At 43.0% G+C, this 140809-nt stretch overlaps 4 protein-coding genes, 1 non-coding gene and 3 pseudogenes across 9 annotated transcripts; 4 read left to right on the top strand and 4 right to left on the bottom strand.

Moving 5' to 3' along the window:
• Positions 1-20942: 20942 nt before the first annotated feature.
• On the top strand, positions 20943-21867 carry LOC143269785 (pyrroline-5-carboxylate reductase 1, mitochondrial pseudogene; annotated as a pseudogene).
• A 1137-nt stretch (positions 21868-23004) lies between these two features.
• LOC143267040 (serum amyloid A-3 protein-like) lies at positions 23005-26347 on the bottom strand. The gene is made up of 4 exons (XM_076543709.1): positions 26236-26347; positions 25602-25696; positions 23619-23757; positions 23005-23268 (listed from the first exon to the last, which is right to left on the bottom strand). The coding sequence occupies exons 2-4, from the start codon at positions 25690-25692 to the stop codon at positions 23130-23132; spliced, it is 369 nt and encodes a 122-aa protein (XP_076399824.1). The 5' UTR covers positions 25693-25696; positions 26236-26347; the 3' UTR covers positions 23005-23129.
• A 9210-nt stretch (positions 26348-35557) lies between these two features.
• LOC102925685 (ATP synthase F(0) complex subunit k, mitochondrial pseudogene) lies at positions 35558-35950 on the bottom strand (annotated as a pseudogene).
• A 1250-nt stretch (positions 35951-37200) lies between these two features.
• LOC143266725 (serum amyloid A-4 protein-like) lies at positions 37201-41801 on the bottom strand (annotated as a pseudogene). The gene is made up of 4 exons (XR_013041965.1): positions 41659-41801; positions 41334-41428; positions 40191-40328; positions 37201-39841 (listed from the first exon to the last, which is right to left on the bottom strand). The product of XR_013041965.1 is annotated as a serum amyloid A-4 protein-like (transcript).
• Positions 41802-52180: 10379 nt separating this feature from the next.
• LOC143267044 (serum amyloid A-5 protein-like) lies at positions 52181-55112 on the top strand. Of its 2 annotated transcripts, none has more exons than XM_076543741.1 (4): positions 52181-52300; positions 52704-52795; positions 54228-54366; positions 54767-55112. In XM_076543741.1, the coding sequence occupies exons 2-4, from the start codon at positions 52705-52707 to the stop codon at positions 54903-54905; spliced, it is 369 nt and encodes a 122-aa protein (XP_076399856.1). In that variant the 5' UTR covers positions 52181-52300; position 52704; the 3' UTR covers positions 54906-55112. The 2 variants fall into 2 exon arrangements, with proteins under 2 accessions (XP_076399856.1, XP_076399851.1); XM_076543736.1 differs by having other exon boundaries at positions 52186-52300; positions 52701-52795.
• A 6432-nt stretch (positions 55113-61544) lies between these two features.
• On the bottom strand, positions 61545-104886 carry LOC143267041 (BLOC-2 complex member HPS5). Of its 2 annotated transcripts, none has more exons than XM_076543716.1 (23): positions 104480-104886; positions 100380-100559; positions 97407-97517; positions 97215-97279; positions 96354-96546; positions 94606-94739; positions 90904-91116; positions 90540-90611; positions 85023-85111; positions 83896-84074; positions 83111-83269; positions 81880-82066; positions 81094-81217; positions 78244-78393; positions 77664-77735; positions 76811-77388; positions 71101-71221; positions 70753-70908; positions 69704-69823; positions 68213-68326; positions 65392-65498; positions 63917-64187; positions 61545-62438 (listed from the first exon to the last, which is right to left on the bottom strand). In XM_076543716.1, exons 2-23 carry the CDS (start codon positions 100485-100487, stop codon positions 62378-62380), a joined length of 3384 nt encoding a protein of 1127 aa, XP_076399831.1. In that variant the 5' UTR covers positions 100488-100559; positions 104480-104886; the 3' UTR covers positions 61545-62377. The 2 variants fall into 2 exon arrangements, with proteins under 2 accessions (XP_076399831.1, XP_076399828.1); XM_076543713.1 differs by having other exon boundaries at positions 100380-100535.
• Positions 104887-105091: 205 nt separating this feature from the next.
• On the top strand, positions 105092-134491 carry Gtf2h1 (general transcription factor IIH subunit 1). 2 transcript variants are annotated; one of them, XM_076543725.1, is made up of 15 exons: positions 105092-105338; positions 112540-112708; positions 116694-116886; positions 117944-118106; positions 120114-120207; positions 121438-121587; positions 121715-121794; positions 124917-125044; positions 125156-125243; positions 126798-126886; positions 127793-127910; positions 129123-129213; positions 129667-129782; positions 131606-131698; positions 133528-134491. In XM_076543725.1, the coding sequence occupies exons 2-15, from the start codon at positions 112555-112557 to the stop codon at positions 133612-133614; spliced, it is 1644 nt and encodes a 547-aa protein (XP_076399840.1). In that variant the 5' UTR covers positions 105092-105338; positions 112540-112554; the 3' UTR covers positions 133615-134491. The 2 variants fall into 2 exon arrangements, 1 of the variants encoding a protein (XP_076399840.1); XR_013041970.1 differs by lacking the exon at positions 129667-129782 and having other exon boundaries at positions 105154-105338.
• On the top strand, positions 121890-121993 carry LOC143271234 (U6 spliceosomal RNA). Its single transcript, XR_013048456.1, has one exon. It is a non-coding gene; the product is annotated as a U6 spliceosomal RNA (small nuclear RNA).
• Positions 134492-140809: the final 6318 nt, after the last annotated feature.

The following is a 140809-nucleotide window of genomic DNA, read 5'->3' as shown; positions in this document are numbered from 1 at the left end:
GGCTACATAAGAAATGCTGATAAGATACCTTATCCTACTTTGTTCAAATGACAGCACCCAGGCTCTGAATTGTTCCTCCTATAACATATTTCCTATGGGCCACCTTCTCCAGACAGCATCTTCATTTAATTATGAGCAGAGCTGGTACTGACCAGTAATCTCCCCATATGAGGAAGGAATGATTATCCATCATTAATTTAGCTTTTCTCATTAATCCTACAAAAATGGGTTTATAATCATTGTTTCACAAATGGACACAAATCTCCAGATGATATAAAATTGCACCTAAACACAGACACAACCAATAGATAAGTAAAGACTGCATAGAATTCTGAAGTAATTGAGTGCAAAATTGTTATTTAGCTACTGCCTGTGTTCAGCCACACATGGTTCTAGAATCTCACATCTCAGAAAGCAGTGTACCATTGTAAAACTCTTGGGGGGCAGTAGGATCTGGATTCTATAAGAATGGCACCCCTCTTTCTAAGACATGGCTCCATAGGTGCTGATTGCACAGCTCTCGTTCTCTCAAGTATCTCACTCATCCTTGCCCCTGTCTCTATGGTGGAATTTCCTGTTACAATGCCTTTGACAGGTTAACCTCCTTGTCACCTGTTTTTTGCTCCATAAGGGATCAAACAGATTCCTCTACTGTGAGATGTTTTTCAAATGTCTCAGCTATAAATTAGCATCCAAGACTGCTCAGCTTTCCATAGAAATAGTGTTGGAGAATCTCACATTCTCCAAGTTCCAGTAGAGCTAACTAAGCACGAACCACAAAGTCACTAAAGGTAGTTTGTCAGGGAGGGGAGAGTGAGGTCAGAGGAACCTATTTCCTGAAGTTGGATGTACAACTGAGATTCATGCCTTCCTTTCCTTCCTTCTCTGTTTCATTTTTTTTTTTGTAACTTTTACATAAGATATAACATTCAATTTCACTAAAAACCACCTCCACATAAAATCACTTTCTCTAACTGTTCATTTTAATTGTAGGGAAAAGGAGTATTTGGTGAGTGTTTGAATGCTGATCTTTGATGTCATTTTCCCTGCCTCCACATATACATGACTAATGAATAAAACGGTTTTTCCATCTGCATGTCAGAACACTGAGTAAAATTATAGAAAAGTAATAGCCTCTTCTTTTATGAGAAAAAAATTTAAAAGCTGCAAAATTTTGAAAGACATTTTCATATGAAGAGCTGTCATGGAGCACAGGGTTGGAAAAAGGAAAATGGACTTCTGAGATGTGAGAATGAAATGAGGGATAATACAACTGTCAAAAAAGTCATGATGTTAAAAGGATTTGCAAAGAAAGAGAAAAGGTATGATAGAGAATGATAGTAGGAATTCTGAGTTGTTATGAGATAGAGTGGCATGCACTTTGAAGACATTGCAATATTAGAATACTATTTTATATGTAGAAAAAAAAGATCGAATTTCCTAATTTCAAACATGAAAATGCAGAACACAGGGAAATCTTGGCCAATGATAAATGATTTACGCAGAGGTTAAGCAATGTTGCTTTAGAAAAATTTACATGTTTGATTAACTATATAGATATGTAAATAAATGATTTGGTTTAAAGTTACCATAGAGCACCGTTTCACTGATAGTAGCAGAAAAAGGTATAAATTGCCTAATAGTGTACTTTGATACGTTATGAAAGGAATCAATAATAAAAGACACTTGTCTTTAAAATTCTTTTTCCAATACCAACACTGATTCTGGTGCACTTAGACTGGTAAATGGGGGCTGATTATAAGAAAAACATCGATCGAACAGAAAAGAAGGCCATTACCATATACACAAGCTTGCAATATCTCTGATTGAAGAGCTGGGCTTTCAATAATGGTTCACTAATGGTTTCATATTAAGGTGATTTCTGCCATTATCAGACAATCTGAAATCTCAGCTCTTTCTTCCTTCATTTTAAGGCTAGTGTGCAAAATGCAAAGGGACTTAATATTTGGCCTGAGGTAAGAACTTGGATTCTAGCTCTGGATCATGCCTGCTCTGCAATCTGGGTAAAGTAAATGCAGCTCCTAACTATTACTTTCTTATTTGTGTTTTGAAACATAGCTGTAGATACCTGACAAACTGATTGCAAAGATGAAGTGATTAAATGTGTCTATAACATTTGCCATGTGCAGATATCCACAGAAGCCCCTGTGAGTTCCTACACTCCCTCTAGCTGATCCTATTTCTCCTTCATTCATATTTTATGTATTCTAGTGACTTTAGGAATGGAATGTGTTTGTATTCCTCCATCAGCTCTGTTGTCTTCTTAGACCACTCTGTTTGAATGCACAGATCTTGAATTGTTGATCCACAATTAACTGATTGTGTGAAAGTTGGAAAATCACTTAATCTAAAAGTCTTTCATTTCCCCTGTTTGGAAGATCTTTTGAGTAGTCATGTGAATTTCTATTAAACCTCAAAGTTATTTCTCTCTTTTCATTTCTCCTTTTCTTGGGTGTTGTTGGTGTAATAGTAACAACTGCCAAATGCAAAAGGAACTCCGGGTTCTCCAGCAGCCAATTTGTCTTGACCACTATTTTATGTTTGTTTAATTAAACATCATGGCTTTAGGTGAACAAATCCAGTAAAAACATTTACATCTAAGATTGGTGAGGTCATAAACAAGAAAAAACAGCTGGATAAGTAAAGCTGAATGAGTACTGGGAGTACTTATGAGTCAAGCAAGAACTAATTAATCAAAATGTGTTTGAGCAAATTGAATAAAAAATATCTTGAGACCTTTTTAGTGGCTTATGATTTCAGCATACATTTTCAATATAAATCTTTTGTTAAAAATGTGAATTGCAAATATTTTTCCTGGCTGTGATGACATTTTTGTCTTCAGAGTAAATGTTAATGTGAGTCTTCTAATAGTAAGTGAATTCCAATTCATCAGTTTTCACTCTTGTTCAAGAGTAGTTTAAGGCAACTCTGAGTAGTATTTGATGAGCCCAAACATGCATAAACATCACTTTTTCTTTAAAATCCTCAGTTGTAGCATTTTTGCATATGTCTAACACTGCTGTTGGTGAGGCAGGGTACAATGCTCATGCTTACAGCTAATTTTTACAATCAGTTTTTTCTTCTTGAGTTAACTTGGTAATTTTTGAAAATCAATAGGCTTACTATGCTACTTATGTGTTGCATGTAATTTACTAAAAATTTTTACCAAGAATCTCTATTTAATTATTGTCCATTTACAGAAAACACAAAGTAATGCATAGAAACCTCATTTTTCATTCTTCCTCTCTCTCCACTTGGCCTACATGGTAACAATGCTACCTATATTTAGAAAAAATAGCCCCCAAAACAAGAAATGCTAAGAGCATTTTCAAAATGTGATACCTTTAACTCTTTGTGAGGGAGCTTACTTACAAACTGCAACTTACAAGTTGTAATTTACAAATGTTGTGATCCATGACCTGTTTTGTTTACCTAAAACAGCTTCTGAAATATCTTCTATCTAACCAAGAATAGGACATTGGGTTCAAGTAATCACAGAAGCATAAATCATAACATGTGGTCAATTTTTAACTATTTCTCATTGGAATTCTTACTGTTCTGACATACATAAAAGTGTATTCTGTAATTTTAAACTCCCCATGCTATTTCAGGAAGATCAATCATAAGCTTTATATTTCTTGACAATTTCATATTTTTACTAAGGTACCCAAGAGTTTCTGACATAATCTGTCTTCATTTAGTTTCTTGACACACACACACACACACAACAAGGAATTCTCAAGTTTTGTGTTTCATGCTGAAAACAGATTCCTGTGTCCCATCCCATATCTTTCCAAGTGGTAGCAGGAGCATGACAAGAGGTGTCACCTGAAATCCAGGGTCTTAAAACTCATTCTCATGTGCCGGTACCATTAAAAGATTCTTTGTTGTTATTAGTATTTTCTTCTGGCTTTAAACAAACCGAACATCAAATCTTTGTGAACTGGTCCATCTATTGGTCACTTGGCACATGAAATTCTTCTATGGCCCATAAAGTTCTTCTTTATGCCAAAGAGTCCAGATGGGATGCAGATCCAAGGGCTGTGAGGAGAGGAACTGAGAGCTAAGTGTTGCCTAAATAGATCAGGAGCTTCAAATCTGAATAGAGGAAGGCTGAATGTGCAATCTCTGTACATTCTCATCCTTGAACAAGTTATTTTTCACTGAACTACTATATTAAATATGAAATAAATTTGTGCAATTTAATTTTTAATATCTGCTATGCTTATTCATTAAAAAATTAAACATTAAAGAAATTATTTTAGCTTCTCCCATTGCACCAGGAGTGTGGTGAGGTGACCTCTCTGGGGTATTCAGTTATTGCTTCAAGTAAAAGTAGAGTTTCAAGTAACAAAGAGTCTTTATTTGGCCAAAAAGAAAGAGACTTAGGACTGAATAAGGAAAAGGGGAGAGAAGGAAAGAGAAAGAGAGAAGTGAAGGATGGTGGGGGAGAGGAAGCATGGGAGGAAGAAAAGATAAAGGGAGGAAGGGAGAAGAAAAAACCGAAGCTCTCAAAGGTAATGACAAAGTTAGTTTAGTCATGATTCACTCTAATGCATAAGACACAGCCATGTCTTACCTAATGGGCATTTGTGTACATGTTCTGGGCTAGAGCTGTTGAGGAGTGTAGTATGAATCTACAGAACTCAAAATGCTGCAAGGATTAGACTTTGAAATACACTCTTGAGTTAGTAATTTTATATAAAATTGTGCATATGTCACAAAACCTAAAGGCAAATAAAGGTTGTGACATCTGAGCATCTAAGAGCATCTCCAGATCCAGCAAATACTAGATCTAGAGCTTGGCCATCACAGTAGTATGGGGAAGTAGAGGACATCTCAGCCTGATGGATCAAAAAGTTTACAAATGTATAACTTGATCTTCGTGTGAGACTCCTAACAGTGAGAGCAGGGGCTGTTTCTGACACTGTTGCCTGCTTTGGGACCCATTCCTCCTACTGGATTGCTTTATCCAGCCTTAATAGAAGCAGAGGTGCCTAGTTTCAGTGCAAATTGATATACAATGGCTGGCTGATATCCATGGGAGGCCTGCCTGTATCCAAAGAGAAACATTGGAGAAACAAAGGTTAAACACAAAACCTTAGACTCACAAATATAAGATAGCTAGGATATCTTTTTTAATTTTGCCGGATACAAATACACCAGCTATTTTAACTATAATTCTTACTTGATAACTGTTTTTGTTATATGTAATTTTACTATATTAAAGTTAAAACCTTCCTTTTGAATAGAAAAAAAGGGGGAAATGATGGGTGATGTCGTTCTGTATGCTGTGAATGTGTTGCTCTGATTGGATGATAAATAAAGCTGTTTGGTCAATGGTGAGGCAGAATAAGGTTAGGCGGGACATTGCAACTAAAGGAAAAGGAAGGAGAAAGGCAGAACAGAGAAGATGCTGCCAGCCACCACCAGGAGAAGCAAGATGTAAAGATACTAGTAAGCCACATGGCAAAGTGTAGATTTATAGAAATTGGTTAATTTAAGATATAAGAGCTAGCTGGTAAGAAGCCTGCCATGGCCATAGTTTAAAAATAATATAAGCCTGTGTGTGTTTATTTGGGTCTGAGCAGCTGCAGGACCGGCAGGTGAGAGAGATTTGTCCTAAGTAAAGGCCAGGTGGGACACGGGAAAACTTTCAGCTACAATCAGCCATGGAATCCTCATGTCTATGGCCCATGAAACTCTGAATTCTCTCTCTTGCATCACTAGGAGAAGCAGACATGGAGGAGATCTATCACCAAGCTGCATGGCCACAGTCTACCTTCAGTTCTCCACTTTGCAAGAGATGGTTTTAGGAGGAAACCAGGAAAGACCAGGAAGGAGGGCCTAAAACAGTGATGCTGCCAGGCCCATCCCTGCTTAGGCCAGGCTGGCCACCCTACACTGAATGACCATCACCAGATAGGTATGGATTAGAATCTCCCTGTCTGCATTTGGAAGCAGGCTTATTCAGCATGAGCTGTGTGCTGGCTCTGCCCCCAGCCCAGGATCCACACTGAGCATAAATGGAGGAAGTAACTGCATGAGCAAGAGGGGGAGGGGCCACAGATTGGCATGACCTTCTCTGAAGGCTCATCTGCCCCTGGTCTCCTAGCACAGTCAATCCCCACTACCCAGGCTCAGTGTCCCAACAGTCTGTGTTTACCTGATGACTTCAGCAGCCCAGACTCCCACAATACCTGTTAGGCTGCATCATAGTTCCCTCTAGCATGGATATATTTGTCTGAATCTTTCCAGTTGGCCTCCTTCATGTTAGAGTAGGCTCGCCACATGCCCCCAGCCCCTGGGTGGGAAAGACAATAGTAATATGAACCTCAAGACTCTACCTATGTCTTAGAGAGGATGAAAGGGATGAAAAGAACTCATGGCTTGAGCTTGTGGTCAGAGCAGCCTGAGACCATGGTAGAGAAGAACATTGTCTAATCTAATCCTACTTGGTCAAAGTTACCACTGAGCATCATTAGGGTGTGATCTTGTGTTGTGTTAGCATGACCAGCACAGTGCACTTGTTATCTCCAGGTTATTACACAACAGGGAGTATTCGATGTAAAGAAGGAAGAAGTTATCACAGAACTGGATTTCACAGCTTTGGCTCTATTGGACCGTTGGGCCTCTTATTTCCAGGGCTGATCTGAGGACTGAGTAAGGTTTTCAGCATCCTTGTTTCTTCCTAACATCTTTTGAGAGCATAATCCCCTGGTATGTCATGTAACATATGTCCAGACATTGAAGTCACTGTCAAATTACCCTTGACCAAAATGAGTGTTCAAGAATGAATTTAGGGCTTGAGAGATGGCACAGTGATTAAGAACACTGGCTGTTCTTCCTGAGGACCCAGGTTCAATTCCCAGCAACCTCATAGCAACTCATCATTGTCTGTAAGTCCAGTTCCAGAAATCTGACATCCTCACACCAATGCACATTAAAATAAAATTAAATAAATTTTAAAAGGTTTTTTTAAAAAAAATAAATTTACATTTCTTAAGGAATAACAAGTATGAGGAGCCACAGGAAAGGCAGAGAAGGGTGCACTCAGAAAACACTTCTGTACTAATTTCTAAGCAATCCATCTCAACAATGTGCATGCACGTCACTGTCAACAGGCACATCAAGTCCTTCTAAACAGACTGTGCAGTGGGGTGATGATTGAGGAGGCACTAGAGCCACAGTCCTCAGTGGTGGCTGTAGGTTCAATCACATAGGGATTTACTGAAAGCTGCCATGACAGCCACATCCAAGATCAATTCCTGAGACTCTGGGATTAAAAGGGCACAGGCTTCAGTAGTATTAAAACCTACTGGGGATTTCACATGCACCTAACAAGTTCACATGGGAGACAGCAAGCAGACACATCAACCAGGCTAGACTGGTCTCAGGCACAGCCAAATTCAAACACTGCTCTGCCACCTGCTGTGTTCAGACCATTACCATCACTAGTCCGAGATTTGTATTTGTATGGCACCCTACAAAACCTCAAGAAGTTACATCCCAAGGCAGTGGGCAAAAGCTTTGAAATGGTTGCCTGAACACCACAAGCCATACTTCATGCATCAGCCTTACCTCGGTAAGCCTCACCAATAAATGAAAACCAACTGCTGACCCCCAGGGTCAGGGAGCAGAAAATGAGGCCAGTGAGAAGCTTCATCCTGCAGAAATCAAAAGAGAATCTAGGAGACATGCCCAAATTTGTACCTCCCCCTTAAACATCTGTAGTCCAGGAAGAGACTACTTGTCCATTCCCAATGCTGCACAACTAGAATCCAAGTAGGACACCTAGGTGACCTTGCAACAGGACCTTCTTCAAAATCTCAAGCCTTCAGTTATGATCCCATCAGCCCTGAACCAAGTCTGTCTGGGAGGACAGCAAGACAGCACTGATGGAGGAAGAGAGACATCGAGAGCAGATTGTCTCCCCCTACAGGAACCCACAATTCACAGTGAGGCATTTCCCACATGTCCCTTCAACACAGCACAAACTTCACATCATATATATTTAGAACACAAAGATTAGTTTAAAAGGAAATCACACTCTGGGACAGAAGAGCAGAAGTGTTTGTGGAGGTCAGTCCATGGAGTCATCTCTCACCTGAGTCCTGGAGAGTAGGTAATAGTCTGTGGCTGTCAGGGAGAGGATGCTGGTACTTATGTTGAGACTCCTCAGTGTTCCCACTGGCTCAGGTGTCAGGCTGGGTCCCTGGGGAAAGTCCCACCATGTCATTTCCCATGAAATACTACAAAAGACTCTCCCTGGACTCCAGGATGTTGTTTCTTCATAGGAGAGCTTACCCAGTTGTGCAACCAGAGGACACAGGACAGCTTTGATTTTCTTTGATTGGCTGTTGGGTTAGGAAGCATTCACTAGGGGAATGGGATTCCTTAGCCTTGTAAAGTATAGAGTGACAGGTGTCACCTATCCAGGATATAGCCTTCTTGGTTATTGACCTATGGGGGACTTGGCTGTGTAGAGTCAGATGTGTTGAGTCTATGACACCTAAAAATGCTCCCATCTGTGATGGGGTGGGGACAGTTTTTCCTAGTGGTTGATTAGTTGATGCACATAGCCAGGAGGAAAAATAACCTACAATCGTGGTGTATGGGAAGACTGTCAGAATGGTGAAAATTCAATAAGGTGGATAGATGTCTTACAAGTATGCACTGTCCAGAGATGAACATGGACATTGCTAGTATGTAGAAAAATATGAGAGTCTGTGATTGGACTTACTATTTTATGTGTTCATGGTTCCCCCAGTGTGTGGAAACACATGAATCCCAAGTTCACAGCAAGCCTCACAGACAAGCCCACTTGTACCCAGTAATCTGCAGTCTGTAGCAACAACCTGGCAGCAGAGTTCAGGAGCTGTGTGGCCTGAGAATTTTTCTCTTCTTCATCAGGGAGGGATCACAGCATGCAAAGATTATCAAAGACATGAACTAGGATTAGGACTTAATTCTGAGTTCAGTAAACAGCAGAAAGAATTTTAAGCCAGTGGTAGAAATTGATGAGTCAGGAAATAATCCAGGTGGCTGCAGAATACTATCCAATTGGTGGACACCATTTCCTACCCATTGAAACAGCCTGGTACTTAGTTCAATCAATGTACATTCTAGAGACTTGGGGGGGTGGTCTTGAGCTTTTGGTGGTATGATGACTGGATAATTTGCTTATGGGTGTACATGACTTCGGAATGATGCTGCAGTTATTTCTTTTTCTATTTTTTCTTTTTTTAGTAAAAATGTCTGTTATTATTTATTGTTTGAAATGATCATTCAGTTAGAATAACTTTGAAGGGATGGGTGAGGAGACAATGATGCGCACGTCCCGTGGAGAAGACTCTGATGTGGTTAGAATAAAGTCCAAATTAGAAAGGTATGGAGATGGTACAAATTAGAAAGGTATGGAGATGGTACATTACCAATGGTCAGAAGATGGGGACAGCCAAGACAGGATGAGCTAATTGTTGAGCTCCTTTTCACTGTCAATTTCCAATGCAGAAGCTAAGCTTGTGCTAAGAAACTTTCACTACATTTGTCTTAGAAGTAGATACCCAGTAGGACAGATTAGTGGGGAAAAAATGAATTTGTGTTTGGATATAGGAGGAATATTTTTGAAGATGTCAAGATGCCTAAGAGTACGTTTGAATGAGTGAGGGTGCTGATTCAGAACCACAGGGTGAGGTTTTGATAGAACCAGTCCACAGAAGAAGCCAGTGTTGCTGAACCAGCACAGAGAGCTTTGGGTGAAGTCCAGAACTGTGCTCTGGGCAGAATACTGGGAAAGCTGCATGTAGAGCACCAAGGACTGTCAGTGATGTTGGCATGGTTAGCAGGGAAAGGTGGACTAGTAGGATCCTGTTACAGGGGGACGATCCTGGGAGGCTGATTGGTCACTGAATGAAGGCTGTGCACTGAAAGCCAATGTAAGTGAGGGAGCTAATGAAATGAATATTCAGACCTCTGGACAGAGATGACAGCCTTCTCTCTTTCAGCTTGGGGGCTCCATGGGGTGGCTGCTACTCAGAAGCCAGCATGATACCCTCTGCCAAAGATCAAATAGACTGTAAGTTGATTCATGGGGTGTCTTGCTGGTTTTCTCCAACAGGGCTCAACCTCTTCTTCAAGGCAGTTTGGAGAGAATGGAGGGCTCAGAGTGAAGAAAAGAGAAAGGCTGAGAAAGGCTGGCTATCAGGGATAGATATGGCTATAATATATTCTCAAGACAGCTCTTATAAAAAATGTCATTTTTCCTAATTGTTCAATGTGAAACACAAGACAGTTTTCTCTGACTTGGCACGTCTGGTTCAGGTAGACATTTCTTGCTTAGTTGGGGTAGCAGGGGCAGTGAGGGCAGTTCTGTGGCCGTGGGGGGAGGCCAGGAAGGGGCATCATAACGGAAGACCGAGGCTGCAGGGTGGTGTGGTCTCACAGTTCATGCAGTCGCCACTTTTCTATCCTAGTTATTGTCTCAGCTGGACCTGCATGCCCCAGTCTGGATGCTTCCTTTCTAAACTCTCATCATAGTCAAAGTGGCAAGGCAGCCCCGTCCATAATCATGTGTGTTCTTGCAGGTACCTCTAGCACTTCCACTAACTTACAAACTACCGCCTCTTAGGGAGGCTGCTCCCAGCTCTGCAGGCTGGGCGGTGGTGGTGCATGCCTTTAATCCCAGCACTCTGGAGGCAGAGGCAGGTGGATCTCTGTGAGTTTGAGGCCAGCCTGGGCTACCAAGTGAGTTCCAGGAAAGGCACAAAGCTACACAGAGAAACCCTATCTTGAAAAACCAAAAAAAAAAAAAAAAAAAAAAAATTACCTCAGCAGAACATATATATGCTGTGGATTTGAGAAGAAGTGGGAGGAACATGGGATGAGTTAGAGGGAATAAAGGGAGGGACAGAATAATGTCATATAATATTCATATATAAAAAAGCCATAAACCACATAATATAGTAGCTGTGTAGGCATCTATCACCCTTACCAAGTCTGCACTGTAAATGTATGTGCTACATCACCACTCTCATGCATTCAGGACTGAGCTGAGGAAATATAAAGGCCCCTCCACAACCTTGCCTCACTTACCTTAGTTAGTCCGTCTACTAATGCTGGGAACAGATCTCTGTCTGTAAATAATGCATGACTGCCATGGTGTCATGTGGGGAAGTCTGACCACACTGAATAAACAGTTGCTTCCTAGAAACATGGGTACCACTTGATGTTGTTTCCAGGATTCACTTCAATACAGAAACATGAATAAGCACAAATGGGGCCACATTCCATTGCACTCTTTCCCTTAGATATTATCTCCTCTTCTCTTGGACATGGAGTGTCTTCCACATGGTCAGTGTAGGGCAGAGCTGGAGTCATTCTAAGTTTGGGGACCAGGGTGGCTCTTCACCTCAAGTCTATGTAGTTTCCAAGTCCAGGCATCTGGATTTTAGGGTCTATAATAGGAACAGTCAGGGCCATGGCCTCTCCTGGGAAGAGTCTCCAGTATTTTGTAACAGGACTTTCTCTTAGAGATCAGTGAGCTGAGAGGGCATGGGGACAATGTCCAGGTTTCTGCTGCCAGATGCTGGTATTGTTGTGACGCATGGCCTTCTCCCAAACCAAATCATCCACCCTGGAGTTGCCATAAACCCTCATCTTTTCAAGAGATGGGTGAGTTACCACAAAGATCACTGTGTGCCCTGGGTGCCAACATTTGAGAAGCCATCTAGACTCTACAACTTCTCCATCAGGCTGGAGGTGGGAGGCAGAGTAATTTTCTACTTGAGTGACTGAGTCATCCTTAGGATATATGGTGTACACTATAGAAGGAATTATTTAGCTATGACTTTACTAATTAATTCACAAAGAAAGTGCCCAGTTCCTGGGAGAAAACATTAGTCATGTGTGCAGTGGAGGTCTTGAAAGTGGACCTGGCCTAGGAAGCCCTCTCAATTCACATCTGCATGTTGTCTGACAACTTCAGAAAGAAACTTCTCATTTCTCAACATGTCTTGCTTAGATGTATAAACTTCCCTGTCAGATGTAGTAGCTCTGCACCCAAATACACTAACATGGCTTTCTCTGCCTTCCACCCTCCCTCTGACCTGCTGTAAATCGTAGATTGGAGATCAGAAGGCATGAGATGGTTTCGTTTCATACTCCACAGGCTCCTGAGTATCAGCCCTGCATAGGCCAGCAGCCCACACTCAGCACCAGACTGCTGACCCTGTTCAGTGTTCTAAAGCCCTGCTTTCCTTACCTCTTCACCCAATCAACCTACCATGCTTTCCTGCACAGTCACACCCACCTACCCCTGTATCACCAACCCAGAAGGCTCTGTGGGATGTGCCCCTTTATCTCTGTCTATTTATTTCCCCTGAGAAGGAAAAAAAATCTAAACTCTACCATTCAGGGTTGGCTCAGTGGTTAAAAGCACTGACTGTAGCCGGGCGTTGGTGGCGCACGCCTTTAATCCCAGCACTCGGGAGGCAGAGCCAGGCGGATCTCTGTGAGTTCGAGGCCAGCCTGGGCTACCAAGTGAGCTCCAGGAAAGGCGCAAAGCTACACAGAGAAACCCTGTCTCGAAAAACCAAAAAAAAAAAAAAAAGCACTGACTGCTCTTCCAGAGGTACTGAGTTCCATTCCCAGTAATCATATAAAGGTGCACAACCACCTATAGTGAGATCTGATGCCCTCTTCTGGAATAAAGATGTACATGCAGATAAAGCACTAATACATAAAATAATTCTTTAAAGCCACATTTCCATCCCCCCTATGGATTCCTCTTCCACCATAGAATGCAAATAAGTATTTTAGAATTGACCTATTATGAGTCCCTGCCAAATTCTTCATCAACCTCTTTCCCACCACAGCTTGTCCTCTGCAGAGGTGACTTATAAACCAACTTTTCAAATTCAGACCTTCCTAGAGACCATCAAGCATGCCAACCTTGGGCCTTCAAGTTCTGGCCCAAGAGTCTATGTTCTGAAGATCCCCACCAGGCACTTCTGATGTTGAACATCTGTTCAGTAATCTTGATAGATTAATACATCTCTCCTTACAATTTGTAGCTAAAACCCTCAACTGTTCTCCAATCTTCATGGAAAAGCAGAAAAGTTCATTCCAATGTATTTGCAGCAGATGATTCCAGTGATGTTAGCTTCAGTTATGAATCTTCCAACACCTGGAATGCCCTGATGTGAAGAAACATCTTCCAGGGGGAAGAAACTGCTAATCCAGGGGCCTCTAGGGTAACATGTGCCTAAGGTTGGGGTTGCAGAACACTCGGGATGTCAGTGTGGCTGTAGCAAGGACAAACAGAATGACATGGGAGTGGGGAGTGATGGTGAGGGCCGCAGTTGAGGGGTCTCTGAAGCCCAGAGGAAGGCTTGGATGCTGCTCATGAGTAAAGCCTGGCTTCCTTCAGGGATCTGACACACAGCATGATCTCCTGCCTCATGTCTTCACAGTAGGCTGTTAGTCCTTGGAAGGGCTGATTGAGAGCAAGGGCAGAAGCCACCTCAGAAGTCTAAAGACCTTGAAGATGGTACCTGTGAGCAGGTGGGAACAGGCAGAGGGGGAGGAGTGCTTGCTTTCTGCACAGTTTTTTTTTCTTAAAATTGTTACATGTACCAATAAAGAACCATGTGACTTTTCACAATCCATGGCCACTGTGTGTTTTCATCAGGATAAGCATATGTATCTCGTCAAACATTTATCATGTCTTTTGACAAAAATATTCAAAATCCTTTCCTCTAGCCTTTGAGAAATATTTAGCATATTGTTGCTTCCTATGCTAATCCTGCCATGACACTATAACAGTAGAAGCTTCTTTTTATTTCATTCTTAGCACCTGTTGAACAACCTTTCCTCAACCTCTGATACCTGCACATCTTTTCCCCACTCAATGTTTCTATGGTAACAGCACATCTTCTCCCCACTTAACATCTCTATACTCTGCACATGAATGAGATATTTTGATAATTGTCTTTCTGTATCTGGCTTGCTCTAATGCACATGTCTTAGTTCCATCTTTTTTTTTTAAGATTTATGTATTTATTATTTAACTCAGGACCTCTGAATGAATAGCCAGTGCTCTGAACCTCGGAGCCATCTCTCCAGCCCTTAGTTCCGTCTTTTCATGGTAGGGCAATATACCCCTGTGTATAAAAAAAATATTTTTTCTTTATCCATTCCTCAGTGAAAGGGCCCTTGAGATGAGCCCAGTGATATTTTTTAATGATGAATTTAGCCATTTCAAATAGATTGGGGCATTTTTTGTATTAACAGTGTCTATGCTCTTATAGATGTGGGCAATGCTATTCTTCCAGTTCTGTGGAGTTTCCACCCTTCTGAACCAGCTCTAAACTCTCACTCTACGTATACTCCTTCCCCTCCTACTTCATACATTGTCTCATCTGACCAGTGGAAAGTACTGGATATGTGACGCAGATGGGCTGCTGGTGCTGTGCTTGGTGTTAGAGCCACACAGATGATCTGTCAAAAGCCTGCATGATTACTGTGTATGCTTCATGGCTGCATTCACAAATGCAAGCATGCGGAGTCATGAGTTAAGGTTAGCCTTAAATGTGATACCTCAGTAAAACCCCCCACTCTATCCCCTACAGACAAAGAGAAGCTTAAACCAGGATTCGTAAGTGTAGATAAGAACTTAGACCCCTTTTCCCCAGGTGGCTATATCTGCTACAGGGACTTTGGAAAACACAGTCAGGATATTCGACCAAAAGACTAAAAAGGTAGGCAGGTTAAAATATATTATATGGTCTGTGCCTTTAAGAACTAGCCTCACAAAGAAAGGGGAGTGCTACTTCCAACCTCCCTGCTCTGAGTGAGAGATTTGGAAGAGCCTCCCTGGAGACTTGTAAACTTAGAAAACACCTTACTTTTGCATTCTGTACCTAAAGTCTCCAGTAGCGGCTTTGGGGACGTGATCTAGGCACAACAAGACCCTCACTCTATTGTCCCAAAAAGGGGGCCTTAGACAAAGATATCTCAATATAGATAGACCCAGGCCAGTTTCAAATCCCCAGAAATGATGGCACCAGCCCCAGGAACAAAAGAACAGAGTCAGGATGTCTAATGGTAACCAATTAACCACAAGATGCCCCTCTCCAGAGATAACATGACCTGACCCTGGAGAGGAGTTGTAAAACTCCTGACAAGGCAAACAGACAAGCTAGAATAAGATAAAGTCCAGGCCCAGGAAAAACTGGACCAATCAAGGATGGGCCCGTACTAACCCCCTCCCCTCTAAGAATGTTATGGGTTTTGCCTATAAAAACTAACTTCCCCAAGAAAGAGTAACTCTTCTCTGCCTCATTTGAGATGGCTTGAGTTGAGTTCCCTGTCATGACTTGTAACAGATAAACCTTGCTTTTGCATTCTGGTATGCTCGTCCTTGGTGGTCTCTCTGGGGGTTACAATCTGGGCACAACATTAATGATACTGTTTGTTCTGAAGTTACTTTAATACAGAAACAAGAGCTCTTATATAGAAATATAGCATGTAAAGAGAGTAACAATTTAATAAATCCTTTATGATGTGACATGAAGTAAGATAAGCACAGTAAAATCCCAAAATAATTGTTATATGAATTTTTTAAAAAGGGAGAGGGTCCGTTTCTTTTTTATTTTTATTTTATGTGTATTGGTGTCCTGTCTGCATGTATATCTGTGTGTGGAATATCGTAACCCTTGGAACTGGAGTTACAGACAGTTCCAGGGGAGCTGGCACTGGCAGACAGTTGAGAGCTGCCATGTGGGTACTGAGAATTGAACCTCGGTCTTTTTGAAGAGCAGACAGTGTTCTTAACCTCTGAGCTGTCTCTCCAGCCTCAAAAGGACCCATTTGTAAAAGTTGCAGCCTGAATAAAGTTCAGTCACAGGTAATGGCAAGGTGTGGGGAGGGGTGGAGATGATGAGCTGAGGCACGTGGGGCAGAGAGTTAGATTCAAAGAGAAAAAGGAAGCCAGACATTTAAAAAGAAGTAAACATTTATTTGGGTAGGATTTCTCGGTCTCTAGATGTCTCTGGATGTCCGAGAAAACCTGTAAGAATTCAGATAGTGGGAAGGTATTCCTTCCTTCATATCTGATAATAGAGTTCTTACACTTGGCCAAGGTTTTAATTAAGAACTTCGTAGAAAATAGTCCATTTAGAAAGAAAAAGATAGAGAAAAAGATGGGTTTTTTTGTTTTGTTTTGTTTTGTTGTTGTTGTTGTTTAATACAGCAATAGGAGAGCAAGGAGTTGCCATAGTTTTAAAACTGGCTCTGGCCGGCCTGTGAGGCTTGCATTGTTATTTAAATGAAGGCTGCTGGAGCCAAGCTCCTAGCTAGCTGCAGAGCAGTTTCAAAGTTTACAGCTCAAGTTAATCCTTTATTTTTACAGTGAGTTTTAGCAGAAAAGAAAATTGTTTGAAACATGGATTGTCATCTCAGAGAAAATAGCAAACCTCATTGATTTTAGTATGTGTTCTCAGGAGGTCTTGTGGTGTAATCTCTATGTAAGACCACAAAGAAATAATGGCGGATTTCTCCCTAGACGGGAGAGGTAACAATCTCAATCATTTACCACAGTCTGCCTGTAAAGTCATTCCATAGGGTCAGTGGCTTTTCCTTATCTAAGCCTGTAAACTGACTGGAGCTTGTTAGTTATTTTGCGGCGCTCTTACCCTGAGAGGAAATGACATGAAACACGACAGAATCCACTAACAAGAGTTTTATTAACATAAAGGGACAGACGAGTGCTCAGGACTGTGGAAGAGACATGTGTGTGGAAAAGAAGAAGAGAAAGTCAGGAATATGGCACCAGCTTATAAAGGCTGGGTGGTGCACGCGCATACACAGGTCGACGTAGCTACTCCACGCATGTGCAGATCACATGGTTGTGATGTGCGCTCTTATGCAACCATGCAAAGCCACGGGGTCCTGGTCACACGAGACACCTTGACCCAGAAATGGCTATTTTGACCTGGAACTGGCTAGGTGGACATGAGCAAACATGCCTAACCATGGGGGCATGTTGTGAATCCATCAGAGCTGACTGAAATGCCTTTTGTCTTTTGCATGTTGTGAGACCAAAATGAGCCATCTTAGAAATAAGACCAAAATGCTTTCACCCTAAAATTAAGGCCTACGATTTCTCCTTTTGGGAATAGGCCATTAGTTACTGAAACCAGTCAGTTCAGATTCCAGAAACCAGGAAGTGTAAAAGTACAGAGTCACAAGATAGTCACGAGGTAATGCCTGCCAGACTATGGAATGTCCTCTCCCTGGTTTCCAGGGTAACTGACCACAGAAATGCCCCCACCTGAGGGCAGCCAATGAGAAATGGTGGCAGGCAACCACTCCCTTAGAAGTAATTTCTAGAAGTCCCTAGAAGCGAGCCAATCAGAATTGTATCCATACTAGCACCCCTAAATGATGTAACCTTGTGACTTTTCCCTTTAAAAACTGAGCTTGCAGACAGGTGGGCACTTCCTCCAGCCTCCACTGCGTTGGATGTATTGGACGAAGTCCCTGCCTAGGCTTGTATATCCAGAATTAAACCTTGCTTTTGCATTCTGGCATGCTCGTCTTTGGTGGTCTCTCTGGGGGTCACGATCTGGGCACAACATGTGTCCTATAATTTTTATTAAAAAGCTGTTTTTGTTTGGACTTGTTTTGGCCCATGGTGTAAGAAAGATTCTTAATAGGGAAAGGGTACTCAAATTACTCACCTTCAAGAGGCACGGGGTCCCACCGGTCTGCAGCACCTTTGGTGAGATCCGTTGGTAGCTGGAGCTTCAGGGGTCACCTTAACAACTCCCCAGGGAAACTGCCTCATCTCTGTACAGCCTTGGCCAAGCGACACCTCTCATCCTGGATATGTTTGGTTGATTACCCTCCTGGGATCTGGGCACCCATGAGCCAGGTTTTGTATAACATTAAAGGTCCAGCCTTAATATTATACTATCCCAGGGGCCCAGAAGGGACACTACCAGCAGTGTGGGAATGAATCTAGATACACGGAGCTCTTTAGTCCATTCAATTTTTTTCTATACAGGTTTCTCTAGTCAATTCATTTTATTTTTCTAAGCCAATTCTATCTATGCAGTTTCACTCACCACTCACAAGGTATGAAGATACCCAGGTCTGTATCACCTGTGGTGAGATCCAAAACGTAGCTTAAACCCTGGTCCTATGAGTATCCTGTTCAGGTGCCAGATATAGATTGCCCAGAGTCCAGGGAAGACGCTACATCCGGCGTGGGATATCTCAGGGAAAAAAATCGATGGACACTATGCTCTTATGTCTGTTAACTTTATTTCATTAAGACAAAATTTTATCTTTACAGCCACAGCTCCATCAGGCATTCAGGGCAGGAATAAATCTAGATGCACCAAGCTCTTTATTTCTCTGGGATGAAATCCTGTCTGCGTAGCTTCAGTTCCATCCTGACATTCAGTTCCTTTTTGTCCCCTCTTTTACTGCCCTCTTATAGTCCCACTAAGGACTAAGCTCTTATGCTTCCAGCCTCATCTTCCTCCTCTGTTTCTTCACCCTCCATCTCTACTTGCTCTCTACTCCTGGCTCTGGTGAACTCTACGAGAGTTCTGCCTTACCATCTACAAAACCTCTGTGTTCTTCCCTTCTCGCTGGTCATGCCATTCTGTCTACCTCTACAGAAAATGCCTGTTCCCTCTTCCCCTGGCCACTTGGTTTTCTGACTCCTCAAGGATGTTGCTCCACCCTACCTTCCATCTTGATATGTAAAAACCTCTTTTGTTCTCAGTCAATTGCTCTGGAGAGCCACTAGGTCTCCAGGCAAGTCTGAGCTTCATTTGTACAAGAAACAAAGCTATGTGTCTCCAGCCAGCTTGTCTCCTAGGCTCAGCAGGGAAGTTAGTTACCTAGAAGTTCAGCAGGTCTGAGGAGCTAAACTGTTTGCCAAATGGTCTGGGAATATTTGGGCATGCAAAAATTTCATAGCAGGAGCTGGAGAAATGGCTCAATAGTTAAGAGCACTGACTGCTCTTCCAGAGGACCTGAGTTCAATTCCCAGCAACCACATGGTGGCTCTTGTACAACCATCTGTAATGAGATCTGGCGCCCTCTTCTGGCCTGCAGGCATACATGCAGGCAGAACACTATACATAATAAATAAATCTTTTTAAAAAAAAAAGAATTTCATAGCAAAAGACAGCTGAAATATTAAAAGTTGGATAACACCAAATATTCAAAATAAATGGCTTGCCTTTTGACAGACCCTTGGTCGGTCAAAGTATAGCTTTATTACACAGTTGAATCTCTATCATATATTCTTGTGGCTTGCCACAAGAAGGGGCATGCAGAAGTGAGAGGCAGGAAAGGAATAAAAGTCATACCCATGACAATTTCATAAAATGGTTCTGTGTCCTTTGGGCCTAACAGGTATTTTAGCTGACACCATATATGTGTGTGTGATATGTGTATGTGGTGTGTGTGGTATATGTGTGTGTGGTGTATGTGTGTGTGGTGTATGTATGTGTGTGGTATGTGGTGTATGGTGTGTGTGTGTGTGTGTGTGTGTGTGTGTGTGTGTGTGTGTGTGTGTGTTCTCTATTGTTTTCTTTCCAATGTGCTAGAAATTGAACCTAGGTAGGCAAGGACTCAGCTGCTGAGATACACTGCCAGCCTAGGAAAGTGACTTACAAAATGCCAACTTCAATACAATTGCTAGTTATAGCAAATCATTAAGAAGGTTGGGTCTGGCTTCAAACTAGGTGTGTGACTTGGATGTGGGATTTAAGCTGTCTATGCCCCAAGTTGCCAGGGGGGTGGTAATTAAAGTTTAAGAATCCAGTGGAATAGGAAAATAAAGAATTGAGAACAGTGGTCACCTGGTGGCGCAGGGTCACCTTGACAGGAAGAGGAGCTGTCAATCAAGGCTTTCAGCGATTACCTAGTGTCAGAGCAGAAGGTGAGATTCACTCATTATAAACGCTGACATGGACAAACTGATTTTCAAGAAGGCCTGGACAGAGTGCTATGGGGACATAGGATTTAGGTTGTGGATCTGCTGTGCTGCAGGTGAGATTCCCTCCTAATCTAGAGCAGAGAGTGAGGAAAGAGCAAGGAGAAACAGCTTTGAAATATTTTGGGGGGAGGGAAAGTTTTGTTTTTATCAAATGAGAGGAAAGGACAAGCAGTACCAGTGTTTGGTGAGTCAGTTCAGGAACAAGCTGGAGTTTCATCGGCTACCTGAGATGTCCTTTTCCTGAATGCCTAGTGGGATCACTGGGAGAGGATTAAGTGCCTGGAAGGAGGCACAGGATGTCTGGGACCAGCTGGTCCCCACAGAAAGGACAGGCAACCACCTGTGAGTGGATCACAGAAAGGGGCCATGGCTAAGCCAGCTGACCTTGGAACCAGGCAGAGTGAAGGCCCCATAGGTCTCATCTCCAAAGAAAACTGAAGAGGTGGAGGTCTAGAATCCACCCTGTTTTGGGCTGGAGCCTGAGGACAAATGGAGGTCCCCCGTTATAAGTGATGTTCCCTTCCTGGCTGACCCTTAGGCTGGCCTTTCTGTGGGCAAGGGCCTGCTATTGGGATAGTTGGTATGTTTTTGAGCTAGAAAATCCAAGGGCAGAAACTTCAAGCAAGGAGAGAAGAAAGTGAAGAACTGAGTCAGCCAGGTGGTGTGAGCTTGAGGGGGTTGACATGGGAGCATGCCCTGAGCCTGGAAGTTAAAGTCTGTCTGGGCAAGATATCAAGCCACTCTCTTTAAAAAAAAAAAAGAAAAAGAACTTGGGATGTTGATTCTTATGCATAATCCCAGCAATTGAAAAGCTTGAGTGGAGGATTAAAAGCTCAAAGCTAACCTGGACTACATACCCCGCTATAAAAAAGGAGAGAGAGAAAGAGAAAAAAAAGCAGAGGACTTCATAGCAGCCAGTGTTCTGATTGCTCATGAGATAATGTCCAGCTCCCCGGCCGTGGACCAAGCCACAGTCTCTGCCCTCTGGAGGATGGGGTGAACCTGACACCCCACAAAAAAGAGACAGTGTGTCACAGTGGTGTGCTCTTCCTGGCTGTGAAGCCATATATCACCCGTTCATCTTGATGAGGTTGGTGCTGACATTGAGGTCAGGCACATCACGGTGCTCTCTGTGGCAGACGCCATCATCAACTCCATTGAAAAGAAGCTGACAGCTTCCAAAGTCATCCACTGTGTGGCTGACACCCCAGTTGATGTGCAGGAGGAGGGTACTGTGCATGCCACATGCACTTATATTCAGGTGGAGGATGGCCAGCTCAGAGAGTGGCTCATGGGCAGTGTGGACTTCTGAACAAAAGTGGAGGGAGATTTGACCAATGCTGTCACAGGGCTCAGTTGTCACAGCACTCAGTGGCAGCGGCCCTGCCTATGCTTTCAAGCCCTGGATGCTCTGGCTGATGGTGATGTGAAAATGGGGCTTTCAAGGGGCCTGACAGTCTGCCTTGGGGCCCAGGCCCTGTTGGTGTCAGCCAAAATGCTACTAGACTCAGAACAGCATACTTGGCAGCTCAAGGATAGTGTCTGCTCTCCTGGTGGGGCTACCATCCATGCATTGTGTGTGCTGCAAAGTGGAGGCTTTTTGCTCCCTGCTTATCAATGCCGTGGAGGCCTCCTGCACCTGCACATGGGAGCTGCAGACCATGGCTGATCAGGAAACCCTGTCCTCTGCTGCCTTCCAAAAGATTCTACTGGACAAGGTGAAACTGGACCCCTCTGCTGGGGCCTCTCTGTCTTCTTCTGCCTATGTTAAGGCCTGCAGCCTGGCCTTAGCAAGCAAGAATTTATATATAATGAATACAAACTAGTTTACACCTCAGCAAAGGAGTGGGTGAGAGATGCAAGAACTCCTGGGACCAGGCCACTGAAGCAAGGAAGGGACCAACAGGAGACCAGAATTGGAGGAGGTAGCTAATGACAGAGGACACAGCTGCCCAGACAAAAAAGGACTACCTGAGCCAGCGTGACCCGGGGAAGGTTATGGTTTGGTAAAGGAACAACATGGAGTATCTGAGCCCCAGTTTCCAGGATTGGAGAATCTTCAGGGATTGTGTAAAGGGAGCAGCACCAGACTATACCTGGGGCCTGGAGCTGGTCACTGCTGGAGTCAGTCCATCATAGGTCAGCATACTTTTGCTTTTTGATAATTTCTTATAGGTTGTGGGGAGGGAGGTGCCAAAGCTTTTCTATTCCAGAGACATATTGCAGAATATGTTGTCTTCTCTCCAGAATTAATTTTACAAAATAGGAGTGACTTGCCTTTTTGGGGGGTTAACATTATCTATAAAAACATCTAGATCTGAGGCTTTCTTTGTGGGAAGCATCAAGTCTATTAAAACAATTACAGGATAGCTTTGATTTCATCTTCAGTCTTTGTGAGTTATATTTTGCTAAGCAAGAATTTATTAATTTTTTTTATAGGAAGGACATGGGGTTGGAAGGGCCTCACACATACTAGGCAATCACTCTGTTATTAGGCTATATCCTTAGCCCAGAAGGTGTTGGTTTTTATCTAGTTTTTAACTTTATAACCAAAATAGTACACAAGGCTTTCTTGCTATCTGCCTGTGTTTGAGGGAGATACATAATATATGTTTTGGTCCATGTATAGACATATAGAGTTATATTCCAATTCTAATCTTTTCATATCTTTCTTTTTTTTTTTCTGTTTTTGTTTTTCGAGACAGGGTTTCTCTGTGTAGCTTTGCGCCTTTCCTGGAACTCACTTGGTAGCCCAGGCTAACCTCAAACTCACAGAGATCCGCCTGGCTCTGCCTCCCGAGTGCTGGGATTAAAGGCGTGCGCCACCACCGCCCGGCTTCATATCTTTCTTTAAATAAAAAAAAAAAAAAAAAAAAAAAAAACAGTGGTGTTTCTTGATCATTCCCATGGCCCACAATCCTCAATATGACTGCCCTGTGCTATTTCAAATGACAGTGACAAGCTACATTTCACAAGTATTTATTCAACATTTTGGGGTGCTTAGGGATCCAGAGTTTAGGAACTAATGCAATTCAGTAATTGCCTCTTTCCTTGGGTCTGCTTGGCTGGGAAAACATGAAGAGAAAACTCAGTATTTATTAGGCAGGCCAGCAGGTCGGAAGTAGTTGGGGTCTCTACCACTCCGACCCCATTCGTTGGCAAACTGGTCAGCTCTTGAGTCCTCTGCTCCACGTCCTGTGAACCTCTGAATACCCTCTCTGGCATCACTGTAATCAAGACAGACAAGAAGACCCATAATCAAGCTGATGGCAATGGCCCCACCCTCTGGACTCCCTTCTTCAAGAGATGGCCCTAAGAGGAGCCCAGGAACACCAGGGAAGGAGAAGATGATACTGATCCTGCCTGAATAAACATCTGCTCGACCCAGGAAGTCACCCTCATGATGGATGAGCAGCACCAGGGGAGAGAGGGTGGGGTATCATGCATCATTGCCAACCACTCCCAGTACTATGCACAGAAAAGAGGACAGTTAATGGGCAGTGTGCACAGGATGCAGAGGAGAGCCCCTCCTGACTGTCCAGAGTAGTCAAGCTCTGCTCACCGAGACCTCTGTTACCTGATCACTTTAGCAGCCCAGGCTCCTCCTGGTCCCCTTTGGGCAGCATCATAGTTCCCTCTAGCATGGAAGTATTTGTCTGAGTTTTTCCAGTTGGCCTCCTTCATGTCAGAGTAAGCCCGCCACATGTCTCTAGTCCCTGGAGAGTTAGGAGAATGATGAAGAAGATTGCATTTAGGCAAAAGAGTGGGTTAAAACTTCCGTCCAACTCATCCCAATGACTTTGGCCTTTCACAAACCACAGAACTGTTGCTGGCTTGAAAAGAATAGTTCTTACTTCCCCATGCCTTGCAAAGAGAAGTACTTTTGGAGCAAGTTTTATTCTAAGGGATTCCTGACTTAACTCTGTTGATGTTGGTCTTTGGCTGCTCCAAAAGCATATAGAGGAGAGATGCTCTCTAGGGGATGTTTCATCATGTGATGATGAAGCGCTCTCTGAAATGGCCCAGGGAAACTTCTGTCTATGGTGTGAGACATGAGTCCTCTTCCTTTCCTCCACTCCTCTCTCTTTTTCTTCCATTTCTTTCCTTTCTCTTATGTTCTCTTCCTTTAGAGACAGCATGCATCTCTATATAACCCTAGACAGCCTGAAACTCACAATCCTTCTGCCTCAGCCTCCCAAGTGCTACAATCACCACTGCAGCCACAGCTCTCTCCTAGCACAGGCCATGGGAGAAACTGCTCTCCAGGCAGAGTGAGTGCTCTGACCCCACAGAATGTCCAGGATCTATTGCAATGTGAGCTGTTCTCAGCTCTCCATCAGCGGAGACAACAGTGAGTTCTCTGATACAGACAAAAACAAGCTGGATGATGAGAGACTCTAGGTGGCAAAGGGCACACTAGGTTTGAAACGTCTACATCCTCTCCAAGAACAGGGAAGAGTATAAGCCACCTTGGTGGTTATGCAGAAAACCTGAGAAAATGCACGTGGGATGTTCATGGAAGATGCTCAGTTTATCATCTCATTTATCTGCTTCTCAGGAAGGTGCCACAAACAGCAGAAGGTGTAAACCAAGGACAGCTGTGGTGAGCTGTGCACTGAAGGACAGATCCAGCTAACATTAGATGGGAAATATCTTCAAAAGTGACAAGTTAGGAGAAAAGGGAAAGTCCAATATCTAGGTTCGTTTAATTTTTATTGTGCTGTGGCTGGCGGGATGTATTTCCCTTGGTGACAGTTTCTTGTCCATGTCTCAGCCCCAGAAGACCTATATTCCAGGTAAGCAAGTCACAGTCTTCTGTGGGTGGCAGGGGATCTGGAGCGTCCTTCACAGACAGCTGCCTTCCCCAACCCATGACCTGCTGCTTCTCAGGTCAACAGTGAGTGTGTGCTCATGAAGTCCTCTCTCTGTCCAGGGAGCTCTGTTTTGGATTATGAGGAGCTGGCCAACCTGGGCTAACCTCTGTTCTTCCAGAGGTTTTTGTTGTTGTTAGATAGCTTATTATGCTTTGTGCCTCGGTTTCCTTAAAAGATAAGGTGTGGCACTACACCACAAGATTAATTTAAAAACTAATTCATTTCCACACATATTGGACAACACCTTTTCATTGTGTGAAGAGTTCAGTTAGCCTTGCCTGCTGTCACTGTGGACTGGAGACTGCACTGGTTCTCCTGTGCCTGGCCTAGAACACTCTACCCTTGGGATGTACTTCAATTCACAGTCACCAGACATAGACGTGAGCTGCCACAAGGGGGCAGCAGATCCCCTCTTCTGCTGGCGAATCTGCAACTTCAAATACAGATTGTTCCTACACTCCTGTGGGAAAGCTGTTGTACAAACATTACATGATCTCAGGCTCGGGATCTTCACAGAAAAAGGTAAACACTGACCAGAAGAGTTCAGAACTACATGGGAAGAGCAACACAGCTTGTCTATCCATGGAGACTTCACAAGCACGTTATCCCTTAATTATGTGGTCCCTGCTCTGGTAAATACTTGGAACTCACAAATGCAACCTCCTGTCCCCATCCTTTGCCCTTACCTTGACCAGCCTCTTTCATGAACTGGAACCATCTTTGGCTGTCAACTCCCAGGACCAAGAAGCAAAAAATGATGGCAATGGATAGCTTCATCCTGCTATAGGGCCAGAAAAACACAAGGATGAATATACCATTTCTTGGAGAGGCAATTGCGTCTGTAATGTTGAGCTGTCCTTTCATGCCAATAACCAATCCCACTGGATTTTATACATAAACCCACACACGTGTAGAGATAGATGATGTAAGTGGATTCCAGGGCGCTATCTAGCTCCCCATTTCCACATTTCATTAGACTGCCACTGACTGAGAGTTTGCAAATAGACCATTAGCATAAAGCACATAGCATTCTAATCTTGCCAGCCAAAACCCAACTGTATAGGAAGTTTCCAGAGAGGCGTGTAGGGGCCTTATAACCATCATAGACCTCTGCATTCTATCTGTAGAGGGCTGACTCCACCCTCCCCTGAATTCACACAGAAGCATACAACAAATCTCCATGATAAAAGTATTGCCTCCAGTGAATTCTAATCCATCTAGTAGATTCAGACAGAGACTGAGCAGGAAAACACAACAAGTGAATGCTGGCAGGGAAAAGAATCTGCAAAGAGCAAATGTTGGAAAGTTCTGACAACTCACCCTGGCCTGTCAGTTCCTGCTGAGACTCCTGGTGAGTGGCTTGTGTCACTTGTTGAGGAGATGTGGCTGAGGCTATCTATATATACTGTCACTCAGTTAGTGGAGCAATCCCGTTTCATCTTGCATAATCCCACTTGGCCGTAATTTATCTTTCAGAACATAAAGATTTCTCTTCACACACAGGTCTGCTTTTCCCAGATTGCACAATCTGGCCATTTTCAGGAATGTAGCAAGTTGGGCTTTCAGAGTCTTCCCCATCCTAACTGGGAATAATCACAATGAGTACTTTCCATCCAATCATGTAGTGCCAATTTCTAAGGGAGGGATGTTAATATTGGAAAAAGAAATCTGAATATGTACTGAATCATGGAGGTGCACAGCAACTCCAAAGGCTGAGATCAAGTCCTTTCAAAGCATAGTTCAGAATTAAGCTGAGGAAACAGGAGAAAGGAAGGTGGAAACTGACGTTTAACATCCACATGGGTAAACTCAACACTGGGAGCAGACTTCTCCAGACGCAAGTGTATTTATTCTTGAGCAGTTGCTATGGAAAATAAGGGAACATATTAAATTCAGATACTGTGATAAACCAGAAACACGAAACAGCAGTACAGGATTTACTTCAAAGTTGTGAAGAAATAACACACCACAAGCAAGCATGAGGAAGGCCCACTGGCTGTGAAATTATGCTAACAGTGGGTTCAGGCAGAAAGTGCAGGGCGCAACAGAGGAATGCTGGGAGGTAGTACCAGGAAACAGCGGTTGGAGCTAGAAAAGCAACACCAGGTTTTGCTCCATGCATTTGTCTTGTGAAGAAAATCCATTCAGGCAATCAGGGAACTATAGCTCAATTTGTATCCCCACCCGTTTATTCAACAGAAAAATTTAAATATGCTGACTTCCCTGGGAAGGGGTATTGATAGCTACATGATGAGGGCATCACATTTGTTCCTCTGTTCTAAGGGACCCGGGGCTGGAAGCCTGAGGACAGCAGTAAGGCCAAAAGAGCCCACCCAGAAAGAAATAGCTCGGGGTTTGTTTTATTTTTGTTGTTGTTGTTGTTTGTTTTGTTTTTGTTTGTTTCTTTTTTGTTTTTTGTTTTTGCCTGAAATTGTTTGTTACCAGAAGAGGAATGTTAATATTTCAATGGAGAAACAAGCTGATGTAGAGAAACTGTAAGCTGGAAGATGGTGACTAATAGCCAGGAAGAAGGGATAACAGCCAAAGAGAATGGAAGTGAAGAGCTTTTTGTTGGACCACAAACAAGAGGGCAGTATGGTGGTGGAGGATGTGGGTAAAAGTGATGCAGGATGAAGCAGGTCAGGCCAGGGTGGGCACCATGTTTGAGAATCGTCCTAGATTAGAGCTGTTGGGAATGAAGCCTCTTTCTAGGTTTGTCCTTTGTTTGAGTTGTTTTGGGCACTATGACATGAGAGCTGTAATGGAAAAGCTGTCAAATGATGTCTCTTTAGTCTCTTGGTCCTTAGCCAAGGCACTGCCAAGCCACATTTGGCTACTCCTTACACTACTTCCATCCCTTGGGAAAGGGATTCTTTAGTGGCCTGGGGTCCGGCTGACTTGGCTCACATTGTTCTAACAGTAGGCAGTGGGCAGCAGCTACAACCTCCCACACTCCCTGGTTGTGGACCTGCTTGGGGAGGTGCTTCACCGAAGACTGCACATAAAAGCAGCCCCCTCTTCTGTCCTGACTTCCTTGGGACAGACATTTGTTGCCAGTGATTATGTACTGACCTCCTCAACCATTCTAGACTCAAAATTCACTTCCCACATGTCCACTCTTTCAATCCACCCTTCTCCTCTTTTACTTTGGTTTTGTTTTATGTGTATTTTGCCTGGATGTATGTACATGCACCACATGCATGCCTAGTGCCTGTGAAGGTCTGAAGAGCATGTCAGTTCCCCTGGAACTGGTATTAGAGATGGTTGTGAGGCAACATGTGAGAGCTGGGAATTGAACCCAGATTCAATTAACTGCTGAACCATCTCTCCAGTTCCTGCCCTCTTCTTTGATAGAAATATTAGAAGACAAGTGAATTCTTTCCTAGACATTAAGAAGAGCTCTTCACACAAACTTTTTCTTTATTAATAATAATTTAACTAATTCTTTGAGGATTTTATCCAATGTATTTTAATCGTATTCATTCCTCATCCCCAACTCCCCTCTCACCTCCCTTCCAGCCCAACTTAAAGCTTTCTTCTTTTTTTCCCTTCATCAAGTCCAGTTTGAATGAGCCAACTAGTCTTGGCCATGGGGTCTGCCCTAGAGGTTGGTCAACAAGAGGTCATACCATTAAAGAAAGTTGACTCTTCCTCTCCTACCAGCAATCCAATGCCAATAACTTTTCAGCTAGGGGTGGGATTTTGTGTCCACCTCGCCCCCTCCATGCTGGGATCTTGTGTGCTTTGAGCTTGCCCAGGTCTTATTCACGCTGTCACAATCCCCGTGAGCTCACCTGTGCGGTGTCCTGCTGTGTCTGGAAAACACTCTGTCCTTAAAGTCATCCACCACCTCTACCTCTTACATTCTTTCTGCCCCTATCCCAAGAAGAGCCCTGAGCCTGGGGGATGGGGTGTGACAGGTGTGTCCAGGGATGTTTTTCTTTATTGTTCATTTACTGTCACACAAAGTTGCCCCTTGTTCGTTCCTAATGTGTCTCCATGGAATGGGATCTCGCGAGAAGATGGCTGTTTTTGTCTCACTATCATCCAGACATTTCTCTTGGTTCCTTAAGCAGGTGGTGAATAAATATAAAAATGCACTCCATCTGTGCATTCTGCAAGCTTATTTACTTAAAGGTAGAACTGGAAGAGGATTTTAGAGGACTCCAAATGTTTGAGAGAAGCATGCCAGTTTGGATGGTTCTGAGTCTGGCCCACAATGAATAAACACAGGTTGATCCACAGTGCATTGCATCTCTCCAGCACATGCAGGAACAACCCACATCAGACCCAACACTAACTTACTGTAAATGGGCCCAACCTGCATTTCCCATAGATTACTGATATAGATATATAGGAGGATATAGAGATGATAAGATAAAAGGATAGATTAATCAACCTACTTTTAAAGAACAACTTGTTTAAAATGTTTTACATTGGTATAGATTTTAGTTTATGTTTAAAATGTTTTACATTGGTATAAATTTTAGTTTATTGATACAAACTTGAAGTTAATTTTGTTATACTGTATATATATATATATATATGTATATATATATATTTGTTTGAGGTATTATGTTTATGTAACTCATTTAAAATTGTAATGGATAATTAAAAAATAGATTAATAATTAGTCATCTATGATAATCATATCTGTAGCCATGTTAGTCAAGTCTTCTAGGTATACATAGATATATTTCAGATAGATAGGTAATCTTTAAACACTTCATAGACCTAGAGAACATGGCATTTAAATAACTTAAAATTCTGTTGACGTGAGACACAATTGCTCCTGGCTGCGCCAATTGATCCCGAGAGAATGTTGGGCTTCTAAGACATTTCCATTTGGAAGTTTGTCTTCTTGGCACGACGGCTGACAGTACAAATGCAATGCTGTCCTTCCTGGACAAGTGGGACACAAGGGAAGCGACCACTGTACTCTGCCAAGACAGGGTAAGATGGTCTTTCAGAATTCCTGCTTCTGAAGATGGTCTGTCAGATACTCTAGGCCTGTAGCCAATTTGAATGCACCAACAATGCTGAGAAACATTGGGTGACTGTCCAGGCTGCCAGCTGTCTCTGTCTACTCTTGCAAGACTCCCGAAAGTTGCTTGAATCCATCTTCCATTTCTCAGGTACCATTATGTTCCTTCTCAGGTCTTTGATGGGATTGAAGACTAGCAGTTATAGTTACAACTTAGTATATATAATATCTTAGATAGAACATATTAAGTATTAGATTCAGATTCTTTAGGACACCTTTCGGAATGATCTTTATAACATGCCATTTACCTATGCTCTATACTTCTCTGGATTTTAGTATGTGTTTCTTGCTTGTTAATTGTTTTGTTATATGTAATTTTACTATGTTAAAGTTAAAACCTTCCTTTTTAAAAAAAAGAAGAAAAGGGAAAGTGCTGTGGATATCACTCTATATAAATAAAACACTGATGGCCAGTGACCAGACAGGAAGTATAGGCGGGACAAGGAGAGAGGAGAATTGGTGAAACAGGAAGAAGGAGGGAGAGACACTGCAGCCATCGCCAGGACAAGCAGCATGTAAAGACTCCAGTAAGCCACCAGCCATGTGGCAAGGTATAGATTTATAGAAATGGGTTAATTTAAGATAAAAGAACAGTTAGCAAGAAGCCTGCCACGGCCATACAGTTTATAAGTGATATAAGCGTCTGAGTGATTATTTTATAAGTGGATTGTGGGACTGCGGGACTTGGGGAACCTGGAGAGAAGCCCTCCAGCAACAGATTACTCCATAGTGTTAGACCATTGCCTGCAAGTTTTCAAGGACTCCACCAACAAGGAACTTGGGTCTACATACATGTTCTCGGGGTGTGAGCCTGGATTTTCTTTCCCATAACCGGACATTTCAAAATGTAAACTTGGAAAAGTAGAGAATTGCACAATGCCTTCTTTGGCAGCTGAGTTTGAAATTTTTCTGATGAACCCCTTCCTCCTGTTGCCTACACCTGAGAGGATGAAGAGGCTCTGACTGTTCCACACCCTGGAGAATTCATGGAAGAAGCTGAGCCTGACCTCAGAGCCCCCAAAATCTGGGAGGAGGCAGAGCGCAGGCTCTCAGTCCCAACCTCTCCTCCACCTCTCACTCCTGCTTTTGTGCATGTGGAAAGAACTCAGGGAGGGGACAGGATAGCTAGTCCACACTGCTTGAGGGGGGCCTTAGAGCCGACCTGCCATTAGAGTTGAACCGGGACTGCAGGGACTTTGAGTAGCCAACAGGACTAGAGTTGCTCTTCTGTGAGGAAAAAAGTAGTTGTGGAGTTAGATCTCTTCATGTGGGTTCGGGTGCCCAGAAGAAAAGGACAAGCCTCCTGAGTCCTCAGCAGGTTTCATAGGAGGTGATACAGCCTGCCAGCTGACCCTACACCCTGCCTGGCAGACAGGAGTGTGGTGAGGGGGTCCTGGGGGAAACCCTGAACACCCTGGTGCTTGCTCCTCATCTTAGTATTTTGGAAGGATGGAATAGCCCATATCATCAGAGTTTGAAGGGTATTGGCAGTGTGCCAGACAGATAGGGTGATGTTCTATTCATCTCTGCCACTTGGTCACTTGGGTTGGAAAGACCCCTGAGTTTCAGGTGAAGGCACTGGGTAGGTGAAGGTAAGCAAACCCTTCCTCAGGGAGCAGTGGGTACAGCTGCTCCTCTTTCTGGTAATAACCTCCACTGCTGAGGGGGCTCATGAGGAGGTGAAATTCCTCTCAGGAGCAGCCATGCACACCATTTCTACAGAGACCCCCAGGTCAACAGAGAATGTTAGCGTGATTAGGAGTACTTCAGACTCTGCCGAGGCCCTGGTGATACTCCCTCCCTACAGCATTCCCCTCCCCCAGTCCTGAGGCTGGGAGCCACAGTGGAAAGATACCTACAAGTCACTTGCATGGCAGGACCCTCTGGTCCGACCACTCCTCCAAGTGTCCCCACAGCCAACTAGCCTGTAATGTGGGAGGGTCACATTAAAGCAGACCTGCCACTGCAGTTGAAACAGGACTGCAGGGACTTCCAATAGCCAACAGTGACCCAGTCCTAAGGACAGAGAGGAGAATTTTACCTTCACAGTCAAACCAGGGTTGGGAAAACAAAGGCAGTTTGTGGTGAAGCCTCCTAAACCAGCACTCTAAACTGGCTGTGTTTAGGCAGCATGTGTCATTTTTCAGACTATGTTCCTTTGCACTTGGGACATCTGTACCACATCCTCTTCCTCCAGGGCTCACAGACCACTGCAGAAGAGGAGAGAGAAGGACTGCAAGAGGCAGACATGGTGGATGACTCCAGGGAAGTTGTTTTCCAGACCCTGCTCACACATGTAGACTCATAGCACAGCAATTGTAACAGTGACAGCATCTGCACAAGCTCAGGCCAGACCACATCCCAGCATGGAGAAGGGAGATCAGCACAAAGTCCCGCCCCTAGCCAAGGAACCATTGGCAATTGATAGGTGCTGGGAGAGGGAGAGTGGGTTTTCCTTAAGGGTTCAGGCCTAGTAAGTTGGCCATGCTGCGGTGAAAGGCCACACACCCAATGGTATATGATCAGAAAAAATAGATTGGTAGATTAAAAAATCTAAGAGAACACAAAGGTGGGTGCATAGAGAAGGCAGGGTAGACCTGGGAGGAGTGGGGGAGAGAATTATCATGTTTGTTGCTGCTGTAATAAATGCAATGACTTGGGTGGCTGGAATGGAAAAGGTCCCATAAGCTCACACATTCGAATGCTTGGTCCACAGTTGCTGGAACTGTTTGGGGAGTGTTAGGAGATGTGGCTTCATTGGAAGAGGTATGTCACTAGGGTTGGGCTTTGAGATTTCAAAAGCCCACACACCACACCCAGTTAGTTAGTTCTCTCTCTCTCTCTCTCTCTCTCTCTCTCTCTCTCTCTCTCTCTCTCTCTCTCTCTCTCTCTCCCTTTCTCCCTTTCTCCCTCTCCCTCTCCCTCTCCCTCGCTCTCAATCTCCATCTTGACCTCTCTCTCTCTCTCTCTGCCTCCTGGTTGTTATCTTAACATGTAAGCTCTCGGCTACTGCTCCAGCACCATGCCTGTCAGCCTGCTGCCATGCCCCCTGCCATGGTGGACTCACCCTCTGAACTGTAAACCAGCCCCCAATTAAATGCTTTCTTCTATAAGTTGTCTTGATCACGATGTTTTGTCACAACAATAGAAAGTTGCTAAGGCAATGACCAAAAGTAACTTGTGGTGGAAAGAGTTTATATGGCTTGTGGGTTACATACAGTCCATCATCAGGGAAACCAAGGCAGGAACTCAAGGCAGTAACCTGGAATCAGAGGTCATGGAGGGATGCTGCTTACCCTCTTATTCTCCATGGCTTGCTGAGCCCCATTTTCTTTGGTTTGGTTGTTTGTCTTTTCGTTTTGTTTTTTGAGACTGGGCTTCTCTGTGTAGACCTGGCTGTCCTGGAACTCACTCTGTAGACCACTTTGGCCTTGAAGTCAGCGATCTGCCTTCCTCTGCCTCCAGAGTGCTGGGATTAAGTGTGCGCAGCACCACTGCCCTGCTCAGCCCCATTTTTTGGTACAACCCAGTACCACCTGCCAAAGGGCAGCACTGTCCCAGTGGCCTAGGACCTCCCACACCAATCACTAATCAAGAAAATGCCCAACAAGGCAGGGCAAGATGACCCACACCTTTAGTTCCAGCATTCTGGAGAATATTTGTGAGTTTGGGGGCAACCTAGTCTACATAGCCAGTCCCATGCCAACCAGGGCTACATAGTGAGAAACTGCTTTGAAAGAACAAAGACAGAGACAGAGAGACAGAGATTTCTCGATCGAGGTTCCTCTTCCCTGGTACCTCTAGCTTATGCCAAGTTGACAAAAGGCTGACCAGGAAGAGGGTGAAAGTGATAAATTACCTTATTGGAAATTCTCAAAGAAATAATAAAAAGGGGGGAGGAAAGAGAACTAAGTTTCAGTCTGCTCATCTAACTTTGCCAGGCATGCTTTTACACACACACACACACACACACACACACACACCTTGCTCTCCCAGTGCCTGTGGCATCTAGGACTTTTTCAGACATGGACTTTGAGATCGGGGAGAGGGGATTTGGATGGCACCCTCGGGTCACTGTTCCACTCTTTCAGCAACACTTGGCTGCTGTTAGCTAGGCCGAGCACTCTGATTGGGAAATCTGCCCCAACCTGAGGTGCCTCCCCTTCACTTCCCCAGAGGCTCTCTGCCCTTCTTCCCTCTGCATTCTGCTCTAGGAGGCTGGCCTGCACAGATGCCAACTCTGCTCTGTGTCCCTTCTAGTTTAGTTTGGCCAGTGGGGAGCCCTAGAAGGAGCTGTGGGGAGGGAAGAAAGAGAGATTTAATGATTTGTTCACATAACTCCTTCAAAGAGGGGTCGCCAAACCCCAGCTTGTCCCTCATCCAAAAGTCCTAACTCATGTCATTAATGCCTCTCTGCAAAGATTTCTGCCTTTGCCTGCCTGTCATTCCCCTTCACTCTTCCCTGCCCTCCACATTGTGTACAGGGACCACCTGTCTCGAGTGTCTTGATAAGATACTGACAACCAACCCACAGTAATTTTTGCTTCAATGAATGGGCTGCCTTGCCTCATTTCTCTACACTGTCAGCACCTTGTCACCCCTTGGGGACACTGCTGTTGCCACCTTGTCTCACTGGGTTCTTTTCTGACAGACAGAAGCCTCTGTGATGTGGATGTCTCCCCTACAAGTCCACATGTTGGAAATTTCATCCCCGGGTTCAGCTGGCAATGTGTTTTGGAGGTTTAGAGGTAAATAGGAACCAGGAAAGATCATAAAGATGGGACCCCATGATGGCTTTAATGTCTTTGTGAGAAGAGAAAGGGGCCTGAGCTACAAGACCTGATCTGTCTCTCGGTGTGGTGTTCTCAGAGGGGATGAGAAACAAGACCCTCACCAGGGACCAGATTCCACCCTTGGACTTCCCAGCCTGTATCGTCATGAGTTGAATACACTTCTACATTTTATAAAGTTTCCAGAGAGTAATATTATATACAGCAACAGAAGCACACTAAGATTTACTTACTTAAACTAGATTTATTTCATTGTTTATTTTTATGTGTGCCCATCTGAGATCATGCCACGATGTCACCCACATTTATGGAGGACCTTTCCTTCTTCTTCTCTGGAAATTTCCTTAGAGACACTTAAAACTGTGCCTCACTAATGCCTGAAACAGGTTCATTTTCTCCTTTGTTATTATTTTATTTTATTTTTAATTACATGGATGTGGGAGCGCACATGAATGCAGCTTCCCACTGAGGTCAGAGGGGAAGCCAGATCCTCTGGAGCTAGAATCACAGGTGGTTCTGATCCTTCCAATGTGGTGCTGGGAACCAAACTCAGGTCTTGAGGAAGAGCAGCACGCTACATTCTTAAGCACTGAGCCATCTCTCCGACCCCAGCATTTTTTATTGGTGGTCAGTGTACGTGCAGGCACACACCACCACACAGCTGTGGAGATCCAAGGGTATCTAGTGGGGTCAGTTCTCCTCTTCCACCTGTACCTGGGCTCTGGGGATGGAACTCAGGCTGTGAGACTTGTGTGCCAGGAATCTTCATCTGCTCATCCATCCAACCTGCTCCTCTTCTCCTTTACTCTTCTTCTTTTTTTCCAGGTTCATAATTTATTGTACAAATTGAGTATTACATGATGAGTTGACATCAGCTTCTTCAGGCATGGGACTAACAGATAAGGTCAGACATTTCAAAATCCATTTATGTTGCCTTCACAGTTGGGGTTTTTTTAGGCCTTAACTTGAAGTATAAGACCAACAAAGCAATGCTTCCATATGTGGCCAGTACACAATTCATTCTACCTGTGAGAGTGTAAGAGTTGAAATACTTTTTAATACCAGTGAACTGGAATTGGCCATCACTTTCTGGACCAGCCATGACTTCTATCTTCGCCCAAATCACAAATTCCGCAGCTGATGTCCTTCAACAAACCCAGCTACCAGCTCGGCCCGACCGGAAGACCCTCTTCTTCTTTTTAAAGTAATATTTTTTATGAAATCTTTGAGAATTTCACAGAATTTATTTGATCATATTTACCCCCCAGCTTCTCCCAGATCCACCTCCCACCTGCCTGTGCACCCATCTCCAAGCTCTCTCTCTTTTTAAAGTCACCAAGGCCCGTTTGTGTCCTCCAAATCTGGGATGTGTGTTCTTCCACCTACCATGGTTCACACCCTCAGGGAAAGCTGACTGCCCCCTTCCCCTTGAAAGTTACCCCCACCTGTTGTGCCTTCCTGATCCCTCCCCCCTGTGGGAATTCTAACTGAAACACAAATTCAGAGATAACATCCACAAAAGAGATAAAGCATGTGATGTTTGCCTTTCTGAGCCAGGTTAGGTCATTTGGGATGATTGTTTACAGCTCCATCATTTACTTGAAATGTTTTTGTTTTTGAGGCATTGTCTTGACTATCAAAGGCTGATCTACAACTCCCTATGTACTCAAGGATGACTTTGAACTTCTGATCCTCCTGCCTGCACCTTGTAAGAGACACTAAACCCAATTTATTCAGTGCTGGGAATAGAACCCAGGGCATCACACATCTTGGCAAGACTTTACCAAAGGAACTGGTGTACCCTCAGTACCTTAAAAATTCATATTTAAACATTATTTTAATGTGAGGGGTACATATGTATCTGTGTGTGTGTGTCTGTGTGTGTGTGCGCGTGCGTGTGCGCATGCACGCACACATGCGCGTGTGAGCACAGGTAAAGGTACACATGTGTACACATGCAAATGAAAGACATATGTTGATATTTGGTGTCTTCTCTTTTTTTTATTTTATTTTATTTATTTATTTATTATGTATACAATGTCCTGTCTGCATGCCACATCAGAAGAGGGCATCAGATCTCATTATAGATTGTTGTGAGCCATCATGTGGTTGCTGGAAATTGAACTCAGGACCTCTGGAAGAGCAGTCAATGCTCTTAACCTCTGAGCCATCTCTCCAGCCCGTCTTCTCTTTTTAAAGCAGAAGCTCTCACTGCACCAGAAACTCACTCTTTGGGCTTGGATGGCTGGCCTCCAAACCCAGGGATCTGCGCATCTCTGACTCCCTCCTCAGCACCTGGGTTATAGATGTATGCCCAATGCTCAGCTTTTGTGTGGGTGCTGTGGGTCCAAAGTCAGGCCTATATGCTTGTGCAGAAGGTACTTGACAGGCTGAGCCCTCTTCACAGCCCCTCCCCCAGGTATGTCAATACTGAGTCAAGTGGAACCACAATTAAGCATCACCATAATTGAACGTTTATTGTTTCTTCTCGGTAGCTATTATGAAGAGCAAGCTTCATTTCATGCTTTGTCAAATCTCAAACATGCATGTACTGATTATGAATTTCCTAAATTAGGATATGCCTTAAGTTTACTAATAACAAGACAGCATTGATGAAACTAGTCACACCTATAGGAATAAATTATTTCTTTTCTTTTTGAACATACTCAAAAACAAGACAAAAACCATCTTAATAAGGCTACAACATTTTCACTGAGTATAAGAATCTGAATGATAAGAGACCATCATCTTAGTTTAATTGGAACCATGTTTATCTTGGCAGTGTACATACTTTAAGTGTACATCTTTCAGGATAAGGTGTTTTGTCCTTTAAAGAAATACAGTGTGCCACTACTACATGGTATGTTTTCTGCTAATGCTCCCTGTGAGAAAACAGTATTTGTGTGTGTGTGTATGTGTATGTGTGTGTGTGTGTGTGAGGGGGGGGAGAGAGTGTGTGTGTGTGTGTAAGAGAGACACAGAGACAGAGAAAGAGAGACAGAGACAAGATCTGCTATATAGATATGCCGCCCTGGCTGGCCTCAAACTTGCAGCCATCCTCCTGTCTCTACTTCCTATGTGCTTCAATTTAAGAATATGTCACCACACTTAGTATCAAAATATTTATTAAGTTCTTCTGAGGCTTTTCATAGTTTACTTATACTTCATAATTTTCATTTCTGTGAGAGCTGCAAAGCATTGCTGAGAAAATCCATCCTGTTCTATGCCACAGTAAGACTTTCTCATCTGGCTAGAATTTGAGCATTGATTTTGGTGTAGAATTCCAGATTCATCTCAAGGTGACTCATCACCATGTTCTGCAAATAAAACTTGAATGAAACATTCATACATTGTACAGCTTCTAGATGCTCCTCCAAATGTGTTGACTTCTGGGGAATACACACTGTTTCATTGTCTTCTTTCAGCTCACGTTTGTAGAGCATCTACTCATGGCAGGAGTTAAAACAGGTACTGTGGGTGCAAAGATGGCATACAGCAATACAGACAGTTTTGTCCTTTGATTTTTTTTGTATTTTCTCTGTAGGCACATAGACACATAGGCCAATATAGTGAAGTGTGCTGAATAGTAAAGGTAGCAATCTGTAATAAAAGCAGCCACAATTGACCTCCCAGGTCCCTAGTCCTCTATGCCAGAGGCTCCATCTGTCCTCTTCCCTTCTCTTTTCTTGAGCAACTGATGTTTCTACTCCGTTGGAGTTAGGCTTCCACCTAAGGGCCTGGCTTTGGCATAGCAGCTATTCAGTTAGGACCAGTATCACCCTCTCCATCCGTGCCTTTTTGTTCCTACAAACTATACTGACGTTCATGGGCAGCATGCCTTTGCATTGTGAGCAAATTAATACATTCATTCCTGCCCAGTTCTGCTGTGCCTCACTTCCCTTCCAGAACGGTAAGTAAAATTTTGCTTAGATCAAAAGACAATGAGAATGAAATTAAGGAATAGTGACATTATAGGCATTTTCTTTTAGATAAAATGGACCAACACTAGTTAGAACATGTGCTGAGGTAGGCACTGGGGTGTGTGTGTGTGTGTGTGTGTGTGTGTGTGTGTGTGTTTGATTACAACACAGGATCTCACCTACCTCAGGATGGCCTTGAACTCGTTATTTAGGCAGGGCTGGCCTTGAATATCTGGTCTGTGGGCCCCTATGTCCAGAGTGCTGGAATTGTAAGTAGGTACCATCACCGGGTTTACATAGTTCTGGGGAGCCTTCTATGGATTCCTGCATGCTAAGCAAACTTTCTGTCAACTGAGCTATATCCCTGGTCCCCAGTGCAGTGTCTAGGTTAGGATTTCAAAGGTTAGGATGAAGCTTTGTCAAGGTGGTGTACTTCTCTATATAAAGAGGTCACAGGGGACAAGGACTGAAATCAGACCATAGCCCATAACTGATAAGGCAGCGTGGCATCACTACACAGCAAAGCCTGGGAACAACAAAAACATAAACAGGCCCTGGTATGACTAGAAGATGTTAGGGATAGGGAAACACATCTGGTCTATATCAAGGAAGAATTGATGGGCAGCTGACCAGGGCACATCTCAGAGCAAATTTCACTTGTGGAGGCGGCTGACATGGCTAGCAACACTCTGCTACCTCAGGCCTGCTTGTCAGGAGAGCTGGTGTAGCCAAAAGCTAGAGTAGATTTGGTGGGGTTGTGTGAGGGACCTGCATGGTTTCAGGTGACTGCCTGGTGGTCACGGCTCCTCCTCTACTTATCTTCTATGTGATACATAGCAATTCTTCCCAGAACGTATTTCTGACAGTTCCCCATTTCCATCAACAAATTCCATCCACAAAGTATTTGTTGGGCATCTCTGTGATTTCTGTGGACACCAATGACATCCTGTCAAGGGGAGAGGGATGCGGCTCACAGCCTAGTGTCCTCAGTACAGCCTGTGTAGCAGGCTCAGAACTTCTCAGGCAGGCCCTGGGGTCTGAAGTAATTAGGGTTTTTGCCACTTCGACCCCATTCCTCAGCTTTCCGGGTAGATTCCAGGCTTTCCGATCCATGGTCCTTCATTCCAAAATAATACCGGTTTAGGAGACCCTGAAAGTATTTCCTGCTGGTGCTGAAATCCAAGAAAGGGAGACAAGAGATGAATCCCAGAGTGAGACAGCCCCACCTCCAATGTCCCTCCTCCTCTCCTACCAAAAACTGACCCAGAACATACTGGAGGAGTAAAAACTTAGGCACAAGGAAGAGGGAATATCAGCCTCTTGGGCAAGGACCTGCTTGACAAGATGCATTTGAGAGCCCTTCCTGGGTTTCACTTTTTCTTTGTGTGAGGATCCATCCCCACTCTCCATCCTTTCCCTCCCTTTCTTCCTCTCCAGACCACTCAGACCCTGCAAGCACAGACAGCAGGAGAGGCCACAGGCAGGAATAGTGAGAGAGGCATGACGCGGCAGGACCATCACCTGATTATTTTAGCAGCCCAGATGCCCCCAGCTCCTCTTTGTTGGGCCTCAAAGTTGCCCGAGCATGGAAGTATCTGTCTGAATCTTGGTAATTGGCTTCTAGATTGTCCCGATAGGCTCTCCACAAGTCCCAAGTCCCTACAAAGGAAGGAAACTTACAAAGGTGAACCGGGGCCAGTTCATTGCAAAGGTGAAGGAATGCAATCTTTGTGTGGATTTTCACATTTTCACCTTTCACATTTCAAATCCTTTGAAATGATCCATAGAGGTGATTGTATGTCCCCAGGGAGGGCTTCCCTGGTGACCATAAGGAGGGCACTTCTCCAAGGATTAAATTGTGGGGGACTGATTGACAGCTTCTGTGTCCTGGGCTGTGACTTATATGGAGCTGTGTGTATAAAGAAGGGAGGGAGCTGTGAAGTAGGAGCACAAACAAGGGACAATGGCATCCCAGGTGAAGATGGGGGACAGTTTGTGCAGTGAGAGGAGACGGAGAATCTACTTTAACTATGGCCACTGGGAAAATACGACCAAGAGGGTGATTAACTACTTTTCTCACCCTGGTGACAAAATCCCTGACAAGCAACACAGGGAAGAGGCTGTAATTTGGCTTCAGTTTGAGGGGAACACATGGTGCTGGGGTGAGCAGTGCAGACTACAAGTAGACTGTGGTATCGAAATACATGACATGGCAATGCTGAATTTCCAGGAGTTCTGCACGCTTGCTCTTGGCTGTTTGTCTAGAATAGGATGGGAATTTTGTAGGAAGTGCTATCTGTAGTCATGTGCACATTTACTAAGTTCATGTGCCTCTGGAGACACAGAGTGCCCACTTACACTCTGAGACAGGGGATCTGCTGTCTATGAATTCCCTCTGTGGAGCACACTCTCTGGAAATACTGATCCCTCTGGATCAGCATCAGCAATACAGGCTGGACCTTGTCAACAGTGTCTGAAGATCCCTCAGAGGGTGCCAAGTGACCAGTGTAGGAGGGGGAAGCCCCAGAAAGCCACACCCCTGCCCTGACTCATTAATAGTTTTTAAAGTTGTATGTGCACCTCTGTGACCCTACAGATATGTGGCCTCTGCTCAGAGGGCATCTCTGACACAGTTAAATGTGCCCATCATCTCCAAATTCTTACCTTGTATGGCTTCCTTGAAGAACGAATACCAGCCATCACCACTGACTCCCATGAATAAAGAGCAAAAGACAAGGATTGTGGCAAGCCTCATGGTGCTGCAGGACCAGAAAGAGCAGTCAAAACAGACCCACAGGCAGGGCATGGGGCACACACCTTTAATCCCAGAACTCCAAGGCAGAGACAGGTGGATCTCTGATTCTGAAGCCAACCTGGTCTACTAGGCAAATTCTAGACCAGCCAAGGCTACATAGATGAGCCTTGTCTCAAAAAAAAAAAAAAAAAAAAAAAGACAGACCCATACTCTGACTAGTACAGACAATCTAACCTGCATTCCTTCTTCATCTCCGAATCTCTGCTGCAAGGACACAAATAACGGGCTTTAGAACTCTGCCAGATCACTGCATAACCAAGAGTTCCAGGGAATTGCTGGCTTGCAGCCCATTTGTACCTAGTGAAGCCGACTAAAGCTGATCAACTAGCCTTTCCTGAGTCCCTCTTCCACTTAGCTCAGACCCCAAAGATACAGAAATGCTGGAGCTGGAAGTCAAGCAATAGTCCACATTCCCAGAGTGTCTGCAACCATGGCTTCCATCCCCAGCACCACCACACAAAGCTAGCCCAGCAGCATAAGCTTGTATTCCCAGCACTCAGGAGGTGGAGGCAGAAGGATCAGAAGTTTCATGTCATCCATGGCTACAAAGCTGGTTCCAGGCCAGCGTGGCCAACATGAGACCCTATCTCTAGAGAGCAAACCATCAGAAAATATGATTGTTCCCCACTAGAACTTACCAACCGTATATGAAATGGATCTCAGTAGTACAGCAAGAGCAATACTCCCTGGAAGAGAGTGCCAGCTCTGTCCCCTTCTCTAGCTGAGGTCCCGGAGGAGGTAGGGCTGCCAGGACCTCGCTACCCTGGAGCAGCTGCTCTCTCTCTACTTAACATTAATGAGAAGAGAGCTGTTAAATCCAACAAGCCTTGGCAGAATCAGTCTTGCTCAATCCTTCCTGGTAAATAAACAGTTACAGACTGGGGCTATAGTTCAGTAGTAGAGTGTTTGTCTAGCATGTGTGAGGCCGAGTTCAATATCCTGCACCAGAAAGGAAGAAAGAAAGAAAGAAAGAAAGAAAGAAAGAAAGAAAGAAAGAAAGAAAGAAAGGAAGGAAGGAAGGAAGGAAGGAAGGAAGGAAGGAAGGAAGGAAGGAAGGAAGGAAGGAAGGAAGGAAGGAAGGAAGGAAAAGAAAGAAAAGAAAGAGGGAGGGAGAGAGAGAGAGAGAGAGAGAGAGAGAGAGAGAGAGAGAGAGAGAATATGGACAAGTGTTTCCTTGTCCATAAGAGTTTTGTTCTAAATTACATAAAATGCTTGTATTTTGGCAAGCTTTCTTACCTCACTGCCCTAACTTCCCTGGATGATACACTGTAAGCTGTAAGCTGAAATGAACCCTTTCTTCCAAAACTTGTTTTTGGTCATGATGTTTTGTCATACCAGTAGAAACCCTAATAGGACATGGACACAGTTCCAAAAGGCCAGATTCCTAAAGGCTCCTAAAGATTTGTTCACAGTAGTTCCATACAAGGAATCCCTGTTCCTTGAAACAATGCCCACTCAGGCTTCTAAAACACCCTGATGAAGAGAGACTCAGAGGAGGAAAGGGTTTATCTGGCTCACAGTTCGAGGTGACACTTCATGATTGCAGGGGAGTCACAGCAGTAGGAGTGTGAGACAGCTGGTCACACCACATCTGGTCAAGGGCAGAGAGAATGAATGCAGCCATGCTGCCTGCTTGCCGCTGCTCTTGTTAGCTTTCCTCACTCTTACACAGTTGAGGCTAGCACATGAAAGGGAACATCTCATTTTCTGGATGGGTCTTCCCACCTCAGTTAACAATCAAGAACCCGCCCCCCCCCCCCCAGACAAGCCCACAAGCCAATCTGGTCTAGGCAATTCTTCAGTTCAGACTTCCAGCTCAGGTAATTCTAGGTTATGAAAACTTGACATTTAAAACTTACCAGCCCACCCAGCACACAGTAAGTCTGTATAAATATTTGCCAACTGAACACAAGGAAGAACCTAACTGAGGGTTCTAAATATTTCCTTATGTGATGTATGATTAAAATGACAAGTCGCAGCCAAGTAAAGGTGCTAACCCAACATTTAGGAGGCTGAGATGGGAGGTATATGAGTTCTGAGATAGCCTTGGCTACATAATGAGAACCTGTCTCAAAACAAATAAAAGGCAAAAAGCAGGCAGGTATTAAGGAGGTACATGCCTTTTAATCCCAGCACTCAGGAGGCAGAGGCAGTTGCATCACTGAGTTCAAGGCCAGCCTGGTCTATAGAGTGAACAAGTACCAGGTTAACCAGGGCTACACTAGAAACTCTTGCAAAACAAAAAGGGCAAGTATCTCCATTTGTCTAAATGATGAGGCACATGTATTAAAGCCATGAAATAAGGCTGGAAATAATCTCTCTCTCTCTCTCTCTCTCTCTCTCTCTCTCTCTCTCTCTCTCTCTCTCTCTCTCTCCCTCCCTCCCTCCCTCCCTCCCTCGCTCCCTTCCTCCCTCCCTTCTTCCTCCTTCTCCTCCTCCTCCCTCCTCCCCCTCCTCTCAGCTGGAGTCCTAGGTAGCTGATGGGCTCAGGTTCTCATTGGCTTAGCTGATGCCCAGACACAGAAGAGGACAATCTACTTTGCTGAGTTCACCAATTTTAATGCTAATCCCACCCAGAAAGAATCCCACACAGAAACTAGTGCTCAACCTGGACACATGACTTCAGAATATAATCCATTTGGTGGATACCAGTTCCCTCACATTGAAACACCCTGGGACTTAGTTCAATCAAGGTACATTCTAGAGACCTCTTGGAAAGTCCTCGAACTGTTGGATGTTTGACTGGATAGTTGGTTTGCTGATGTACATGTGTACAGATGATGCTGCAGTCATTTCTGTCCTCCTTCCTTCTCTCTTTCCTTCCTTCCTTCCCTCCTTCCTTCTCCCCTTCCTTCCTTCCTTTTTTCCTCCCTCCCTGTCTTTCTTTACTTACTAACTTGTTTTTCTTCTTGTTCAAACTGCAAATGTCTGTTATTATTGGTGGAAATGATAAAACAAAGAGTTTTGAAGGGATGGGTGAGGAGACAGTGATGTGTATGTACTGTGGAACAAGCTCTGAAATTGCTGGAATAAAGACCAAATTGTAAAGGTAAGGAGATGGTGCATTAGGAATGGTCAGAAGATGCATATAGCCAAGGCACAATGTGCTAATTGTGATTTTTTTTACCTTCAAATTTCAATGCAGAAGCTAAGCTAATGCTAGGAAACTTTTACAGCATTTGTCTTGAAAGCAGACACCCCTAGGACAGATGAGTGGGGAAAATGAATGACACACAGGACAGATGTTTGACAAAAGATGAATTATTTTTTAAGATGCCATGATGCCTAAGACATAGATGAGGGTGCTGATTTCAGAACTATGGTGAAATCTTTTCATGGAACCAGTCCACAGCAGCAGCCAGTGCTATTAGACCAACACAGAGAGCTTTGGATGGAGTTCTGAGCTGTGCTCTGGACAGAACACTGGGAAAGCAGCCTGTAGAACACCAAGGACTGTCAGTGATGCTGGCAGGGTTAGCAGGGGAAGGACTAGTGAGATCATGTTACCAGGGAGAGGATCCAGGGAGGCTGATTGGTCACTGAATGAAGGTTGTGCATTGAGGGAGAGGGAGCTAAGGAAATGAATATTCAGAACTCTGGTCAGAGGCAACAGCCTCCCTTCTTCACAGTTTGGGGGCTCCTTAGAGTGGTTGATACTCAGAAGCCAGCATGACACCCTCTCCCAAAGATCAAGTAGACTGTAAGGTGAATCATGGGGATGCCTTGCTGGTTTTCTCCAACAGGGCTTAGTCTACTCTTCAAAGCAGTTAGGAGAGAAGTGTGAAGGTGTCAAGATGTGAAGAGAAATGTTGGTTAGCATGGATAGATATGGATATAGCATGTTTTTTGAAATAGCTCTAATAAAAAGTGCTTATAAGCAAGAATTTGTTTCCAGAGATGACACCCACCATGCAAATGTGGGTGTTGTGCTAGGGACATGGCTCAGTGGTGTATTGCTTGCTTTGCGCATGTGAGGTCCTGAGTGATTTTAAACCATACAAAACAAACAAAACAAAGACTGCACATAAGTACCTTCAGGCAACTCTGCCCTCAAAGATCCTTAAATACAGGACAGTGGGTTCAAGTTTCACCCTAAGGAATGGGATCCATGTGTCAGAGAGCCACAGTCAACCCACTCCTTCAGTCATGATCATTACCCACCCAAGGAAGGATGCTGTTGCCCAGGAAGAAGAAACAATCTATGTCAAAGTCCATTTCTCTGAAAAAGATGTGGAGAGTCTACAGAGAACCTAAGAGAGTCTGTAGAGTCATTCAAGGACAAACACCCAGAACATAGTAGCCCTCAGCTAGTGCTATGATTACGCCAGCTCTCTATTTCAGAACTCCATCCATGTACTTTCTGGAAATTGGTCCACCCCTAGAAAAGATGAAGGGTGGCTTATGGGAATTCTAGGATGGGTGACTTAGTTTGGAAGAAGGCCATGGGTCACAGTAATCCAGCTTCAGGCAACAAAAACTTGAACATTGTCCCTATGGTACCCGGCTATGCTTATCTCCAAGAGAAATCCCTGTTACAAAATACCAGAGAACCTGTTCAGGAGAGGCCTTGACCCTGAGTTCCCATGATAGATCATAAATTCCAGTCAAGGTGATTTGCAAAGAGCATGGTCCTGAGGTGATGGGCCACTTGGTTCCTTGGGTCCTAAACCTACAGTGACTTCAGCTATGTGCTGAATTGATACTGTGGAAGACATTCAATGTCCTGGAAAAGGAGAGATAATGAATAAAGGAAAGGGTGGGATACAACGGGCCCATTTATGTTCACTCACAGTCCCATTGTGAAACTACAGATTTGTGAAATCCTAGGAAATTGTGCATCAACAGATCCATGCTTCTGTTCACCTGCCACTTCATAATTTCCTCCACTGGAAGGTTCACCTGCACTCGTACATTGACTAAAGAATGTTGTGGGGTGTCCACCAGAGAAGACTACCAGAGACAGGTCTAAGTAGAAAGTCTTTATTAAAGAAGGGAGTGTTGGTGCACACTTTTAATATCAGTACTTGGAAGGCAGACCAGGTGGATCTCAGTAAAGTTGTGGACAACCTGGTCTTCATAGTGAGTTCCAGAGCTATATAGTGAGACCCTTTCTTGATAGTAAGAACCTGTCTCATGAAAAACCGAAAGTCAAGAAAATAAGTCTTTAGTAGCTAGATGGTGACCACATTTGGTGTTTTGGAATCCCATTGAAGCTCCAAACCTTTCTCAGGGTCATCACAAATACCATGTTCTGGGTCAACACACTTCAGTTATTTAACAAGAACAGTAGTTAGCTAGAGGCAGAACTGTAGAAACCAAAAGGCAAGGTTAGTACATTTAGAGACTCTCCCAGAACTTTGATGAATTAGTTCTTTGTTTTCAATTTGGTAGGTGATACTGTCAATGTGCTGAGTTTTTAATGGCCTGAATAGTCCTTCCATCATGGAGATAGTTGTGCCAAACTTGGTCTGGGAGCCTGTTACAAGACAGGAATGTGTTCTGAGAGATGCAGATTCTTAGTTACTTTCTGTTGCTATAACAAATATTTTAAACAAAGAAACTTATTGAAGAAAAAATTATTTTTAGTTACAATTCCAGAGGAGTAAGAATCCATCATTCCTTCTGGCAGAGGTGTGCGTGAGCCAGTCCTAATGTTGTGTGCATGGAAGAGCTGTCTCCATTACTCATCTGTCATATACTGGCAGGGGTTGAGGAAAGATGCCCCCACCTCACACCCATCAACACCTGAGGTTTGTGGAAGAGATCGCCCTGAGGTCATAATAGTGGGAGAGCTGTCCCTGCCCCTCATCAGCTGCAGCACTCAGGAGAGTGGCCCCTATACCTCACCTGGGCAGCACAGTAGAGCTGGGCCTGAAGATGTAGGTGTGGGAGAACTGACCCTGAGGACTTGAAAGCTGGAGAACTGGCCTTGGCCATTGTTCATTGTTGCAAGGGGTGAACTAGCCAGGACAGTGCTGAAGAGCTCCCCCTGGTGGGAAAGACAGGGGAGAGCTGGCAGGCTGACCAACCCTGGAACCACCCAGGCCCAGAACCAGGGTTGGCCAAGCCCGACATCAAGCCGACAACAGGGATGGGGGTGGACAATCTGGCAGATGCAGAGCTGCAGGATCTCCAGGAGACAGGGCAGAAACGGATATCCAGGGAGAATCCCAGTGATGGCCCAGTGTCAATGATGTAGCAGAGACCAGGGACCTTGAACCAGACCAACAATTCTTTACGATGAACACCTGCATGTAAAAATGTATGGATAAAGGGTTTATCTTCATAATTCACTGTGTCACAATGCAGCTTCCATGACTAGATTTTCACTTTATTCCTTTCCCCCCTTTTTCTCTCTAAAATTTTATTTTGTTTTGTTTTGGTGGGAGAGGGAGATAGATGGGTGGGGTTTGGAGGCATGATGTGAGAGACATGAAGACTAAAGAAAGTTTTAAAAGATTCCATCATTCTGGGGAGACATAGTAGAAGGCATGGCAGTGGGAGGAGGCAGCTCAAACCCAAGCAGGAAACAGAGAGAACAAGAAGTGGAATGAGACCTTAAACACTCAACGCCCAGCCCCAGGGACATATTTCTCTGTCCTTTCTCTAGCCTTGCTCTATTGCTAATATGCAGAAAACATGAGAACCATTGATAGGATTCAGAGTTTTGTGTCCAGGGGTGCCCCAGTGTCTCTGCACCTTGTCACCCCTTGGGGAACGCTGCTGTTGCCACCTTGTCACACTGAGTTCTTTCTTGACAGAATCCCAACAGAGACAGAAGCCTCTGTGATGTGGATGTCTCCCCTACAAGTCCACATGTTAGAAATTTCACCCCCAGGTTCAGCCAGCAGTGGGTTTTGGAGGTTTAGAGGTAAGTAGGAGTCAGAAAAGGTCATAAAGATGGAACCCCCATGATGACTTTAATGTCTTTGTGAGAAGAGGAAGGGACCTGAGCTACCAGACCTGATCTGTCTCTCAGTGTGGTGTTCTCAGAGGGGATGAGATACAAGACCCTCACCAGGGACCAGATTCTACCCTTGGAGGGAGGGGGGGGGATGGAGGGCCAAAGGTGAAAAAAAACTAAAAAGTCTGACTAGTAGGGATAGATATGTCTATAATATATTTTTTAGATATTCTCATAAAAAGTGCTTGTAAACAAGATTTTCTTTTTAGAGATAGCATACAGCACACAAAAGTGAATGTGGGGCTAGGAATACGGCTCAGCGGTATAGTGCGTGCTCCCATGTGTGAAGTCCTGAGTAGTTTGAAACAGTGCAATATAAACAAAACGAAAGCACACACAGTAGGAACTGCAGACTAATTCTGAACTTGGAAAACCTTAAATACAGGACAGAGGGTTCGAGTTTCACGCTAAGGAATGGGATCCATGTGTCAGAGAGTCACAGTCACCCCATTCCTTCCATCATGAGCAGGACCCCTCCTGGGAAGGATGCTGTTACACAGGAAGAAGAAACCATCTATGTCCAAATCCATTTCTCTGAAAGAACCTGTAGAGAGTCTACAGAGAGCCTAAGAGTCTGTAGGAGTCATTCAAGGACCAGCACCCAGAACATAGCAGCCCTCAGCCAGCATTCTGCCTACTCCTGCTCTACCTCAGAACTCCCTAAGAAGACTTTCTGGAAATTGGTCCATCCACTGAAAAATGAGTGGTGGCTTACAGGAATTCTAGGATGGGTGGCTTAGTTTGGAAAGGGCCATGGGTCACAGCAATCCAGCTTCAGGCAACAAAAACCTGGACATTGTCCCTTTGGTACCCTGCCACGCTTCTCCCTATGTGAAAGCCCTGTTACAAAACACCAGAGCATCTGTCCAGGAGAGGCCATGACCCTGAGTTCCCATCATAGATCTTAAAATCCAGCACCTTGGGCTTGGAAACAGCATGGTCCTGAGGGGAAGAGTCACCTTGGGTCCAGGACCTAGAGTGACTTCAGCTATGCCCCATAGTGAAACTGGGAGAACCTCAAAGTCCTGGGGTAGAGGGGATAGTGTCTAAGAAAAAGCATAGGATGGAGTGGCCCCAGTGATGTTTGGTGGCATTTCTGCTGTTTTCACAGAAAGTGAGCATCAAGGGGTCCATGTCCCTGCACTCCTGGCCCTTCTGAATTTGCACCAGGGGCGTGTTCGCCTGCATGCATGCACTGCTTAAAGACCCAGATGTGCTCTGAGAGACACAGAATCTTAGTTACTCTTCTATTGCCAAGGCAAAAATACCATAACTTAGAAATTTATAAAAGAATGGTTTTGTACTTATGGTTTCAGAGGAATAAGAATCCATTATGGCGGGGAGACATGGCAGGAAGTGGCAGGAAGTTCAAAGGCAGGCAAGAAGCAGAGAGTAAACAGCAAATAAGATATAAAAACTCAAACCCACCCCCAGTGACATAGTTTCTCTAGTAAGGCTCCAACTCTCAAAGGACCCATAATTGTCCCAACAGCTCTACCATCTTGGTTACTTATGGAGGACATAGCTCCTCAATATCACAATATGGCAGAAGGCACCCAGGTCATTGTGTGAACATGCACCTGCACACAGCTAGACAATATAGGCTAATGCACCCATGTTGTCTCCAAGGACAACAAAGAAAGAGTGAGTATCAGGTGCATGAGGCTGTTGCTGCACAACAGGGAAGACTCTTGTACACTAGCGTGGTTAACCAAAAAAAGTGCGTTGGAGTAAGTACAAACCAGGAATGGAGAGATTCTTTACCACCATCAAAGCCTGTATAGAATTCTGTGGGCTGCGGTTTCATGTGAATTGCAGCACAGTAGTTTTCCATACAGCAGTGCCATCCACATGTGAGCAGTACCTTGGTATATGGCGATCCCAAGGCTATGGTGTCAGCAATAGGAGTTCTTCTGTTCCATTACACTTTCATGGGTGTCAGTGACTAAAGTGTTGGGTTTTATCCCATGGCTGTTTAATCATAGGACAAGGGTTCACTGGTCTTTTATCTGACAGTCACTGAAGCAGATGGACAGACAGTGGAGGCCAAGTCCAGCCTATGATTTCATGAATGTGAGACTTCTAATGAGGGGATGGTGATGCATGCTTAAGACAACTCTCCTAGGTATTTAATACCAAAATGGGTAATAATAGAAAAATTCATGAAGGAGGGCATATATAAAAGTTCAGTTAAGAAGCCATTAAAGCAGAGGATACATTCAGCGTAAGGTTGCTATCTCCCATGAAGAAATAAACAAGAAATAAAATAATTCAGAGCAGGGGCTTAGCAGTCAAGTCCACTGTCCATTTCCTCCCCCCTTCTTGGCAGCAGGCAGCCCATTACAGACGTGAGGGACGGAGGGAATGGTGTCCCTCTTGAGCCTCTTCACACAAGCCAGTCACCCGTGTGCTGTTCTAGAGGACGTGGTGAAGGGAATAGACTCTTAGCTCTATTGAGATGTGTCCCTTCCAAAGCTGGCACCCACAGTGAAGGGTACATCCTTTTGACCTGGTGAGTGAGAAGTACCCAGGAGCATCAGAAGGAACCAGCAGGCCCTGTGTGCACAACTCTGCACGTCTCTCTTCTCCACAGTCCTCCTGCCTTCTGCAGCCTGCTGGGCTTCACATGATGGAAAGAATCAGGGCAAAGGACACCAGAGAGAGAGGGAGGATTCAGTCTCCACCCTACTGTCTGCATCAGTGACCGGAATCTGGAGTCTACCTGCAGTGTGGGCCAGCAGATAACTGCGTCCTATACACAAGTTGCTGGTGCTCTCCTCTGAGAACATTTGTGAAAGGGATAGTGTGTTACAGAGTGCTCAAACCAACTCTGAAAACATTTGTGAAAGGGATAGTGTGTTACAGAGTGCTCAAACCAAACTGTTCCATGAAACCATAAAAATTAGTTCAAATAAAAACTCATTTCTAGACATAATTTTTTGGGTTCTTTCAAGACAGGGTTTCTCTGTGTAGCCTTGGCTGTCCTGGAACTTGCACTGTAGAACACCACCAGTGCCAGGCTACAGAGATAATTTATCAAATCATTTTTGAAGCTTTGTTAAAATTCAAAGGATCAAGAATAACTCCATCCTATGCACCTGAACTAAACCTTCTGTACCTGGAGCCCGGCACCCACCCAGGCTGGAGAAATGGCTCGGCAGTTAAGAGCACTGGATGCTGTTCCAGAGGATTTTAGTTTAGACATGAAAAAGAGACTTATGGCCAGCTGGGCAGTGGTGGCACAGGCCTTTAATCCCAGCACTCGGGAGGCTGAGGCAGGTGAATCTGTGAGTTCTAGGCCAGCTTGGTTTACAGAGTAAGTTCCAAGACAGCCAGGGCTACACAGTGAACCCCTGTCTCAAAAACTTGAGAGGGGGAGAGAGAGACTGACTGACTGACTGACTGACTGACTGACTAAATGACTGAAGGTAAAGTGTCAGTTCCAGGTTAAAAAAATAAAAACCAACCTGAGGCAATGCCTGGGAAAGCAAGTGTTGGCTACAGGAATTACTCTGACTCCTATCCTTAAGAGCCCTGATTCTCTACTGAGATGGCCACTCCTTGCCTCTCAACATCCTCAGTTCCATCAGTATTAAAAAGTATGTACTCTGACCCAGAAGACTGAAAAGACAAAGGTGTATAGTGTGTTCACACTACACAATTACAGGAAATGACCTGTGGATGGAGCAAGATTTCTGTTGCAGCCTTTTAGAAGAAATGGCCTGCTGGGGATTTCCCCAAGCACCATGCCAGTCTCTCTCTGCCCCTGACCCCAGCAGGGAGGCTCAGCATAAATATCAGCCTCCTCTCACTGACAGCCACAGCCACCCATCTCTGCCCACCAGACATCAGGTGAGGGACAAACCTATGCACAGATACTTAGTGTGTGCTGTGTTTCAGCAAGTGTGCTTTCCTCTCAAGGGAATTCCTCACTTCCGTTCCCCTGGTGTGGGATTTGTGCCGGGTGAGCGGGCATGTGGGCAATGCTTCCTGCTGAATCAGAGGCTCCTGACGGGAGTGGTGATCTAGTCTCTGCTCCTGCAGCTGCATCATAAACAGTTCAGCAGGCAGGATGGGGTCAGAACTGAGACCTTGTGGCTCTGAGCAGGGTCCTGCTGTGAGGTCTCCAGGGGCCACTGCTAGGACACTACTGAACATCAGTAAGACAGAACAACCAGGGCGTCTGTGGATGAGACACCCGAGGGAGGTGCCAGACTGTGGGCATCTCCTTCAGCCTGTCCTTTCATTTTAGCAGGATGAAGCTTCTCACTGGACTCATTTTCTGCTCCTTGGTCCTAGGAGTCAGCAGTGAAAGCTGGTTTTCATTCCTTCGTCAGGCTTACCAGGGTAAGGCTTCATAGTACAGAGGCACAGCCTCTAGGGGTCTCCCGAGTGTTGGGAGAATTCCTGCAGATTCTGGAGTGTTAACACCTAGCTTTGATCTGCCTTTTGTGATTGCTAGCTCCTGTATCTGGTACCCTCTGTTTGAAGTCTTATCTGAGAGTTTCCTAGGGGAGTTAAAGCCTATGCAAACTTGGTTTAGGACCAATCCAGAACACTATGGTATTCCTTTACCGAGAATTTGCATTTGGCATTGTCCCTTTGGGGGGGCTTAGATAAGAGGTGTTGATATATGGAATTGACTTGCTGAAGGTGTAAATTGTATAACAACCAAAGGGCCCTTTGCTAAGCTACAGTAGTTCAGTCCAGAGAGATGAATCCACCTTGCAGCTGGAGAAGGCTAAGATGCATCCTTGAGGTGCCTCTGTGTCTTCATTCCATGGACCCTTGTGAACACCCACAGCATTCAGAAGAGCTGGACTCTGTCCTGCTTGTCAGGATGGACCAGGGACTCCGGCAAGACTTCCTGAAATGCACTGCCTACAGCAGGGGGCGGAGCAGAGATAACAATCCAGCTGTGCTTGAGGACAATCCTGTCTGTCAGTCTGCCGGACACTTTCTAAATTCATTTGTGAGTAATATAAGGTACCAACCTAGAGAGTTGTGATACCACCCAGATCTGGACCAGTCATCCCCCTGCACCTAGAGACTCAAGATTGGCCTTGGGTGTGGCCTGGCATGGTGACTCTCAGTGTCTCCGCAGAGGATCAGAACCTGCAGCCACAGCTGAGACCCAAAGCTCCCTCAAGACAGCACAGCACCTGTGCAGTCTAGTCCAAGGGCAGAGATGACAGTGTCACTGTGGTGCACATGCTCTCTGTCAGGACAAAATTCTTAGGGATCAGAGTCCATGCTCCCTGTGTGCAGCCTCCCTCTGCCTTCTGTGTACTAACAGTCACATGGGACTTCCTAGCTGAGGGTAGCTGCCTCCAGAAACACTGGCCCTTGCTTGGAGGTGGTGTGTTCACAGGGCATTTTCAATGGCTGTAGATACACTAGGTTGCACTACTAAGGAAATGTGCTATGAGGTCCGGTGGCAGACGCTGACGACTCTGCAGCAAACACTTCCACGATGCTGAAGCTGACACACCCTGCTATGTAGTGACATTGTGCTGCCTCATTGGCTGCTTCCCACCCAGGTGAAGGAGGGGCAGCTCACAGCAGCACTGTGGAAGAAAGGCAAACACAGGGCAGCTGGGCCCCCGAATGGCCCTCCTGAGTTACTAGATGACAGTGAGGATCAGGAAATGATCTTCTATTCACGCTCTCAGCTGCTCTGACCACAGGCTCAAGCCATGAGTTCTTTTCATCCCTTTCATCCTCTCTAAGGCATGGGCAGAACTTTAAGGTTTATGTTCCTGCTGTCTTTCCCATCTAGGGGCTGGGGATATGTGGCGAGCCTACTCTGACATGAAGGAAGCCAACTGGAAAAACTCAGACAAATACTTCCATGCTAGAGGGAACTATGATGCAGCCCAAAGGGGTCCTGGAGGAGTCTGGGCTGCTGAAGTCATCAGGTAAACATAGATTGATGGAAGACTGGACCTGGGTAGCAGGGCTTGACATTTCTGGGGGAAGTAGTAGAAGATTAGCTCTGGAGAGGGTCATACTAATCTCAGATCCCTCCTCCTCTTGCTCATCAGATACTGGCTCCATCTACGCCCAGTGTAGACCCTGGGTTTGGGCAGTCAGCACACAGCCATGCTATGTGAGCCTGCTCCCGAATGTAGACAGGGAATGACTCTCGTCATCACCAGTGTTTCTGGTGATGCTCAGCTAGTGTGGGGTGACCAGTCTGGGCTGACCTGCCTGGCCCTTCCTGGTTTCCTCCTAAAGCCATTCCATGCAAAGGGGGAAAACAGTGGACTGTGGCCATGCATCTTGGTGATGTATTTCTTCCATCTCTGCTTCTCCTAGTGATGCAAGAGAGAGCATTCAGAGTCTCATAGGCCGTGGACATGAGGACTCCATGGCTGACCAGGAAGCGAACAGATGGGGCCGCAGTGGCAAGGACCCCAATCACTACAGACCTAAAGAACTGCCTGACAAATACTAAGCATCATCCTTACTGCCCCAGGAGGCTGTGATGTGGGCCCTGAGGACAGGGCCTGGGGTTCTTCATTCCCATGAACACTGAAGTTGCTTGGAAACACGCAATAGTTATCTCACATGAATATGGACCAAGAGTTTCAAAACTGTGTTGTTCTTGGAGTAGTAACTACTTGCTTGAGAAGGGGGTAATAAACACTAACATGGAAGTGGAGCTGAGACTGAGTATCTGTCATTGAAGGACATTTTGGGGTTCACACAGGGCAGACTCCACTCTCACAGAATCTGGCATGACCCCCTCTCTGGGCTCCTGTGCTGTATGTTGTTATTTTTAGGCCTTTCCATGTCCAGTCCCTTCCTCCCTGTCAACCATGTCCAGTCACCTGTTCTCATACCACAGCCTCAGTTCTTAGTGCTCCCTGTCTCTGGGGACCAGGCACACAACCACAGGAGGACTTGCCCCGCAGCTATCACCTGATCATTCCTCAGCAGCACCGACAATCCAGTATTGCACAACTTCTCCATCCTAAGAAATATTCCCAAGTAGTTTCCTCTCGTCTTAGCTCACTATTTCTGTGAGAAAATACTATGGCCAAAGCAACTTAGAGAAGGAATGGTTCGTTTGGCTTACACTTCCACATCACTGAAGGAGGTCAGCACAGGAACTCAAACAGAGCAGGAACCCTGTGTCAGGAGCTGATGCAGAGGCCATGGAGAGGTGCTGCCTACTGGCTTGCACCTCATGGCTTGTTCAGCTGGCTTCCTCATAGAACCCGGGACCACCATCCCAGGGATGGCACCACCCACGATGGCTGGGCGCCCCCACCAATCACTAAGAAAATGCCTACAGCCATATTTTTTATTTATTTATTTTTATTTTATTTATTTATTTTGTTGTTGTTTTTTTTTGTTTTGTTTTGTTTTGTTTTTCAAGACAGGGTTTCTCTGTGTAGCTTTGGTGCCTTTCCTGAATCTCACTCTGTAGACTAGGCTGGCCTTGAACTCACAGAGATACACCCAGCTCTGCCTCCCAGTGCTGTTATTAAAGGTGTGTGCCACCACCGGCTGGCTTTACAGCCAGATCTTATAGACACATTTTTTTAATTGAGGCTCCCTCTTCTCCAATGACCCTCTTGTGTCCAGTTGACACAAAACCAGCCAGCACACCTCTGCTTGACTTGCATTGAGTCCAGAGAAATATCACAGGGAAAACTGTGTCTGGGGATACAGACACAGCATCAACACTAAGATGCAACCTATTTGTGTGGCCTTTGACATCCCTGTTCTGGGGGAAAAGCCACTGTCCTTCAAAGCCTATTCTGGCTGTACAACCTACACACTCCTCAGGAGTCTGAGCACTTTCCTCCTTAGATAGGAACTCTGAATGCTTTTCTCATACTGCACAGCTAAGAAATAGATGACCTGGCCTTTCCAAACTAGTGAACAGACTTCTCTGTCCACATGTTCTACTTGTCACATCCTGAGAAGTGGTTGCTGAGACAGGGTCTCACACTGTTACTCAAGATAGTCTTGAACTCATGGGATCCTCCTGCCTCAGGCTCCCAAGTTCTGGGATTACAAGCATGTGCCACCACACCAGACTGTTTAAAAATGTTTTATATGAGTATGGTGTGTGGGAGTGTACTGTGCTGGCTGGTTTGATGTCAATTTGACCCAAGCTAGAGTCATCAGAGAGGAGGAAATCTCAATTGAGAAAATGTCTCCAAAAGATCCTGCTGGAGGTTATGTAACTTGGTATTCATGTGAGACTCCTAACAGTGAGAGCAGGGGCTGTCTCTGACTCTGTTGCCTGCTTTGGAATCCAGTCCTCCTACTGGATTGCCTCATCCAGCCATAATAGAAGAGGAGGTGCCTAATCTCGCTGCAATTTGATACATCATGGCTTGCTGATACCTAGGGATGGCTGCCTGTATCTGATGAGAAACAGGGGGAGTAGATGTGGGGGGAAAGGGAGGGTGTAGGAACTGGGAAGAGGGGAGAGAGGGGAAACTTTGATTTGATTGTAAAAAACAAATTTATATATACACAGACAAAAAAAACCCACACACAAATTAAAAATATCTGGCTGTAGGGCATTTTCTTAATTAGTAGTTGATGGGGGAGGGCTCAGCCCATTGTGGATGATGCCATCCCTTAGCTGGTGGTGCTGGGTTCTATAAGGAATCAGGCTGAGCAAGCCATGATGAGCAAGCCGGTAAGCAGCACCCCTCCATGGCCTCTGCATCAGCTCCTGCCTCCAGGTCCCCGTCTTGTTTGAGTTCCTGTCGTGACTTCCTTCAATGATGGACTGTGATTATAAGTGTAAGTCAAATAAACCCTTTCCTCCCCAACTTGCTTTTGGTCATGATGTTTCATCACAGCAATGGTAACCCTAAGCCACGTGTCTGTTCATGCTTGCAAGTGTGTGGAGGCACAGAAGACTCTCGGTTGATGCTGGCTGTTGTCCTACTTTGTCTCTCTGTTGCTGTGGTAAATACTTTAACCAGTCATGGAGGAAAGGGTTTACTAGGCTTATGGGTTACAGTCTGTCACCAAAGGAAACCAAGGCAAGAACCTACAGGCCGTCACTGGAACAGAGACCACAGTGGAACACTGTTTCCTGGCTCTACTTTGTGCACAGTTGACAACTGACGGGCATGGGTATCTGCCTTGGTCGCTCGTGCTTCTGTTTACTGAGGCAGTTCTCGCTGAAGCTGCAAGCTTGCCTGCTCCTGCTGGCTCTCTGTCCTTGCTCCCTGGGCACTGGGGTTAGAGGCAGCTACCACACCTGCCCAGCTTTTATGTGGGCCCTGGGAATGCAAACTCTAGTCCTCATGCTTCTCAGACAAGTGCTACCCACTGAACCACCTTCTCCCGCACGGTGCAGACTTTAATGTCTCTCATATTCATAAAGCCTTGGAAGGCTTGCTTTATTCAGTCTCACAGCTCGTCCTTTCTCTGATCTTTTGTTCTCTTTTCCTGCATTTCATGAAAATCTAGAACCTGACTTGGGCCCTCACTCTGCTGTAGGAATCTGACCACACACCTGCCCCCTCAGCACTACACTCTCCTGGAGTCAAGTCCATGACCACACTACCCTCAAGGCCAGTGCTTTGAGTTTGCTCTCAGAGCCACCCTGCCACCACTGTCTCGCCAATCTCATTTATTGTGGCCCCAATTCCTTTTGTCCTAACTCCAAGACAAAGCTTATCCCCTCTTCCTCTCCCTCACCTCTGTTTGAACCTTCTCACAGGAACTGGAGATGTTCTGTTGGGAACTACTCTGCTCTATGTTCACATTTCCTTTATTCTTTCAGTGTTTGGTTTTTCTCTAACAGGGTCTCACTAGTCCTGGCTGTCCTGGAACTCACTATGTAAACCAGGCTGTCCTCAAATTTAGAGATCTGCCGCCTCTGCCTCTCAAGTGCTGAGACTAAAGGCATGTGCCACTATGTCCAGCTCTTTTATTCTTTTCAGTTGTCTTTCCTCTGTAAATATAACTTTATCGATCTCCTCCCTTAAGAGTACTCAATTCCACTTCGAGCCCCTGTGCCCTCCTGTGATTTGTCTTCTCTGCCAGAAGAGGGCGCTGCCAAGGCAAGCGTGAAATAAGACCCATGCTTCTGTACACTTGCTTTATTTCCAGTTGGTGTTTCTGGGACCCTGGGCACCCCCCATCCCAGAGAGTTTTAGGACTAAGAAAATCCAAGTCTGCTTCCCACAGATTCAGTGACTGCCCAGCTATATTCCCAAGGGATTCAGAAGTATGTATCTTACCTTTCTTTCCATGGCTGGCTCTCCATGCCCCTCCCTGGCAGTGCCCTGTTGGTGGCAACTTCCCAGGAAGGCTGCTAGAACCCCAGCTGACTGCCTGGCCAGTTAGAAAAAAAGCAGCTACTCTCCTGGACTCCTCCTTTCCAAGTAAATCTCTTTCCCAAAATCTTCATTCACTGATACACAGAAGAACCTTGCTGAGACATCCCATAGTGGATTGAGCAAGAAGCTGAACAGAAGATCTTTGCTCAGACGTCCCTCAGTGGACAAGAGAGAACTGAAAAGTAACACTTTTCTCCTGAGGCAGAGGAGATTGCTACATTTCTGCAATTTCTTAGGCCAGAGAAGCAGACCTCTGCTAGGAAGGCGCCTTAAGTGGGGGCTGAGCAAACTCAGCTGTAGCAGCTCTCCAGGAGAGCAGGATTGCTATATCCTGCGGGGAGACCATCCCCATCACACCAGGTATAGTCTGACTTTCCCAAACAGTCAGGATACCCTTCTCTGCTGAAGCAGTTCCAGGCCTGACTTTCCCAAGAAGTCAGAAAAACTTCCGTCCAGGACTGAACTGTGTCTTAGCAGTTCCAGCTGTCACAGCTGTGCTAAACAGCTCCAGGCGTCTGGGACACCTTCAGGACAGAGCTGTTGTTCTGAGCAGCTTGAGGTGTCCGGGATAGCTCGCCCTCCAGGGCTGAACTGTCTCCTTGCAGTTCAGCCATCAGAGCTATCCTAAGCAGCTCAAGGTGTTGCCTGACTCCCAGGTAGTCAGGACACCTTTCCCAGAGTTGCAAAACTCACGTTTTGGTGCCAAAATCCCGGACCAAACCCACAGAGTTGCAAACAATTTACTTACACACAGTGCTTTTCCTGCTACCTGCAGATTGAGATGCAGAACTCTCAGCTCCTTCTCCAGCATTTTGTCTGCCTGTGCACTGCCATGCTCTCCACTAGGACGGTAATGGACTGAACCTCTGAAACTGTAAGTTAGCCCCAATTAAATGTTTTCCTTTATAAGAGTTGTCATGTTACTGGTGTCTGTTCACAGCAGCAGAAACTCTAATTAAGACAGTGCTGTCATCCCTCTTCTCGGCTCCCAGGCCTTATACCCTTTAGCTACCACCTCATTTGGTCTTTGGGAAGAGGAACCCCTGGAGTCCTGGCAATTGATATACTGGTCTCTCCACCCTTTATTCCTGACTCAAAGTATAACCCTTGCACTGTGAGGTCTAAGAGACCTTTCCCCTATGGTTCAAACTCAGTCTCTCAAACCATAGAACTGAAACACTATTCCATGAGTCCCCTCTGGCCTTGCAGGAGAAGGGAGGCTGACTCTGTCTGCCGGGAGCTGTTTCCATTGCACACCTCAGAGGTGGCTTCCTCTAGCTCACGTCTTTCACTAAGATAAGGCTAAACTGCTGTGACAAAAATAACTCCAAATACTGACGCTTATGAAACCTACAAATGCACCTCACACTTAGCAATTCAGGGCCCATATCTCGGCTACCATGGGCTTCAGCTCTGCATTTCACATTCCTTCCAAGCTATTTTACCACACTGCAGTCTTGCACCTCAAATTATGATCTGAAGGTCAGAAGCATCAGGGTCACCCTGAATCTTGTCAGAAGTACAAATCCTCAGGATCCCCACCAGTTCTGTTGTGACATTTAGGATCACCTAATTTGTGAGTACCATAAAAACCAGAAATGTGGGTGTCCTACTACAGAAACCATTTAGAATTTCAAGATTGAGGAAACAGAGCACTAAGTCAAGAGCAGGAGCTGTTCCAAGCAGCAGATTCTGTTACTGTGAGTGCACATGGGGCTTCCTGGGGGCATAAAGGCCGATTGAGTCCTAAGGCATTCCCAAAGCATATCCACAAGGTCACACATACCCATGAAATAGGACAGTTTACTATGAAATGTTACTCCACGGGAGGGTTGAAAATACTATGACATAGCTGGGCAGTGGTAGCATATACCTTTAATCCCAGCACTTGGGAGGCAGAGACAGGCGGATCTCAATGACCCATTTACCTGTTCTACATGGAGTGTCAGTTCTTACTCCTGGGCAGGTGGCTCTACATTCAGTTCCTAGGTGCCAGGTCCTATGGTAAAGCTCTCTATTATTTAATCCACACAATCAAAACTTAAAAGAGACAAAGTACCTCAACAAGATCATTAGTGGGGAGATACACCCAGGCTGAGCAGCCACCCACACAGGACAAGCTCTTGTGTGCTCTGTTACTCTGTAGTGGTCAGTAGTCAGATCCAGACACAAAAATGAAAGTGAGACAACCACAAATCGAGTGTGTCCCCAACTTTTCAGCAAACAACAGTTGTGAAAACACTGCCTCATGCTCAGATTGTTCTAATGTCGATGTTTGGCTGAAGAGGATTTTATTCCCTTTGCTTTGGAAGATAAAGTCACGTGACGTGGGCCAGGAATACTTGTTGGGAAATAACGACTGTGGTAACTTGCCTTAGACAGGGAGATGAGGACATGATGGCAGCCATGCCAGTTCTTGGCGTCTGCTTGCCTTGAGACATGCTCTGGGCTATATTTCAGCCACTATGTAGTGACCAAGGCAGAAAGTCAGGGGAGAGCTCTCTCCCATTACCTCAATACAGTCTCACACTCAGCGTCAGCCAACACACCCCAAACCTAGGTGCTGTCTTGTTTCCCTGACAACCACTTCAGTCTACCAGGGAGGTCATATCCACGTCACGGGTAGGTACGACAGAATGTGTGCTTCTCTGGCTTGGTGAAAATGGGGGGAAAAGAAAGAGGTCACTTATTCAGTATGTCTAACACCATTCCACACTGGATTTACCCAAGATGTTCCTGCAAACTGCTCAGAAATCAATCTCATGTCCACGTTCTGCTAAAACAAAACCATCATTTATTACCAATACAACATAAAGTAAAGGCTGACAAATGACAATCTAGTTACATGGCTTAAATAACACCATCATTTGTTATAACTTATATTAGTGCTTGACTTTCTTTTACCTAGCTCTTTAAAAATAATTTTTAAAAGTGTGTTGGGGGGGGGGGGGGCTGGCACACACATTTAATCCCAACACTCAGAAGGCAGAGAAAGGAAGGCAAATCTCAAAGGTCTAGGCCAGCCTGGTCGGCCTGGTCTAGCATGTTCCAGGCTAGCTAGAGTTACAAAGTAAGACCCTGTTTCCAAAAAAAGAAAGGAAAAAAAAAAGTGCATGACTCTTTTGGGTAATACTCTTTAAACAATGTCATTGTTCTAAGTCTTAACTCAGTAATTTCTAGATGGCCTCAGACAAGTGTATATAGTACTGAACTCCAGTTCACAATATTATCTGTCCTCATGTAGCAAAGCATCTGCCCCCAACAGATGTGCTACAGTAGAAAACATTCCCTGATGCACTAACATTGCAAACACTACTGTGTACACACTGAACACCACAGGGCAGTGAGCAGTCCCATGCTGGTGGCACTGAACCATGACCAACTTCTTCCAAGAGCCGACTTTGGTTGATAAACTCTGAGGTCATAGAGCCACAAAAGCCAAGTGCCAAGGTGGAGATGGTGGCAACAGCAACTGCAGCAGCATGGCAGGTTCTGTTCCTGGCATGGTTTGGGGTCCCCTTTCCTTCTGTGGCAAAGTCCTCTGAAGGTTCTGGAGCAGGATTCCACTTGGTCAAAATGATACCATGTCCCGAAAGATCTCCCACTAGGCCTGCTGTGACCAGAGGAACCGGTCACACTTCTCAAGCATACCTTGTATCAGCGCTCTGAAATTCCACAGAAGGAAACAAGCAAATTCAGTTGTCCTAGTTCATTCTTAATAGCAAAGCAAAAACTCTAAAGACTAAAGAGGACTCAAAATACTGTGATCAAAAGAAAAAGGCTGAAACCAGCAGAGTGGGCTGGGAACATCATCATCTGGGAACTGGAATGTGGCCATGCATAGATGAGGTCTCAGGTTCAATGCCCAGTGTTGGGGAAAAAAGAAAGCGATCAACAAAATGAACAAGCAATCTGGAATGGGAGAAAGTACATGCAAATCCTACCTGGTAAGATGCATCTAGACATTTAGAATATGGTGGAATTCCACAGCTAAACTAGCAACCTGACTCTAAAATGAGCAATAGACTTAGCTATTTCTTCAAGGATGATTTCAAAGCTGGTAAGCACAAATGTTCATTCAGCATCACTACCAGTTGAGAAGCTCTTCTCAAATCTAAAACCTCTGAAACCTGGAATATTTCCATTCTCAGGTATATTAGCTATGGGATACTCAACCTATATTGTTATCATTCTACTTTAATGAGGCATCTGGGATGCTCCAACTCAACAGAAAGTTGAATGATGGTTGTCAGGGGTATGGGAATGAAGGCCTGTTTAGTAGCTCTGGCACATCAATTCAGAGGAAAATATACTAGAAACTGGCTGCAAAACAACCTGCACACACTAAATCACTAAATGCTCTAGACAGCAAACTTCACATGGATTTGCTTTCTCTTTTCTTTTCTTTTCCTTTTTTTAAAGACAGGTAGTTAATGCTATACAGTCCAGGCTGGCCTTGAACTGCTGATCCTCCTGTCTCAGCCACACCCAGAGCTGAGATTACAGGTGTGTGCTATCACACTTACTTATGGTTTTTTGTTGTTGTTGTTTTGTTTTTTTTCTACAATATCTATTTTAACACAAATAGAAAAAGAAAAACTTGAGTAAAATAAATGTGTGTGTGTGCGTGTGTGTGTGTGTGTGTGTGTGTGTGTGTGTGTGTGTGTGTGTGTGTAATATTTAAGTAAATAATTTTGCTTTGTGTTTTAAACTGGATATTGAATTCAGAGCTTCATGCATGATAAATAAATGCTCTGCCACTGAGCCACATGCCCAGCCTCTTTTCACATTTGAGCCGGGATTTCACTAAATCCCCTGTGTCTTTGAACTCATGGTTCTCCTGCCTTGGCCTACTAGGCAGCAAGCTCACAGATCTGTATCAATACCATTCTTAGAGAACTGAGGATGCATGGTAGTGGGGCACTCACACTAAGCTGAAGAGTACCTTGATCATGCTAATGAGTAAAATTTTACTTTGGCCTCTTCATTTACACCATAATCATCAGATGTGTCTCAGTCTCCTCGTGTGCTAGTGAGGGGTTGAGATTACATGATCTCTGCACTCCCATCTACCTACTGCTGAAAGTCTGTGCAAGCCTACATATGCAGGCACCACAGACAGTGTATGGCAGGCTGGCTTTACCTCTGTCTTCTCTCAGCGATCCTCAGGATGTCACAGGTTCTGGTAAACTTTGTCGACAACTCAAGGGCTAGACCACATTCCTGTAGCAGTGACCAAGCCCGATCTGGGCCCATGGCCTTAGCTAACAAGAGTGCCACATTCTCCACATTGATGGGGACAGGCCCATCACTGAGGCTGCCATTTAGTGACTCCTGAGGAGTTGGCGTCGAGCTCTTGTTCTGTAGTAGATGTAGGAGAAGCTTCCATTCCTCCAAGGTCTCAGGGATCCACCCTGCACACAGAAACAAAGAGCATACAGGCTCCATACATGAAACGTGAGAACTGCAAGAACACTTAAGACCAAACAAAGACATTCAAGAACAGAGTCTCTTCACCTCAGTACAAATCTTCCAAACACACAGAATTAAAATCATTCTCAAGCTTCCTGGAGATGTAACAAGGAACAAACTCCACACTCCTGCAGCAATCAGGTTATAAAGGCTTACATAGATGAACAAATCACTACTTATGAATCATGTCAGGTATATGAAGGAAAATAATAAGGAACTACAGAACTGCAGGCATGGTTCAGAGGATCTGAGAGAGGTTCTAACGTGGAAGCAACATCCAAACAAAAGCTAAATAATGAGACAGGCAGAAGGGCTTATGCATGCAGCCTGCATGACATCCAAACTCGGAGCAGGGGCAAGTGGCAAGGGGAGAGGACTGCATTTCTGACCCAGGAGACATGGAAGATGATGGGACACAGCAAAGAACCTGCTGAGTTCAGGGTAGTCTGAAAAGCTGACAGTGCACAAAGGTAAGAGTGTGCAGTGAGGATAAGACGATGGGTCAGGCCCACGGGAACACTTAACAGTATAAATTGTGTATGAGTTCATGCAAGGGCTTACAGGGAGGAAGCTACATCGCTCAGCTGTTTCTAAGATTTAATTTACTGTTTTGTGTGTGTGTGTATGCATGTGTATATGAGAACATGTGTGCAAGTGTCCACAGAAGCCAGAAAAGGGTGTTAAGGTCCATGGAACTAGGATTATAGGCAAGTATGATCCACCCAACATGTGGTGATGGGAACCAAACTCTGGCCTTCTGCAAGAACACCAAGTGCTCTTCCCTGCTCAGCCATCTTTCCAGCCTTCTTTTTCTTTTTTTTTTTAAGACTCATTCTAGCTGCTGAACAGAAAGAGCTTTAAAGTGGGCAAGAATGAAAGGCAGATGTCCAGTTCTGAGACCATCTATCCCAAGAGTTACCTTACTTGCAACAGCATATGAAAACATGGAGTATAGTGCTTAAAACAGTAAGCAGTTGTTAAACAGAAACGAAGCCATAATATACCAAAGACTAGGCAAGGTGTCCACAATTTTAACAGTTATCTAAATTATGTAGACAGCCTCTAAAATGTTCAGATTTGTTTACTGAAAAGTGAGGAGAGACTTCCAGAACACCACAATAGGAGTTACATTTGGGATTTACATACCATTGTCCCCTTCCATCAGGCTTATGTCATTCAGATACACAATGTTGGTGAAGGCCTCCCTCCTCCTCTCCAGCTCCAGACAGAGTGTCAGATATCCAGGCCAGAAACTTAAAGGGAACAAAGTTGATAAAAGGAGTAAGTGCAGTCTATGTCCATGAACTGCACTGAACATATTAGCCACATGTGGTCATTAAAGCTTAAGGTAAAAGTAAATAAAAATTAAAACTCAGAGATAATTTGTTGTTGTTAAGACAATCCTTTTCTTTTCTTTTCTTCTTTTTTTTTTTTTTTTTCAAAACAATTTCACTGTGTAGGCCTGGCTATCCTGGAACTCCCTCTGTAGACCAGTTTGGCCTTGAACTCAAATTCTGCCTGCCTCTGCCTCCTAAGTGCTGGGATTAAAGGCATGCACTACCACAAGCTAGTGTTAAGTCTTTTTAAAAAGATTTATTTATTTAAAGGAACTTTAAATTTTTTATGGATATAGGTATTTTGCCTACATGAATGTCTGTGTATCAAATGTATGCCTGTTGTCCAACGAGCCCAGAAGTAGGTAATGGATCCCCTGGAACTGGAGTTATAGAGAGTTGTGAGCTGCCATGTGAGTGCTGGGAATTGAACCTGGGTCCTCTGGAAAGTACTCTTCACCCCTCAGCCATCTTCCCAATCCCAAGATTTACTTATGTATGTATGTATTTATTTATTTACTTATTTAGTTACTGCTTTGTTGGCTTTTTGTTTTGTTTTGAGATAGGGTTTCTCTGTGTAGCCCTGGGTGTCTAGAACTCACTGTGTAGACCTGGCGTCAAACTCACAAAGATCTGCCTCCCTCTGCTTCCCAAGTACTGGGATTAAAGGTGTGCACCACCCCAGCCCAGCCCAAGATTTATTTTTATATTTTGTATATGTGTTTGTCTACATATATGTGCATAATGTACAAGCCTGGTGTCCCCAAAGGCCAGAAGAGGGCATCAGATCCCCTGGACTAGAATTACATCAGTTGTGAATCTTCATGTAGATGCTAGGAATTGAACCTAGATCCTTAGCAAGAGCAACAAGTGTTCTTAATCAGTGAGCCACCTCTCTAGTCCCTAAAAATCAGTTTTGCAGTTAAAACTTGGTGATTGCATGTGGCTAGTGGCTAGGGGGCAGTGCAGTAGAATATTTCCATTATCACACACACTTCTACTCCAGAGCCTTGACCTAGTGCACTTAAGAAATAAAGCCTTATGTGCTTTGCAAGTAGTTTCGTTTTTTAATTTTATTTGCTTTATGTATATGGCTGCTTTGCCTGCATGTATACATATATGTACCACATGTGAGTCTGGTGCCTGGGGAGGCTGGAAGAGGATGTCAGATCCACTGGAATTGGAGCTACAGATGGTTGCACTGAGAATCAAACCTGGATCCTCTGGAAGAAAGCCAGTGCTCTTAACCCCTGAACCTCCTTTTTAAGTTTTACCATTCAATACAAAAACAGAATGCGTCTCCAAATCTTAGTCCATGGACTTTCTCCTTGGTGGGCTCCCTAATCACCAACCCCTCAACCTGTAATAATTCACACAATCTCTCCCTGTAGAATTTCCTTTCTCGTGGATGACACTAGGAATCATCTCAGGAGAGTCTAAAAGAGGGCAAGAGATGGCTCAGCAGGTTATGGCATTGTTGCCAACCTTGACAACCCAAGTTCTATCCCCGGGACCCATAGGGTAGAGAACAAACTCTAGAAGACTGTTCTCTGACCTCCACACAGACGACATGCATGCACCTGCCCCCTCCTCAAAATTAAATTAAAAATAAAACAAACTACCATTTATTATTTAAGTCCACAAGAGTATCTCATGATCTCACCACCTGCCACCAGTCTCATCCTTCATTATCAATGAATAAATAAATACCACATAGTTGCCATTGCATGAATTCCCTCTAAGGGAAAAGAAAGACAAAGGTCCCTCTAAAAGAGGCTGCTTCAGGTGGAGCAGAAGTCAAGATCACCAGACAGTAGTGATTGACCCTCTCATCAGTGGCGTCAGTTTTTCATCCTCCTGCTGCCTCCCTCAGCAGACCCTCCCCACTCCACAGCCTTCAGGGCTGACTCCCAATCTCCCTTCCTCCGGAGCCCTTCACCAGAAAACCTACTCTGATCTCCCCCTTCTTGCAAATCTTTTATCTATTCTAACTGGTGTGGAAACAGTATGTAACGGCCTGAGAACTGGCTCTAGCAACTGGACAGAAGGAATACAAAGAACTCACATGGGCCATTCTCTCCTTACAATATAGGAATAAAATTTCAAAGAAAGATAATGGTTACTATCACTTAAAACATAGGGCTGGAGAGATGGCTCAGGAGTTAAGATCACTGGCTGCGCCAGGCGGTGGTGGCGCACACCTTTAATCCCAGCACTCGGGAGGCAGAGGCAGGCGAATCTCTTGTGAGTTCGAGGCCAGCCTGGTCTACAAAGCGAGTTCCAGGGAAGGTGCAAAGTTACACAGAGAAACTCTGTCTCAAAAAAACAAAAAAACAAAAAAAAACCAAAACAAAACAAAACAAAAACCGATTGTCATGGTGGCTCACAACTTTCTATAACTCCAGTCCCAGCAAGTCCTGATGTTCTCTTCTGACCTCTGTAGTGCAGACATTCATGTAGGCAAAACGGCCATACACAGAAAGTAAAAGCTATAGTGTTAAAAAAAAGTGCATTTATGTTTAAGTATCATATTGAATCCTTGCATAATAAAGCACACCAATGCAGGACCTTAACTAGAGGCTTATTTGTGGATCTCAACCTCCAGACCAGCGTATGTAAACATCCTCACTTACCCATAGGACTTACAGATGTCAGTCATTTTCTCTTTGGTTGTAAAGTCTGCAGGAAGTTTAATCAGAAGAAGGATCAACTGACTATAACCCCAGGAAAGCAAGTGTGAATGTGGCCTATGAAATGAAAAAGTAAAGATAATTAGACAGGAAATAAACTCTAGAAAGTACTTTGTAGTCATCTAATAGGGAGACTACAGTTGAAGCATATACCATTATTATAATTTCCAAATATTTCTATCTTGCTGTTTAAAAAAATTAAATTAAAAATAGCTCCTTTTCTTATAACTTGTTCATTTCAAAATGAAAAAAAAAACAATAACTGTGGTGACATTTTATTTGGGCTGAAATGTGGTGATATTTTATTTGTGCTTTAATAAATAAAGCTTGCCTAGAGATCAGAGGGAAAAGGCCAGCCATTATAAGTAAACAAAGAAGTCAGGGAGCTGCAGCACACGCCCTAATCCTATCACTTAGCAGGCAGGATCTCGGTGTGTTCAAGGCCACACTAGGGAACGGAGGCAGGTGTGGTGACACATGCCTTTAATCCCAGTACTAACCATAGAGGTCTGGAGGTCTGTACAGACAGACAGAAAGTGACAGAGCTGTAAGAAGAGGAAGTGATGTAGCTGGGCTAAAAGAGCCAATAAGAGAACAGAATGGAAACATAAACGTGAGTATATAGGAAGAAACTTTCTTTGAAAGCTGCGGACTTGGCAAGGTGAGGTTAGCTCACGGTTTGCCCTGTTCCTCAGATCTTTCTCTTGGGCTTTAATCCAAATTTCTGGCTCCATGTGTTTTATTTATTAAGACCATTTAAAAATTTGTGTTACAAACAACAACAATAACAAAACAGAAATAGGGACTGGGGTGTAACTCAGTGACTGCATAGCATGCAGGTACTGAGTTTAATCCTACTACTGTACCGATTTAATTCCGTTTAATCCTAATACCTTGATTCCATCACCACAGCCATTGCTGTCTACCTAGGGTTTTGCTGAGGAGTAAATCAAATAAAACAGGCATTTGGCAAGAGGCAGTGCTTTCAAAAGGCTTCCCTTAGAGGAGAATACAGGACTGTTTCTGTGTCGTGTACTGGTGTTCCTCAGGGCACATTTACAAATTGACACATTTTTGAAACACACACACACACAGTTTTTTGTTTTTGCTTTTTTTTTTTCTTTTAAAATGGGCTAATCCAGGGTTCACTGTGGGTCTCCAAAAGAACTGCAGGGAGGCCAGTTTAATTCTTTGAAGTTATGTGCAAATTTTTACATGAATGTGCATTTTTCTGAAAGAAACTGTGAGATTTTTACAGGGTCTGTAACCTCACTCACAGTATTCAGAACTACAAGAATGTACGTGGACACACAATCTTGTTACTCCCAGTATTTGGTTAAGTTTTTCTACTGCTGTTCCTAAAGTGAGCCTGGATGCTACAAGGGAAACTATCAGTTCCACTTTGAGGGAAGGCTCACAGAGGAGGACGCTTACCTGGGATGCCCTTCATCATCTACTGTGCTTGTGCTTGGCGGAGCATCATGGGATACTGCCAATAGCAGCCAGTCAAGTCTCAGAGATTCTGGTTGTAGAAGGAACTCAAGGAAGGATGGCCTGAGAGCAAGTTGGGGAGAAATAACATTGATCTTCATGAGAGAAAACAAAGTGTGTAGATGTAAAGAAAACGATAAAGGATAACTTGGAAGCTCCTCTACTACAAACGGCTAGAGATGCTAGTGAGACCATCAGTCCACTAAGTGAGTGAGCAAGCTGTAAGGCGATGAGGAAAAAGCGACAGAGAGGTAGGAAAGAGGGTGTGAGCACCAGAGTGGGGAAGGAGGGGTCCCGAGTGGCAAACATGGAAAAGGAAGAAGAGCTTCCAGACTTATCATTAATCGGGAGTTTACTGTCATGGGGAGGACAAATGATGGCCTGGCCTGAAAGAAAAGAAGCAGGAATAGAGATCCACTCCCGAAAGCCAGGCTACTGCAAGGAAAAGCATCACTGGCAGGGGAAGGAGAATCAGCTTTGGCTGAACCCATGCTGAGTCAAGAATTTATTTGCTTTTTGAAGATTATTTATTTTTATTTTATGTGTGTGTGTGTTGCCTGCATGTATATGCATCATATGTATGTAGTACCTCAGGCCACTCAGATCTCCATAGCTACAGTCACAGACTGTTGTGAGTTGTCATGTGAACGCTGGGAATGGAGCCTGGGACCCCTGCAAGAGCAGCAAGTGCTCCCTCCTATCTGCTTAGCCATCTCTCCAGCATGGGGGATTTAATTTTACACGGAGAACCTGAGACTATCTCGGACAGGGGATGAAGTGTGGTATGTGTGCATCTGTAGTGTAAGGGGATTCACGCTGTGCAGGGGAAGGGGGGTAAAGTGTGTGCTGGGGCGGTAGAAAACTGCCCAAATCCTCATCTTCCACAGTAGGTGCCCGGACGTCCTGATGGCTGGCAGTGAAAATGTGATAACTGAATGGGACACAATAGAAACAACGCTCCACCTAAACAGAGACTACACAGGCCTTCTCACCACTGGTCTTCAGGCCTTGACTTCACCAGACTGTCTAGATAGGCCAAAAACTGAGCGGGATGATGACGGCAAAGCTGTGCGATGTCTGAAGGTGAGATGGATGGATAAAACTTGATGAAGGCTCGAAGGGCAGACTCCCCAAATCTATCATACAATCTGCATTTGAAAACAAAGCACATCAGTCCCCAACTTCAGTGCCATAGTAAGATTTGTTATACTATGGACTCACTAGAAAGAAAAGTAAATAATAATAAGCTGCACAATATGCAAAGTGAGTCACACTTTAGATACTAAGCCATAAAAACACTGCAGATATTTAGGGTCCCACAGACAAACAGGACAACCTACCGGGTGGCAAATGCAATCAACAAGGGACTATCTGAAGGGACCGAGCCATCCAGTAACTGCAACCCTGTGGGCAGGTCTCCTTCTTCCATTTCCAAGTATGCAGGATTAGAACTTGCCATTTCTGAAAGGAAACAAAACAGAAAACAGTCTTTCCCTTCACCTCTTTGCCACAGATATTCTTGGATACACTGATTCAACTGTCACCCACTAGGGCAAGGCCCCAATATTTGTTAAGCATTGCAGAAAACAAAACAAAACCTACCAGGCTATAATCTCAACTTTTCAAGACCATTAAGTCAAATTGGGAAACAAAACTTACTAGAATTTTTATTTTTGTGTTTGTGTGTGCTGGGGTACCTAGAGGTCAGAAGGGAGCATCGGATCCCCTGGAGCTGGAGCTGTAAGCTATCTGATGTCGATGCCAGGATCAAACTCAGGTCCTCTGCAAGAGCAGCAAGCACTAGCACTCAGCTTCTAAGCCTCCTCTTCAGACTCATGTACTGAAATTTTCAGAGGACAAAAGAACAAATAGTGACTATATAAGTCACTATTATCCTTGAAAAATAAGTTTATAGGGCTGTGTACCATACGTGTGTGTGTGTGTGTGTGTGTGTGTGTGTGTGTGTGTGTGTGTGTGTGTGTGTATCACAAGCCACATATCTCTATTGTCAATGCCAAACTGCTCAGTTTTTACAGGGCCAGTATTTCCATATCACCTCTTAGAAATAAGTTCAGTAAAATTGATTTAAAAATAGTTCACCTTTAAAATTAAAATCAAAACAAAAAAGCAGTAGTCCAGCAATTACTCATCCTAAGAAGGAAGAACTGACTTTGGGGAGCAACCAGAAATCATTTATAGCCAAACCTAGCAAATGAAGCCAGTGACACTCTAGTTAAAAACCTTTTCTGTTAAAAAAAAGAGAGAGAAAAAAAATGCCAGGTGTGGTAGTACACACCTTTGATCCTAGCACCCAGGAGGCAGAGGCAGGTGGATCTCATGAGTTTGAGGCCAGCCTGGTCTATGTAGTAAGCTCCATCCAGGACAGCTGAGGCTCTGTAGAGAGATCCTGACTCCAAGGGAAAAAAATAAAGAAAAGAAAAGAGAAAAGAAGAAAGAAGGAGGAGGAAAAGAAAGAGAAGGAGAGGGAGAGGAGGAGGAGGGAGGAGGAAAGAGAAAAGAGAAAAGGAAAAAAGGGTTTGATCTAATGTAAAATGAGGATTTTTTTTTTTCCAGTAGTTTTCAATGGTCCTAAGACATATAACCACAGATAGTTTCAGACCTGCCTTTCATCAAGAAAACAATCAGCTTGCTCTGGTGTGGGGACAGAAGAGCTCACACACTGTGGCAGGAGTGCAAACTGACACAGACGCCACCACAATCAATGTGGAGGGTTCTCACAAAGCTGGAACTGGATCTGCCATATGACCCAGGTACCCCACTGCTGGGTATTCACCCCAAGGATCCAGAGTCAACACTACAGAGATACCAATGCATCCAAGTTGTAGCTTCAGTGTTCACAACAGCTAAGAAACCAAACGAGCCTATATGTCCATCAGCAGACGAATGGAGAAAAAAAAATGTGGTGCCCTATAGATGGAATTCATGTGGTCATAAAGGAAAATGAAATCGTGACATCTGTGGGAAAATGGATGCAACTGGAAATCATATTAAGCAAAATAAGCCAGACTCAGAAGACAAATGCTATGTTTTCTCTTATACGGACAGAGATGGTAATAGAACAGAAGAGGAAAAATAGAGGGAACAGGCATCAGCTGGAAAGAGGAAAAAGAAAGTAGAAAATGAGTGAGAAAAAGTATGATGACACATGACAGTGCCATGATGAAACCCCTTATTTCTATATCAACCTAGAAAATAACTTTATTATCAATGTGTGTGTGCATGATTTGTTTGCATGCATGGGGTGGGAATGCATGCCCCCGCGTGCCTGTGGAGGTAGGAAGACAACCATGTGGACAGTGTTCTCTCCTTCCATCTTAATGTGAGTTCTGGAGATGGAACTCACACTTCCAGCCTTGTACAGCAAGTGCTTTTTCCCTCAGAAACATCTCTCTGATCCCCCAAATTAATTAAAAACAAAACAACAAAAACATCCTCCATAATTGGAATATTATCAGACAGGTGGCACCTGTCCAAAAGCCAATGTTCAGCTTCTACTTAAAAGAACGCACTTGCCCCCACACTGCTTCCCATTTGTCCGTGTCAGTCAAGAACTTAAAGAGCTGGAGAAGCAAGGAAAGCTTCATGCTGGGTCCCCCTGAATTCAGCTGCACCCTGCATGCTGGGTCCCCCTGAATTCAGCTGCACCCTGCATGCTGGGTCCCCCTGAATTCAGCTGCACCCTGCATGCTCTGGCCTGCACTGGTAGAGTAACCACCTGAGCACTCACAGACTTTTCTGCCAATTTCTAGGGATGAAGTTTGAGTATGATCACACAACAAATAAAAAGATACAATTTAAGCTAGGAACATTGTCAGACATTCTATTTGAAAAGAAGTATCTTGCTTATGTCACATAAAACACAACCTACTTTTAAGCTTTATATGTGAACTGAAGCAGAACTGTAACTATAGATGCATTTTCCAGGAAGCCAAAAAACCCTCAAGTTAGATAATATGCAAGTATGTCACTACCTATAGCAACTGACTGGGCAATGAAGAAAAATTGCGTTTAATGTCTCAGTTGCTGGAGACAATGTGGCATCTGTTACTCAAGCAGAATTCTGAAGGAAAAAAAAAACTTGGAAAACAGTGTAATATAGCAGAGAAAAAAGAGCAACACATGTGAATATAAGTCTATAAAGATGGACAGCAGCTAGCATGAGCAGCAACCAAGCCTGAGCACTTGGGAGGCAGAGGCCAGCCAGGTCTACAGAATATGCTCTGGGACAGCTAAGGCTACACAGAGAAACCCTGTCTCAAAAAAACAAAACAAACAAATGAGAGAAAGAGAAAGGGAGAGAGGGAGGAAGAAAGACAAAGCTAATTTCTTATAGAGTAACAAAATAAGTCAATATTTGAAAACAATTAAAGCTTAAATGAGTAGAATACAGGAGGACCACTGAGATGGCTCAGTGGAAAAAGATGGCGTGCCACAAGGGGAACACTCCTCCACTGTTGGTGGAAATGCAAACTGGTACAACCACTCTGGAAATTGGTATGGCAGTTTCTCAGAACATTGGGAATAAGTCTTTCTCAAGACCCAGCTATACCACTCTTGAGCATATACCCAAGGAATGCTCAATCTTACCACAAGGACACATGCTCAACTATGTTCATATCAGCATTATTCATAATAGCAAGAACATGGAAACAACAACCTAGATGTCCCTCAACTGAAGAATGGATAAAGAAAATGTGGCACATATACACAATGGAGTACTACTGAACAGTAAAAAAACAATAATATCATGAAATTTGCAGGCAAATGGATGGAACTAGAAAATATCATCTTGAGTGAGGTAACCCAGACTCAGAAGGACAAACATAGTATGTACTCACTCATAAGTGGATACTAAATGTGAGGGAAGGGATGGCCAAACTGCAACCCACAATTCCAGAGAGGCTAGCTAACAGGGAAAAAGACCCTAGGAGGGACACGTGGATGACCCTGTGAAGGAAAAGTGGATGAGACCTACATGAGTGGGCTGTGGGGGGTCAGCAGAGGGTGAGGAGTAGGGGAGGAGAACATAGGGAAATGGGACAGTCAAGCTGGAACAGGGACAGAGTGGGAGGGCAGGGAGGAAGATACCATGATAGATGAGAATATGGGAATAGGAAGAGGCAGGGTGCTGGGGAGGCTCTCAGGAATCCACAAGGTTGACCCCAACTTGGTCTGCTGGCAGTGGTCCAGAGGGTGCCTGGACCTGTCTTCTACTCTAGTGACCAGCCTAGCAAATAACCTAGCTGTCATCATAGAGCCTTTGTCCAGTGACTAATGGAGGCAGATACAGAGATCCACGGCCAGGCACCAGGCTGAGCTCTGGGAATCCAACTGATGAGAGAGAGGAGGGATACTGCAGGCAAGGGGCGTCGAGATCATGATGGGAGGATATGCAGAGATGACCGGCCACACCAGTAGAAAACCATGAACTGTGGACTGGTGGCTGTGGAGCCCCCATGGGACTGGACTAGGCCCTCTGGATATGGAAGATGGTTGTTTGGCTTGAACTGTTTGGAGGGCACCCAAGCAGGGTGATTGGGATCTATCCCTGGTCTATGGGCAGGCTTCTGGAACCCGGTGCCTGTGGTGTGACACCTTGCACAGCCTTGGTGCAGTGGGAAGGGGCTTGGACCTGCCTAGACTCAGTGTGCTGGGCTCTGCTGACTCCCCATGGGAGACCTCGATTTGGGGGATGTGGGGATGCAGAGTGGCTTGAGAGAGGGCTTGGGGGTGAGAGGAGGGAGAAGGGGGGTATCTGTGGATAGTATGTAGAGTGAGTAGAAAATTTCTTAATAAAGAAAAATGAAAGAAAAAAAAAAAAGATGGCATGCCACCAAGTCTGACACCTGAATTCACACCTGGGGACCCACATGGCGGAAGGAAAGAACTGATAAACCCAAAGTTACCCTATGATCTCTAAAATATGCCATGATACACTCAATCATGTATACAGACACGCAAACACATACACACACACGCAAACACAAACACACAAAAAAAAAATTAAAAAGACTGCAGGGGCTGGAGAGGTGGCTCAGTAGTTAAAAGCACTTGCTGCTCTTGAGGAGGACATGGGTTTGGTTTACATCCACCTACAAGAGCAGGTACACCACCACCTATGACTCATGCTCCAGGGGATCTGATGCTCTCTTCTGGCTTCTTCAAGCACTGCATGTATATGGTATACACACAGACAAAGAGGCACACATACATACACAAAAATACAAATAATTTTATTGTTTTGGGGTTTTTTGTTTGTTTGTTTTTTTCAAGACAGGGTTTCTCTGTGTAGCCCTGGCTGTCCTAGAACAAATAAATATTTTTTTTAAAAATAGCTGAGCATAGCCGGGCGGTGGTGGCGCACGCCTTTAATCCCAGCACTCGGGAGGCAGAGGCAGGCGGATCTCTGTGAGTTCGAGGCCAGCCTGGGCTACCAAGTGAGCTCCAGGAAAGGCGCAAAGCTACGCAGAGAAACCCTGTCTCGAAAAACCAAAAAAAAAATAGCTGAGCATGGTGGTGCACACCTTTAATCCCATCATTTGGGAGGCAGAAGCAGGCAGATCTCTGTGAGTTCAAGCCAGCCTGATCTACAAAACAAGTTCCAGAGCAGCCAAGGATGTTACACAAAGAAACCCTGTCTCGAGGTTAAGAACACTGGCTGTTCTTCCAGAGGTCCTGAGTTCAATTCCCAGCACCTATATGGTGGCTCACAACCATCTGTAATGAGATCTGGCTCCCTCTTCTGGCCTGCAGGGATACATGCAAACAGAACACAGTATACATAATAAATAAATAAATCTTAAAAAAAAAAGAAAGAAAGAAAGAAACCCTGTCTCAAAAGAGAGAGGGAGAGAGGGAAGGGAAAGAAGGAGGGAGGAAGGAAGGAAGGAAAAGAAAAAAAGAAAAGAAAAAAAGGAATGAATAGAAAATAGAAAGCCTGGCCAAAACAGAGGTAAGTTTTCTACTCAAATCTTTTGTCAAGCCCCATTATAAAACACCTTACATTTGGTACTGGCACTTGATAATTACCTTTCAGTCCTTCAACAAAAGTGTCCCAAACACAAGGGTTGTTGGTGTAACTTAGCTTGATACTCTCCCTTGCTCTTTTCAAGTCCAGGAGGAAAAAATACTTCTTTAGGAAATGACAAGCCAGGATCTCAGGAGAGAGCTGCTGTAGAGCACGGTCCACATGTCCACCTATGCTTTCCACTACAGAAGTCAACACATTCAGTTCCAAGCACAGTGTTGTCAACTCCACCAGGTCCTTCTGAAGACTGTTTGCTATGGTGTACGGTGAACATACTCGAAAAAGGTCGCCCAAGGGCTCACTAAAGCTGCTTACAGACTCACAGGCTATATGACCACCAGGTTCTTCAACGCCTAAAGAATTCCCTTTTTCTTCTTCACTGTCTTCACCTAATACTCTCTCTTCTGACTCAGTAAGGACGTGCACATCCAGGTTCAATTTCATGGGTAGACTGCTGGTACTGGAAACACCAGCGACGTCCTTCGAGGCAAATGTTTTTTCTAACTGTGAAAGCCATTCACGTAAAACTGTTCTTAGTGATTTGGGTTCAAATAAAACCAGAGGGTCCAGTAACTTGGTCCTATACAAAACAGATGAATGTGAAAACGGTCTCATTCATTTAAAAAAAAATAGATTATTTCAGCTTAAACAAACCTAACTGATAAAGCATAATCATCTAGAGTAAATATTGCTTTTGAGTTCTTCAAATGACAATTATCCCAACAAGCCAACAAGACAGACAACACTGACTCTGTAGTACATTACTGATTATTGAACATCTATTGCAAATGAGGCTACTTCTGACCTAGACAGTCAAGAGCACTACTGATGCTGTCCAAAGGCCACCCCACTCACATTGCTTCTGCTGTCACTGCTGTGAGTTCTTGAAGGCTGTCTTCTTCAAGAAGTTGACTAATTTCTTCCTCCCTAGAAAAGCATGAAAAAGAAATAATCCTATTCACAAGTGTTAGGGCCATCAAAGCTTTCTTGGACCAAGACTTCTACTGCTTGTTAAATGGCAAGTGTGCCATACGTTACATTGCCTTAAAGAGTCTTTCATTCCATTATCTTCATCAAATGTTCCACTCTTATTCATTACACAATGGCACATCCTAGAACTGACAGACCATACAGCATTAATGACATAAAGTTACAAGCTAGTGAGAAGAGCTAGTAAGACCTGGATCTTAATCTAACATTCCTCTGACAGTCCAGTAATGTGATAAGAGAGGGAGAAAGGTGAACGAGATATGAAACTCAAAGTCTGTCTCAACAGAGTTAATTCTTTGTAAACTGTGGAATTTGCAGTTTCTGAGCTATGCAAAATCTTCAGTAGGCAGTATCATACATACAGGATCTCCCACAGTACAGTCTATGACTTCTTCACACTGGTAGTTAGTTCCCCTAGGATTCCAGACTCAGACACAAGGCTTACTCAGTGTCTTCCTCCAGAGGGCAGGTAACTGCACTCACTTCCTCTTCATGTACTTGGTCAACATCCTTAGATTCAAATGTCTCTTTCAGCTCTGGGCTTGTGTGAAAGGTGCCGATCTTCTCAGTAGTTTTACGCACAAAGCTAGAAACACTGGAAGTCAGATAACAAAAACCTAACATGAAAATATATCAACACTGTCAAGAGTGAAAACTCTGATTCCTGATGTTTCTGTTTCTATTAGTACTACAAAACCAGCCCGAGCTTAACAACAAGACAGACTGCTCATAACAATTTCTCTAATCAACCACATTTCACATGAGGCTCATAAAAACGTACAGTAAGGTGATTCATTGTGTTTATAAAACTGTCCTGAGGCTAGTGAGTCAATGCTAAAGGGAAGGTCTCTCATCCAGCTGTCTCTTCAATGCAATGTCTCCTTCAACTCAGGTAAGTTAAGCATGTGATCATCAGCCACTTCCTGGTCAGAGAATAACAAGGAACAGACCCTTCTTTTTTTTTTTTTTTCTCTGAGACATGGTTTCTCTGTGTAGCTTTGCACCTTTCCTGGAACTCACTCGGTAGCCCAGGCTGGCCTCAAACTCATAGAGATCCACCTGCCTCTGCCTCCCAAGTGCTGGGATTAAAGGCGTGCACCACCACCGCCCGGCCAGACCCTTCTTATATAATACTAAAAGGACCAGCCTTAATAATACACTTCCCAGATGCTCAGAAGAGAAACTACGAATGGCAAGAATTATTTTCGGGAAAAGAATCTAAGTACACCAAGCTCTTTGTTCATCTACTTTATTCCTCTGGGATAAAATCCTGTCTACACAGCTGCAGTTCTGTTCTTGTGCCTAGCTCCTTTCTTGCCTGATTTCTCTCATTTATCTGCTGTCCCCTCTAAGTTCTATCTTAATTCTCTCATCTTAATTCTACCTCATCTAGGTCCTTCTCATCTCATTCTTACCCATCTAGTACTTTCCCATCTGGCTCTTCCTCATCTTCCATCTCGTCTTTTATGTCTCCTTATAACTCTAAGTTCTCCTGTCCCTGAGGTATCCAGTTATAAACCCAAGCAATAGCAATCCTCTGGCAGAGCCAGGCCACCAGGCTTGAATTCTTATGGGGTCATAAAGGCAGGTAAGAATTTTCCTCAGGCAGTGACATCAGGCTTTCTTTTACAACCCAAAATTGGAAGTGGTAAAGGAGGAGGTCAATTGAGAGCTAATAATCTGTTAGTATATCAAGAAGGAGATCTATGTGCTCAGTCTACATTCCTAGAAGTGGTTAGGTAAGAAGTTAGGGGTCTATAAAGTTAGTAATAGAAAAGGAGGGTCTCAGATTGCACAAGAAATAAAGCTATCCACCTGACCTAGGAAACAGGTGTTGTTTCCACAAGGGTGTTTGTTACCTTACTTACTTCAGGAGATCATTTGGCCTTGGATGCTTGATAGGTATTTTAGATAAATACACTGTTAGAAGTTCTTAGAAGCATACAAGAGAGTCATTGTAGGAACCAGCTAAATATATATACAAAAGCTAAAATATCACCAAGACCTCTTAAGCCATGGCTTGACCTTCAGAAAAGTCCTTGACTTTTCCAAGTCGTTGCTTTTGTGATAGTAGCTGAATTCCATTACATTTTCCTGCAGCTTGTAGCACCTTCTACAAAAAGAATGTGTACCCAGCAGGACTAGGGCCAGTAGCTGGGCAAAAGATACATCTCTCTCATTCTCAGTGCCAAGGTTGGTTGAATACACAAACTAGAAAGAATTCTCAAAAATCTCTAATTTGGGGGCTGGAGAGATGGCTTAGTGGTTAAGAGAACTGGGTGCTCTTCCAGAGGTTCTGAGTTTGATTCCCAGCAACCACATGGTGGCTCACAACCATCCTATAATAGGATCTGATATCTGATGCCCTCTTCTGGCATGCAGGTATATATGCAGAGCACTCAGACATAAAACATAAATAAAAAATTTTTAAAAAAATCTCCAGTTCTCCCAGGTGTGATGGCATGCTTTTAACCCCAGTACTCAGGAGGCAGAGGCAGGTGAATCTCTGTGAGTTTGAGGCCAGCCCAGTCTACAAATAGAGTTCCATGCCAGCTAAAGCAACATAGTGAGGACATGTCTCAAGAAGGGGGGGGGGGGAAATCCTCCAAATTAACCCATTAAATGAGAAAGGATCAGGAAATCACTAGTAGGCCAGCAAGACACCTCAGTAGGTATAGGTGCTTTATGCTCTTTTAGAGAACCTGGTATAGTTCCCAGTACCCACATGAAGGTTCACAACCATTTGTAACTCCAGTTCCAGTGGATCTGATATGGTCTAGCCTCCACAGGCATCTGTATACATGGTGTACATAAACTCACACAACTTCACATACATCAATACAAGTAGATAAATCTTAACATACACAAAAAAAGACTAATAAGCCAGAGAGAGGCTGAGCAGTTAAAGGCACTGCCACCACACCTGACAAGATGAGTTAAATCCCTAGAATCCACACAGGAGAAGGGAAGAACTGATGAGATAAAGTTGTCCTCTACCTCCACATGGACACACTATAGCATACACCAGGGTGAGGCTCAAATATTTAATTTTGCTATTTATGTCTAGGGTAGGAGTAGGTGCTCATCTACAACTTAAATACTCAGCTATGCAAATGAAGAGGAACACTTAGTACCCCCAGGTTAAAAGGAGAAATTAGCAGTTTATATTAACAAGTTATTAGAGAAATAACTTGAGACTTTTCTAACATGTAAAATATCTTTCCATTCTCAGTGTGTCAAGTGACAACTGAAGCAAAATGAGAAATGGAATTAATGACACGACTGGTTCACTCACCTGTCTTTAACAGCCTGGAGAGACACCCGAGGAGACGGAGAACGAAACGGCAGTGGGATGCTGAAGGGCAGAAAAGCTTCACTCTTCTCTGTCTCAGACGTCACTAGACCATGGGGAACACTGTCTAATAAACAGAATCAGGGAGAAACAAACATCTAATCACGTGGACGTTTTTTACAAAGCTAAACAAATTCAGAAATGAATAAACCAAAGGAGATGAAGGATTCAATACCAAAATTATAACTGACTCAGATACAAATGAGCACAGAAGACAGGTTTATGGGATGCATGGATGGTCCACATGAAACACTGAGCCAGGTACTTTTATCCAACTTACTAACCCTGTATCCCCACAAGCCACAAAGGTAGTTTAGAGTTTCTACTAATCTCTTCTCAACAGTTCAGTCACAGGAATGCTGGAACATTGAAAAGGGAAGGCAATGGCTCCCAAAACTGGAGCTATCTTTCATTCCTGGTGGAAAATAATGTGGTTAGTGAGGGTTAAAAAAAATTCTTAATTATTTTGGCTAATGATCTGTTTTAACCTGTCCAGCATTTTGATGTATGATCCAAATTAGGCACTTTACAAACCATGTTAGTGCAAACAAGAGATTAAAAACAACCCACGCATCACTGTTTCTAGTGACCAGCTTATCTATGGGTGACTAGTCTCTAACGTACTAAAATTAACTCATACCTGACAGAAACTCTCTGCATAAGATTATCCTGTCATTCACAGAAAGCAACTGTTGCTCATCAGTGACCAACAAGAGACATACTCATCACCTTCATTTCTGCTTGCACCACAGCCCTGCTCTGGCTGCTCTTCTTCCTGGTGTGAGCCAAATTCTTTAAGTCTTTCATCTTCTGAGAAGGTCTGACTGTGAAGGGAGGAAGAGTCTTCATCGGACTGACTGCCTCTTCTACTACTGATGATCCGATAAATACCAGAGTCCAAGATGCTAAAACTTTCCTAAAAATGATAATAATTCCCCTCAAAATCAAAGTTCTCCTGTGTAACACAACACATCTTTTTCAGAATAATAGTAGCACTGGGGTCGGAGGTCAACAGCAACAACTACAGTTCACCAGCACACACTAGTGAAGAGTACGGGCACCATCATGGGGTGTCATCCACCATGTCCTCAGCTTGTCTTTGGAAAGCAGGCAGTGAGGGAGGGAGTTGAAATGAGACAGTCCTGTGCAGCACTGAGACCGCAGGTGACACAAAACATCTCCAACCTCAGACTGAAAACACCTCACCTAGACAGGAAGCTATGTGAAGAACATTTGGGAACAGCAGGCAGTAAACAGTGACATGAACAAAGGCAGCTTCAAAACACACCTGACTTTCCTTAGCTGTTCATCATGGAAGAAAGCTCTCCTGCTACATTTTGGATTCTGAATTGTCCATATATTGATGCCCAATCTATGGTGCTACTGGGAGGTGGTAAACCTTCAGAGGTAGGCTCAGTGGAAAGTTAGGTTACTGGAGGTATGTTCTGGAATGGGATACTGGGACCCATCCCCTCCTTGTTCCTCTCACAGCTTCCTGGATGCCGTTAGGTGAGCAGCTTTCTTCTACCATGTTTTCCTAACCCAAGGCCTAACAGACAATACCAACCAACCATCTACTAAACTTTCTCAAACCACAGGCCAAAATAAGCTTTCCCTTCTTACAAACTGTTGAGCTCATGTAGTCTGACAAAGTAACAAAAAAGCTGACATCTCCATGCCACTATCCAGCAAAAAGTACTAACTACATGGGAAGCAAAACAGATCTTTGGACTTACTCATTTCCCTGCAAGATCCAAAAACTCTTAAAGGAGTTACTGGGCTGGCAAAAGGTACCTGATGCCATATATGATGCCCTGAGTTCAATCCTCAGGACTCATGTGGAGGAAGGAAAGAACTGATTCCTGAAAGCTGTTCTCTGACCTCCATTTGTGGCATGTGCATGTCCCCTTCCCCCAACACACACACACCAAACAATGAAGTTCAAAAGAAAAGCCCTCACATGTGATGAAATGGAGCTTCTTCTACTGCTGCAAGCTGAATCCAAAGGCTCAAATTTTAAGATCAATTCATCCAGTTGAGAAATTAGTTCACTGTAGGTTGTAAGGTCCAGCTGAGATTTCAAATGCTCTAATTTATCTGTGGTCAATGTTTTTCTTGCCTAATAAAAGGATAAGAAAACCCCAACAGAACAGCTTACTGTTTGCAACTGCATCTATATCCCAACAGCCAAAGTGCTAAAGGTGCTCGCACAAGAATAAGCCTTCACAGGTGTTTTAAGGTTAGGTAACCTAGCGGGACTTAATCAGAACATATTATATATTAAGAGTTAAGAATTACCATATGCACAAACATCCTCCTAAAATTAACTTCTGAAATTAAAATATATTTATAAGTTAATCTGACTTGTTTGTTTGTTTGTTTGTTTGTTTGTTTGTTTTTCAAAACAGCGTTTAGAGATCCTGTGTAGCCCTTACTGTCCTTGAACTCACTTTGTTGACCAGGCTGGCCTCCAACCTGCCTGCCTCTGACTCTCAAGTGCTGGGACTAAAGGCATGTACCACCACACCCAGCTCTGATATTTTCTTAAAACCAAAAAAATACACCATATTTATTACCCCTCACCCACCCTCAGATACAATTGCCATGCTTTCTTTGGAGACTTTAACTCTACATGCATAAGTCAGACAGGAAAGTTAATGAAGATAAGCAACTTTATAACAATCCTGAAAGCTAGGATGGTTTGACCAACCCAGAATTAACATTCTCAGATAAACTCGAACTCACTCTGCTGGTGACGATAGAATTTTGGAAGAGACAGCATGTGCGAGCAGCCAGGTCCCACAGGCCTCTCCTCAACAGGCGTTCCACACAGCGTTCCACAGACAACAGGGAAAGATGTGAGATTTTCCCATTAAAGTGTAAACAGAACAACTCATTCTTATAGACAGCTACATCCTGAATATCTACAAAAAACCACAAGGGTGAACAGACAAGACATTAATCAAACACCTTGGTGATAGGCTTTTGCCTAGAATGTACAAGACCCCTTCTCTTGATCTCTAGCAGTGGAAGGGAAATCCAATTATCTTTACATGGGCTACAATCATGCTTATAAAATCTTAAACAAGATTTGCCTTGCCAGGCGGTGGTGGCACATGCCTTTAGTCCCAGCACTCAGGAAGCAGAGGCAGGTGGATCTCTGTGAGTTCAAGGCCAGCCTGATCTACAAAGCAAGTTCCAGGACAGCCAAGGCTACACAGATAAACTCTGTCTAGAAAAAAAAAAAAAATTGGCTCAGTGGAATTTTATTTCTTTTTATACATGTACTTCGATAAATTATATTTAGATACTTTTCTAAGATTAGAAAACAAAGAACCACAGCTTTCTGATCTAAAATCCTAAGCTTAAAATGCTATTTCCTATGAAAAGGAATTGGGAGTGCAAAAGTAGGGAATATGCTTTGAGTCAGACTATAACAATTGAGAAAATTACAACCTGGTGTTCACATGCAAAGATTTTAACAAGTGTATAAATGAATGAGTTACACATGAGGAGGTATCTGTCTCGGCTGAACACCTTGAAAGAATTTAACATACTAGTTTTTGAGGGACATACTCAATTGGGGGGAAAAAAACCTATAAAAAAGAATCAATGTGGATCAATAATGACCCCCTCTTCTCTCTGAAGAAAAGACTCCCAAAGTCAAAGCCAAAGCATTGTCTTACCAGGAATGCTAAACTTCCCCATATTTCTGGTTTTAACCATGAGTACAGGGGCTGATTTTCTGTTAGTCACATACAATGACTATTCCCTGCATTTTCAACTTCTCACATTATAAAATAATCATAATACAATTAATTTTCACACACAATTAAGAAACTAAGTTACCTAAGAAAGAAAAATATAATTACCCTTGACTTCACTCCAAAGAAGAACTTGAACATTCTGAGGAATAAAAATATAAATTCCTTTTTCTGTCCAAGTCAGCACACAGTGTTCACTGGAAGAGAAAATAAGAGGTAAAAAAACAAAACAAAAACCCCTCATGTTTACTAGAGCATAGAACTTTTCAATTCTCTGGACTCAATCTCTCATTGGCTATTGAAGTAAAATCAGACTGTGCAAAGAAAATACAGCAGTGGCCCAGCTGATCAAACTTTACCATCTCCTTTCTGAGCCCAATAATAGCATAGCATCAGATAGTGTCAAACTGGGAAAATTTAGACACAAACACAAGTACCTTCCAGAAAAAGAAAAAGCTGATACTTAGAAAAATAAAAGCCTATTAAGGACTTACGTGACCCTTATTCAACTTCTCAGATAAAATAGACAGATACTCATTTAAACAGATCAGCAAGTTATAGTCAATCACCTCAGGAGTCCCTCAGAAGCAAATTCTGACTTCATTAGTATATGTAGGTGACAAAAGGCTGAGAAGACCTGGCCAACTCCATGCCAAAGGTATTATGAAGGGCTCCAGCTAGATCATCTAATGAGGCCCATCAGCTCCATGTGTTACTTTGTCAGAGAGCTGAAATCACATATCAAGATCACTCAGCATGAAGGTAGAAGGCCTCACATTTAGACTGCGGAGTGCAGCCTCCAGAGCTGGAGCTTCCCTCTGAACCTCACAGAACTTTCTCCCTCATTTACCAACAGAAACTCATTCCCTCTTTCCTGGGGTCCTGATTAGCAACTTTACAGAATTCTCAAAAACTAACAGATTCCCTGACTATCATCACCAACAATCCTGTCATCATCCCCCATTTTTGTGATTCCCAGGCAGATAACTGATCCTTTTTCAGACTTCCCTTCACATCCCTGGCTCTCCACCTGCCTCTCTTTTTCTGCTTGTCTTTTTCTATTCCACTTTACTTTCAAGTGTGAGTATATCTATATATGTCACTTGCTTTCTCATGACTGCCAAGTTTTTACAAAGCACACATCATCCCCTCTTTCTCTTGGTCAGAGCATTGCCCAGCTGCAATCTCCCACTCTAGCCACTCTCAAAGGATTAGCAGATCTACTTTCCTCTGCTACTGCCCCACAGTCTAGCACCTCCGCCTGCACTTGGCTGTTTCTTATCCACCCACTCACTGCTTTATGGTACACTACAATCTTTTTTGCAGAAATAAACATCTCTCCAAGAAGTTTATAGTCCTGAGAACTTAGAGCTTTTTTCCATATAAACCCAACAGTACTAAAAATGATTCATGTAGCTATAAAAGCAACAGCAACATTGAATGGCATTTGTGTGCTTGTATTAAATATTAAACATTTTGTCAAGTTGGAAGTCAAGATCTCTAGCCCTACAAGAAAGTAATCTATGTGACAAAGATGAAGGATATGGTAAAAGTCCTAATTCAAAATCAGTAAAATTGGAAAAATACCTTGAAGAGCCAGAGGGGAATGACAAGACAATCACTGGGTAAAGAGATATATGATCATGAGTTTGATATTCAACTTGCAAAATTTATTTTTTTAATTACATTTTTTTTGGTTTTTTGTTTGTTTGGGTTTTTTTTTTTTGTTTTTTTTTTTTTTTTTTTTTTTTTTTTTTCCAAAATGGAGTTTCTCTGCGTAGCCCTGACTGTCCGGGAACTCAGAGATCTGCCTGCTTCCACCTCCTGAGTACTGGGACTAAAGGAGTGTGCCACCACACCAGGCTAAAAATTCTATTTTTATTTATTTTGTGTGTGTATGCATATGGGAATGCATGTGACATAAAACACTTGTGAAGGTCAGAGAACCACGTGCAAATATCTGTTCTCTCCTTTGACCTGTGGATCCCAGGGATCAAACTCAGGCAGTCTGGCTTGGCGGCAAGCACCTTTATCCATTGAGCCATGTCAGACACCCAACCTGCAGGGGCTAAGAGATGGCTCCGCAGCTAAGAGCACTGGCTGCTCTTCCAGAGGACCTGGGGCAATTCCCAGCACCCACATAGCAGCTCACAACTATCTGTAACTCCAATTAGGGGATCTGACACCTTCACACAGATATACATGCAGGCAAAACAACAATGCATATAAACTAAAAATAAATAAATATGATAAAAAATGAAGGAAGAAAGAAAAGAAATAATAGCCCAGAGGCTGGAAAGATGGCTCAGTGGTTAAGAGCATTCTGTTCTTCCAGAGGACCCAAATTCAGTTCCCAGAACCCATGCCCGGCAGCTCCTAAGTGCTGCAATTCTAGCAACAGGGGATCCAACACACTGTCTCCAGACCTCCTCCACCTCTACACACAGGGCAGATATGTAAACACATACACACATACACACACACCACTAAGAGAAATGAATATAAAAGAAATAGTAGCCTGGATTAAATGAAGGATATAAAGGAGACCTAAGAGCCCATACTTATAATTCATAACATTCTTTATCCTGTTATTCCTTCACTGATAATGAACCAGGACACTAAAGCTAAAAGAATTAAGAAGTCAAAAAATTAAATGAATGAATGAATGAATGAATGAATGAATAAGTAAATAAATAAATAAATAAATAAATAAATAAATACAAAGAAGGCTGGGTATTGTGTCTCATACCTTTAATCCCAAGACTCGGGAGGCAGAGGCAGGTGGATCTCTGTGAGTTTGAGGCCAGCCTGGTCTACATAGCAAGTTCTAGGCCAGCCAGGACTACATAAAGAAAGTCTGTCTCAAAAACAGATAAATAAATAAAGTCAAAGAAGCCAGGCATGATAACACATGCCTGTGATTACAGCAGTAAGGAAACTAAGGCAAGAGGAGTGCCACAAGTTCAAAGCCAGACTGCTAAAAACCAAGTACCAGACAAACCAGGGCTATGTAACAATCTTAAACATTAACAACAACAAAGTCAGAGAAAAGAAAGTGTCACCAATGTACCTTCTGAAAATATAACACATAAGAAGTTGGCAAACATCCATAACACCATTTCCAGGATATCTGCAGGCCCCAGACACACATGTGGATCATATACATCCATATAGAAAGAACAGTCAGCTGGGCGGTGGTGGCGCACACCTTTAATCCCTACACTCTGGAGGCAGAGGCAGGCGGATCTCTGTGAGTTGGAGGCCAGCCTGGGCTACAAAGTGGGTTCCAGGAAAGGCACAAAGCTACACAGAGAAACCCTGTCTCGAAAAATAAAACAAAACAAGAAAACCACTCATATTCATAAAGTAAATATATCCAAAAATAATTTTTTTAAAGAATGCCTCCTTGTGAGATTTGGGGGCAGGAATAAACAAACAGAACAGAAGCAGCTTGCCTGCTCTTGTTTTTCAAAAGCAGTCTTCATTGAATGAACTACTTGTCTGACAGTCTAATGTGTACCTAGCACTGTGAAGCTCAATGGATACTGATAGTGGCAATAAGTGAGGGATGGATGTAGTCTGAAGAAAGGACGCAGAAACAAGTATCTACTCGATGCCAGAGCAGTCACGAAGGCAAAGCAGCATCAATTACTGCATAAGCTGAGGAAGCAGAGCATGACCGTGAAAGGCCTGGCTTCCTACATTCAAAGCAACAGTCTACCTGGAGAACCAATCATGTTCCTAAGAAAGAATACATTCCCCCCACCCAGAGCTGAGGACCAAACCTAGGACCTTCTGCTTGTCTAGCAAGTACTCTACCACTGAGCTAAACCCCGAGAAAGAATACAATCTCTAATGTAGCTAGGCCATGGTGTCACATATCACATATTAAAAAAATATTTATGAAATGACGACCATCTACCAGATACTATGTCAAGCACTACAAACAGAGCAGTGAATAAAGTAGCCACAAAGTCCACATGGAGCTTACTGTTTATGGGTAAGGAAGGTATAAATATTTTATGAACATAAAATTATAAACAGTGATAAATGCTGTGCAAGGAGACCACTAACAGAGGGAGTTTTTAATAAGCTATATGTAAGTAAGCATCAGCAAGTAAGTGGCTGCTGTTCTCCAGCAACTTTCAAAATAAATTGCAAATTGAAGTGTTAAAATAGCTATAATTCACTTTAAATATCTTGGTGTAGATGTTGTGACATGAGTTAATTTAACCTTTGGGGAAAATAAGTTAACATTTTCACTGTATTTTAAAAAAGCAGCTAGTTACCTTTGAAAAGCCCCTGTTAATAGACCATACTGCAGGGTGCCTATAAAAATTACTATCATCCTCTGAGTTTTCATTCGGTTATATTAACTGGCAGAAAGGATATTAGGAATAACTTCTCACTGTAAAGTAAGCACAGATCCCACACTGCACCTCTGCCTATGCAGGAAAAGCTGCTGACAAACTCCAGAGTAGCACTCCATGCTGCTTAGTGCTTGACTCTGGTCAAATGCAACTAGGTGAGCTAATCCTAAGTGAGAATGGACTGAGTAGGCCTGGAGCAGATCTTTCATACAAGTTACTTGCTGGAAGTCCTAAAAGCAGAAAGCTGAAGTTTCACTGAGCTTTCAAAGCAGGCTCCACAACTGTTTATGTCCTGTGTACTAATAGTGACACACTAGATCATTACATTGCCCCACCAAATAGGGAGTTTATAAAGAAAATGAGTACCTTCACCAGTGAGTACTAAACTGCCAGAAAGCTCCCTGACAATTATAAAATGAAAAGGATCTCTTCATTTCTCTTATTACTGAATACTGTATGCAACATAGTCATCTCCAAACTTCCCCAAAATAAATTAACATAAAAACATTAAAAGCTGGAAGTGGGGCTAGAGATACAGCTCAGTGGTTAAAAGCATTGGCTGCTCTTCCAGAGGACGTAGGTTCAATTCTTGGCACCTACATCATGGCTCATAACTGTCTGTAACTCCAGTTCCAGGAGATCTGGCACAAATGGTGTACAGACATATATGCAGGCAAAACACTCATATGTGTAAAATAAGATAAAATAAAAATTTTAAAGAAGACACACACATACACTTTAAAGTTGAAAGGCCTGGATGAAGTAACATGCACCAATAGGTCCAGTTACTTGGGAGACTGAGAAAGGAGGATTACTTGGGTCCGAGAATTTGAGGTCAGCCTGAACAACATAACAAATTCTATCCTGGGGTTCAGCTCAGGGGTAGACTGCTTGCCTAGCATGCATAAGACCAAGTTTGGTTATCAGCAACACACAAAAAATTTTTTAAGCTGACAGGTTGGTGTTTAGCTCATGGGTAGAAGAATCACTCGGCTATAAAAGGCCGTGTTCAAACTCTAATATCATTTTTAAAAACTGAAAAATAGGCCAGGCAGTGGTGGTACACACCTTTAATTGCAGCATTTGGGAGGTAAAGGCAGGCAGATCTCTGAGTTCGAGGCCAGCCTGAACTACAGAGTGAGTTCCAGAACAGCCAGGGAGACTATCTTGAAAAAAACAAAACAACAAAAACTGAAAAATAAATATAAAAGTAAATGCTTCTGAATAAAGAGAAAAGGGCAAAGGAAAAACTTACCTAAGATGCAAGAGTCTGGGGAATGACAAAGACTGGGAGGATCCAACTGTATGATCATACCGAGGCTCTGAGCTAGAAGGTAAACACACCTGCTGACGATTTAATCACAACTTACAAGTGTACTTTTTGCAATATAGAGAAAATTTCAACATGAAAACAACTTCAAGAGCCTACATTGCATCCCCCTTATTCAATCATTTTAATCACAAGAAAGACAACTGCTTAAGGACTGTTCTGGCATCTCTAAATCTTTTGATAAAAATTATACCTCATCCTTAGAAGGTCTAATCAAATCTCGGACATCCCACAGTTCTATAGATTTTAACCCAATGCCTCCAGGAAGTTCCAATCGGAGAGTGGCTACCTTGCAGTGATCACAGGGAGGGGTGGCAATGCCAAGAGCTTCTTGAACTGGTGTGTACTCAGCACTTCTCCATCAAAGTTCACTTCCCACATTCTGGAGCCTGGGCGTGCACAGTAGATCAAAGGCTGCTGGCTCCCAGCAAATTTTCCAGGGAAGAAACAAGCTCCATATTCTCCATCCCTTTCCTTATTTCCAATTTTCCAAAACTTTTCCCTAATTTTCAGAAACAAAGACAAAATAGGTTTATTTACAAAAATGAAAAGTTAAAAACAATTGTATTAAAGAACTGAAAGTGTCACTACAAATCAGCACAGCCATATAACAGCCCCACCCGCACCCCCACTGACACATGCCCTTTCCTCTTTCTGGTCTGTCGGTACTGTACCAGAAAACAATGGCACAGATTGGTCCAAACAGGGTCGGTTACCATAACCACTCTGTGACACGAAGCCAAGGTCTTCACATCAGTGCTGTTTATTATCAACAGAACAAGGAGGGCCTGTTTCAGATCCAAAAGGTATTACTGCTAAAAACCACTCTGTTCACCTGTGAACCTTACCAACTAGCTTTCCAAGTCACTATGTTTAACACAATTCTTTGGACATTCCCTGCAAGCTCTTACTCTACCTTTCCAACTGTCTCCAAGACCCTACTACCCTACAAACATCCAATGAACTCTTCTTCATTTTCTTAAAATCCAGGTTCTTTTGAAACTGTGTCTTGGAACATTCTGCTCCCTTAGCAGTCCATGAGTTAGAAATGAGAGTTGAGCTGCATGGGATACAGAGGGATAACGACCAGCTTGCTTCTTCCTAAAAACCCCTGTTACTTATTCTCTTTTTGTTTCTTGTCTGTTTGGGTTTTGGTTTTCTTTGTTGAAACAGGCCCTCCCTCTGTAGCCTAGGCAGACCTAGAACTTACTATGTGGCCAGGTTAGACTTGAACTCTCAGCAGTTCTCTTGCCCCAGCCTCCCAAATGCTGAGATTACAAACATGGACTTTCTTTTTACAATTGTTTTTAGCTGGCAAAAAAAATAATGGGTTTCACTCTGACATTTCACACATGCATGTCATGTACTTTGCTTGCAATTACCTCCTCATTAGCCTCTGATTTCCTCTTCTACTAGTTCCCTTCCCCAGCTGCTTTGACATCTACCTACCGATCAGGTCAAATGATGCAGATGCAGTTAAACAAATAAATATGCTTCTTTAATACACATCTCTATATAATTCTAGAATCTACATGAGTGAAAACTGCAGTGTTTGTCCCTTTCCTCCCCTCTAACAGTCTCCCTTCTGCTTCAGGTCATTCATGTATAGGCATGTGTGCATATATATTTTTATTCAAGTCTAGATTCTACACTTGTCTATTTGTTTCCTAATAAGTCTTCTTCATGACTTGGCTGCATCATTCTTCCTTTGAGAAATGCCCTAGGCTTCCGTTTGCTCAATTACCTGCTTCTTATATGCTGCTTTCACAGCAAGTACCATATTACACATGACACTTGTGTCTACTTGAATTATGAATACAGTGTCTGGCCCACAGAAAGCACTCAGTAGTTTTGTTTTGTTTAAGGCGGGGTCTCACTATGCAGTCCAGGCTAGCTTCAAACTCAGTCCATTAGTCCCCACTTCAGTCCTCAAGGACTAGGATTACAGGCATGCTCCAGCTCACTCAGCTCATGATGTCTGTCTGTTCTTGGAAAGTGATTTAATATGCTCTTTAGCAGAAATTGACTCTGAGACCTTCAATGAATCAATACTTTCCACTTATTTCCTTTGTGAAATTATCCACTTATTTCCTGTTTTACTGTAAGAACATGGATGTAAAAATGCTTTGAAATATACAGAGGACTATAAGAAGTTATAATTTTATTTATTATGCTGCTTATTTGTTATGTTGCCAAAGGCAACCTTGAATTCCTAATTCTCCTGCCTCCATTATTTCAAGTGCTAGAGTTACAGTATGTACCACCATGCCCAGCTTAGGAGTCCCAATTTTTTTCTTCTTTTTTTTGGGGAGGGAGGCAGTTTTGAGACAGGGTTTCCCTGTATAGCTTTTGAGCCTGTCCTGGAACTCACTCTGTAGCCCAAGCTGGCCTCAAACTCACAGAGATCCATCTGCCTCTGCCTCCTGAGTACTGGGATTAAAGGTGTGTACCCATGGGAGTCCCAATTTTTAGAGAATGCCATTTGTTGGACAGAATGTGGGTTAAAACTAAAAAAAAAAAAAAAAAAAAAAAAAAAAAAAAAAAAAAAAAATTATGTGAACTTTTAAATTATTATACTATCCATGATTCTCCAAACTGAATCCTAGCTAATAAAAGGAGGCAATTCAACATACTACTTCTGCAGCAGGTTCTACATTACTGCAACTCAACTCTAGCTGTACCCCATGAAATGAATATTTCAGACCTTGTTTATTGCAGAATTCTCACTTTTTTATGTATGCTTGAAGTTTTTCATAACAATTTTTTCTATTCATTTACTTATTTCTATTCATTCATTTATGCATTAAGACCTGCCTCCAATTCATCCGCCTCTGTCTCCTAAGTGATAGGATTAAAGGCATGTATGACCACACCCAGTTTCCTTTTATTTCTTTAACTCCAGGAAGGTTTTCCTGACTGTCAGTTTTTAATTTTTCTTTCTTTCTTTCTTTCTTTCTTTTTTTTTTTAAGATTTATTTATTATGTATCCAGTGTTCTGCCTGCATGTATGCCTGTGGGCCAGAAGAGGGCACCAGATCTCATTACAGATGGTTGTGAGCCACATGTGGTTGCTTGGAATTGAACTCAGCACCATCTGGAAGAACAGGCAGTGCTCTTAACCCCTGAGCCATCTCTCCAGCCCTCAATTTCTTTTTCTGTTACTTTATTGTACATTTACTTTAATTTCAAATTGTATTTGTGTGTCTCTGTGTGTGCCTCTGTGTACACCTGTGCCTATGCATGTTTGTGTGGTGTTATGTGTATGTGTATGCATGTGTGTTTGTGGGAGGCAGCTGGGTCACAGTTCAAAAATTTTCAGTAACTGTGGTTGGCCAACAGCTTGACTGTTGACCTCATCAAGATGGATGTGTAACAAATTTTTAAAGAAAGAATGATCCTAAGAAATAGGGTAGCCAGCAAACCAACCAGGGCCAGGATGAAAAGAATGGCCACTGAACACTTCTGAGCATAGAAAACAGCTAAGGAACTTTGGCAGTGAAAGGTAATACTCGTTTAAGCTGCTTCCTAATCTGCTCTGATATTTTGCCTCTGAAACATTCCTTTGTCATTTACTGCACCTGTGTTTCCACCTTTAGACTCAATGGGATTTTGTCAGCTTCATAAAGCTTCTAGTAATTCCTTAGCCAATTTTGCCCATTAGTAAAATGCCATTAAATACACAACAAATTTTAAAAAGAGCAATAGAGAAAATCAGGGCAGCCTTTCTGACTCCACACACTGAAGCAAGTGCTTGGCGCTCTCATGGCATATAAGTGATGCCACAGGGTAGTGTTCACTGATTGCTTGTCATGGTCACCCACTAGACTGTCTTTGTCTCCTCTTTCTCCTATTTCTAACGTCAGCTTGTATTTAACTGGTTCCTTATTAACATCTACAAAATTACTCGAAGGGTTCTGGCTCCATGACTAGCAGTACTTGACCTGAAAATTCTGAAATTCTAGATAGCTGAGGTTGCGGTCAGTTAGTATACCTCTCAGTGTCACACAAAAAGCATCGAGTCAGTGAAGACACAAGTAATCTTCCATCCAGATAATCTAACTGGACAACACAGGAGTCGACTGTTGTGATTGTCTGAACAGGAAACATCACAAAGGCAGCAGCTGCCTAAAAGGGGTGTGAGAAGGAAATACATTCACAATGATGCACACAGTCTCTTCTGCCTGACCTGTTCAATTCCAGGAGTGGTGGCACACACTTGTATTCCCAGTACTCAGGAAACCAAGACAGGAGGACTGCTGTGAGATCAAGGCCAGCCCATGCTGTAAAGTAAGACCCTGTCTTGATTAAAAAAAAGTTCAAAACACTTAAAAAGGAAGCCGGCATGGTGACTTACACCTTTAATCCCAGCATTTTGGAGGCAGAGGCAGACAGATCTCTGTGAGTTTGAGGCCAGCCTTGTCTACAAATGAGTTCCAGGACAGTCAGGCTATGTAGAGAGACCCTGTCTCAAATAAGTTGATAGATAGATAGATAGATAGATAGATAGATAGATAGATAGATAGATAGATAGATAGATAGATAGACAGACAGCGATTAAGAGTACTTGTTCTTGTGGAAGACTAGTTTTCATTCCCAAAACCCACATGGTTCTTTACAACTGTCCATAACTCCAATCCCAGAATGCACAAAACATAGACATTTGAGTAAGATACTCATACATGTGCAATAAAATAAATAAATCTTAAAAATTTAAAAATAGGGGGCTGGAGAGATGGCTCAGAGGTTAAGAGCACTGACTGTTCCTTCAGAGGTCCTGAGTTCACCAGCAACCACATGGTGGCTCACAACCATCTGTAATGAGATCTGGTGCCCTCTTCTGGCCTGCAGTCATACATGTGGGCAGAACACTGTATACCTAATAAATAAATAAATAAATCTTTAAAAAAAATTTAAAAATAAATAAACCAGAATTTAATTTGTCTACAATGACATTAAAGTTTCCCTCACTTAAAATTTGTGAGGCTAGATGTGATCCCAGCACTCAGGAGGCAGAGGCAGGGGGATCTCCATGAGTTCAAGTCCAGTCTGGTCTACCTATTAAGTTCCAAAACAGCCAAGACTACACAGAGAAACCCTGCCTCAAAAGAACAAAATAAATAAATAAAAATCTGTGAAATAATTTGATACCTAACTACAGAAATTTCTCAATGTTCTGTTTGTAATTATTTGTGAACTTGGAATGGAAAAAAAGTATTAGTTTTGAAATATGTAAGAGAATTTTTCACCCATTGACAGTATTCTCCTCTTGAATAAAAAGCAAATTAAGTCGATGCTATATGTAGGGCTTCAACTGTATTTTTCTTTATGGTTTTTTTTAAGATAGTATTTCTCTGTGTAGCCCTGGCTGTCCTGGATCTTGCTCAGTAGACCAAGCTGGCCTTGAACTCAGAGATCTGTTCTCTGCCTCCCGAGTGCTAGCATTAAAGGCGTGCACCACTACTGCCTGGCTCAGTTGTATTTTGAATCAAATGTTTATTGGGAAACAAATAATAACTTTGATGGATCATGAGGGACAAGCCAGAATATTCTGGTATGTCCATTTAGACAATGGAAGTTATATTTCTTCTGCCAGGACTCTACACTGAAGCAGTCAGTAAGAGATAAACTCTCCGAGGCTTAGGAAATACAGCAAATAAAACCGTATCCTTCCATTCAAAGTTCTACAAGCTAACACCTTACATCACAGCACATGGACAAGGAGCTGGAGTGTTTCCTTACCTTTGCTTGTTTCAAACTGTTGAGTTTGATGGCAGATACTTTGCCCACACAGTCACCTACAAAGACTCTCAGAACAGCTGTGTCCCAACAGAGGGCAGTAACTTTTCGGCCTTTGTGTTCTGAAGACACATGAATTCGCTCTGGTTTCCCACGACGCTCTTGATTTAACTCCCAAACAACTACAACACCTTGACTGCAGATAAGTTTCAGGCAAATCAAATTACCATAAAAAAGTTATAGCAATGACAAAAAAGATACAATTGAATTACAACATAATATTAACCATATTAAATACAATGTAAACTCTTGTTTGTAAGGGGGAAAAGGTACAAATCAAAGCATTCCCTTCCTTGTTTTAGCCATCAAATCAATAAATTAGGAGAACCTAAATGTTCTAAATTTTGATTCTGTTTTCTCTCTCTCTCTCTCTCTCTCTCTCTCTGTGTGTGTGTGTGTGTGTGTGTGTGTGTGTGTGTGTGTGTGCACGCAAGATTGGAGATACTGTTAAAAATCTTTTAATATAGGCTTATGCATGAAGATTAGTAAAAGGAGGCTCTGAGAGAAAAGTAAGACAGACCCAGGTGTGAGTAGGGGCTCCTCAAGGAGAAGTGCCTGTTCCCATTCTCTTTTAAGGCCTTTTAGATGTTGTTGCCTTGAATCAGCATTTTCCACAAACACTAGAGTGACCAACTAACCCTCCCAGATGGCTTGGGCACTGAGCAGATTTGGTTCCCCAGGACACAACTTTCAGTACTAAACCAGTACAGTGCTAGGTGAAATGAGACAGTTAGTCATCCTAACAAGCACACTTGTCAGCTTAACATGCATTTAGAAAAGATCATCATTCTAAGAGTGTTTTACCTGGTAGCTACAGCGACATAATCATCATCATGAGAACAGCAGGCAATCTGAGAGATTGCACCTTCCTAGGACATCAGACAAAGAACAGTTTGTTTCTATTCTTTTTTTTTTACTCTACAGGATTGATGACATTGGAAAAATTCACATTCATGAAGCATACTCCAAGCAACGTGTAAATGTCCTTGTTCTTACCCGGTGAGAGAGAAACAGCCTTTGCTTCCAGCCATCTTTCTGAATAAGATTGAGTCCTCCTCCTGTGCTGCCTAATGCCAACCATTTCCGAGACACAGCTATGCTGGTACACTAAGAGCATGAAGAGACAAGTCTGAGATGATTGTGCCATACCCACTATGCACTGGGGATGCAGCTTGGTTGCAGGACACCTGCCTGGCATGGTCAAGAACCTAGGCTGCATTCCCAACACTGTTAAAAATAACCTCGCCACTGGAATAAGTACTGCAAGTCTGTGTTCACTGCCTGCCTGCCTTCTTTACCCTGCCTAGAAGGACACAATGTAACAGCACTCATTGATAATTCTAGAACACTGAAATATACCAAAGAACATTTTGCTTTTAAACTTTTTTAATGGAATCTCAAAAAGCTTGCTATGAGCCACAAAGATATGAAGTAGGAATTCAGCTGATATTGGTAAGGAAAAAGTTATGGACTTTTCCAGAGGAAAACCAAGACTTAAAGAGTCTTGGTGATATTGGCTTTTGAATGTATTAGCTGTATCCTGCAATGAATTTCTTATGTGCTATTGTAATTTCCCCATTCGACTCTTCCCTCAAGAACTGTAACAGAGCCAGGCCACACACACCTTTAATCTCAGCACTCGGGAGGCAGAGCCAGGCGGATCTCTGTGAGTTCTAGGCCAGCCTGGTCTACAGAACGAGATCCAGGACAGGCACCAAAACTACACAGAGAAATCCTGTCTCGAAAAACCAAAACCAAAACCAAAACAAACAAACAAACAAAAAAAAACCCAAAGAACTTATAACAGTGTGGTTGATCATTAATTGGGCACAACTTCCCCTATACTTTTGGGGTAATTGGATAGATAACTTTCCCCAGCTGTGTTTATTCTTCATTAGCTTACATCTGGCCAGGGCCATTCTCTGGACAAAAGTATTTCAACAAAAATACTTTCTTTTTTTTTTTTTTTTTTTTTTTTGGCTTTTCGAGTCAGGGTTTCTCTTTGTTGTTTTGGTGCCTGTCGTTGACTAAAAACCATTCCTAATCCTCTTCAACTTTGTGTCTTTCCAACACAGAAGTTGATGAGCCCAAATATTCGCTTTTGTAGGTTCCTTTGCTGCCTTGGGTGGCGAGGGGACTCAGTTCCAGCCAGCAGACTCAGCTGCTAGGAACTTCTTGGAAGCTTTGTCTTCCCTAATGAAAAGTAGAGACAAGAAAATGTCCAAAACTTTGTTCTTGGCCCCTTATTCCTGCTGCAGTTACTAATGTAGACAAGCTGATAAGATCAGGCAGGATATTATACTACTACTACTGTAATTAAGCCAACATGTATGATGGGAGAAGGAAGATGAAGAACCCTGTGTCCTCAGGACCCTCAATGGGCCACTACCCTAAACCTAGTAATGCTGAGGTCCAGTAAGGGTTTTGTTTGTTTGGTTGGTTGGTTGGTTGGTTTGATTTTTTTGAGACAGGGTTTCTCTGTGTAGCCTTGGAGCCTGTCCTGGATCTTGCTCTGTAGGCCAGAGTGGCCTCGAACTCAGAGATCCACCTGCCTCTGCCTCCGTGCATTAACTTCTATTTGTAAAGTGTTTAGTACTCTAGTTGGCAGCACGAACCTGGAAGAGCTGGACCTACAAATGAGGAGGACTTAAAGTCTCATGCATTAGCCAACTTTATTCAGAGTATCAGACAATTTTTACTCTGAGGGTTGAAAAGAATCATATGAGTAAGATGTTCAATCACAAGGACAAGCCACACATGTAAAAATATGTTTCCATAGAGGCACAGGAATAATAACAGCTGAAGGAAACTCATTTCTGTCTGCTACACCTGGGAGGAGCACAAAAATACATTCCAAGAACTATTCTGTGCTTTGAAAAACTGTCATGTTTTCTTGGCGTGTTCTCACAAACAGAATTCTCACACAAGTCCCCTCTTAGACCGTGTCCAGCAGTAAGGTATGGTATAACTTGCAGCTGAAAACATTCTGATTGATCTTCACCACTGTTGACTGCACTAGCCTGACTGCTGTTTCCTCTTCTCCCTTTTCTCAGAAGACAGAAATCTGCACTGGCACATCAGGCTTAGGCCTGCAATCCCAGCACTGAGGAAGCTGAGGCGGGCATTCCACCAGGAATGTGGGGCCAGCCTGGGCTGCACAGTGAGTTTCCAACAAGTCTGGGCTACAGAGTGAGATTCTGTCTCCAAAAAAAGAGAAAGAAGAGGAAGAGTAAGGGGAGGACAGGGGGAGGGGAGGGGAGGGAAAGGAGAGAAGACAGGGGAGGGAAAGGAGGGCAGGGGAGGGAACAGAAAGGGAAAGGAGGGGAGAAAAGAGAAAGGGAAGGAAGGGAGGAGAAGGAAGAGAAAGGGGAAGGGGAGGGAAGAGAAAGGGGGAAGGGAGGGGAGGGAAGAGAAAGAAAGGAGGTGAGGAAAGAAAAAGGGGAGGAGAAGGGGGTAATTTAAGGCAACAGCAAAGTTTCAGAATGAAATCATTTGTGATTAAGACTTTATTCTTCACTGTGACTTCCCTGTGTTTAATCAAGAATCTGAGGTTTCAGGGAACCATGTCCTTTCCACAGAGCTAACTGGCTTTTGCTTTATTCCCTATACAGGGTTGTATCAAAGTCCTCCTCTTGAAGTAACTGCTGTAGTTCATGTTGTTCAAAATGTAATGAGGTATGCTCATTTATGCTATTTTAACACCAATAATGTATATTACTTCCTGAGAGAAGACAGCAAGATTACCAAGAAGGATGAAAAAATCAATAGTAGTGTATTCCAGAACTGAAAAAAATTCAAGTGATAGCTCAAAAAATAAAGAATGAGCTACTTCTATGTAAGGTAAAACAGGCAAAAGCCCCGGGAGTCCACAAAACAAAGAGCAGGGGCAAGAATGGCAGAGCACACGAGCACGTGGATATGAAGTGAAAGTAGGGTGCTACATGAGACTGTCTCAAAGCAGAAGTTCACCTTTAGACGACTGGAGTCCAGCCGCAAAGCTGTGAGTAATGGATCCAAGGACTCAAACTCTGCAAGAACATGGCTGTAGGCTTCTGGTATCACTGGCACAAAAGTCATTTAGCCAGAAAGACGAAGGTTGTTCTATAATCGACACAGGATTTCTCACTGAAAAAAACAAACAAAAAAAACCTGCAAAATATTAAATATTAATTACCGCCCATTCAACATATAATAACAATCAACAGAGAAAAAGGTGGCCCATCCCTGGAAGTCAGCTGTTGGGGGGGGGGACACACACAGAGCCACACCTAGGTCCCAGTTATATGCAAAAGTTTATTCACAGTGTCATTCCCTGACTCTCAGAGTTTTAGGCCTGGATTTCCAAGTCCCTCTGTAGTCCTATCCCACTATACTATGGAGCAATTTAAGAAAGGAAAAAAAAGTAGGACTTGAAAACTGGCCAAGCTCCTCAAAAGTAAGGTAGCAAACCCACTGTGTTTCTTTGTGTCCTGAATCACCTGTCTATAGGAAGCTTTCATTAAGAAGCTACCTCGAGCCGGGCGGTGGTGGCGCACGCCTTTAATCCCAGCACCCGGGAGGCAGAGGCAGGTGGATCTCTGTGAGTTCAAGGACAGCCTGGACTACCAAGTGAATTCCAGAAAAGGCTCAAAGCTACACAGAGAAACCCTGTCTCGAAAAGCCAAAATAACATAAAATAAAACCTGCTACTCATTACTTTTAACTTCTCAACCTTCATTACCAAGTTAGTGAAGAAGGATGAACAGCAGCAGCAGCTGAGAATATGGCACAGTGGGTAAATGGGGTAATATTTTGTTTGTGCTCTAACAAAGATTGCTTGAAAATCAGAGTATGGAGCCAAGTCACTAGTTAGCCATAGAGGCCAGACCATGGTGGCACATGCCTTTAATCCCAGCACTAAGGAGGTGGAGATAGGAAGTGATATGGCCGGGCTGAGAGAGGAATATAAGGCGGGAGGAGACAGGAGCTCAAGCCCTTTCAGGCTGAGGATTTGGTAGAGGTAAGAAGTCTCTCCAGCTGGGTAGTGGTGGCATACGCCTTTGATCCCAGCACATGGGAGGCAGAGGCAGGTGGATCTCTGTAAGTTCAAGGCCAGCCTGGTCTACAGAGCGAGTTCCAGGACAGGCTCCAAAGCTACACAGAGAAACCCTGTCTGGAAAAAGCTTAAAAAAAACAAGTCTCTGTAATGGCTGGCTCCTTTACTGAACTTTCAGCATTTACCCCCAATATCTGGCTACAGGTTTTTATTATTAAGACCAATTAGGATTTGTGCTACAGGTAAGGGGTTTGCTGCGTAGACATGAGGACCTCAGATGAGGATCTCCAGCACCCACATAAAAGCCTGACATGGTAACACATCAAGGAAGACACATGATGGTATTTTTACCTTTGGCCTCCACATGCAAATGGGCTTGAACACACACACACACACACACACACACACACACACCCCAACATACACAAAAAAGAATTAAAAATCCTAAAGCAAACAGACACCATGAAAAAAATTCAGAAGCATCTATTTGTGTTTTTGTCTATGCTTTATATTTTTGACACTATTTTAGAAGCACATTCATTCCATCAGCAAGTATGTACTGAGCATCACTCATATGCTGGACATTGTTCTAGGAAATAACAAAAAAGGAAAAAAAAGTCCTAACCTTCTCAGAGCATACCTTCCAGTGGTAAAACATACAGAAATATGTAGAGGCTGGTTTTTCTTATTTTTGTGATGTGAGAGAACCAAACTCAAGATCTTTACATACTTGGCATGTGTTCTATCACTGCCCTCCCTTGTGATATTTTTAAAAATTATATACATGTAATATAGCTTTAGTCTCTGCTAGTAGTAATATGTTCTTAGTATAACTTGACCTCTATAAGAATTATATTCTAAAACAGGCAAACAAAATTTAGCATGACTATACTCAAAATATTTGACAATTCCTTACCCAAGAAAAAATTTTCAGTCATTTATCTTTTTTCAATTAATTTGTTTTTATTTTATATGCATTGGTGTTTTGTCAGATCCCCTGGAAGTAGAGCTATAGACAGTTGTGAGCTGCCATGTGGGTGCTGGGAATAGAACTTGAGTCGCCTGGAAGAGCATCCTCTGGAAGGGCAGACAGAGCTCTTAACCACAAAGGCGTTTCTCCAGCCCCAAGTCATTTATCTTATTAAGTAGTTAGTAAAATAACAGGGACAGTTGTGAGGACATGATAAATAAAAGAATTCCAGAAATCAGTTCTAGTCAAATAAAAAAAAATCACAAATACCATACATATATGTAAATATACACATAGCTCTCATAAGGGATCACAGTAAGTCAAAGAAAATGTCCTTGCCGGGCGGTGGTGGCACATGCCTTTAATCCCAGCACTCAGGAGGCAGAGTCAGGCGGATCTTTGTGAGTTCGAGGCCAGCCTGGTCTACAGAGCAAAATCCAGGAAAGGCGCAAAGGTACGCAGAGAAACCCTGTCTCCAAAAAAAAAAAAAAAAAAAAAAGAAAAAGAAAATGTCCTAAAAGGAATAACACTATTCCCAAGTCAGCCTTTCTCATGAGAAAAGGGGACAGACAGCAGACAGAGCTGAAACAGTAGGAGTGGAAAAGTGCTGAAGGTATTCAGAGAATACAAGTTTTGTCCTCAGTTAAATATAAAATGTAAATAATGGAATAATAAAGCTGTGGTCATATAGGGCTCAAGGTACAAAACACTTCCAACCTTAAGCCAAGGAACTTAAACTTAATTTGGTAGGCTGCAGAAAGTAACCGAAGGATGTAGTGTGGAGAGTTTATACAATTCCTATAAAGTACTATGGGCAGACGCTAGAAAACACAGATTTAAAAGTAAGAAGTGAGCTATAAAGAAGTTACGATGAGGCATTCCCATTACCTAGAAGGTCTACAGGAAAGAAGAAAGCCTCTCTCTTGACATTCTGAGTAGAGAAGACTTAAAACTGATTTGTAACTAGTAGTATCTAAAAGCAAAGAATAGCTTCCTTTTCCATATAATGTGATCTCATCTGTACTTCCTTTTTAGTTTCATTTCCCATCTTACTCTCTCCGATTATTTGAATATCCTGTTCTTCTTTCCTTCCATAAATGTGAACTACTGTAGTTTTAGTTATGCTGTTCATTGAATATTCTCAGACCAATAAGCCCTACTTTTCTAAAAAGCTGAGTTTAAACATTACTTCTGTGTGCTGGCAGATTTAAAAACAAAACTTTAAAAAAAAAAAAAAACAAAAAAACGCTAACCTCATAGAAGATGGCAGCAAATTCTTGCCAAAAATCAGTGAACATCTAACTTCTTCTTTTTTTTTTTTTTTTTTTTTTTGTTGTTGTTGTTATTCAAGACAGGGTTTCTCTGTGTAGTTTTGGAGCCTGTCCTGGATCTTGCTCTGTAGACCAGGCTGGCCTCGAACTCACAAAGATCCTCCTGGCTCTGCCTCCTGAGTGCTGAGATTATAGGCGTGCACCGCCGCCACCACCTGGGTGTTTTGTTTTGTTTTTTCTAACATCTTTTTTAAAGATTGGCTTTCCCAAGGGTCACAACGCTCACAAAAATGTAGGTTTGAAAGTAGAATACACGAGAGAAAAGAAGGTGAAAAAGAGAGGGCCCAAGAGATGTTTTTTTGCTGTGCAGGCCTGGTGACTTTGGTCCCAAGAACACACAGAAAATGGAAAGACAGAACAACAACACAAAGTGCGTGCCGTGTCATGTCACATCTTCCCCCAATAATAAATGAAAGTAGAACACAGGAAAGATCAAAACTTTTTTTCCACTTCCCCGGATTATTTTGATGATAATTCAAAAGTGGCAGACAATGATTGCTGCTCACACAGCCAATGCAAATCACAACGTACCCAGTCCCACTAGGTGCACGGGAGGAAAGACTCGACAAGGGTAACAAAAATTGAAGAAATTTTATGCAAAGGGAAATTAACAGACTTTATTTCCAGAAGAGAATCTTCCTATTCAAGAAATAATGATTAGGAAACTCTGCCTCAGAAAAATTAACGACTCGCTCATGCATTCATTCATCCATTCGATATTGCGAGTGCCTACCGTGTTCGAGGCCCTGGAGGCGTCTCTGGAGATGCAGGATGAACAGAGCAGGACTGACCACAAGAAGCTCCTAGTAAATCACAACTACTTTTTAAGCCGCCATGACTTTGAACTGCATCTGTCGATGTGGAGGAGGGGAGTCTGGGGAGCAGGTTTTCCAAGCTAGGCTCACAGAACCGCAGGCTGACAAGCCAGCCGCGGCGCCCCCAAAGCCAGGCGGCCACTTCCCTTAGGCAGGCGCCGCACGCACCACGCACTGACAGCAGAACCTCAACTTCAGCATCCCTGTCGCCCCGCCCCGCCCTTGAAACGTCATCCAGGGGCGCCGGGGGCCGGGGAAAGCGCTGTTAACGGCACTTCCTCGTCACGTGACGGTCCCGCCCCTCCCCGCGCGTGGTCCCGCCCCCTCCGGCCGCGGTCGCGATTACGTTCCCCGCGGCCTGCAGTGGGAGAGCCGCCGCGGGCCTAGGACGCGCCGCCCGTTCAGACCGGATGCTCTCTAGGCAGAATGGCGAGCCAAACTGAATCCCCGAAACTCTTCGCCACTCGCGACCGGAGATGGGAAGCAAAACAGGCGGGGACCGGTGGGGGGAAGGGCAGGAGCCAGCGGAAGGTGTCATGGCGGCCGCACCGGTGGTCACGTGCCCCGGAGGCCCGCCCCGCCACTTCCGGTCACGTGCCCTCAGCGCCCTCGCAGCCAGCGATGGAGGCGAGACCCCCCGGCCAGAGAGGCGGCGGCGACGGCTCTGGCCGCTGGGTTTCGGCCTCGTCCCTGCAGCGGCTGTGAGGAGCGCGGCGGAGCTAAACCTGACCGGACGTGGTTCCCGGAGCCCAGGCCGGAGGCAGTGGCCCCCACCTGGTAAGTGGAGACCGAAGAATGGGGTGGGTGGGCGGTGAGGGTCTGACAGGCCCCGGGGGCGCGGAGCGCTGCGGGTTCAGCCCCTCGCTGCCGTCGTCTCCGCGACCCCACAGGCTGGCTGTGTGGTTTGCCCTTCTTACCCCGGAGTGGGAAGGAGGTGCCCTGACCCTTAATCTACTGCCTAAAGGCATTCCGCTCTTCCGCCGAAGGGACTCGAAGGTTTCCCGGGTCACACTCATCTGAGAAGGAAGGAAGTGCGGCCTCTCCGGGACACCGAGGCCCTTCCCGTTAGAAAGTCTGCCCCGGAGAATCTTTCGATTCTTGTAAGAAGTCCTCACCTTGGTGGCTGCGTGTCTTTTTGCTTCCACCTGTCATCCCGTACGCTTCAAACTGTTCCTAAAGCGTGAGCCACACACCCAGTTTTAGTTATAACCAGTTTGACAGCCATGCAATGTAAAACGGACCATCAATACATGGAAATATGTGATTGTTTTTATAAATTCTCCAGTGTTCTCTAAGGCTAAATTACGGTGAAATTGACGCTTACATGCACATTTTACCGTCTGTAAAACAAGGGTGGGAGAGAGATGTTAAAACTTTTGCCCAGGGCGGCGGTGAGATGGTTCAGCTGGTAAAAGTGCTTGCTGCTAAGCCAGAGTTCCACCCTTGGTACCCACGTGTTGGAAGGAGAGAACCAATTACCGGAAGTTGTACCCTAATATACACAATTTATTCTTGTTTTTGTTGTGTTTTTGTTGTTGTTGTTTGTTCAAAGACTCCAGTTTAAATTAAGGTAAAACAAAGGTTTGTGAGTCAGGAATGCAGCCCAAAGCTAAGAGTGCTTGCTGGACATGTGTAAGGTGCTAGATTACATCACCAGAACCGGCAAAAAAAAATGCAGGGCTGTGGGTACAACTCACTGTAGACTGATTGGAAAGCATGCAGGCCTAGGTACAGAAAGCTGAATGGTATGAAAAAACACACCAAGCAAGGTCTGGCTCCAGGCAACGTTCTCAATATCTAGACTTGTCATTTTTTGTTTGTTGTTTTGTTTTTGGTTTTTCAAGAAAAGGTTTCTCAGTGTATCCTTGGCTGTATCCTGGAACTTGTTTTGTAAACCAGGCTGGCCTCAAACTCACAGCAATCCACCTGCCTCTGTCTCCCAAGTGCTAGAATTAAAGGTGTACACCACTATACCCTATCCCAGACTTGTGATTTTTAAAAATCATAAAAAATCTACAATGAAGCTGAATTTAGGTGGATCAGTGCCCTGTCTCTAAGGACATCTCCTAAAAACACTGAGTCAAATTTGTCAACCTTAAGATTCTTAAAAGCCAAAACCAGAATAGTTTCATGAAGAGATAATAATAAAAGGGACTATAAATATAACCTCTAGTGGCATCCTAATGGCTTATGAGGACAACTCTGGAAAGAATTTTGTGCCTATTAGTAGGTTTGAATCTTTTTCGAAGCAGGGTCTCCACAGTGTAGTGTAAACTAGCCTTGAACTCAGCAACACCTCTTCTGCCTCCCAAGTGCCAGGGGATTGCAGGCTTGAGGCTACACACCCAGTTTATATCATCTGCACTTAAAGGGAGAGATCATCTGCTGTATTTACTTGGCCAACTGAGCAGTGCAACAGTTCGATGAATTTGAATTCCTCTTATATAAATTTCTTTCTTATATCTGTAGAAGTACAGATATAAAAAAGCAATTTTAAGAACTAGGCTTGGTGGTGGCACACACCTTTAGTCCCAGCAATTGCAAGGCAGGGGCAGGTGATTCTCTTGGGTTTGAGGATAAGTCCCAAGCTAGCCAGGACTACATAGTGAAACCCTATCTCAGAAAAAGAAAACTGTAGGTGGAGTTTTTCTGTTCCAACTGCCTGCTCCCAAATGACTGACAGCCACTTCCCAAATACCTGACTTGGAGACAATATAAATTATAAAACCTAGGCCGATAGTTCAAGCTTGTTACTAACTAGCTCTTACAACTTAACCCATTTCTATTAATCCATGTGCTGCCCTGAGACTCATGACTTACCTCTATCCCATTTTGTGTATCCAACTTGTTCTTCCATCTGGCTGACAACCTCTGACTCTCCCTCTTCCTCATCCCATCATTCTCAGTTTGGCTTTCCTGCCTAACTTTGTCCTGTTCAGCTATTGGCCAGTCAGCTTGTTTATTAAACCAATCATAACATATATTCACATAATATACAGAAAGGATTGTTCCACAGCAAAAAAAGAAAGGTAATTAAGTGAATGCAGAGGAGTTCTGAGTTCTTTAAAAATACTTGGAAGATTATTACACTCAAAAAAAAAAAAAATGTGGGTGTGGTGGTACACACCTTTTGATCCTAGCACTGGCATTCTCAAGTTTAGTGATATACTCTTATCAGTGTGCAGTTTTTATTAGTGGGTATTTGCCTATTTCCTTCTATCATGCACTTAGTATTTCCCTAATACTTCACTTGTGAAACCGTCCTTATAACAATAACACTCCACTTTGGTTTCCTTTTAATTTTGTGGTTTTGTTTTGGGGACGGGGGTTACTTACATGTATGTCTGTGCACCCACCAACTGTGTGCCTAGTGCCTGAGGAGGCCAGAGGAGAGCATCAGATCCTCTGGAACTAAAATTACAAACAGTTGTAAGCCACTATATGGGAGCTAGCAATCAAACCCAGGTCCTAATCAAGAACACCTCTTAACTGATAAACCATCTGTCTGTCCAGCCACATTTGGTTCCTTTTTACATACTTCCAAAGTTTTATTTTCTATATTGCTGTACTGATAAAACATTTTTGGATTGCTTAATAGCAAGCATTCTAGAGCTCTTTTTACTCATTGTTTTCTTTAAGATCTTAACATGTATATCAGGCTGCCCTTGAGCATGGCAATTCTTCACTCTACCTTTGATATCCGGGCAGATATCCATGTCTTATGCTAGTAGATATAGCTCACTCTTGGAAACCTCCTTTCCAGGAGGCAAGAATGGTAAGGAGTTTATTTTTCTGTATACTTTGGAAGAAGAAGAGGTAGGTAATGGAAATTCAAAGACAGTAATTACAGATTTCTGTTTGACCATTGTAAATTTTTCCTAAAATTTCTTTCTAGGGCAAGATCCAATTTTGGGAATCTTAGTGAGAAATGACACTCTGGTCTATGAATAGAAAGCTATAATATCCTGTAGTTGAGTTTAGGATGTATGTGCAAAGGTTTCTTGTGTCTTGGCAATACTGTATTCTTTAATAAAGATTTTCGTTCAGTGTCACAAATACATATTAGACCCTTCTGAGGATTACGCTTTGCTGCTGGGTGCTGTACTATAATGAATGGAACACATTGAATCTTGATCTTTGTGAAGCTTGCAGTCTACCAAGGGAGACAGACATACATGTTTTTTCATACATACATACACACACACACACACACACACACACACACATAAATGCTGGAAGGTAAAATACAATGATCCCGTAGCTGTTACAGATTTCATGCTATGATTTCCAGTATGTCAGAAACCTTTGGAAATCAAGAGAACTATTTAAAGTATGCATATTTCCTAAATCCCAAATTGGGCTGCTGGTTCAAGAAAGTGTCAAATGTTTCATGCTGCCGGGAGGCAGTGGCACGCGCCTTTAATCCCAGCACTCAGGAGGTAGAGCCAGGCGGAGTTCTAGTGAGTTCGAGGCCAGCCTGGTCTACAGAGCGAGATCCAGGACAGGCACCAAAACTATACAGAGAAAGCCTGTCTCGAAAAAAAAAAACAACAACAACAACAACAAAAAAATGTTTCATGCAGCAATGCCTACTTCAGGGATGTTAGGGCTGAGGAGAGCTACCTAAGTGGAACTTCACTCCCGGGTTCCATCTGTAAGAAAAACATGGTACTATGAACCCAAACTGCATTTACTACAAAGAGCTCAAACACTTACCCAGTATGATCTTTAAAACAAATGATGGTTTGTTTGTGGTGGAATTTTGAAGTATAATGCTTATAGTTTAAAACAGATTTTTTTGTAAATTTTTTAGTCATGCCTTTACATTGTAAAATATTAAGGAAATACGTTATATAGTTTGTACATATTCAACACATTTTCCTGAAAACCGGTGTATCCTTTAATTTTGCATATTTACTTACAAGACCTTGATTTTAAAGACAATTTTGTTTTTTTTTTTCATTAAATGATTTTTTTCCTTTTATTGAAAATAGATTTTCCCCCTATCACATAATATATCCTGAGTATAGTTTCTCCTCCCTCTGCTCCTTCCAGTTCCCATCAGGATCCCCTTGCAAAGGATAATAGCAAAATAAAATATAGTAAGATAAAACAAAAACTAACACATCAGAATTTGGCAAAACAAACAGAAGGGACATCGCCCAAGAGAAGGCAAAAGAAACAGAGACCCACACGTTTACTCACTCAGTAACCCCATAAAAACCCTGAACTGGAAGCTGTAATATAGTTAAAGGACCTGGTGCAGACCCATGAAGGCCTGCCTGTGCATGCTACCTTGGGAGAATTACTTAAATGAATTCATTAGCAGGGCTTGGTGGTGCACTCAGGAGGCAGAGGCAGGTAGATCTCTGTGAGTTCCAGGCCAACCTGGTCTACAGAGTAAGTTCCAGGACAGCCAGGGCTGTTACACAGAGAAACCCCCATCTCAAAACACCCACACCCACACCCCCCAAAGTAAGTGCTATGCAGAGAGTATTAGAATTCAGAGATTAGAATCCACTGGGAAAAAAATGAAACTAGTTGAGAGGAGAGAGAAAAATGTATCAAATCAGAAAACAAAGACATACACATGCAGCTTCGGGCAAGGTTTTAACTATCAAGCCTTGTAACAGATAATTCCATAAAAGATTTAAAGTAGCCTACAGCAATATTTTTCACAAAAGAAACACTATGGCTCTTACAGAGTTCTATTGGGAAGAACCCAAGGAAACTCCTCCAAGGAATCTGAAAATCACAGAAGCCATTGTAGGGTAACCCTAGTGGGTCTATTAGCTCTCCCAAATGTGTCCTCTTTACACTTAACAAAGATACTACAGATGACCAGAGAAACTTGGCAAACAAATTTTCTAAGACAATTGACAGTTGTGCCCAGTGTTCAATAACTTATCTCCGAAATTTTTAAATGGGGAGGATTAACCCAGGGCCTAGAGAAAGAATGCCGAGACAACATTCAACCTCTAAGCTGCATCTCAGCCCTGCCTTAAATAAATTTTAGTGGAAATGGTTTCTGTGTTATGTAGGAAAGGCCATTGTTAAGTACTGAAACTCAGTTCTATTGATGTGCAGAACTCTTTACTTTCCAGGTTCTGTCTTTACCTCATTTGCTTCTTTACCTGCCCCACTCAGGTGCTTCTGTTATTTTCCAAGCCCAGCCCAGTTCATTGGAAGCTTGTGCTGGCACTTTTCTTCAAACTACTGATTAACATTATTGGGGTAATTATGTGGTAACGCCCTCCTAACTTCTCTCCAATCTTTCACAGGTTTTGATTGATGTTTCCTAAATTGTGTTTTATATAGTACACAGTATCATTTTACATTCTATCGTCAGGGTGAGCATTTAAGTTTTTCCTAGTTACTTGTTATAATATCTATACAAAGTTAATATTAAGCATTTACCAGAAGCTGGGCTGTGGTGTTGCAATGCCTTTAATCCTAGCACTTGGGAGGCAGAGGCAGGCAAATCTGAGTTTGAGGCCAGCCTGGTCTACAGAGTGAGTTCCAGGATAGCCTGGCTACATAGAAGAAAACGGGGGTTGGGGGGTATATTTCATAGCTCCATAAATGTTACAAAGTTAACATTTCTAAATTAAAATGTAAATGTTTATTAATGTTTATTGTAAATGTTTATTGTAAATGTAAATGTTTATTCTTGCAGAATTACAAGTAACTAAAACTGTTTGAGTTCTTACCCACATGTTATTCTACATTTGGTTTTATAGAGAATCAACTGTTGGGAAGACTTTTTTGAGGTGGTGAGGGGACTTTTTTTTTTTTTTTTTTTTTTTTTAAGATCATTTTGGGCCAGGGTTTCCCTGTATGTAGCCTTGGCTGTCCTAGAGCTTGCTATGTAGAATAGACTGGCCTGCATCTTGCAGCCATCATTTTGCCCCTCCTCCTAAGTGCAGGTGATTTTAATCAGTCCTTGGGTGCATGTGTGCATACAAACTCACAAAACACAACTTAACTGGGAAGTCAGAGGACAACTGACAAAGGAATCAGTTCTCTTTTGTCATCTTGTGGGATCCAGAGATTAAATTCAAGTCATCAGCTCACACAATGCAAAAATACATACATATTTTTTAATAGATAATGGGGGGGGAATCAACTTGTCTATCCTTCTAGTCATACATGTAGAACATACATGACATGTATGTAGTGTAACTCTGAGGTCAGCCTGATAAAGACAGAAACCTAGTCCTACTTATTGGATGCTTCAGAAAAACATCTTGACATCTCACATCCAGTTTCCTTATCTACAAAACCTAACTAACAATAGAGCCTGCTTCATAAGATTAAGTCGGGACTAAATGAGATTAAATGGCACCTTGTATTATCTGCCATTGCTTCTTCCTTCCCACCCCACTTTGAAAATACAGTCTTACTATAGCACACACTAACCTTGAACTCTGATCCTCTTCCTCACAGTTCTGGGTACTTGCAGGCATACTATTACCAGCATTCCTGTACTAAATGAAATTGGCGTGGTACAAATCAGGAATTAGCTACTTGAGAAAAGAAAGAATTAACTAGAAATAAGCCTTGGGGGAGCTTTGGGGATGTTCCAAAAGTGTTCCATGTGGTTTGGGTTGTGGTTTGTAGGCATATACAATTTTTAAAACAGTCAGAATGCCTTTTGTTGGTTTGTTAATTGTACGTCTGTTTATTTTTAATTTGTATGGGTGTTTTACCTGAATGTATGTATGTGTACCAGGGGCATATTATGCCTGCAGAAGCCAGAGAGGGTGTTGGATCCCCTGGAGTTGGATCAAACTGGAGTTACAGATGGTTGTGAACTACCACGTGGGTGCTAGGTATCCAACCTGGGTCCTCTGGAAGAGCACCATATGCTCTTAACCACTGGGCCATGTCTCCAACCCCTGTACATCTATTTTTATTTACTTATTTTTAACCTACATTGATGTGGTTGATTTCTTTTTCTCTCTTGCCTCCCTCTTAGCACCTTATAGCCATCATGGCAACTTCATCTGAAGAAGTGTTGCTGATAGTGAAGAAGGTTCGTCAGAAGAAGCAGGATGGAGCACTGTACCTCATGGCAGAAAGAATTGCTTGGGCACCTGAAGGCAAAGATAGATTTACAATCAGCCATATGTATGCAGATATTAAATGTAAGTCACATGTACTAACATCTGATGTGTAGTCTGACAGTTTTATATTTTATATTAGAAGAACATACAGTGGTAATTATAAAATAGGATCATCAAATATATACTGTGCATTGCAGATTTACATAGTGTAAACCTGCCTTCATTAAAAAAAATTTTTTTTCTATGTGTGCTTTAAAAAGTTCTATAATAGTCCACTAAGTAGATATACAGTCTGGTATATAACTGTTCTCTCTTGAAGGACAATTAAGAGATTATTTCAGAATTTTTTACTACAAATATTTCATAGTATAAAACTGTGGTAGGGGCTGGCTGGAGAGATGGCTCAGAGGTTAAGAGCATGGCTGCTCTTCCAGAGGACCTGAGTTCAATTCCCATCAGCTATATGGTGGCTCACAATCATCTGTAATGAGATCTGATGCCCTCTTCTGGTGTGCAGGCATACATGCAGGCAGAACAATGTATATATAATAAATAAGTAAATAAATAAATCTTTAGCCGGACAGTGGTGGCGCATGCCTTTAATCCCAGCACTTGGGAGACAGAGGCAGGTGGACCTCAGTGAGTTCAGTGACCACCTGATCTATAAAGTGAGTTCCAGGACAGCTAAGACTGCTACACAGAGAAACCCTGTCTCAAAACAAACAAGCAAACAAAAATCTGTGTGCTAATATCATTGAGGTTTTGTAGGTAGATTGGTAGATGATGCCAGATTGTCCCTTCACAAAAATTTTGCATTTAGACAAGTTACCTAATTTTGTTCTATGGCCATTATCTGCTGAAAAAATATATTTAACTTTATAACGAAGGTAGATGGGATATATACAGAGCTTTTGAGGTCACAATAGGGACTATTGGGGATCAGACCCAAGGACTCTTTGCATTCTGGGTGCACACTCTGCCACTGAGTTACAATCCTCTGCCCAAGAACATTCAACTGTAAAGGCTAAAATAAACATACCTTCTTTTTCTATATTTGCAAGGTTATCTTGGAATTTATTCAGAATGTATAGTATTTTGGAGTTGAACAGTAGGTTTAAGTGCATTAGAAATTTGGAATCTTTAATTTGAAAGCAATTTCTACAATTCTTACAATCTCCTAAACTATATATATATCTGCTGGGTAGAAACCTATTGTCTCCCACATGTTAAATAAGCACTCTACCACTTAGCCACAGCTATGGCCCTTAACTAAGATCTTGAATAAGAACAACCCAGGAGAGTCCTTAACTGTGACCATTAGTGTAGATCCACTTATTTCCCTGGATATAAGAGTTTTTTCACCAGGTGGTGGTGGTGGTGCATGCCTTCAATCCCAGCACTCAGGAGACAGAGCCAGGTGAATCTCTGAGTTCGAGGCCAGCCTGGTCTACAGAACAAGATCCAGGACAGGCACCAAAACAACACGGAGAAACCCTTCTCAGGGTGGGGGAGGGGTGAGTTTTTCCATAGGTAAAAGTCTTGTGTAGATTTCAAGCACCATGGTACTTCCAAAGGCAGAAAGCTCTGAGCATGCAGGTAGGCATCCTTTATGTGTAAGTATAACAGTCCTTTCCTAGAGATTCAACTCCCTGTAACTGTTGGAAATGACTAAGATACCTACCTTTTTCCATTGAAATAACTTAGAATCTTAATTTCCCAAAGAAATAATATTTAAAACAATTTCTTTTATAACTGGGAGCTATTTGTGTTAGTATTACTTAGAAATAGGAAATGAAAGACTGGGTAGGTGGTGCAAGCCTTCAGTCCAGCACTCAAGATGCAGAGACAGGTAGAGCTACATGGCAAATTCCAGGCCAGTCAGGGTTATGTGGTGAGACCTTGTTGTGCCCCATGCCCACCCACCCCACCCCCCCAAAAAAAGGGAAGAAAGAAAAGGGAATAGGAAATTATCTCCATGTCTTTACAATATATATACTTTTATACCCACAGTGTACAAAAAGAATATGCCAGTCTCCCATTTTTCTACAATATAAGCTGTTGAGTATATACCCCAGTCTAGAACTGTATCAGAATAGTTTGCATCAGGAAAATGCCTATTCTGAAAGAAGCCATTGAAAGTTATAAATAATAAATGATTCAAGTAAAATGAGCATTATGTACCTATCATAACAGAAGTTGGCTAATTAAACCAAAGGATATGGGGCTGGAGAGATGGCTCAGCAGTTAAGAGCATGTATTGCTCTTCTCAAGAACTGAGTTCAGTTCCCAGCACCCACATCAGGCAGCTCATAACCACTTGAAGCTCCAGCTCCAGAGGGATCTGATGCTTCTAGGTTCCTCGGATATCTGCACTCATGTGCACATAGCCATACACAGATACATGCACGTAATTAAAATAATGAAATCTTTTTTTAAGAGGGACATGACTTCTCAGAACAGGAGCCCAAACCAGAGCAAGGATGAAGCAGTGGCAATGTGCACTGGAGGCATGTATAGTGAGAATTCAGAAAATTACAGGTGTCTTTAAACATCTAAGTATAGCTTCTCTGAATAATGTACATGCCTCTAATCTCAGCCCTTAAGGGGCTAAGGAAGAAGAATTACAAGTTCTATGTAGTGAGACCCGGTCTCAAAACAAAACAAAAAGCCTGGGGGAAAGCGATTGATTGTTTTGGAGGGACAGAATAATGCAACATGAAGGCTGATGGTTAAATATGTTCATTTTTGCTAAAATATTTCATTTAAACTATTGGTTTAGAAGCGTCATCTTTGAGACCAAAATTTCTGTTTAAGGTTCATAAAATCTGTCTAGACAAGCTGGGTAAAGTGGTACATTTTATAATCCCAACACTCAGGAGACAGCAGAGCCAATAGGGTTATCAAAAATTTGAGGCCAGTGTAGACTTAAGTAAAAAGTTCCACGTTACAGGCCAGTTTGGACTACAAAGAGAGACGTTCTGTGTGTGTGTCTTTCTTCCCCCTCACCCCATACACACACACATATCAGAAATCTGCTTATTAGTGAGAACTCTGTACAGTATGGCATGCCGCCATGAGTTGCCTATTTAGTGGGACAGAGCCCTCCATCTCTGATTCCTCTTTGAGAAAGGAGAAGTACTGTTACCATGACAGCCATTTGTTAAGAACATAGATCCTGGGGATAGAGAGATGACTCAAATGTTAAAAGAGTACTTGCTGTTCTTGCAAAAGACCCCATGCCAGCTCCCAGCCAACTGTAACTCCAGTTCGAGGGTGGATCCAACACCCTCTTCTGGCTTCCTTGGGCACCAAGCCACACACATGGTGCACATACATATATGCAGGCAAAATACATAAGAAAAAGAAAGACCACGGGTTCTGTTGTGTGCATATATTTAAGCACTTTCAATCTACATGTGGTTACAATGAGGAAGAAAATCTTCAGGGACTAGGAATGGAGCTCAGTAGGTAGGGTACTTATGTAGCATATACAAAGCTCTGAGTTTGGTCCCTGGCATTACATAAACCCAGGGTGGCAGCACATTATATATCCTAGCACATAGTAGCTAGAGGAAAGAAGATCAGAAGATCGAGGTCGTCTTTGGCTACAAATAGAGTTTGAGAAAAGCCTGGGCTATATAGGAGGCCCTGCCTCCAAAAAAAAGTCCCATTGATTGTGTGCTCTGGCCTCATCTAGCATATACTACAATAGGCTTATATCAAATATTCTCAGAACCTGTATGCTTGGGGTTTGTTGAGAGACAGGTAAGTTGACATTGCCAAGAATCAAATGTAGGGTCCTCAATAGGAGATGAACAAGAGTTCCACTAACTGCTACTACCTTCCAGGTTGTTCCTTAATCATTCACTTTAAGTTTCTTTTTTTTTTTTTCTTCATATTAAAACATTTTTTACATGGTCATACATGTATATAATGTATTTGAGTTATTTTCACTTTTGTGGCGGTGTCTCCTATATCATAAGCTAGGTTCAGGCTTGAAATTTTAGCCCAGGATGTCCTTGAAATTCTGAGTGTCCTTGTCTAATTAGCTTCATGCTTCTTTTAGGCCAGAAAATCAGTCCAGAAGGAAAAGCTAAAATTCAGCTTCAGCTGGTCCTGCATGCAGGGGACACAACAAACTTCCATTTTTCCAACGAAAGCACAGCAGTGAAAGAGCGGGATGCAGTGAAGGACCTCCTTCAGCAGTTGCTGCCCAAGTTCAAGCGGAAAGCCAATAAAGAACTGGAAGAAAAGAACAGGTGAAAGTGGAGATCCTGCTTCCCCACTTTCCTAGGGGCTTGGCACGTCTCCCTTCTGTAGGAAAATAGGATCCATGCTGTTACTGCCTCTAGTTCTCCACTTTTACCATGTGTTAGCTGTGTGACTTCCGGCAAACAAGACCATGCAGCCCCAAAATTACTGCATGAAGCCTACCATTTGATTAGGATTCCTGACATTACAAAACACTGTGGTTCCTTGCTCTTTCTCCAGCTCTAATTACAGAGACAATACTAAACTATTAGAGGTGTGTTTGTGAATAAGAAACTAAGAACCCATACTGTGGGGTTTTAGACTTCTGAGTCCCACCTCTGCAGAGGGTCTTTCTCCCCATATGCCTTGTTCTGTGTTTCCTTACCCCCTAATAAAAGCCTTTATTAAATTATTTAAAAAATAATAATCTTAAAAATCCATACTGTGAAAGATTGAGATAGAAAAGCATTGAAATGTTCTGGTAAGAGAAATTATTTCATTAACAGTATCTGTCCAAGTTATTGGTACTTACAGTTCTTTGTGTTTGTCAGAATGATGAATAAGTAATGGGAACTCTGCCGGGCGTTGGTGGCGCACGCCTTTAATCCCAGCACTCGGGAGGCAGAGCCAGGAGGATCTCTGTGAGTTCGAGGCCAGCCTGGGCTACCAAGTGAGTCCCAGGAAAGGCGCAAAGCTACACAGAGAAACCCTGTCTCGAAAAACCAAAAAAAAAAAAAAAAAAAAAAAAAAAAAAAAAAAAAAAGTAATGGGAACTCTGTGGCTGTCCCTTCTCTTGTTCACCCTTATGTGTGGGAGAATACAGTACTGTTCAAATACAAAGTGAACTTTGTATTTGTATTGCAAGAATGGAAAGATGTATAAGAACAATTCTTTGTCTCAGAAAATTTAGTCTGCTTCTTAAAACTTCCTTCCCTTTATTTGTGTTTCATTTATCACTCTAAAAATGATTTAATCCGATGACTTCTGCTACTCAGTCATCACAAAATGAAAGTGGTCATGTGAATATCACAGAAGTTTAATTACATTTACTGTATCTATCACCAGAATGCTCCAAGAAGATCCTGTTTTATTCCAGCTCTATAAAGACCTTGTTATGAGCCAAGTGATCAGTGCTGAGGAATTCTGGGCCAATCGTTTAAATGTGAATGCAACAGATAGTTCTGCATCCAGTCACAAACAGGATGTTGGCATTTCTGCAGCATTTCTGGTATGTGACCTTTTTAGATTTCTGAGGGAAAAGTAGGAAAACTCTAGTATTTTTATAATAGACATTTAGGGGTTGAAGGAGCATATCTGTAATATCAACACTTAAGAGGTAGAGGCAGAAGGGTCTGTGGTTCAAGGCCAGTCTCAATATTGTAATTATTTTTCTATAGCTGTAATAAAACACTATGACCAAGGCAGCTTATAAAAGAGTTAATTGAGCTTTTAGTTTCAGAGGGTTAGTGTTTATGATGGGTGAGCAAAGGTGTGGCAGCAGGCTACTAGAAAACTTAACATCTCTGGAATTGGTGTGAGACTTTTGAAAACCTCAAAACCCAACCACAGTGCTACACTTGGTCTAGCAAGGCCATACCTCCTAATCTTCTCTAAACAGTCACTAACTGGGAACCAAGTATTCAGATGCCTGAGACTTATGGAGCATCTCATTCAGACCACCCAGCTATGTGAGAACATGTCTCAAATAACAACAACAACAAAAAAGAACGTTGGAGTGCTCCAACCTCTGGGTTGGAGGTGTGTATAGACACAGGCACATGTGTGCCATCGTGTGTATGTGGAGGTCAGAGGACAGTTTTAGATGTTGGTCCTTGACTTCTGCTTTGTTTGAGCCACGTCTCCTGTGGGTTTGGGGCTTTGTTTGTTTTCTGCTACATATGTCAGGCATCCTGGCCCATTCACTCAGAGTTGCCCCTGTTCCCACCTCCTATTTTCCTGTAGCAGTACATGGATGACACATACATGCCCTACAGCGTCCAGTTTATCTAAGTAGGTTTTAGGCATTGATACTCAGTCTTCCTGTGCTTTATCCACTGAGTCGTCTTCCCAAGCCAAAAAAGCCATTTCTCTTGAAAATTCTGACATTTCCTTTGAAGTAAATTAGTAAAGATTTTGTTGCCTCCAGATGTAATGGCACATGCCTTTAATCCCAGCACTCAAGAGGCAGGGGACAGGTAGATATCTGTGAGTTCAAGGAAGCCTGGTCTATATAGTGAGTTCCAGAATAACTACATAGTGAAACCTGGTCTCAAAAAGAAAGAAAATTTTGTTGTCAATGGTAGCCTTCTAAAATAACCTTTTAAATGCAATTTTAAATATAATTTTAAATTTTTACATCGAGGTAAGATCTTGCTGTATAGCCCTGGCTGGCCTCAAACTTGGAGTGATCTTCCTGCCTTTTCTTCTAGAGAAGTAAGGTTACAGATGTGTGCCACCACACCCAGCTCTGGTACTTTTGTAAAATGATTGCTGTTTTACTCATAATACAGAGTAAACTGTACAGAGACTGCAATCATTTAGAAAAAATAAGACTAAAACATTTAATAGAAAAAATTAGGGCTATCTTTTCAATTAGGAAATGGATTTTTTTATAGGAAAAGAATAAGAACAATATTTACTCATTAACAAAAATTTGAATAGGAGGCCAGGAATGGTAGTGTGCATCTATAATCCCTGCACTTGGGAGGCAAATGCAGAAGTATCTTGAGTTCAAGGCCAACCTGGACTACATAAGGAGTTCTAGCCTAAGCTGGTTTCTGTCTCAACAGACAAGGTAAAAACTGAGTAGCTATTACACATATTAAGTACGTTTCTGGTTGATTAGTAGTGAGCCAAATTCATAAAGCTTTTCCTAAGGAAACCAGTTAGCCAGTGTCCTTTAAACTATTAGCTAAGGTTCACAGCAGTTTTGGCAACTATACAACTTCTGTATTAAAACTGCAGTAGATCTCTGATGTTGGCTGCTCTTGAATATGTATGTTTAGTCATTTCAGACTTCCAAAGAAGCAGACTTACAAGTCTCCCCAGAATATGATAAGCATGTCCAGGCTTCTTTGAGCCCTGTCTCTCTATATAGAGTTGGTGTATGGGGCTTGCTCTGTCGGCAGATTGCTCAGAAAGTCTGTTTCACCTCTGTATTGGAGCTTAGACATACATACTCTGCAATTATCTAACAAAGGTATGTAAGTACATATATTTGTGATCTTTGTTTTAGGCTGATGTCCGGCCCCAAACAGATGGATGTAATGGTTTGAGATATAATTTAACTTCTGATATCATTGAATCTATATTTAGGACCTATCCAGCAGGTAAGAAGAGTCAGTTACTGAATTTTAACTTTAGATCATTAAAGGAATTACTTAGGTAAATTCTATTTATAGCAATGAAAATCCTCTCTTATTCCTGATAAAATATAACATCGCGTGTAAAAATATTTTTCTCAGTTCCTGACATGGTAGATGCTAAGGTTTCAGTAAATGAATTCAAGTTCAGTGCAGTCATTAGTTCATGCATGTAATGTTTGTCATTCTTCCTGTCAGTGGCTCTTTAGCCCTCAGCACAGCCAGAATAAAATGAATGCTACAGATACCAGTAAGTGAGCTGTTCCGCCCCACTCCCAACTCATCCCTCATTGTGTATACAGAATGACCTTCCCAACCCATGCCTTGACCCCAGCCCTGATGGCTTGTGATAGCAGCCAAGAGTGAGAGCCACTGCTTGCTCGCTTACTCTACTCACTGAACAGTACTCCTTGAGCCAGATACTGTCTTGTCTCACTTGCCTGGAGATGCCTGCTTGCCACCTCTAGATGAGTGCTTCGCAGCCTTCTTAATGCTGCAGCCCTTTAGTAAGTACAGTTCCTCGTGTGGTGACCTCCAACCATCAAATTATTTCAGTGCTACTTTATAATTGTAATTTTGCTACTGTTATGAATTGTAATGTAATCTGATATGCAGCCCCCAAAGAGATCACGACCCACAAGTTGGGAACCACTGTTTTAGACTATCAGAGCAGACTGTAGTGTTTACTATTCTAAGGCCCTTTCCATATACTCTAATCATCATAAATATCCTGTGAAGTAGGTACTGTTAATATATTTCTAATAAGGAACTAAGGTATAAAGAAAAAAGTCTGCTCCAGGGTCACCTAAACAATAAATGGCAGACTGGGTGCTTCTGAATGCTGATCACTAAACTGGAAGCTTTCATGAGAATTCAACTGGTAATGCTATGAGTATTAAAAGTTTTATTTTCCCACCAACTAACACTGCCTTGTATTAGTCAGGTCTAATTTCCAGGTTTGCTATTGAAAAAAATCTTCCCAGTGTGTAAATGATGTCTATAGTTTGTAAAGATTCACGGATGCTACCTTACCTAAATCTGTTAAATTTTATTCCATATTTATAATCCTGTAGTACAAGAGTGTCAAGAGAGCTTTTAGTCTTCATCCAGTTCCTAAGGTGGAAGGTTCTTAAGAAATGGGAACTCAATTATATTATATACGATATCTTATGTGCGGTTTTTTTTTTCTCCCCACAGTAAAAATGAAATATGCAGAAACTGTACCACACAACATGACAGAAAAGGAGTTCTGGACACGTTTTTTCCAGTCCCATTATTTTCACAGGGACCGACTAAATACAGGATCAAAGGATCTCTTTGCAGAATGTGCCAAAATAGATGAAAAGGGTAAGTGTCTCTCCCTGGCACCCTGACACTCACCTTGCCATTCTTGACTGTTAGAACTATTAGTAAAATTTTTAAAATATATCTGAGAAAGATGAACTTTGAACCAGTTTTTTCATTGATTTTCTAGGATTAAAAACAATGGTTTCATTAGGAGTGAAAAACCCAATGCTAGATTTGACAGCTTTGGAGGATAAACCATTAGATGAGGTAAGAAGTGATGAAGAGACAAAATTATCATCTTTTCTTGGTTTTCAGTATTGTTTATGTTTTAAATATGCCCTAACTTAAGAATCTGTTAACTTGTGCTCACTTAGGCAGCACATACACTAAAATTGTAACAATACAAATATCAGCGTGGCCCCTGCACAAGGATGACACGCAAATTCGTGAAGCATTCCATATTTTTTAAAGAAAAAATGAAAAGAAAAAAGAATACTCTTAACTTGTCAGAAGTGCTTTTTAGTATGCAACAGGCACTGGGTTTGAGTCCCATAATTTAGAAAAAAACCTTTTTTTTTTTTGCACTGCTATTTGCCATTAAAATTGTTTTAGAATACCATTGAGTTGACTCAGTGGAGGAAAGTACTTGCTTCACAAGCCTGACCACCTGAGTTTGAGCCCCAGAACCCACAGTGGGAGGAGAGAACCAACTCCCAAAAGTTGTCCTGTGACCTCCACATGAGCACTCATGCTCACACACATACATCATACTACACAAATGCTATAAGTAACTTAAAATTGCCTTAGCGAACTGAGTTCTCTCTGAGTTGCTTAACCCTTTTAGAAATAATTTTTAAGCTTCCCCATGAGCAGTTCTCCAGAAACTGGACTCACTCCATTGTTCCAGTAAATAAGCATACATCTATTTGCTTATCTGCTAGCCTCTACTTGTACAATTAACCCTTAAACAGGTTATGATTCCAGGCTTCCTGTTCATTTCTTTGAATACTAATGATGTAAGGATGAATCCTATATAGCCCTCATCTAACTCCAAAGGTCTCAAATCATTTACCCAACTGTAAAATTGGTATTTACTACTTAGATATTTCCTTTTTCTTTTTATGAAAAAAATTTTTTTTTAGTTTGCCTGCCTGCTTGTCTGAATGGGTGCCATGTACATGCAGGTGCCCATGAATGCCATAAGAGATATACCCTGGAACTGAAGTTACAGACAGTTGTAAGTTGCCACATGAATGCTGGGAACTAGGCCTGTTCCCTTTGCAAGTGCTCTTAACCACTGAGCAGTCTCTCCAGTCCATCTGCTTAGATATTTCACATGCAGAATGAAACAAACCTTTGATGATCCTCATGAACCTGTTCTTGGCTCTTCCATATTTTATTTTAAAAGCATTAACATTTGCTTAGGTGACTTTGAACCACCTCCCCTCCAGTAATGTTGATCATGTTCCCTCATAGTTCCTTTATTTCCTAACCTTAATGAACTAGTTTACATTTTTAGCAATTCATCAAATAATTACAAAGAATTTATATGATGTGCTAGGGAAGGCCAGTAAACAAGAGTAGGCAGACTCATGGCAACTACACTTTGCTGAAAGCAGATTGATTGCCAGTTGTCAAATGAAAAAAGTAGTGTCTTTTTTGAAGGTGAAATTTTGAAGAAAACAGAAAGGGTGGTATAGATAACTACCGGGGTTGGGGGTGGTTATAGTTATACCTTAGAAAGTTGATCACGTGCCTCGACTAACAATTGGAAAATGTAATAAAACCAGAAGTTGAATCTGTATCTTCTTGTTTGTTCATTTTGAGCGTGCGTGCGTGTACATATGTACATGTGTACACAGGGACAGGGACAACCTCAGTTACTGTTTCTCAGATTCCATCCACCTTTTTCATTTTCTGTTTCTTTAGACAGCTGTGTACATGGGTATGATGAATTTTAGTCATGTTCACCCCCAGCAACCCCTGCTGTTCCCCCACTCCTGCTGAAACCCTTCCCAATAAGAGGTCCTCCTTTCATGTCTTTTGTATGTGTGCGACCCACTGAGTTTTGTCAAGGTTTCTTTTATGAACATGATAGGAGTTTATTTACTGGAGCATGGGCAGCTTATCAGTGATTGTACTACTGAAAAAAAATGACACTCCTTTCCCCAGAGGCAATTAACTGTCAATAGTCCTGGGCTCGTACCCCTCCCACGATGAAGTGGTCATGCCTGATCTTAGGCAGGTCTTGTGCAATAGCTGAAGTGAGTGCAGTGGTGGCATCATATCCAGAAGATGCCTTTTTGTAGCATGCCTCTCCATCCTCCAGCTCTTCCATTCTTTGTGCCCCTCCTTCCACAATGTTCCCTGAGCCTTAGCGGGTGTGAAATGAATGACCTAGAGCAAGCTTTCTACCATCCCTTAATTTCAGCACTTCAGCTTTATGACCACCACCCACTACAGTAAGAAGCTTCTACCTCAGTGTGTGTAAGAACAATAATGAAGCCGGGCGGTGGTGGCGCACGCCTTTAATCCCAGCACTAGGGAGGCAGAGGCAGGCGGATCTTTGTGAGTTCGAGGCCAGCCTGGGCTACCAAGTGAGTTCCAGGAAAGGTGCAAAGCTACACAGAGAAACCCTGTCTCGAAAAACCAAAAAAAAAAAAAAAAAAAAAAAAAAAAAAGAACAATAATGAAGAAAGAGATCATGAATTTGGAAGAGAGCAAGAAGGGGGTATATGGGAGGTTTTGGAAAGTAAAAAGGGAAGGGGAAATGATGTGTAATTATATTGTAATCTCAAAGAAAATGTTTTTCTTTTTTAAGTTTTTGGGTTTTTTAGAGATAGGATTTCTCTGTAGGCCAGGCTACCCTTGAACTTAAGAGATTCACCTGCCTCTGGCTCCTTAATGCTAGTATTAAAGACATGCTCTATCAAACCTGGCTTTTTTTTTTTTTTCTTTTTTCTTTTTTTTAAGCTTCTTTGATGAATCTGGCAGCACCAATATATGGATGTGGACATGAGACATTCAGAAAACAGTTTAAATAGTGGTGGATTCCCTGCTTTGGGCCTGTATCAAGCATGAGTTGCTGCCTGTGGATCAGGTCTGGAATCCAATCAGAAAGCAGTTAATTACCTCTATAATACTCGTGCCACTATTACACCAATAGTGTAATTGTGCCAGGCTGTTGAGATCACTGACCTGATAGTTTGGCCAGATCTCTCATTAGGTGGTATGTGCTGAATGGTAAGCAAGCCCCAGGATTTCGCCTGTTTCTGTATCCCAATACTGGGATTCTAAGTGTGTGTTCCATATCTAGCTACCCAAGCATGTATTTCATAATAAATGAAATTTTTATTTTGATGTTTATTCTACTGAATTGTCTCTCACAGGGCTATGGCATTTCCTCCATGCCATCTACTTCCAATTCCAAATCCATAAAGGAGAATAGTAATGCTGCCATCATCAAAAGGTTTAACCACCACAGTGCCATGGTCCTGGCTGCTGGTCTCAAGAAACAGTTAAGTATACATGTCAAGACTGTTACTGACCTTTTCAGGGTAACCAGGTGAAGTGGTGGTGTTCAGTTCAGCAATTTTAACATGAGCTTATTTTTCCATTTGTTTTTAAGACAAGCACAAAATGGACAGAATGGTGAGCCCAGCTGCATAGATGGAAATTCTGGAGATGCAGACTGCTTTCAGCCAGCAGTCAAAAGGGTATGGGCATCAAGTTAGGCCATTTGGGGATTGCATTTCTCTGGGTATAAGGTATCTAAATTATTTATATTACTTATTTCCTAAGGCTGGTTTTGATTTTAACCAAGATGTCAGAGGCATTACCATCACTTACAGAACATTATGAAACTCAACATAGCTTAACCAGCTAACTTTTCATTGACTCAGTTCTGATCAGTTTTTATTCAGTTTTCCTTCCCTATGGATGCACAGTAAATTTTGCATGTATGTGATCCTGTTTTCTATGAAAAAGTTTTCAACGAAGACAGTAGATAGAAAGTTTGATGTGTTTTGTTTGCAAAGAAAGTTAATTGGCCCTCCCATTAAACTGGTATTTCTTGGTTTAAAACATCTCACTTAAAAGTCATTTGAGAGAATGAGGAATTGTGGATCGAAGTAGCTACTTGCTCAGTATTTGATTTCTTTCTGAGTCCCTTCTCCCTGTTTACAGAAAGGATACTTAGAACCAAGTCAAGCAGTACATACAAAAAGTTTAAAGGTTTATACTCTTCTGCGCATTTGTGGAAAAGATGGAAGCAGTGTGCAAAGATTTAGATAGAAATACTTAGACTGCAGTCACAAAAGCAAAATGTTGATATCTGTGGCATAACCATATAGATGAGGTCTATTCAGCCATCATAACTTGGTTAGAATTGATGGCACTGGGGCATAGCTTAGTGCTAAAGAGCTTCCTGAAGATTCACAGGGTGCTGGGTTCGATTCTCAAGCACCCAAAAAATAATAATAATAATAATAATAATAATAATAGTAAAAAGGAATAAGGACATACAGATGAGCCCCATCTTACAATTACTGATTCTTGTGATAGCATTATCAGGGTTTTGAACACATTTTCAACTTAATATTTTCAGCTTGTAATAGTAGCATATGTATGGCCCAACTTAAAATAAAGAATGTCTATATTGCTTCAAAAAGAGCTCATAGCACCAGATATGGTAGTGTACAGCCACAATCCCAGACTTTAGCAGACTAAGAGGATCAAAAGTCTATATATTGCCAGGTGGTGGTGGCGCACGCCTTTATCCCTTGGGTACTTGGGAGGCAGAGCCAGGCAGATCTCTGAGTTCAAGGCCAGCCTGGTCTACAGAGTGAGATCCAGGACAGGCACCAAAACAACACAGAGAAAACTCTGGAGGGGGGTTAGAGGGTTTATATATCATATACTGCATATCACTCATACACATTTTTTAAAAAGCCAGGTATGGTGGTGTACAGCTTTAATACCAGCACTCAGGAGGCAAAGGCAGGTGGATCTTGTTAAGTTTCAGACCAGCCTGGTCTACAGAGCAAGTTCCAAGACATCCAGGGCTACACAGAAAAACCCTGTCTCAGTGGGGTGCAGGGGAGCTGGTATGACCAGAATGTAGGAAACAGTACTTCCATTCATTATTGGTGAGAACACTGGCTTAGCCATTTGTAGCTCATGGTGGGAAGGCTTCCTTTTTCATGCTCTGTGAAGTTTCAGTTTTTAGTCAGTTTCTTACAAAATTAAAAATACTATGTCAATAATTGTAGGCAAAGTTACAGGAGTCCATTGAATATGAAGACTTGGGAAACAACAATTCCGTGAAAACGATTGCACTGAATCTCAAGAAGTCAGACAGGTCAGTTTGGCTGATGGAAGTGAAACACTTATCAGTAGTCAGCACAGAATGTACTCTGCAAGTCTAAAGTCAGTTTGCTGCCATAAAAGTACAATATACAATTTCCTTTAAAAGTTTGTTTTGTGAACTGGGTATGATCAAATGCACGGTGACCTAAGCAGGAGGGAGGAAAGAGTAGGAGGGGCAGTAGTTCAAGGATATCCTCAGCTGTGTAGCAAATTAAGGCTAGTCTGGGTTATTTTAACTTTATACATACCTGAAATGTATCCTAAATGCCAAGAAAACTAATTCTTCTTATACTTATTAGTGTGTGTGCGCATGTCACAGAAGTGTGGAAGTCATTATGTATGCATGTCACAGCAAATGTGTGGAAGTCACGACAGCTTGGGATCTGTTCCCTGCTTCCACTTGGGACCCAGGTTGTCAGGCTTAGTTAGCAGCAGGTGCCTATGAGCCACTTCACAGGCTCAAATTTTGGATCTTCATTCTGGTTTTTTTTTTTTCTTACTGCCTTTTTATAGAAATTAAATTATAAGGACTGGAGAGATAGCTCAGTGGTGAAGAACTCATGTTCTTACAGTGGACTCCAGTTCAGTTCCCAACACCAACATCAGGTGGCTCACAACCACCTATATAACTCTGTCTCCAGGGGATCCAACACTTCTGGCCCTACAGGCACCTGCACCCGTATGCATATACCTGCCCACCACCACATAACATACATATAACTAAAAATAACAAAAATAAAATTTTTAAAAAGGAAATTAATAACTTTTTTAATTTCTTGAAGTGTTGTATGATTTTTTTGCCAAGAGAGAATGTTTTGTTGATGCTAAAATATTTGAAAGACTGATCTGAACACCTTTATGATGTATAATTGGTTATTTTTCCTGTGCTAACCTCCAGGTATTATCATGGTCCTACTCCAATTCAGTCACTGCAGTATGCAACAAGTCAGGACATTATTAATTCTTTTCAAAGTATTAGACAAGAAATGGAAGCTTATACACCCAAGTTAACTCAGGTAGGTGATTTTTACTGTTTAAAGGCCAGAATTCTTATAGCTGCTACCTCAGGTTATAAGCCCAGCCAGATTGAATTACATAACAGAGCATTTGTTTGTTCTTTTTTTTTCTACTGGGTTGCCTGAGGCCATTTTCATTATAGTGTACTAGGAGCCGCATATAAGTAATTGTGTGTGTCTATTTAAAACTAGGACCCGTAGATTAGGAAACTGAGAGCCAAAGCAGTTGCATAACTCTAAGCATACAGGACAACCTGCGTGAGTCATTTCTCTCCACCATGTGGGTCCTCGGGATTAAACTCAGATTGTCAAGCTTGCAAGTAAGCACCTTTACAAACTGAGCTATCTTGATGTCACCTATTTAATATTGTCAGACAGTAGTTGACTATAGGAAACTAAAACCTCAAAAATCAAAATTATGGAGAGAGGCCAGATAGATAGTTAAGTAGTTCAGAGACTTGTAATGGATGCTGCTCTTGTTTAAAGGACTCACATTTGGCTCCCAGAACCCATAGTGGGTAACTCACAGCCACTTATAAGTCAGCTCCAAGAGATCTGCTATCCTTTTCTGGATGCCACCAGCACACACACACACACACACACACACACACACACACACACACACACACGCATGTATATTGTACAGTTTTTTCAAAGGTTCTGTTAAGGGATCTACTGTATTCCTGGCAGATGGATTTTCTACACATACCATTTCTAGTGTCAAAGTTTTTCATTCTGGTTGATATGCATAATATATTTGCATAGGAATAAAACCTGCTATTAAGACCAGTGGGAGGGCTGGAGAAATGGTAGTTGAGTGCTAGCTGTTCTTCCAGAGGTCCTGAGTTCAATTCCAACAACCACATGGTGGCTCACAACCATCTGTAATGGGATCTGGTGCCCTCTTCTGTAATGTAGGCATACATGCAAACAAAGTACTTGTACATAAAAATAAACAAACACATATTTTAAAAAAAAAAAAAAAAAAAAGACAGATGCTGGGTGGGGCGGGCAGTGGTGGCACCTGCCTTTAGTCACAGCACTTGGAAGGCAGAGACAGGCAGATTTCTGTGAGTTCAAGGCCACCCTGGTCTACAGAGTGAGTTCCAGAACAGGCACCAAAGCTACAGAGAAACCCTCTCTCAAAAAAAAAAAAAAAAAAAGACAGATGGCAAAAGGGAGCTAAGTCAGTTCCTGATTCGTTTCTTTCAGGTTCTCTCAAGCAGTGCTGCTAGTAGCACCATCACAGCCCTGTCACCTGGAGGAGCACTTATGCAGGGAGGGACACAGCAGTCCGTAAACCGTACGTGCTGGGCCCAATTCCCCCTTTCTTTCCTTTGCTTACTTACTACTAAGGAAGTGCAAGATTGTGCTGGCTTGTCTTGTTATTTTTTTTAATTACTACTAAGTTTCTTTATTGAGGGTGGGAGGTTGTCTGAGTGCCATGGCCCATGTGGAGGTTAGAGAACTTACAAGAGTTAGTTCTCCCACCGTGTAAGGCCTGAGCTCAGGTCGCCAGGCTTGGCAGTGTTTTTATCCACTGAGCCACCTCACCAGCCCTGTATTGGCTTTTCTCTAAGAGTTGGGATATTTTGCTGAGAGTAAGTGCGTGTGTGGGAGTGGGTTTGGGGGATGATAACCCAGACCTGCGTGCTGTGCGTGCACTACACTGCTGAGCTATCTGCTCAGCACCTAGAGTGGTCATTTTTAGGACTGTGGAAGTAGCTGTTGCCCTAGGGCCCTCTTCCTTTTGCAGAGATGGTGCCAAACGATATTCAGTCTGAACTGAAACACTTGTACGTGGCTGTTGGAGAACTTCTGCGGCATTTCTGGTCCTGCTTTCCTGTTAATACACCATTCCTAGAAGAAAAGGTTAGAACTGATTATAAATACAGCCAGCTACTGTGGTAATGACTGAGAGGTAAACATGCATTACCATGTGCCAGATTAGTGTAACTGTTAGATTCAATACCCATTTCATAGATTAGGAAACTGAGCCATAGCAGTTGCATAGACTCAGCACAGGTCACTAATTATTTGGTACATTTGTTACTCATCAAAACTGTCCTATATAAACTGCTCTTTGAACAATTGTTAAGGAAAAGACGGGACAGGTGGTAAAGTTCAGTGGTAGAGCATGTGCTAAGTATGCTTGAGGCACAGGGCTCAGTCTGCAGCAAAAGAAAGGAGAAAAGATTTATTTAAAAAAAAAAAATGAAAACAATGGTGCATACTGTTAATCCCAGCACTTGGGAGACAGAAGAAGCAGGTAGTGAATTCCAGGCCAGCCAGAGCTACACAGTAAGATCCTGTCAAAAATTAATTACTTAATAAAAACAATAAGCAGAAGACCTAACAGGTAGTATCTAAGTGACAGTCAGGCATGATACATACCTGTAATCCCAGCATTCAGGCAAAGGAGATAAAATCTTGAGTTCAAGATCTAGACTCCAGCTGGGAACGGAGTCTTTAATCCCAGAACTCTGAATTTGAAGATAGCCTGGTCTACATAGGAAGTTCAATCCATCCAGAAGTATATAATGAAACCCTATATTAAAAGAAAAATTCTGAACTGTATATTGAAACTAAATAGAAACAAAAGGCTGAACATCCAGCCCTTGTTTAGTAGGTATGAAGCCCCGAATTTTGATTCCCTGCACCACCTAAGTGGGTGGGGAAGGAAGAGGGCTGACAGCTCAGCTCAGTAGCAGTTTTTCTAGCCATATGCAAGATCCTGGGTTTGATCTCTTATCAAAGAGGAGAGGACCCAGGTAGCTCAGACTCACTCATATTGCAGTAAAAGAACATTTTTTTTTAATGAAGTAAGTAAAACACTCAAAGTGATTACTAGTGCTGAATTGGTAAGAGAAGAGTCTGTTTTCCACAGTTATAAACATTCTTTGACTTAGAATTCATCATTTAAAAATTTGCCTTAAAGATCGGACTGGAGAAGGCTCTCGAGAAGTTACAGAGGATCTGAGTTTGGTGCCCAGCACCCATGGTGTTTCAGAGCCGCCTGTAACTCCAGTTCCAGTAGATGCCTTCCTCCAACAGCACCAGGCACACATATGGCACACAGTCATACAGGCAGGCAAAACACTCAAGCATAAAATAAAATTTAAAAACCATTTGAGATAAATAATAAAAATTTGCATTAAGGAAATTAAAATGTGTATAAATATTTAGCTAGAGAAATGTTCCAGTGCCATCAAAAAGTAGAAACGCCTCAAATATCTACCAGAAGAGAATTGACTAAGAATATGTGGTTTGCTCATATATTCAAACATTGTTTGAAGCCATTTAAAATGGCTGAAGCTGGGCATGATGTCGCACATTTTTAATCCCAGCACTCAGAAGGCAGAGGCAGGTGGATCTGTGAGTTTAAGGCTAGCCTGGTCTACAAACAGAGTTCTAGGACAGTGCTGTTATACAGGGGAAAGTATTTACTGAATAAAAGATGTTCAAATTAAATAAAGAGAAATTTTGGAATAGTATGTACTTCTCTGCACTAAATATGTGGAATATGAATTGTAAGCATCATTGTTAAAAGATGATTGAGTAGTGTGATATACATGTTTTGTTTTTTTGTTTTTTTTTTAACAGAAATCACCTTAGAAAGAAGATAGTGTTTTTCTCTTGGTTCCTACAGGTTCTTTGCTATTCCTCTATAATTCATTGCTTCTCATCTTTTTTAGGTAGTGAAAATGAAGAGTAATTTGGAACGGTTCCAAGTTACAAAGCTCTGCCCATTCCAAGAAAAGATTCGGAGGCAGTATTTAAGCACAAATGTAAGTCCCAATTTTCTGCCTCTTTGTATTTAACGATGAAATTAACTTTGCTTTCATATAAATGACTACATTGTTCTTTTCTTTGCTCGGTATACTTTTTAATTTTAAAATGTGCCATGCATTCAAAAGAATATAGAAAATACATATACTTAAACTAGCCTGGACTACATAGTGAAAGACCCTGTCTCAAAAAAAAAAAAAAAAAAGTACTTGCCAGTTAGTGAAAATATTCTGAGTGCCCTATCCGGTTGTATGTACATCAGTGCCTCCTACCAGCATTTATAAGAACCATCCCAATGTTTTTCTTTCTTTTTGTTTTATTTTATATAGTGTGTTGAGGCAGGACAGAGGTGTATATATGCCACCCTCAGAAGACAACTTGCAGAGTCAGGTCTCTCCAGACTAAATGGGATGTGGGGATCAAACTCAGATTGTTAGGCTTGGGTCCAACTGCCTTTACCCACCAAGCCCTCCTTATTGTTCTTGATAGATTTATTAAGTGTATAGTGCTAAAAATCTGTTACTAATTTGGAAAAACTGAGTAGCATTCACAAACCTGCCAGTGAAGGACAGGCAAATTGTTGATGAAAAAACTGAGCTGTCACTGAATGGTGCTTTACAGCAGTGAAGGCCAGTGATTGGGCAGGTTGTTTTGCACAAGGTCTCTAGCATTGTTTCCAAGCAAAGGTAGAGCAAATGTAGAAGAGGTTCCTTCAAGAGATACTGACTTAGTGAAAAATCTTATATATAGACAGAACAGCCAGCATTTCAGTAACTGGGATGATCAGAAATGGGGTTTTGAAAAATCTTCATCACTTACTATTTTTCCCAGTAAGCCTTGAATGTCTCTCACAATAGGCCAAGACACTAAGCAGGTTCTCTGTTTCACCTCGGTTGATTCTGTTTGCAGTACCATGTTGAGGATTCTTAGACCATGTGTAGCTATATAGTAGGATATGGAATGCATCTCACTGATACTGTAAAGCCACTGCTATCTGTCAAGCAGAAAGAGAAATTATTGCATTTTCCAGACAGAGATGATACACCCTCTCCCCCTCTAAAACAGGACTAGAGGTGGGGGTTGCTGAAGATTGAATCTGTACTTTACACATCCTAGGGAAGCGCTCTCCTCTGCCTTGCACTTCGAACTGGGGTTGGGACATACTTCAATCTCTATTTTAGATCAGTCACTGCTAAAAGGACTGAGAGCCTCAAAACTACCCCTCCTCCTAGAATGATAAACTTAACCATGCGAACACTCATACCTTTACAGAAACACATTACAAGGCTTTCTAACCTCAAGAGTTAATGTGATCTTTGACTTGACTTGTTAGACCCGTAGAGACAGAACTCTTTAAAGGGGTATAAAGATGAGTGTTGAGTCGGTATGATGGTGCCTGCCTGTGATCCCGCACTTGGACAGGCCAGCCTGAGCTTCCCACAGTGAGACCATGTCTCAAGAGAAAAAGTGTTGCTACTGTCATCTGGCCTTCTTTCTTTAGCTGACCAGTCTGTTAATCTAGAGATCAACTTGGTTTGGCTCTCATTCAACAAAAGAAGCAAGCCTAGAGTGCAGTGAGAGCTTCCACATCCTGGTGATGGTTAATGGCCAGGCAGTATCATGACCCAGACAGAGCAGGTGACTGTCCAGACCCTACACTGCACCCCATCACCTGTCTTCTGCATACACAGTATGTGGTTGCACCTTAGCTGAGGGCTTGTGCAGCACCTTGCTGACTGAGAGATATACTGGAAAGTATGTGCCAGGTTTGGATGTGAAGCATCAGCGTCCGTGACTGCTCACTTCAGTGTCTCCCTCTGACTTTCAGCTGGTAAGTCACATAGAAGAGATGCTGCAGACAGCCTACAACAAGCTCCACTCATGGCAATCACGGCGTCTGATGAAGAAGACGTGAAGCATTCATGGTGCTCACAGGTTTTGTGGGTTGAAAAAAACTGACCTGCGGTGACTCTGGAAACCTGGCTGAGGACAAGCAGATGCTCACACCGGGGAAACATCTGCTGCATGCCAACTCCCAGAGCTGATGCTATTGTACTTGCACATAAGAACCGAAAGAAGGCAGGGACGAGATTCACTTAACTCTGGGGAGGTAAACTAAGGCAGAACCAAAATGAGCTAAGTTGCAAATATATGTGTATGTGTACATGTATATGTATTTTAAAGACTGTTTACTGCAGTTACTCAGGAACTGCTTTTGGTTCACGTTAAGCTGCTTTCAAAATTAAAAGAAAAAATAATTTAAAAAAATACTTAAAGGGTGCATTGATAAAATCTGAGTTTTTTCATTGTTGTTTTCTGGGTAAATTTTTTCCCTAAGTTTATGGCACAGGGTAACCCTAAGTATCCCTCCTCATCCCCCACCAGGATCCTCAAATGTTACTGAATTCTAGTTGTCCCTTACATCAGCACGTTAAAGAGAGTACTTTGAATAAGGGAGGCTGTTGCGCAGCCATGAGGAAACAATTGTCAGAAGGCACCATTGGTCCTGCGTTTCCTACGGAAATAAGTGTTGCACTGAAGCCTGTGCTCTGGAGTCCCCAAGTAAAGGCACACCTGCAGGAGTCAGTGAGCTAGTGCAGGCTGTTGTCAGGCGACAATGATGCTGCATGTATTTCTTGGGTGCAAATGTATATTGCTGAAAATTTTTTAAAGATGGCATGTGCTTTGAAAAGAAGAAATTGCATTTTTAAGAGTTTAAAAATCTTACAAGTGAGAAATATAAGAATTGCTTATTTTCACCTGTTTAGAAGAAATAAAGGAAGTTTCTCATACCTTCTCTTCTTGGTGTCTTGACTGCTGCTGCTTGGCGAGTTGGTAATTACTGCAGAGTCACAGAAGAGCCTAAGTGTGACACTGACATTGATAACATACACCTTCCTTGTTCCTAGAGTCCGTGCTTCATCCTGTTCCCGTGGGTCACCTCCTGCCTCTCTGCAAACTTGTATTAAACACTGTGCAGAAGCAGAACTTGTGCAGGTGCCGAGGTGCTCCTTCAACTGGACACTGCTGGAGTTTGTGTTCTGAGAGCATGGCTGGGATTTGGGTTTGGTTTGGTTTGGTTTGGTTTTTTTGAGGCAAGGTCTCACCGTGTAGTCTTGGGCATTCTGCAATTCACTATATAGACCAGGCTGTCCTTGAACTCAGAGATCTGCCTGCTTTTGCCTCTAGAGTGCTGGGATTAAATAGGTACGCCTCCGCTGCCCAGCTCCACACTGATTATTCTTTTTTGTTGTTGTTTTGAGACAGTTTCTCTGTGTATCCCTCACTGTTCCTCACTCTAGACCAGGCTGACCTTGAACTCAGAGATCCACCTGCCTCTCTGCCTCCTGAGTGCTGGGATTAAAGTCTTGTGCCACCTCGACCCACTTATCACACTAGTAAGCGTAGGCTGTGAACTGGTAAATGGAAGAGAGGCCAATCACTTTCTAACTATACAGAGTGCTTTTCAACTGTGTTACTAACACAGTCACTCAGAGTAATACCAGTAAAGCAAATCTGTTGGGAAAAGCAGGCATAAACAAAACTGTGGAGTGTTGTTAAGAGGAAATGATACAGCAATGGGTGTGGTGGCGCATACCTTTCAACCCAGCACTCTGAAGGCAGAAGCTTGTAGAGCTCTAAGTTCAAAGCCAGCCTGGTCTGCATTGAGAGTTCCAGGACAGCCAGAGCTACATAGACTGTCTTAAAGAAATAAACAAAAAAGATGAAATTATACATACACATAAAGGAGCTTAAGGAAGAATAGACAAGTTTAAGAAATTGGGGTAGACACCGTTAAAAATTTTTGCCATACATGATAGAACATTTCTGTAATCCCAGCATTCAAGGTGGAAACAGGAGGCTACAGAATTCCAGGCCAGTCTGAGCTACACAGTAAAACCCATAACATTCCAGCTAAGCCTTAGGGGTTACGGCTTTATAAAGTAAATCATTTGTTCTAGGGAGAAGGGGAGCATGGTGAAGGTTTGAAAGACGCCCAACTGCCAGGGAAATGAGGAAAATGTTGAAATTGGAGACTTAGGTATAGTCAGAGCCTGGAAAGGAGGGGTGGGGGCTGGGGCTAATTGTTCTGTTTGAAATAGTCTTACTATATAGTTTAGGCTAATCTGGAACTAACTGTGTAGATGATGAGGTGGCCTCAAACTTGCAGTCTCTCTGCCTCTTGAGTAAAGTAATTACCATACCTAATTTGGAAACACAGCTTTAATTCTGATTGTAAATGGCTTTGTATGCCCAAGTAAGAAATCCAGGCCCCAATGGATGGAACTAGAAAATATCATCCTGAGTGAGGTAACCCAAACCCTGAAGGACAAACATGGTATGTACTCACTCCTAAGTGGATTCTAGATATAAAGCAAAGAACAATCAGACTACAACCCACAGAACCAGGGAGGCTATATAGCAGGGGGGACCCTAGGATGACTGTGGCTTATAATAACTTTTGGGTTTACTCAATTACTGGGCAAGCCTCAATGAAACATTTCACTATTAGGATAAGAATTTATACTGTATCAAGCTGATAATAGAAAAATAAAATAAATAAATTTTAAGAAAATGAAAAAAAAAAAAAGAAAGAAATCCAGGCCCCATGTGTTAGGCATGGCAGAGCTGGAAGAAGAGGTTTGAGTATGAAGTTGTTTATGTGGGTTGGTGGTGATTTAAATAAAAGGCCTGACAGACAGGGAGGACAGAATCTATCACGCTTTGGAGTGAGTGGAACTAGAAAGATGACAAAGGTGGAGTCCAGGAGCGGGGCGTGTAGCCTAGTTGTATAGCACCTTGCTAACATACAAGAGACCCCAGATTCAACCCCAAGTACCATCCCGGGTGTGGTGGTGTGCCCTGTGATGTGAGCACTTGAGAGAGTAGGGGGGCAAGAGAATCAGAAGTTCAAGGTCTTCCTTAGCTACATTGCAAGTCCAGGGGCTGGCTACTCAACCCTGTCCTCAAAAAAATATACATATGTAACCATGTCTCAGGAGTTCAAGGGAAGTAGTTCTATTTTGTGTCTATCTTATACATGAAATAGTTTGACTTTGGGATCCTTTTAAAGTAAACTTTAGGGGCTGGAGATCGCTCCAGCAGTTGGAGCACATAATGCTCTTCCAGAGGACCTGAGTTCAATTCCCAGCACTGGCATCAGGCAACTCACAACACCTATCAGTCTAGCTCCAGGGGTATCTGATACATTTGACCTCTGTGGGCACCTGCACTCATGTGCATACACGTGACTAAAAATAATTATTTAGCCAGATGTGGTTGCACACGTCTTTAATCCCAACACTGGGGAAACAGATCTCTGTGAATTTGAGGTCAGTCTGGTCTATATAGTGAGTTCCAGGACAACCAGGGCTATATAGACCCTATCTCAATAATCATAAATTTTTTTTTAATGTGAACTTTAGGAGCTGGAGGGATGGTTCAGCAGTTAAGGGCATTTGTTGCTCTTGTAGAGAGGACCTAGGTTCAGTTCCCAGCACCCACATGGCAGTTCATTTGTAACTCCAATTCTGGGTATCCAGCTCCCTCTTCTGATCTCTTTGAGTACTGTAGTGCACGTATACATGCTGGCAACATACTGATAAAAAAAAATTTTAACTAATTTAAGAAAAAAAATGACCAGCCTAATCTTCAGGGCGAGTTCCAGGACAGCGAGCACTACACAGAGAAACCCTGTCTCCAAAAAAAAAAAAAAAAAAAAATGACCCTTACCCACTGCAAAGCCTGGTATCACCCCACCCCCCAAATTCTGGACGGTGATGGCAGCTAGTGACAGGGCTGGCCCTGTCCAGAGCAGTTAACTGCCCTATCTCACTTCTTTTCAAAGCAACTAGTGGAGCAGAGGATACTAAAGATTATTCTACAGATCAGAAGTGATTTGGAGTTTAGAGAGCAAGAGAGATGGCTCAATGGTTAAGAACACTGCTGCTCTGGCAGAGGACTCAAGTTCAATTCCCAGAAGCCACATGGCAGCTCAAACTATTCATTACTCCAATTTCAAGGGATCTCTTAGGCACCAGCATGCACACTCATAGGCAATACACTCATAATATAGAAACACACATACACATATAGATGTGTATAGAAATATATAAAAAGAGAGGAAAATATAAATACACATAATATAAAAATAGTTTTAACTAAAACTGAGTAACTAGGCCGGGCGGTGGTGGCCCAGCACTTTAATCCCAGCACTCGGGAGGCAGAGGCAGGCGGATCTTTGTGAGTTCGAGGCCAGTGTGGTCTACAGAGAGAGATCCAGGAAAGGCATAAAGCTACAGAGAAACCCTGTCTCGAAAAAACAAAAACAAAAAAAAAACTTAAGTGATGGTTGGGATTTACCCTGAACTGCAAAGCCTCCTCCAGTCACTTAGGAATGAAGTATCTGTGGTAGAGCAGTAATTCCCAAGCCCAGGCTGTCATGCCTTGGCTTTTAATTTAACTGTCCTGCTGCATCTTTGCCTCTGGTTCCATTCTCTGCAAAGTACATTCCAGGGTCACCTGGTAGTAGAGCCCATGAGCTGCAAGTTGCAATAGTTTGGAAAACATGTCTTGCCTTCTGCAAAGAAGCTGATAGAGTTAACTAAGGTTGGTAGGGTTAGTCTGCTTTGAAGTCATTCTACGTGACCTTGTGATAGTTCCTTTGGTCTGAAACAAGACAATATTGGAAGCTCAAAAAAGTAACGGGTTGCTGGTTACCCAGGAGGTACCTTCCTGTGCTGCATACACCAGAGCAAGATGGAAAGCTGCCTGTTTTAAACTTAGATCTCTGTCTCCAGTGTCAGGTCTTGCCTGGGATTCCTCAGGGTTACCTCTGCCCTTTCCCAGTTTAGCTTGTTCAAGACTCAGCTGTTGGAGTTCTAGAGGCCAGGGCAGTCTTAGTTATTTTCAGCCCTTAAACTGCCCAGAGCTGGGACATTGCCTTAACCTGATTAAGGAGTGATTAGCCTTGTGTATAATCCACCTCCCTGTTTGGATGTGTATTAAAGTCACAGAAGAGACTGGGAACCTTGCCACCTAGTGGTTCTCAAACTTCATAGTCACAGAACTTTGTTTTAGTAGTCTTTCACCTAATATACACAACAGACTATAGGTTAAGATCCAGTCCCTTGCCAGGCAAGATGGCACACCTGTAATTCTAGCACTAGGGAGGCTCACTGTGGATGAGCCTAGTTGCTCTAAGAAAGCAGGCTGAGCAAGCCAGTAAGCAGCGCTCCTCCATGGCCTCTGCTTCAGTTCCTACTTCCAGACTCCTTCTCTACTTGAGTTCCTGCCTGGCTCCCTCATTGATAGACGGTTATCCAGAAACATAGGACCCTTAAACCCTTTCCTCCCCAAGTTGCTTTTATTCATGATGATTTTCTCTCAGCAAAAGAAACTCTTAGGACACTCTTACATAGTAAGTTAGGGCAGCCTAGGTTACATGAGACTGAGTAATTGTGAAGTAGGAGAGTTAGAAAAGATCTTACTCCAACCTAGGGCTCACACTGGCCCTAACACCCCACATTTCCTTATAGACAGTTCTCTGCACTTGAATTCTGTTTTCTAACCTGAAACCTGAGATTTTCAGACACAGACACCTATGCACACGGCCCTTAGATAATTCTTGGCAAAGGGGCTCAACTCCGCGGAGGAATCTGTTAGCAGCCCTGCTTCTCCAGGCCAGACTCTTGTGAAGTTTGTCCTACCCATTGACATCCCATTTCTGGCACCTGTTCTTATCGACTCTCAGACTGAAACAAATCCTTGAACTTTTGCTTGTACCAACAGATCCTTACTATTCTGCATCTGAACCCAGAGTAGGGAGCAGAGAAGCCTGTCCAGCGGGCCTCTGGGGGTAACCGATGCCTTGGCTGCAGGAGAGACACAGCATTACAGAGCTGTCCAACAGGGCACAAACTCTGGACTCCGCTTGTTTGGATTCAATCCCAACCACTGTAGCTCACTGACTTCATGACCTTGAGCAGTTTACCCAGCCTGCCCACGCCTGGGCGTGTTTAAGCTCCAGAAACAGTCTGCTGGTCTCTCCTGGACAGGGCTTTAGCACTGTGAACTCACAGTTCACTCGAGGTGCCTCATGGGAGATGAGCCATCAGAGGCGGCTGGCACTGGGGATATAGTTTGCGTGGAGTGCTTGCCTGCATGACTAGGGGCCTTAGTTCACTCCTCAGCAGTGGTGGGGAAAGACTGATGTTAACTGGACACCATTCAGTGGGTCCACAGGGCTTATTTTCAAGACCATCACTACAGGCTTCCGCTCACATATCCTGAGATCTAAATATGGGGGTTTCACATCGAAAACAGTAACATAGGCAAGAAGGAACAGCTTGCAAAACAAGCAGTCTACTTTCTATTTTCCCATGAATAGATTAGGTTAATAAAAGTCTAACATAAAAAGAATAGTTTCCAAGTCTGATGACCTGACTTCAATCCCTGGAAGACATATGGCAGAAGAGAGAAATGACTCCCACAACTTGTCCTCTGACCTCCACATAGGCACTATGATATGTATGCACCCAAACGCACATAAACAAACAAACAAACAAATAAACTTTGAGAATTCATACCTCACAAAATTGCAAAAAAAAAAAAAAAAAAAAAAAAAGAATAGTTTAACATTCAGCGCTCAAACTGTAGAGTTGAAGTGCCTGGGTTTGAATCCCAATGCTGGCGCCCACAGGTAGAGCAATTCCTTAATCTGATGGTGCTTTCATTTCTTCATTTGGAAAATGGGCATGATAGCATGACTCAGATTTATAGTGAAGACTAAGTCAGCTGGCAGACATGAGTCATTAGATTAGTGCGTGGCCCCAGTGAGAGAGAGGTCCATAAGGATCCTGTTGTTCATTAGTTACTACTTACTATCTCCAGGCTGCGGGCCAACGCTTATGAGCTCTGCGTGGTGGTGATGCAACTCTGGTGGAGAGCTAACTTTCTTCGCAAAGCTATACATGTGCATAATTTAAAAGGTCAACGGGGCCAAAGGCACATGTGCAAGTGTCGTGTCTGCTGACCTCTTGCCCCCACCTGTATACTTCACAGTCAGCCCCTTGAGTCTGTCAGGCTGCCTTGCCTGCTCCATTCATTTT

The sequence above is a fragment of the Peromyscus maniculatus genome, chromosome 1 (assembly GCF_049852395.1).
Source record: "Peromyscus maniculatus bairdii isolate BWxNUB_F1_BW_parent chromosome 1, HU_Pman_BW_mat_3.1, whole genome shotgun sequence".
Taxonomy (NCBI): Eukaryota; Metazoa; Chordata; class Mammalia; order Rodentia; family Cricetidae; genus Peromyscus; species Peromyscus maniculatus.
This window is presented reverse-complemented; position numbering and strand designations above follow the sequence as displayed.

What these genes read in the sequence shown, in the direction of transcription:
- LOC143267040 (XM_076543709.1), bottom strand. Translation starts at nt 25,692, where the DNA reads ATGAAGCTATCCATTGCCATCATTTTTTGCTTCTTGGTCCTGGGAGTT. An exon ending in CATGAAAGAGGCTGGTCAAG is followed by an intron (nt 23,758 to 25,601) that starts GTAAGGGCAAAG and finishes CTAACTCTCCAG; the next exon opens with GGACTAGAGACATGTGGCGG. An exon ending in TGGGCTGCTAAAGTGATCAG is followed by an intron (nt 23,269 to 23,618) that starts GTAACAGAGGTC and finishes TCTTGATTACAG; the next exon opens with TGATGCCAGAGAGGGTATTC.
- LOC143267044 (XM_076543741.1), top strand. Translation starts at nt 52,705, where the DNA reads ATGAAGCTTCTCACTGGACTCATTTTCTGCTCCTTGGTCCTAGGAGTC. An exon ending in CCTTCGTCAGGCTTACCAGG is followed by an intron (nt 52,796 to 54,227) that starts GTAAGGCTTCAT and finishes TTTCCCATCTAG; the next exon opens with GGGCTGGGGATATGTGGCGA. An exon ending in TGGGCTGCTGAAGTCATCAG is followed by an intron (nt 54,367 to 54,766) that starts GTAAACATAGAT and finishes TGCTTCTCCTAG; the next exon opens with TGATGCAAGAGAGAGCATTC.
- LOC143267041 (XM_076543716.1), bottom strand. Translation starts at nt 100,487, where the DNA reads ATGACTTTTGTGCCAGTGATACCAGAAGCCTACAGCCATGTTCTTGCA. An exon ending in ACAGTTTGAAACAAGCAAAG is followed by an intron (nt 94,740 to 96,353) that starts GTAAGGAAACAC and finishes CACCCCTTTTAG; the next exon opens with GCAGCTGCTGCCTTTGTGAT. An exon ending in TCTTTGGAGTGAAGTCAAGG is followed by an intron (nt 84,075 to 85,022) that starts GTAATTATATTT and finishes GGTTTTTTGTAG; the next exon opens with ATATTCAGGATGTAGCTGTC.
- Gtf2h1 (XM_076543725.1), top strand. Translation starts at nt 112,555, where the DNA reads ATGGCAACTTCATCTGAAGAAGTGTTGCTGATAGTGAAGAAGGTTCGT. An exon ending in GAACTGGAAGAAAAGAACAG is followed by an intron (nt 116,887 to 117,943) that starts GTGAAAGTGGAG and finishes ATCTATCACCAG; the next exon opens with AATGCTCCAAGAAGATCCTG. An exon ending in TTCAGCCAGCAGTCAAAAGG is followed by an intron (nt 125,244 to 126,797) that starts GTATGGGCATCA and finishes CAATAATTGTAG; the next exon opens with GCAAAGTTACAGGAGTCCAT.